Consider the following 144,179-nt stretch of genomic DNA (forward strand, 5'->3'; position numbering starts at 1 on the left):
CAAACTCTGCCTGACAGGAACCTGTGAACTCACAGAATTTTGATGGCAGTTGAGCATAATGAGAAGGTAGGGGGGAAAGGGTCTAGAAGATACAGCAGACATCAAGGAGATGGCTGCCCATTTCCGGCATTGCTTGTGTGAAGGTGCACCATGTGGATTTTTTCCCTTCTATAATTTTTATTAAATTTTCTCTTTTACATTTTAGAACATACATTTAAGCAACCTCAAAATATCAATGACTTCCCTTCTTCTCTTTCCACGGTTTATTTTGCCTAACATAAATCCCTGCATATTTTATATACTAAACTAAACCATTCAGTATTCCATTATGACACCTGTCAAAACTTATTTACACTGTTGAATTTATCTTAATGCTGCCTACGTTTTCAAATAAACACAATTCTCCTCCATATATTCAAGAAACATTTTTCCAATCTTCTTTAAATGCATGTTCTTTTGGTTCTCGTATTCAATATGTTAGGTCCTCAAGCTGCGCATATTCCATCAGTTTAAGTTGCCGTTCTTCCTTGGTTGGGACCTCGCTCATTTTCCATTTTTGGGCTAACAAAACATGAGCCACAGTAGTGGCATACATAAATAACCTTTCCTGACACCTGGGAATTTCCGTATGAGTTATCCCCAGCAAAAGGGACTCTGTGGGTTTTTTTTCTTTTGTTTTTTTGGAAAAGTGCTTTTAAACATTTTTTTCAATTCATTATGAATTATTTCCCAATGCTCTTTTACCCTTTTACAGGTCCACCACATATGATATAACGTACCCTCAGTCTCATTACATCTCCAACACTTATCTGATTCTGTCTTACGCATCTTAGCAAGTCTACTGGCAGTTAGATACTATCTGTAAATCATTTTCAGGTAGTTCTCCCTCAAGGAATAACATGCTGTAAATTAAGGCTACCAGATATTTTTCAATGAATCCAGGGACATTTTTCAACTTCCTACTAAATAGATGGATTTTGTCAGGGGACTCATTTGTAAATCCAGGGACTGTCCCCGGGAAACAGGGACGTCTGGTAAGCTTACTGTAAATTTCAGATCACTCTTCCAAAGTTTTTCCAAGAGATGGAAATCTATGTTGTGTCCTATATCTATTGCCCAGTGTGTCATAGAGGCTTTGACAAACTCGTCTTTTGTTTCCCACTCTAATAAAGCCCTAAACGGCCTCGGTCCAGTATACCTGAAGGAGCATCTCCACCTCCATCGTTCTGCCCAGACACTGAGGTCTAGTGACGAGGGCCTTCTGGCGGTTCCCTCGCTGCGAGAAGCCAAGTTACAGGGAACCAGGCAGAGGGCCTTCTCGATAGTGGCACCCACCCTGTGGAACGCCCTCCCCCCAGATGTCAAAGAGAATAACAACTACCAGACTTTTAGAGGACATCTGAAGGCAGCCCTGTTTAGGGAAGCTTTTCTTGTTTAATAAATTATTGTATTTTAATATTTCTGTTGGAAGCCGTCCAGAGTGGCTGGAGAGGCCCGGCCAGATGGGTGGGATATATCGTGTTTCTCCAAAAATAAGACACCGCCTTATATTTATTTTTCCTCAAAAAAACACAGCCTGTAGAATTCAGTTTAGAAAAATGGAATTGAAATTATTCCTTTCCAATGCTTTACGCTGTCTAAGTAACAAGCCAAGAATAACTTAAGACTGGAGTCCTAGAAAACTGTTAAATCCCCCACCTCACACACAAAACCCCCTCTCTCTTCCATCTATTCTTACTGCAGAAGCATCTTGTAGAAAATTCTCTTTGGAGACACTGTCAATTGGATTTAATGAGGCACTCTCCGCATTGTATATCCCAATTATTGGCCCTGTCTCTCACCATATGTTCATCATTTAGGGGATCCGTCTGTTTACAATACTTCATTAACCTAGGAAATGTGTGAGGCTATTTGCAACCAGACCCAATTCACGTCTGAAATGCCTGTTTCACTGCCCTGCCCCTCCGCTGCCCCCATGCCAATCACAGCTGATAAGAGGAGAAATTTGTGGAATTGGGGAACTGATTGGTTGGTACTAAAAGACCAATTAAGAGCAAAGTGAAGCAATCTGCTTCAATAGTGAGGGAGAAGTGTTCAGTGAGAAAAATGCTAGAGTTCCTTAAGTGGCTATTATCCAAAGCATGGCTGGGGATTTCATAGGCTGTACCAGAGGAAGCAAGGCGGATAAGTTGCCTCCACCAACCCAGACATGTAGCCAATCCTTCAGCCACCCATTCACTGCTGGAACCTTGTGGTTATTTCAAGGAAACGCAATATTCACGTATAGATTATAACTGAATAATTAGATGGACCGTGAAGCTGAGCTGCAACCCCGAGGTTTTCGACTTGAAAGCTAATTCCATCAAAGTTTATAAGACATCCTTCAGATTACCTCCATTTAGAACGAGAGTATTACTGTGAAATATCCCCTTATTTTTCTTTCAGAAATCTATGGGGCAGAGCTGACCCCTTCCCTCCTATGCCCCCACCACCCAATTTTCTTCTTCTGATGTTCCGGGACTTCAGCAATGGCAACAATTGTGTACTAACCTTTCAGTGCTCATTTCAAAATTGTAGGCCCAAGTTATTATTCCACTTCATCTAAGAGTATAAATACTGCTACTTTGAAAGTGCCCATAAAAATTAAAAAATGAACAAGTAAGTAAGATCTTAATGTGTTGTTTCATTTAAGTTAGTTTTCTTTTAGCAACCCCCACCCTTCCCCAGAGATGGATTTTGTTTCATGTACACATAGCATGTAGAAAAATTTGTGTTGTGAACTGCCCATAGCTGTCAAGTTCTCCCTTTTTTAAAGGGAAATTCCCTTATGCTGAATAGGCTTCCTCGCGAGAAAAGGGAAAACTTGACAGCTATGGAACTGCCCTGTGATCTTCAGATGAAGGGCAGTATACAAATTTAATAAATCAATCACTAAATTTGTACAGTATGTATTCAAGCATTATAAAAAACAACAGTGTGGTTTTGCCACTTGTTGTTAGAGGGCTGCAGACAGTGTAAGTCATTTGAAACACAGGGAGCTGTCTTAACAGGTCAGGGTTTGGGGCTGTCTACTCTGACCTATACGGTCTACTCTCTTCTTCTTCTTTGGCACTCACTCGTAGCCGAGTAAGATTGTCTTCCACAGTTTTAACAATGAGACCGTGAGTGACTGTGGAGGCCAATTCTGGATCCACACGTCCTTCCACAGTGGGGACATAGGTTTCCAGGGCGGGAGTTGACCACGGTGAGGGTTTGCCAAGTGTCCCTTCCTCTTAGCACATTTCTCCCTTGCGTCCTGAGTTTGAGCGTCTTCAAAGCCCATGACACCTTTGGTAAAAGCTGTTCTCCAATTGGAGCGCTCGCAGGCCAGTGTTTCCCAGTTGTCGGTGTTCATATTTATATTACTATTTTATTGCCTTCAGACAGTCTTTAAATCTCTTTTGTTGACCACCAGCATTACGCTTTCCATTTTAAAGTTCGGAATAGAGTAGTTGCTTTGGAAGATGATAATCAGGCATCCGCACAACATGACCAGTTCAACGAAGTTGATGTTGAAGAAGCATTGCTTCAACACTCGTGATCTTTGCTTCTTCTAGTACACTGGAAGAAGTGAACTGTACCCTATGCGGCTTGGGATCCTTGTACCTACGGGACCGCCTCTCCTGGTATGCCCTGCGGAGGACCTTAGATTGGCCTCTACTAGAGCCAGGGCCTTTTCAGTATTGGCCCCAACTTGGTGGAACGCTCTTTCACAGGAGACCAGGGCCCTGCGGGATTTGTCATCTTTCTGCAGGGCCTGCAAGACAGAGCTGTTCTGCCTGGCCTTTGGGCTGGACTTAGTCTGACCCCTGTGTTTTTCCTCCCTCGTGGTTTGGATTTATGGACTACTTAAAATGAGGCTGCCTTTTAAATTTTAATATTGTATTTTAATCTGTATTTTAATTAATTGCTTTTTATGTTTTATTGTAATTTTATTGGTGTTAGCCGCCCTGAGCCCGGTTTTGACTGGGGAGGGCGGGGTATAAATAAAATTTTATTATTATTATTATTATTATTATTATTATTATTATTATTACTGTCTACTCTATCACCAGCTAGCTAATCCTTTCAAGCATGTGTGCTACCACTGAACCATTGTTCCTTTCTCAAGCCGCTTTAAAAAATGATGGTTGATCAATTGGCATCAGCCTCCTCTTGCTTTCTGTTGCAAGTGCTCCTGGGAGATCAGGGCACTGACTAATGAGGTCTATGAACTCCCAAGTTTACTCTCAAACCCTCTCTAAATGCGTCCTGATCAAGTATTTCATGTAGAAATAATGATCAAATGTTTGAAGGGAAATAATTTTTGCATCATTTCGTCTCCTTTTCCTTCTGATTGCAGAACTTGGTGATTTCACGAAGAATTTCCAAATATTTCTAATGACTTGACTCAGCAAGTTCAACCCCACATATATTCCGGTGCTAGAGCCGTACCGGCTTTCTGCACGGGAACTGCCACGTGAAATATGACTCAGCAAATGCAGAGCCTGCAGCTTTCCCAGTCGAAAAAGAACAATCCTCCGTCTTCTCCCAACGCTGCTAAGCGACTCTATCGGAACCTCTCAGAGAAGCTGAAGGGAAGCCACTCGTCTTTTGATGAGGCCTATTTCAGAGCCAGATCAGACCGCCTCAGTCTGCGAAAGTCTTCAATGGTAATTTCTTCATTTACCCTCTCAAGCAATTATTGTTGTCATACATCAAATTAATCATGCATTTCTCTAAGTTTAGATCCAGTAGTTCGTTCACACCCATCTCTAGTAGGTATCATTTCTCCACTATATTTTTACCCTCTCTGGGTCTCTGTTTTGTTTACAGAATGTTGGATATTATTATGAGGAGCAGGGAATGTAGCTGTAAATGTACAGTGGTACCTCGGTTTACAACCACAATTGGTTCCGGAAGTTTGTACTTAACCTGAAGCGTACTTAACCTGAAGCGAACTTTCCCATGGAAAGTAATGGAAAGTAGATTAATCCGTTCCAGACGATGAAAAACACCCCCTAAAACAGCAATTTAACATGAATTTTACTGTCTAATGAGGCCATTGATCCATAAAATGAAATCAACAAAACAGTACAAAATGAAAATGTGATTTTTTCCTTACCTGGGCTGATGATAGTCATTGTTTGGATGGGGGCTCAGGGTCCTCTTCCACATCGGAGCGCTTCCATGGCTGCGGCCCAGCCGCGGACGCTCCAATGCCTTCCGGGAAGCCGGGCCTTCGCTCCGATGCCTCCATGGAGGCCGGGCCTTCGCTCTGGGCCTTTGTGGAGCCATGGGAGCGCCTCCGCAGGTGCGGCCCTGTCTTTAGGCCTTTGCGGAGGCCTCCGTAGGCATTGGACACCTTGAGTTACCGTGTTTCTCATATTATAAGACATGTCTTATATTTATTTTTTCCTCAAAAATACACACTATGACTTATTTTCAAGGGATGTCTTATTTTTTTCCTCCTCCTCCTGCCACGGCCGGCATTGCTGCTGCGCCTATCAGTGTGTCTTATTTTCGGGGTATGGCTTATATTCCTTGAATGCTTAAAAATCCTGCTATGGCTTATTTTATGGGTATGTCTTAAAATATGAGAAACAGGGTAGTTACTACCGGGTTACAGTCGTTCGTAAACCGGAAATTCATAAACCGAGATTCCACTGTATGGATAAACACTTTGGGAGGTAGAACATTTTGGATTCCAGGGAAGGTCCTTTGTCCACTGGGTTAGAAATATATATCTATATGAATGGGTCGAAGAAGTGGGGAACCAGCTCCAACCAACTAAGCCAATGGTTAAGGATGAGTGAAGTTAGATGTTCTACAACTCCCATTGGGACTACAATGGGACCTATGGGACTACAACTCCCATAATCACCAGCCGTGGACCCTGCTGACTGAGGCTGGGAGAGCTGGAGTCCAGTAACATTTGAAGAACTGCAAGTTCCCAATGCCAGAGTTGTAGGCCATTCTCTGTTTCTGGGTGTGGGGTGAGCTGGGGTGGATTTAGGGGAGTGTGACCGGTTTGGTTGCACTGGGCACAGAGCTACAGGGGCACTGGAACATCAGAGGCAGGAGGCACCAAATTTTGGCATCACATGGGGCATCTTGGAATAGGCATAGATTCAAGTATGGTAGTGGCCATGTAAAAAAAGATGTACATTTTCTGGTTTGGGGTGTGTGTGTTTGTGTGTGTGTGTGTTTTTAAACTTCTCCGTATCAGATATGATGAGCATGTACATGGGTCCGTGATCTTAACTGTGAATATTAAAGTGTATGTTCATAATATCCTATTTTGATTATTATTAATTGATACGTACCTAGTGCTGTCTAATTTTCTTTTTTTGTTAAAAAATATATTTGGTTTTACAAATTAAAATTTACACTCATACCACGCATCATAATCAAAAAAAGAAAAAAGATTCCCACAAATCTTTTGATTTCCCTCCACCCCTCTGTGGATTCCATTATTAGTCCTTTTCTACTGCATCTTTTGAGGGACGCGGGTGGCACTGTGGGTTAAACCACAGAGCCTAGGGCTTGCCGACCAGAAGGTTGGCGGTTCGAATCCCCATGACGGGGTGAGCTCTCATTGCTCGGTCCCTGCTCCTGCCAACCTAGCAGTTCAAAAGCATGTCAAAGTGCAAGTAGATAAATAGGGGGAAGGTAAACGGCGTTTCCGTGTGTTGCTCTGGTTTGGCCGCATGACCTGGAAGCCCTACGCTGGCTCCCTCGGCCAATAACGTGAGATGAGCGCCGCAACCCCAGTCAATCATGACTGGACCTAATGGTCAGGGGTCCCTTTACCTTTACTGCATCTTTTATCGTAATCTGGTTTTTAAATCTCCATTATATCTATAGTTCTTGTTACATTACATGTATTATTGCAATCCTGCTAATGATTTTAACTGTTTACAGTGGTCTCCAAGATAAACTATAAATTTCCCCCATTCCTTATTGAAGTTTTGGTCTTCCTGGTATCTGGTCTTTCCAATCATTTTTGCCATAGTGCTGTCTAATTTTCATGTTGACTCGGAGATCACAATTTCTCTTGGTATTACGGCAGTCTGAAGGAGATGGTTCGTTTCCTTCCTTCCTTCCTTCCTTCCTTCCTTCCTTCCTTCCTTCCTTCCTTCCTTCCTTTATCTTCCTTGACTATCATCATGGTGTATCTGGGCTACTAATTCACCTAAAGGACCTGTGGAAGCCACAGGGTCAAATTGTCTAATGGCCAGAGTGCATTCAGCTCTGGGTATTTCAAACAAATCACCTCTCCTCGGCAATAACTTACATTAGAACTATCACCTGAAGGAGATGGTGCCATCGTAAAGGAGACAGTGGAGAAGTGTGAAGGACAGGACTTCAGCACCAAGACTATGGATGGTTCAGGACAGTGGCAGAAACCAGCATTCAGGGGCAGCTACCCCCCTCTGATGAACCATGATTTCTTTAAAAAGATCGATCGAGCAAGCAAGTTTTTAACATTTGCAGAACCTGAGATACGAGACAAATTGGGCAGTATGTGTTGCTCAGTTCCCCCATTTACTTTGGAGGATATGTTGATGATACTATTATTATCATCATCATCATTGCAAGAGTATACTGGGGTTACGACTGCCTATTTTGCTGGATGCTTTTGTTATCCCATCCTTATCCTCCTCTCACAATATCATCCTCATTCAACTCAGGATTTGTTATCATCATTACCATGATGATCAGAGCACAATATAGGTAGCCTGTTTAAATTAATGGCCCTAGCGAGTCATTCATTTCAGTGAATCTGCCAAGAGCAAAATTTACTTGAAGTGTGTGTGTGTGTGTGTGTGTGTGTGTGTGTGTGGATTGTTTTGTATCTCATAACTATCACCATAGCACAAAGCTTAGTTAGGTAGTAAGTATTGGCGCTGTGTTTAAAGCACTGAGCCTAGGGCTTGCTGATCAGAAGGTCGGCGGTTCGAATCCCTGTGACGGGGTGAGCTCCCGTTGCTCGGTCCCAGCTCCTGCCAACCTAGCAGTTCGAAAGCACGTCAAAGTGCAAGTAGATAAATAGGGACCGCTACAGCGGGAAGGTAAACGGCGTTTCCGTGTGCTGCTCTGGTTCGCCAGAAGTGGCTTTGTCATGCTGGCCACATGACCTGGAAACTATACGCCGGCTCCCTCGGCCAATAATGTGAGATGAGCGCGCAACCCCAGAGTCGGTCACGACTGGACCTAATGGTCAGGGGTCCCTTTACCTTTACGGTACCTATTTGTAAAAAAATGCAAATCTTCAAAGTTCACAGTAGCTTTGCCCCACCTGTCACTGCATGCAAGAATTAATTTCTTTTACATAATTAATTTCTTTTACATAATTCACTCAAATGACTGAGAAGGATACAAATTTTCCTGAGCTGTGCCATTTGAATCTGCAGGCATGGGATTCTGTCACATAAACCCTGTCACACACTCAAAGAAATAGGCTAGATCAGGATAGGGAGAGAGGGGAGATTTGACTATAAGATCCCAAACCCGCCATCTGTAATGACAGTTTGTGTAAACGAAACGTTTGTCGTTCTTTGTTTTATTTTCACATAATGTTGATTTTGTGTCAGTTTCGTTCTTAGAAAAGATACTAAATTGAAATCTCGGTGGAGCTGCACATTCTTTGCAATTTTCACACTCTCACACACCAAAAATGTGCCTTGTTCCATTTTGTTCCTCCTTTTAGGAGGATTGTGGGAGGGTGTAAATACCAATGGAATATTTTATCTTTCTGCCAAGACGCTGTAAGAGTTTATTTTGTGCTATAGTTCTAATCACAGACTAAGACCCAACTATTTTATTTCCTTCAACCCAGGAAAACACATTAGACGTCGATAATGGTTTTTGGTCACTGCGACCTGCCCACCTCCTTTTCTTTACCAGACCCAATCCCAAAAGGGAAGACTAGCTCTGATTATAGATGAAATGATTTATGCTCGCAGTTTCTTTTCAGATTGACTCTTTCCCTCAAATAATTTGAGAAATCGCCAGTATCCACATCCAACGACATCACAGTAAACTAGTAGCTTTCTAATAAAAACAAAAACGGCCATTCAATATCACATTACCTTTCAGTTGATTCTGTCAGCCAACGGGCATCTCAAGATAGTGCTAGCTAGGTCTGTCTCATATGATTTTTCTAGAATGGAGCTGAGATCTGTTCTGGAAAGCCTCCTGCCCTTGTGAGAACCTCCCAGGTTTGGGTCCATATTCTGTCTCTCGTCCTGCCTTCTCATCCCTGTTTGCAACACAAAAATGTAGTCACACCCATGTATTCTGCGTGCGATAAGACATTTATTGTTGTTGGAGGAGGAAGAGGACTGCTACTGCTGCTGCTGCTGCTGCTGTTGTTGTTGTTGTTGTTGTTGTTGTTGTTGTTAATAGCAGTATTATTATTCATCTCTGTGTATTCTATCCCGAATGGATGCTGCTGGGATGAAAACAAATGTTTTGAGTTCCCAAAGTTATAGTTCAACTTCTCAGGGGAAGCCTGAAACCAACCCACAGAGAAGCCAAAAAAAGAAGCAGCAGGGGGGAAAAGAGTGTGAGTTTGAATTGAGAATCTTTTGACAGACTGTTGACAACAGCCATGCAAATATATCTATTTATAGTGGATACAGTGGGGGGAAAGAAAGGCAAGAGAAAAATACAGTAGAAGTAGGTGCTAGGAGGGTCCTCCTCTTCTGTCTTCTGATCTTTTTATATACCTATGAATAATTTTAGACATGTTGAAGTTTACTGGGTGCCCATTGTGGGTTGTGATACATAAGTAGCAGTGAAGTACAACATTCCATGCTTTCCTAGAGCGGACATGCAAGGGGATGTTTGGTCCAGCCAGTCAGAACTTCCTGTTTCCTCCTGGGCTGGGACATACTTCCTTTGCATGTGACTAGAGGTGGGTGTGACCTTACCTGCCCAGGTAACAAAAGGGCAAGGCACGCAGAACACTCTCTCCCTTTCTCCGTCGCTGGACCAGCAGCTTTTTAGCTAGAGGTGCTCTGTTGGCCGGGAAACTGAGAAAACGAATGCTCAACTGAGTGATCTGTGACCACTAATGTTAAAAATCTGGCAATGGAAAATTTCTGTGGAGCTCCCCTTGCCTTGATGCCCCAAGCACATGCTTATTGTGCTAAATGGTAAAATTCAGCCCCAACAGAGGACAAAGGGACTATTCTCATATGGGATGGATCCACTTTGTAACTAAGTCTGCCTTCAGGGATCCATCTGTGAACTGAATGTGTGAGTGAACTTCTTTTATACAGTGGTACCTCGACTTACAAAGATGATCCGTTCCACAGCCGTCTTCGTAAGTCGAGGTTGAAGTGAGGTCGTAAGTCATAATGTCGAAGTGTGCAGACGGCACATGTGCGAAGTGCGATTCTGCACTTCTGCGCATGCGCCGACCACGCGTGCTGCACTGCGCAGGTGCAGATTGCACGCGTCGGCGCGCATGGCGAAAAGACTTCAGGGGTTGTTGACTTCGGAAGTCGAAACATTTGGAAGTCAAAGCATTCGGATGTTGAGGTATGACTGTATACTTTTTATACACTTTACAGAAGATTGTGGTGTGTTTATTCTTTTAAGAGGGGTATAAGGGGACTTACCTGGAATCTAATATTAAGAGGCTTAAACAAGCCTGCAACCAGCTACCTGCTGTGCATTTAAAAGGGAATGTAAAACTCTGCTAAGTTATAGAACTTGCTGGCGCAAGTTAGAAAGGATATTATTAAACAATATATCCTTTCCTGCCTCCCTGAAGATTCCCACACCCATGTTGCACCAAATCCACTCATGCTTTCACTTGCTGCCCTGTAACTGCTCATTTGCCCCCACCAACTCAGAGGACTGAGGCTGAGCAGGACAGAGCATTGGCTTGGGGCTCAGCTTTGGAGTAGAGGATGGCTCCAGTCCTTGATTTCCCCCCCACACATACACACACACTGAAACTCCCTTTTCTAGCCTAGAAATGACTAGCTGCTGACTAGTCACTTCTCCTCAGGATAGGAAATTCATTGGCACAATAGTCTTCAGGGTGGGAAGTAGTGATCGGACCAGAGTACCCTAAAGCCAATTAAGCCAGCATAAAGATGCCATTCTTCTGGTTGTAAAGCAAGAGCATATGAGGGGAAATTATTTGGCCTGGTTTGTCCACGGTAGAACCAACTTTGTTTGCCCAGACAATATTGTCACAATCTTCCCACAGAGCTCCCAACATGCTCAACCTCAGCTGGGCCTTGCTGTGGAAATAACTCTCTCTCTCTTTTTCTTCCAAAACTAGAACAATGCCACTAGCTAATTATCACAAAGGGATACTGAAAAGGAATTCTGCAGAACTTGGCAAGGTACCACTGCAGAGCATTAGAAAGATGTTCTTGTAAACAAAAACCTGCAGGCCATTTTATGTTTCTGCACCTGCTTCTCTCCTGTTCAATTAAAAGATGACGTGTTTCTTCACTGCCTAAGCCTTGTCCTTTCCTGCCTCACTTGTGTACTTAGCTGCTGTGAACAGGAAGATTTGATTGTTCTTTTATGGGCTTGAACAGTCTGTTGTGCAGTGCTAGTACCTCTGTCCCCATCCGTTGCTGTCCAACCTGCATTTATTTTCTGGATGCTTTTGAACTACAAAAAGGTAAAGGTAAAGGACCCCTGGGCAGTTAAATCCGGTCAAAGGCGACTATGGCATGCGGTGCTCATCTCGCTTTCAGGCCAAGGGAGCCGGCGTTCATCCGCAGACAGCTTTCTGGGTCATGGAACCAGCATGACTAAACCACTTCTGGTGCAACGGGACACCATGACAGAAGCCCAAGCACATGGAAACGCTGTTTACCTTCCCGCCGCAGTGGCACATATTTATCTACTCACACTGCTATGCTTTTGAACTGCTAGGTTGGCAGGAGCTGAGACAGAGCAACGGGAGCTCACCCTATCACACACCTGTCACAGTTGCTCTGTGCATCAATAGCCATTTAGTCCTGCTGGCCACATGACCCTGAAAGCTGCCTGTGGACAAACACCGGCTCCCTTGGCCTGAAAAGCGAGATGAGCGCCACAACCCCATAGTCGCCTTTGACTGGACTTCACCATCCAGGGGTCTTTTACCTTTACCTTGGGAGCGATGAGACCATGCTGGCCACATCTGCACAGAATAATAACGGCTGGGCTAAATAAACCATCCTCTACATGAATTTAACACCAGTGTGGGCAGCCCATTTGTTCTTCCCTTCACATAAATGGGTAAACTGAGAGTGGGGTGCTGAATCTGACCAGTGGGCCATATCTTCAGGGCCCCGTTTCTCAGCACACCAGGTGGGCGGGCGCAGCGCGCAGCGCAGCTACCACAGGCGCAACAGCGCGGCGCACCCTGGCAGCCCGGCACCCTGGCGCATTGTGCCACCCAGCTTTGCCTTAGGGCCGGCCCTGCGTATCTTTATCTTCCCCACACCTTCATGAGCCAAGTTTGACAGGCGAGTGGGATTATAGCAACCTAGTCATTGCTTATCTGGATAGGGCAGGCATCCCCAAACTTCGGCCCTCCAGATGTTTTGGACTACAATTCCCATCTTCCCCGACCACTGGTCCTGTTAGCTAGGGATCATGGGAGTTGTAGGCCAAAACATCTGGAGGGCCACAGTTTGGGGATGCCTGGGATAGGGGGTGGAGGTGTGCGAGGGCATGTATAAACTAGCCTACTGTACACAGGTAAAGCTAGTGTTAACTTTTGAGTCAATTAGGGAAGCTTTTAATGTTTAATAAATTATTGTACTGTATTTTAATATTTCTGTTGGAAACCATCCAGAGTGGCTGGGAAAACCCAGCCAGATGAGTGGGCTATAAATAATAAATTATTATTATTGTTATTGTTATTATTATTATTATTATTATTATTATTATTACTACTACTACTACTACTACTGCTGGTTCAGTAGAAGTATTTTCCTCAGGACCACAAAAAGAAAGAGTTAAAATAACCCCCCCCCCATCCCTGCTCTGATCCTGATCCCGTTAACTATCAGCTCCCCCAGGTGACGCAATTTGCATTTTTAAAAGCCTACACATTAGCTGCAAAGGCATATTTAACATCAGCAGTAGTTTGACCTTGAATATCAGGTCCTTGCTTCCCTTTTTTCCCTTCTCAGAGTGAAAAAGCAATGGCTATGTCTCCTCTGCTTCTATACAAACTCAAGGGATCTCAGCTGCTCAATCCACAGAAGATCAGATTTGCTTAAATTGATAAAAACCCTTTGAACTGCCCAGTAAATGTATTTCAAAGTGAATAATAAAACATGATATAAGGCTTTTTTCCAGTCATTTGGGGGCATCTCTTGCCCAGAGACCTAGAAGTGGTGGTGTGTGGGTTGGTGTTGTTTTTTAATAAAAAAAATGAATTATGCAAGATAATGCAGAATTCACTCCAACAGGCTGCTGTTAAGACCAATAATTTAGGAATATTGTTAAGACTGAAAAGGCATCACAGAGGTGACATATCTCATCATAAAAGCCCCAGACTTGATTCAGTCTCTGATTCAGAAGCTGGAGGTGAACCAGAGATTAAAGTGACCTGAAAATGAGGAAATAAAAGCCCTAATCAGGCTTTGCCTGAAGACATGAAGACTTAAAATGTGGAGGGCTGAGAGATGCACACGCAAGACTCTCACATGTTTAGTGCAGAGCTCTGAAAAGGAGAAAGCCTTGTCTTGTCAGGGTTCCTGATTGTAGAAAGGACTCTAAATGTTTGCCCTCCACATTTAAAGGTCTTGCATGTTCAGGCAAATTCCCAGCTCCCTCCCAAACGATACTTTATTCCCGCCCACCCCCCAATTGTGACAAAAACCTTTCTGTTTGGGCTGTAGCGGATAATTTTGCTGATTTTACAGTTGCTGTTTTATTATGCTTTTATATCGGGGTTTGATGTGATGTTTTATGATATTTTATCATCGATCATAATTGAAACTGCATCCAAAAGGACCCCTAGGCAAATTCAGTGAGGGAGGGGTCAGGAAGCAAAGGAGTGGAAGAAAAAAAATTAATAGCTGAGCAATGGTCCAAGTGTTTAATTATCTCCCTGTTCTTCTGCCCTTCATCCCAGTGGTAGCCTGGGACAGCTAACAATACAAATTTCAAACACAGTCATGGGTACAGAAGGAAAGAGAAAGAAGTAGAAAAAGAGATTGAACTTCTGTATCTGATTTATTTATTTTTTGTATAATTTTTTTTATTTTGATTTAAAAGCCATATTAATACAATGTGTTGTTTAGTCGTTTAGTCGTGTCCGACTCTTCGTGACCCCATGGACCATAGCACGCCAGGCACTCCTGTCTTGCACTGCCTCCCGCAGTTTGGTCAAACTCATGTTCGTAGCTTCGAGAACACTGTCCAACCATCTTGTCCTCTGTCGTCCCCTTCTCCTAGTGCCCTCAATCTTTCCCAACATCAGGGTCTTTTCCAAGGATTCTTCTCTTCTCATGAGGTGGCCAAAGTATTGGAGCCTCAGCTTCACGATCTGTCCTTCCAGGGAGCACTCAGGGCTGATTTCCTTAAGAATGGATAGGTTTGATCTTCTAGCAGTCCATGGGACTCTCAAGAGTCTCCTCCAGCACCATAATTCAAAAGCATCAATTCTTCGACGATTAATACAATACCAAACTACAATACAACTAAAGGAGCCAATTATTCAATACCAAATTAAACAATTTTGTTTGACTTTCCGTGCTCTGTTTTTTTGGGGGGGGGTGGGGGGGTTGTTATTCTTCTTTTGTCCTGCTCCAAAACTCTGATTTAGTCCAAATGCATCAGTTCCGATATTGATCCTTTATTTTATTTTAACAGTTCAGGCTGTTGAACTTCTGTATTTGAAACTACTTTGTGAAGAACCCAAGAAGTCCAAAACACAGTGGATATTAATTTTTTTATCCTACCCCTTTGATTATGACTATTATGTCATAATATGATATTTTGTCTTGTTGGCTGTGGAGATAAACAAACCATCAGTTGCACCATTTTGAATTTAAAACACACACACTCCTCCCATGGTTGCCTTTTCTGATGTTCGCAAGCCCTGCAAGACACATATCCCCTAAAACTGGCTGTGTGCTTTCTTTCTCTCTCTCTCTCTCTCTCTCTCTCTCTCTCTCTCTCTCTCTCTCTCTCTCTCTCATTCACAAACACACACACAGACAGAGAGAGAGAGAGAGAGAAACTGTATTACCACTTCTCAAACATGCTTCTTTGTTTTAATATAATACAACCAGCACGGATTTCGGGCTAGTGATACTTTAGTTCAAGGGTGCGGAACCTCAAGTTCATTGGTCAAATCCTGCCCTCCAGTCAAGTCTTTCAATTCTCCGCTCAGGATTTTCCACCGGCCATACTCCCCCCCCCAACCATACTCCTCACTGATCCTGGTCCTCACCACCCTGCTCACATGCTTTCAGTGGCGGAGGCGGGGCTGGTGCCCGTTCCAGGGTCGTGGTGTGCCTCCTGGGGGTATGACGCGCCTCCCGGGGGGCCGTAGCACGTGTTCCGGGGGTGTGGCGTGTCTCCCGGAGGGCTGGAGGGCGGGCCCCTGCAATGGCGCCCCTTGGAGCCCGCCGCTCGGGGCGGCCCGCCCCCACCGCCCCTATCTTCCTATGCCCCTGCATGCTTTGTTTGGCTGGAATATGTCATTTACCTGTAGCAATTCATCTTGCTCGGGGTTGGTGGCAGGGGTGCCAACTTGAATAAAATACTGGGAGGGGCTAGTCGCGCACAACATTCGAATGGCAATGCCCATCAACTATTTTATTGTGTGGGCCCAAGCCCCGACAGCCCGTAAGAGTCGGCTCCTATTGTTGGTGGAAAGGTATTTGTGCACATAGAGACCTTTGGAGAGGGTGGATTGTAAGCTACTGTAAGGTAAAAAGGTAAAGGTTAGGTCCATTGAAAGGCAACTATGGGGTTGCGGCACTCATTCTCCACTTTCAGGCCGAGGGAGCTGGCGTTTTCGATGGACAGCTTTCCGGGTCATGTGGCCAGCATGACTAAACCGCTTCTGGCGCAACAGAACACCATGACTGAAGCCAGAGTCCATGGAAACGCTGCTTCCTTCCCGCCGCAGGGGTACCTATTTATCTACTTGCACTGGCATGCTTTCGAACTGCTAGGTTGGCAGGAGCTAGGACAAAGCAATGAGAGCTCACCCCGTTGCGGGGATTTGAACCGGCGACCTTCTGAGCAGCAATCCCAAGAGGCTCAGTGGTTTAGAAGACCGCAGCGCCACTACTGTACAAAATTAACAGTCACATCAATTGCTCTGCCTGCCCAAAAAAGTTGTATCGTGGAGGAACATCACTCTCAGGTTGAAAAAGGTTTTGCTTCCTTGTTTTAAGTGTGTGTGTTGTGTGTGTGTGTGTGTGTGTGTGTGTGTGTGTGTTTGTGTGTTTATGATTGAAAGAATAAAAATGTGAGAAGAGATGCTAAGATGCACAGTTATGTTAACAGCTTTTGTGTTGTTGTTGTTTTTTTAAAAAAAAATCTCGTGGATGAACAGAACTTTCAGTGCTGTGAAGCCATGCTGGAAGCTGTGGAGCAGCAAGACCTGGACGCTGTCCAGATTCTCCTCTATCAATACACACCCGAGGAGCTGGATCTCAACACTCCTAACAGTGAGGGGCTAACTGCACTGGACATCGCCATCCTGACAAATAATGTGCCTATTGCCAAGATTCTTTTGAAGGCTGGGGCAAAGGAGAGTCCGCACTGTAAGTATGGCAGAATGCGTACTGTAGCTAAATTGTACAGAAAAGGGCCAGGCAAGCACAGTGGGGAGTTGTGTCAAGACATCAGGAAGCCAGGTGCATGAGGACTTGCTTATGGTAATCGGCACCACAGAGAGAAAGATATCATGTGGCAAGGCCCAGGCATGATATGCAGAGGGTACAGTCCCTGGAGATTCAGAGCCCTGTAGCCCATGTTTAAAACCCATTAACATGAGCGGAAAAACAGAGGCTAACTTGTAAATCATGCATTAGGTTATTTATGCAAACATGCTTGCTTCGAAGTATCTATTATCCAGTAATAGACTTTTTTTAAATAAAAAAATAGCTTGAAAATTGGGCACAAATTCCATTCAACTCTAGCTGTAACTGGATAGATATGTGTGTCATCAGACAAGCTTGCTTTTCAGAACCTTCAATTGGAGACCCATACACCTATTGCTTTTTGAGAAGCTAAATTTGCTCTAAAATTGCTCTCCACCAGAAAAGGGCCATATCAGGAGTCAGCAAACATTTCCAGCAGGGGGCTGGTCCACCATCCCTCAGACCTTGTGAGGGGGGTCGGACTGTATTTTTTTTGTGGGGGGAGGAAACAGCCGTCGAGACCACATAACACCGGTCTTGAAAGACCTACATTGCCTCCCAGTACGTTTCCGAGCACAATTCAAAGTGTTGGTGCTGACCTTTAAAGCCCTAAATGGCCTCGGTCCAGTATACCTGAAGGAGCGTCTCTACCCCCATCGTTCTGCCCGGACACTGAGGTCCAGGATCGAGGGCCTTCTGGTGGTTCCCTCGCTGCGAGAAGCCAAGTTACAGGCAACCAGGCAGAGGGCCTTCTCGGTAGTGGCACCCACCCTGCGGAACGCCCTCCCACCAGATGTCAAAGAGAAAAACAGCTACCAGATTTTTAGAAGACACCTGAAGACAGCCCTGTTTAGGGAGGCTTTTAATCTTTAATTGATTATTTTATTCTTCTGTTGGAAGCCACCCAGAGTGGCTGGGGAAACCCAGCCGGATGGGCGGGGTATAAATATATTTATTATTATTATTATTATTATTATTATTATTATTATTATTATTATTATTATTATTCCCCACAAATAACCCAGAGATGCATTTTAAATAAAAACACACATTCTACTCATGTAAAAACACACTGATTCCCAGACCGTCTGCGGGCCGGATTTAGAAGGCGATTGGGCCAGATCTGGCCCCCGGGCCTTAGTTTGCCTACCCATGGGCTATAATATAGTCCCCAAAATGCACTGAGATTTCGATATTTTGTAAGAATTGCACAAAAAGTCTTCTGTGCACGAATGAAAGCCTCCTTTGGATGGGGGCAGCACCTAGCACTCCATCAGCACTGCATGAATGCTAACCAGTGAAACAGCTGAAAATTCAGTGGGATGTGGGGCTGTGCGATAGATTGCGACCTTTGAGGTTGCCTGTCCTTTAATAGCACCAAGCCATACAAGATCCTCGAGCAACTGCACAATAAATAAGACAAATAAATAAATCCAGAATCTAGAGCCCTGGGATTGTGCTTTTGGTCTTGCAGGAGCCCAATGAAAGCCAAACGAAGTTTGCTGAGCCCTGGCTGGGAGAGGGGAAACTGACAGCGAGAAACAAATGAAATCCTTGTATTTTTGGTTGTGCTATGTCTGCTTTGCTGGCTGCTACCGAAGGCCCACTCCTGTCCAATATCAGCACTCCGCTAATACACTAAGAGTGGCTTATGAAACTGCCCTTTGTCTTCTTTCATGGGATGGTCTCAGTCCGTTTTTGTTTTTGTTTGCTTGTTTGTTTGCGAGGGGAGAGCGAGCGGCTTGCCAAGCCCATTAATCCATGACACACATTTTGACGCCTTACCTGTGGCTAAAAATACACCCATGCCTACAGATTTTGCTCGAGACTGTCAATGCCTATATTTAGGTCTTTCCCAGCATGTCCATAATGAAACTGTGTTTTCAGGGGTCCGGACCGAGCAGACTCTGCCATTAATTTGGAGTTAGTTAAATTAACAGCATTTAGCACTGACCTGTCAATCTTTGAGCTCCAGGAAATTGCACCTTGAGGCTACTAATATTGCCGATTTTTTTCTCTCCACTGGACTGTGCGTGTATGTGAGGGTGCATTCCTCCCCCCACTTTTTTAAAAAGCCAGAATTGGTGCACATTTATTGCTTTGCTATGTCCACAGCACTTACATTATCATTTATCCTGGGCTCTTTTAACCTTCCCAGGAGATTTTTTTCATCCCCTGCCCCCTGCCCCCCCACCCCCACTCCTCGTGTAGTATACCTGCTCAATGAAAAGAGTTGTGTAGCTTTATATTTATTTGTTTGTTTTTCTGTCATGGTTCGTGACTTGGGGGGGGGGAGTGTGACAGGGTTTTGGAGTACGTGATTGACGGCTGAAGCAACATTCATTAGGCATGGCAGATCTGCAGGAAAACACAGCCCTGAGTGTTCTAAACAGCAGTCAGGGGGGAAAAAGAGAAAAAAAAGACTAAACTAATTTTTCATTGACTTCATTGGTAAACAAATGTAGTCTGATGGCATGCGGGGGCAATCATAAATTATATTCATTTCCTGTCATTAATGCAAACATGCCTATGAACACAGAGAATGCGAATCTATAACCACTTCATTTCCATTAAAATAATAATAATAATACTGCACTGCACTTATCGCCATTTTTTAAATTTGGCGTCTCGATCCATCTAGGGGCCACCTGAAGGCTAAACGCTGCTTCTTCGTACCCATAACTTCAGCACATCAGGGAATTGTGCAAAATGACTGGGTGCTGCTTGTGTGATTGGGAACTTTCAGTTACCATCCAGCAGTTTGGCACCAGGGAGCTGCATTTAGTTCCCTTTCTCTCTTCTCCCTGCCCAGCATCTGATCAGTGATACAGAGGGCCAGAATTACATAAAGGGTACATCATAGGGATGCAGGTGGCGCTGTGGTCTAAACCACTGAGCCTCTTGGGATTGCTGATCAGAAGGTTGGCAATTCAAATCCCTGCGACGGGGTGAGCTCCCATTGCTCTGTCCCAGCTCCTGCCAACCTAGCAGTTCGAAAGCAAGCCAGCGCAAGTAGATAAATAGGTACCACTGTGGCAGGAAGGTAAACGGCATTTCCGTGCGCTCTGGGTTCCATCACGGTGTTCTGTTGCGCCAGAAGCGGTTTAGTCATGCTAGCCACATGACCCAGAAAGCTGTTTGTGGACAAATGCTCGGCCTGAAAGCGAAATGAGCATCACACCCCATAGTTGCCTTTGACAGGACGTAACCGCCCACGAGTCCTTTACCTTTTACCTTACATGATACACTCAATGTGTAGTTAACAAGTACATCTAAGGTTGGGATGGGTTTTCTATTATCCTATTTAAAACAAATCTTTAATGTTGATGTAATTTTTCGCTGGATTTGTTTGTGGGTTCGTTATAGTACCAATGGTTGTTATAAGGCAACTTGGAAGTTGTCGTGGAAGACAAGATATAATTGTTCTAGATTAATAAATAGCCTTTATAATCATAGAATTGGAAGGGACCCAAGGGTCATCTAGTCCAACCCCCTGCGATGCAGGAATCTCAGCTAAAGTGTCCATGACAGATGGCCATCCAACCTCTGCTTAAAAACCTCCAAGGAAGGAGAGTCCACCACCTCTTGTGGGAGTCAGCTCTACTGCCAAACAGCTCTTACTGTCAAGACGTTTCCCCCCCAAACGTTTAGTCGGAATCTCCTTTCTTGTAACTTGAAGCCATTGATTCGAGTCCTACCCTCCAGTGTAGGAAAAAACAAGCTTGTTCCCTCTTCCATGTGACAGTCCTTAAGATATTTGAAGATGGCTCTCATATCTCCTCTCAGTCTCCTCTTTTCCAGGCTAAACATACCCAACTCCTTCAAGAGCTCTTTGTAAGGGTTAGTACTTCCTATGTTCTTCCTGTGTTCTGTTCTTCAGACTCTCGCAGTGTGATAGAGCATGCTGGTGGGGCTCCCCTTTGGGGTCACAGCAAAAGGATTCTGGCCAGACTTGTCCCGCACACTCATCTTTCTCCCCTGCACCTCACCCTAACCCCTGGTCAGCGGATGAAATTTGCGATTTTGCCATGCAAAAGTCCTTGTGCTAACTTCCACCTTTCCCTTCTCCTGCTAGTTGTCAGTATGGAAAGCAGGTCGATCCATCTGAGCAACTTAGTTCAAGAGGCTCAGCAACGAGTCAGCGATCTGTCTGCAGAAGTAATGAATGAAGGGCTCAGCACAGACAGCTCCGAGAAGGAGAAGCAGCTGAAATCCTGGGAGTGGAGATATCGACTCTACAAGCGCATGAAATCGGGCTATGAACATTCCAGTAAGAAAAACCAATGATTCATCTTCACTGGCATTACTGCAGAGCAGTAGAGCTCCGTCTTAAAACCAGGGGAGCTGGTGCAGATAGAACAAGTTACCTTCTAAAACTTAAAGTAATGTGGGTGGTGAGATTCAAGAAGACCTTATCTAGTTCATGAAGATGACAGGGAGCCATACAAGCCGTGGTTCATTTTTTGTTTGCTTCTTCTGAACCCTCCAAACTACCTTGCATCATCTAGTGTAGGGATCCCCAAAAATTCTGGAGTTCTGGAGTTCAGCAGCCTTCTTGGAAATCAAAGAAGCTACTGTGAGCAACACAAAATACCCATTTCACAGAAGAAATGTTGGTTATGCTCAGAATATGCTGTACACTAAAACGAAAATAAATAAAGGATACAAAAATGCACAGGCCACCCCATCACCACCGCCAAGCCAAAAATCCTCATTTTAAAAACTGGGAGGATGAGGGTGCCTTGGTGGGGGCCTAAGGGGGCCATATTGGAGACCACAGGATCATCAAGTATTTCTATGAAAAGTTTCATTCTGGTGGTGGTCTTGTAGTAAGGTCAAAGCTTACTGGGGAATGATATACTGAATATACACTGATAGAATGAAATGAAAAGGATGTTTAAAATAGCCTTTGTAAAGAAAACCAGAAGCTTTTCTTTTGGGAATTATAGGGACATAACTACCTAAACTGTATAGAAACTTTTTCATGTATGCAACTACAGCGGCAAGAATGTTACTTGCCCCCCAATGGAAAGAAGCAAAAGTCCCAGCAAAGGAAGAATGGCTACAAAAACTTATGGAGTATGCAGAAATGGCGAAACTTACCAGAAGAATAAGGAATCAAGATAACAAATATTTTATAAAAGAATGGAAATGGCTTACTGAATATTTACAGATAAATTATAAACAGATAAAAACATTGGCAAGATTGTTGTAACAACCTGCAGTTTTATAAGAGTATATAATTAAAGAAGATGACTCAATAAGCAATTTTTATATACATCATTTTTATTAAATTTTCCACGTTAACAATCCAATCCAACCACATTAAATATTCCAAATTATACATATACATATCAAATAATCCAAATATTCTGCCAAATTATAGATTTTTGGAGGACTTTCCATGCTTCAAAGTTCGGAGGGCTCTGATCATCATCATGGCTCTACTACATTTCACAATAATTTCCGGTGGTTCCTTGGTTTCTTTCTGTTGTTATTAATCAATAAGCAAATTAAGTTAATTTGGAAATGCAGAATATATTAAAAATAAATTTAAGGAACCACAGAAAGAGGGGGGTGGAAGTCAAGTTTTGAAATGTCAAAATGAATGTAAAATTAGTGAAATGTATAAAACTAGTGAAATGTATAATTTTGAAAAGCATATATATATATACACACACACACACACACACACACACACACATTCTGAAACAAACTTGTTTCAATTTGAGAAAGCTTACACTGCAAACCTATACATAGCTAGACGCCAAAATAAGTTCAATTGTGCTTTTGGGAACTTACTCTCTGGCAAAAGTGTAACAGATGGCCATGCTACTGCTGCAAATAATCATTTTCACAGGGTAGAAAACAAAGCAATGGTTTGAGCTGCCATATAAATGTGCTTGCTTATTCAGCAAAAAATTGAAATGCAGTTAAAAACAAAGCAAAAATTTAACGCGTTGTTTGGTTCCTTATCTGTCCTAGTACTGATCTCGGCAATTATCTGTGTGTTTCTTATTTACATATATCGAGGAAATGTTTGATTTCTGGGGTGCTAGCATTATCCAAAAGAGATGAAGGCAACCAATCAAACAAACAAATAGTGCCCACCAGATCTCATTAGCATAGACTTCCTAGTAGCGTTCAAAGCAACACCATATGAAAGCTCACCATTTTTTGGTATGGTTTGGGGACGTTTCTTTGATGAACACTGTTTGAAAACTATTTGTTCCGCCTGTAACATGATGTTTTCTCTTTGCTCCCAGGAGCCCCCGAGGCACCGACCAACGTCTGCCTCATGGTGACAAGCAGCACATCACTCACTGTCACTTTCCAAGAACCTCATAGCATGAACTCAGCAGTGGTGACCAGATATAAAGGTACTGACTTTGGCTTGGTTTCATGACCTTGCGTTGATGAGACCTGCCTGATTAAGATGGACTGTTTACAGCAACCATCTCACAAATCAGGCCAGGTTAACAATATGGTACGGGGGGGTCAAACGTTGAGTAAGATCATCGAGAGAGTTGCCTGAGGACAAAGTAAGGTTTATTAGGAGGGCTCGGCAGGTTGGAAATGGGATACCCAGGTCCTTTCCTGTCTTTCCATTCCATCTGACTGAGCGCTCCTACCTGAAGGACTTCCATTTTTATTTTTGAAATTTATTTATTTGGTTTTTCAGATTAAAATTTTACAGTCATATATCGAACATAGATCATAAAAAACAAGATTCCAAGGAATCTCCTGGACTTCCATCCTCCCCTTTGTGGGTACTACCCACGGTATTATTAATCATTTCCTCCTGCATCTTTTATGATGATCCAAATCTTCTACATCTCCATTATATCCAAAATCCACTATTAAACTACAAGTGATATTCCAATCCTACTAATGATTTTAACTGTTTACAATGCTCTTTAAGGTAAGTTTTAAAAATTCCACATTCTTTACAGTGGTACCTCGGTTTATGAACACAATTGGTTCCAGAAGTCTGTTCATAAACTGAAACGTTCATAAACTGATGCGAACTTTCCCATTGAAAGTAATGGAAAGTGAATTAATCCGTTCCAGATGGGTCTGCGGTGTTCGTAAAACAGAGGTTCCACTGTATTAAGATTTTCTGATTTATGATTCTTCCAGTCATTTTAGCCATTTCGGCATAGTCCATCAACTTAATCTGCCATTCTTCTCTGGTTGGGACATGACTTCCAAATTTAAGAGGCCAGGAAGTTAATAGGTTTCCTCTTGTTAGTAGCATTGCAAATATGCAAATAATAATAATAATAATAATAATAATAATAATAATAATAATTTTATTATTTTACCCCACCCATTTGACTGGGTTTCCCAGCCACTCTGGTGTGAGACATCACTGAGGGATGTCTGACATCAGAGGCCAGCTTTTGTGCATAGTGTGATTGCATGAAAACCAGCCCTTTCTTGAAGTATGGACTGTTTTTATTATGATTGTTTTACTACAGTGGTACCTCTACTTACGAATAACTCTACTTACAAACGTTTCTACTTACGAATGGAGCTCCATCCGCCATCTTGGATGCAGTTTAGATAGGATTTTTTCTACTTACGAATTTTTAGATAGGGTTGCTTCGACTTATGAATGTTTTCTCCCAATGCATTCCTATGGGATTCGACTTACAACTTTTTTCGACTTACAAATGTGCGTTCGGAACGCATTAAATTCGTAAGTAGAGGTACCACTGTATTGGGCTGCCTTTCCCATTGAAAGTAATGGAAAGTGGATTAATCTGTTCCAGACGAGTCAGTGGAGTACTTAAACTGAAAGTACTCAAACCGAAGCGTACTTAAACTGAGGTATGACTGTACACTCAGAGAAACACACACACACACACACACACACACACACACACACACGAAATGTGCCTACAAATTCCTATATTCATGAAAACGACAGACAGAAATACATTGTATTAGAGGAATTTGCTTTGCAAAAATTAGGCACTATTATATACAACAATGCAAATATTTGGAGGAATTTGCAATACAGTGCAATTTTCATGAAGCTTTTCTTCTTCTTCTTCATAACGCAGTCTGATGTGTAAATGTGGAGGACTAAACTGATGGCTTCCAAAAATATGAGAAACGTAGAGAAACTTAGATTGATAGGTTTGTGCAAGTGGCATTGGACCAGCAAAGTACACCCCTTTCCACAAACCTTGTCTTTTTGCATGGTTTGTGTTATTATTAAAGTATATATCATCCGTATGTTTAATAGGTACTGTGCCTTAGGGGTAAGTAATGAGGACTTTCTGACCCATTTTCCCTTGGGACAGCACACTCCAGTGTTTTGTGACAGAGGAGGTGTGGGATGGATGGCAATACTTAAAATCCTTCCCTTGCCAGTCGTTTTCCCCAAAAACTTTCTTTCCCCAGCTGTTTTTTACCCCACTGTTGCTCTAGACCTGCATAGCTCTAGAATACTGCAGGAGTTAAAGCAGATGGCAGTGGCAAAATGTGTGATTTTGGTAAGGTTTTTGCTACATTGATGTGTTTGGTCAAAGGCATCATCATATTTGTGGTTTGGGGAGTAAAACAGGATGGCAGGAGAAGGGTTAAGCGCCCACCCCCACAGCCCTGTTTAGGGAAGTTTTTAATATTTGATGTTTTATTCTGTTTTTAATCTGTTGGGAGCCACCCAGAGTGGCTGGGGAAACCCAGCCGGATGGGCGGGGTATAAATTATTATTATTATTATTATTATTATTATTATTATTATTCCTACTACTTTTGCTACTTTTCTAGTTCAAAGTGCTCTGCCAGAGGCACTAGTTTGCAAAGGGCACTTTGTTACAAAGTGTCAAATAATGTTCATCCCTTATTTTCAAACTGTTTCTTAAGCTGTATCTCTTGTTTGGATTTCTCTATTTATGCATAATTTATAGGCATCAGATTTTTGCACTGAAAAGTCTTGTGTTTAGGCACAGCCCTGGTGATTAAACTCAGCCTCCCCATACCTCATGTGAACGTGGTACCCAAGACTGAAAACAATGTCATAATAATTCAAAGTGTTGGTGCTGACCTTTAAAGCCCTAAACGGCCTCGGTCCAGTATACCTGAAGGAGCGTCTCCACCTGCACCATTCAGCCCGGATACTGAGGTCCAGCGCCGAGGGCCTTCTGGTGGTTCCCTCGCTACAAGAAGCCAAGTTACAGGGAACTAGGCAGAGGGCCTTCTTGGTAGTGGCACCCACCCTGTGGAATGCCCTCCCACCAGAGGTCAAAGAAAACAACAATTACCAGACCTTTAGAAGGCGTCTCAAGGCAGCCCTGCTTAGGGAAGCTTTTAATGTTTGATGGATTTCTGTATTTTAATATTTTGTTGGAAGCCGCCCAGAGTGGCTGGGGGAACCCAGCCAGATGGGCGGGGTATAAATAATAAATTATTATTATTATTATTATTATTATTATTATTATTATTATTATTATTATTATTATATGGCCTTGGTTCTGAGATGCACGGGTAATATTCATTAAGCTTTTTTATATACCCCCATGGAACCCCAACCTATGGAATTGGTCACTATACTGTAGAATTTTGGAAAGCATCGAATGAACCGCAAATTGTTTTTGAATGCCACTCTGCTCTACTTAGTCATGGAAGTGGTTTTTCAGAATCCCCAGCTTTCAGTATGAAGGCGTCGGCAAGAGGGAGAGGAGAAAAGTTGGTTTAAAAAAGAGCTGAGTGGGGCCTTGGGTCAGTGACAAAAGAAGCAGGCCTCCTCCGCGTGTTCACACTACACTGGAGGAGGGAATGAAATTTCACCTGATCCTGCCCTGAGCTTTGAACATTGGAAAAGAGGGCCCAAGTTGCATGCCCATCACACAAGCATACTGCTGAGTTTGGAGGGATCAGTCTATAAATGTTCCCTTGCTCTTCATTATCAGTTGTCAGTAAAAAGCGTACTTCAACAAGTATGTGGTGAAATGGACTTTATTCTTTTCAACAGCAAAATGAGAAGCTGCTCTTTCCTTGACCGTCTGGTTGCTTTGTGATTTGTGGCTGTTCTGTGGAGCCAGCATTTGGATCCATCATGTCCTATTGTGATGTCAAACCTCAAAATTGTGTGCCATTTACAAAGGGGAGAGCAGTGCATTTCATTTTGCTGTCTCAGGCAGGAGTGGTTGAACCTGTGGACCTCCAAGTGCTGTTCAGCTCCAATTTCATCAGCCATGTCCAGCTACAGAAGAGATGGATAACAATCTCTGGAGGGCCACGGTTTCCCCACCTGTGCTCTAAACTTAGCTGCCAAGTATCCCGTTTTTGGCGGGAAACCCCCGGATGTTAATCCGTTTCCTGCTGTTCTCCCGAATGGAGAAAAATCCTGGAAATCCTCCGGATTTCCTACCTGCCAGGGAGCCTCCATTTTGGGTGCTGCTCAGCCCATGTGTGGGCACCGGAAATAGGGCAGAGCGGCACCAGAAGTCACTTCTACGCATGCGTAGAAGCGACTTCCGCTCTGCCCTATTTCCGCCCTATTTCTTCTACGCAACTTCCGGTGCCACGCCACTGCTGATCCCGCATTTTTCAGCGGGAGATCCATAGATGGATCTGCCTGACATAACTTCAAAAAGGAGATAGTACTCTTGAGGTTGCTTCCCTAAACTTACAACACTATATTTTAACCCCTAGCCTGATCTTCTAGGTTGCTCAGAAGCAGGGATTTTTCTTCAGCTGGAACTCACCGGAACTCAGTTCTGGCACCTCTCAGGTGGGCGCCATTGCCATTATAAGAGAACAAGGGAGCTGTTTGTGGTGATTTCTCTTTTTTTCTAGAAAATAGCACAGCTCAGAAGCATGTGTGAGGAGCCCTAGTTCAAACAGAGAGGGGACCATTTAATGCTTCCATTTCCCATAGTCCATATTCTGAGCTGCCGCCAAAACTTAACCCTAAAGCAAAACAAGCCAACCTATTTCAACAGATTTCCCAAAGCAAATTTCAGAGTGAATATAAAGGTTCCTCCTCAGGCAAAGCACCTGAAGCATTCAGAAAGAAACAGAGTTTTGAGCGATTCTTTCATCATCTGTCATTTTTGGTGGTATTATCCAACTGCATATGCATTGCATTTCATACAATAGATAGGACCACATGGTTCTGCATACCTCAGCTCTGAGGTGCTACGGAGCAGCTGCCGCTCAGGTAGAAAATATTGGATGAGGCTGGCTCTGTTTCAGGGTAAAACTGCTTCTTGATGTCATTATAAAACAGTAAGTCACATTAAAAGGGACACAGGTGGCGGTGTGAGTTAAACCACAGAGCCTAGGGCCTGCCGATCAGAAGGTCGGCGGTTTGAATCCCCGCGACGGGGTGAGCTCCCGTTGCTCGGTCCCAGCTCCTGCCAACCTAGCAGTTCAAAAGCACGTCAGAGTGCAAGTAGATAAATAGGTATCGCTCCAGCGGGAAGGTAAAAGGCCTTTCCGTGCGCTGCTCTGGTTTGCCAGAAGCGGCTTAGTCATGCTGACCACATGACCTGGAAGCTGTATGCCGGCTCCCTCGGCCAATAACGCGAGATGAGCGCCGCAACCCCAGAGTCAGTCACGACTGGACCTAATGGTCAGGGGTCCCTTTACCTTTACCTTTAAGTCACATTAAAAGGGCCCAAGTCAGTGTTTATGTTTGTTTTAGCCTCCCTGAGCTCTTATCCCTCAGTCTCTGAGGCTTCTGATTTCCATCTTTCACCTCAAAGCCAGTGCTTTTGTCAGGGAAAGTAAGATTTCACAGCTTAAGAGGCCCCATGCTGAGGAGAGAATTTCTTTGATCCCTAAGCACCATCTAGAAGTGTTTTAACAAGAATTTAAAGATTTAGTTAGGGAAGAAAAGAAAATAGTTCTAAGCATAAGTCCTAAATGTAGTTTGTCCAGAATGTGTGTGTGTGTGTGTGTGTGTGTGTATAATCACTCCATCCATCTCTTTGTGCAATATTATAACTCTGGAGAAAGTATAATGAAATGTGATATTGTTTCAAAAGTCGCTTATATCTGGGCTACTACTTTTGACGCTTAGAGCTAGACTTCCACTTGCTGTGACAATTTGCTTGAGGGTGGGAGGTGGCAGAAGGTCCTTTTTATGGACCACATTTACTGGAAGATAATACGCAAAAGGGTTGCCAAGCTGGCCTCTGTGGGCCCATTTACTGAGACAGTATGTGCATGGCCAGATGGCAATACGCGTCAGAAGAACGGCTCACCTGAATTCATGTCAATAATGAAATTTCTCAGGAGAAATTCAACAGCCTCCTAGAATTAACATTAGGCTATAAAAGCAGGCTCGTCTTGATTGAATCCCAGATTTAGAGATGGGTTCAGAAAGTTGCGCTTGCCGTACTTTTTTGGCCACAGAAATTTCACTCAAAGTGGATGCGGGTGTTTCTCCTCAGGAAACACACCTGAGAAATCACAAAGGAGGATGAAAAGTTTGGTCAGACGGACAGAATGTTTCAAGGCTGAGACTGCACCTTAAAGTGAAATGGATAGTGAGTTCCTTTCAGGCTAAACATCTGAGGAATTTCAAGGATGGGCAAAATCAGTTTGAAAAGACTAATGCGATTTCTACTGGGGGGTTTGCACACACCTGAAAGAGACGTAATTGGCCCACTGTTGTTTACAGTTTAAAAGTCTGTGAGGTGATGATGGTATTACAGCGAGACCAATAAATAAATAAATAAATGCCCCTATCATCCCATTTCCAAAGTCAATAGGGAACCTGTCCCAATATGCTTCATAATGAAGAACATTTGCATAGGTGAAAATTTACTTTTCACTCCCCAAAGTCTTGGGAGCCATTTGTCCATTCTTGCATGCAAGGAAGGGTTCTGTTCCTCCTTCTGTCCCCTTATTTGGGCAATGTTACCTCTAAAAGAGAAGTCCCAGCAAAGGAAGAATGGATACAAAAATTTATGGAATATGCAGAAATGGCAAAACTTACCGGGAGAATAAGAAATCAAGATAACATTTTTTTAAAAAAATAAAAGAATGGATATGGTTTATTGAATATTTGCAGATAAATTGTAAACAGGCAAGAACATTGGCAGGATTATTGTAATAACCTGCAGCATGAAGTCGCAGTATATATTCAAAGAAGATGAATAAATGAGCAAATTAAGTTAATTTGGATATGCAGAAGATATTAAAAATAAATTTAAGGAACCGCAGAAAGAGGGGGAAGGAAGTCAAGCTTTGAAATGTCAAAATGATTGTGAAATATATAAACTTGAGATGTGTGTGTGTGTGTGTGTGTGTGTGTGTGTTATCTCTAAAAGAAAGAGATGTTCTAAAGGCAGGATAAATAAAGTAGTGGAATTTATCCGCAGTATCTGCAGTAGCGACACATAAATGATAATAATACACCCAGCCTGTTGGAAGTACTTCACACTGTTTTGAAATTCTTGAACCTTATTGGTAAGCACATCCTGGTTCTTGCGCATTACTGAAAATGTGTTGCATCTCCATGGGGAATCAGGATCCACCTTTTTCTCCCTTCCAGCTGATGGTTAAGGAAAGCTATTACCAGGAGAAAAGCAAATATTATCTAAGAGTATTGTACAATATTTCACCCCTGCTGCTGCCTTTAAAAAAAGATAACACTACATGACCTGTTTTGCCCAAACATCTACACCTGCATTTTAAATGTTTTTAGGGCAATCAGTTCAGGCAGTTTCTGAAGTTTGATAACACTGCCCAGTGCATTAAAAAGCTACTTACTGTGTTTAAGCCCTAAATCTCTGCAAATTTGACAAGGTCCAGGGAACTGAAAATCTAATACCAAGTAGGTGAAAGATGGCCATTGAGCCCTTTCATTATACACCAGTTTAAAAGAGTGAACGTTCAAAATCCTTTATAGGTGGTAAGTGATCACCCTTTACACTCGTTTTCCCCATCTTTTAAACCAGGATTAGAAGCCAAATTATGCTGGGGTCAATGTAAGCATAAGAGCACTTTGTTTCATGTGAAATTCCACAGAAACCTTGTGATTGGAGATGGGCGAATATGTCATTTTCAGTTCCTCTCAGTTTTCCAGTTTTCCAATCAAGTCCAGTTCTTCACTATTCCTCATCAGTTGGCGGATATATTTCGTTCAACGTTCTCATGAAAATTCACCAGCATTTCACTGACCGCAGCAAGATTAGCGATAGCTCACCAATGGACGAAGCAGAGTGAAATATCCCTGAATATATGGAAGAAGAATACTGTATATGGGATACAGCGATGTCTGAACATTTCATCAGACACATTAAAGGCATAATAGAGACACCTTTCAAACAGACTTCCTTTTCCTTTAAAACAATTGCTGGATGCTGGAGAATTTCACTCTTTGGTTATTCTCTGGCTGTGACTGACATGCTATTTAAGCCACTGCAGTATCACTTTTGATAGTTTAGGTTCCTTGATATAGGCTCTTTGTCTTTCTTGATGACCTCTATCTCATGATGGGCTTGGAGAGGGCTTCCATATGTCCAAAATTTCCATCAAAAATGGGTGGAATTTTCGAAAAGCGTCCAATATGCCCAGGAACATATTGTGGCAGCCCATATAGGAAGTGTTGTTTTTTTGACGATTTCCCTAAGAAATAGGTAAAAAACTCCTTTGACCGGGGGGGGGGGGAGATGTTGTAAAAAAGATCTCAACAACTTTTGTGTCCCCATTTTCACTTTTTGAAATAAGGCAACTTGAGCCTCTTGGGCTTGCCGATCAGAAGGTCGGCGGTTCGAATCCCTGTGATGGGGTAAACTCCCGTTGCTCTGTCCCAGCTCCTGCCAACCTAGCAGTTCGAAAGCACGTCAAAGTGCAAGTAGATAAATAGGTATCACTCCAGCGGGAAGGTAAAAGGCGTTTCCGTGCACTGCTCTGGTTTGCCAGAAGCGGCTAAGTCATGCTGACCACATGACCTGGAAGCTGTATGCCGGCTCCCTCGGCCAATAACGCGAGATGAGCGCCGGAACGCGAGATGAGCGCCGCAGTAAGTCACATTAAAAGGGACACAGGTGGCGGTGTGAGTTAAACCACAGAGCCTAGGGCCTGCCGATCAGAAGGTCGGCGGTTTGAATCCCCACGACGGGGTGAGCTCCCGTTGCTCGGTCCCAGCTCCTGCCAACCTAGCAGTTTGAAAGCACATCAAAAAGTGCAAGTAGATAGATAGGTACCGCTCCGGCGGGAAGGTAAACGTCGTTTCCGTGGGCTGCTCTGCTTTCAGTGTTCCGTTGTGCCAGAAGCGGCTTAGTCATGCTGGCCAAATGACCCGGAAAAACTATCTGCAGACAAACGCCGGCTCCCTCGGCCTGTAAAGTGAGATGAGCACCGCAACCCCAGAGTCGTCTGCGACTGGACTTACCTGTCAGGGGTCCTTTACTTTTACCTTTTATGTTTGGAAGACTTTATGAGATTCCAGAGTCATCCTTTTTTCTTCTTCCCCAAAATTCGATATGAAATACCTCAATTCTAGGGAACCCTTCCCCCTTCCCGCCTTTCTTTCCAACATCTTGATTTAGAAAGTTGACTAGAACTCACTACAGCTAGCACTAATTCTTGATGATCCTACTATTGTCAGCTCCCTTTGATTCCCAACAGTAAATCCCTCCGCAATGTGCCGTATGGTTTCACTGTACATGATGACAAAGAATGGCCCCAAATTGAAGCCCATTTTTTCTCTTCCCTTCAGAATGGGTCTTCTGACAAGACTGCGCATTACTTTTGGTTTGACATTAAACAATCTAGGACGGTCTTCTCTCATTTTATGCCGGCCCAGTAATGGAACTTGTCTGTTTTGGCACCTTGTATACCCAGCTTTAGTTCGAAGTGATTTAATGCAGCAAAAGTTATAAAGCCCAGAAATTTGTGGTTTACAATGGAAAATGTGACAGGCCATCAAATATAATGACACTTACAGGCACTCTGTAATGAAAGGCTACTATGCGCCAGCGAGAGAACCCTCACACAAGATGTTCTGTTAACAGCCTCTAAATTTTCATAGCTGTGGCTGGAGATAGTTCTGCGACTCTCAATAAAGTCTGAGGCGTTCGTGTTGTTAGGGCTTCGGGGAGCTCAAGGTTGTTGTTTAGTCGTTTAGTCGTGTCCGACTCTTCGTGACCCCATGGACCATAGCACGCCAGGCACTCCTGTCTTGCACTGCCTCCCGCAGTTTGGTCAAACTCATGTTCGTAGCTTCGAGAACACTGTCCAACCATCTTGTACTCTGTCGTCCCCTTCTCCTTGTGCCCTCCATCTTTCCCAGCATCAAGGTCTTTTCCAAGGATTCTTCTCTTCTCATGAGGTGGCCAAAGTATTGGAGCCTCAGCTTCACGATCTGTCCTTCCAGGGAGCACTCAGGGCTGATTTCCTTAAGAATGGATAGGTTTGATCTTCTAGCAGTCCATGGGACTCTCAAGAGTCTCCTCCAGCACCATAATTCAAAAGCATCAATTCTTCGGCGATCAGCCTTCTTTATGGTCCAGCTCTCACTTCCATATATCACTACTGGGAAAACCATAGCTTTAACTATACGGACCTTTGTCGGCAAGGTGATGTCTCTGCTTTTTAAGATGCTGTCTAGGTTTGTCATTGCTTTTCTCCCAAGAAGCAGGCGTCTTTTAATTTCGTGACTGCTGTCACCATCTGCAGTGATCAAGGAGCCCAAGAAAGTAAAATCTCTCACTGCCTCCATTTCTTCCCCTTCTATTTGCCAGGAGGTGATGGGACCAGTGGCCATGATCTTGGTTTTTTTGATGTTGAGCTTCAGACCATATTTTGCGCTCTCCTCTTTCACCCTGATTAAAAGGTTCTTTAATTCCTCCTCACTTTCTGCCATCAAGGTTGTGTCATCTGCATATCTGAGGTTGTTGATATTTCTTCCGGCAATCTTAATTCCGGCTTGGGATTCATCTAGTCCAGCCTTTCGCATGATGAATTCTGCATATAAGTTAAATAAGCAGGGAGACAATATACAACCTTGTCGTACTCCTTTCCCAATTTTGAACCAATCAGTTGTTCCATATCCAGTTCTAACTGTAGCTTCTTGTCCCACATAGAGATTTCTCAGGAGACAGATGAGGTGATCAGGCACTCCCATTTCTTTAAGAACTTGCCATAGTTTGCTGTGGTCGACACAGTCAAAGGCTTTTGCATAGTCAATGAAGCAGAAGTAGACGTTTTTCTGGAACTCTCTAGCTTTCTCCATAATCCAGCGCATGTTTGCTATTTGGTCTCTGGTTCCTCTGCCCTTTCGAAATCCAGCTTGCACTTCTGGGAGTTCTCGATCCACATACTGCCTAAGTCTGCCTTGTAGAATTTTAAGCATAACCTTGCTAGCGTGTGAAATGAGCGCAATTGTGCGGTAGTTGGAGCATTCTTTGGCACTGCCCTTCTTTGGAATTGGGATGTAGACTGATCTTCTCCAATCCTCTGGCCATTGCTGAGTTTTCCAAACTTGCTGGCATATTGGGTGTAGCACCTTAACAGCATCATCTTTTAAGATTTTAAATAGTTCAGCTGGAATATCATCACTTCCACTGGCCTTGTTATTAGCAGTGCTTTCTAAGGCCCATTTGACTTCACTCTCCAAGATGTCTGGCTCAAGGTCAGCAACCACACTACCTGGGGTGTACGAGACCTCCATATCTTTCTGGTATAATTCCTCTGTGTATTCTTGCCACCTCTTCTTGATGTCTTCTGCTTCTGTTAGGTCCTTACCACTTTTGTCCTTGATTATGGTAATCTTTGTACGAAATGCTCCTTTCATATCTCCAATTTTCTTGAACAGATCTCTGGTTTTCCCCATTCTATTGTTTCCCTCTATTTCTTTGCATTGCTCATTTAAGAAGACCCTCTTGTCTCTCCTTGCTGTTTTTTGGAAATCTGCATTCAGTTTCCTGTATCTTTCCCTATCTCCCTTGCATTTTGCTTGCCTCCTCTCCTCCGCTATTTGTAAGGCCTCGTTGGATAGCCATTTTGCTTTCTTGCATTTCCTTTTCCTTGGGATGGTTTTCGTTGCTGCCTCCTGTATAATGTTACGAGCCTCCATCCATAGTTCTTCAGGCACTCTGTCCACCAAATCTAAATCCTTAAACCTGTTCCTCACTTCCACTGTGTATTCATAAGGGATTTGATCCAGATTGTATCTTACTGGCCCAGTGGTTTTTCCTACTTTCTTCAGTTTAAGCTGGAATTTTGCTATAAGAAGCTGATGATCTGAGTTACAGTCAGCTCCAGGTCTTGTTTTTGCTGACTGTATAGAGCTTCTCCATCTTTGGCTGCAGAGAATATAATCAATCTGATTTCGATGCTGCCCATTTGGTGATATCCATGTGTAGAGTCTTCTCTTGTGTTGTTGGAAGAGAGTGTTTGTGATGACCAGCTTGTTCTCTTGACAGAACTCTATTAGCCTTTGCCCTGCTTCATTTTGAACTCCCAGGCCAAACTTGCCAGTTGTTCCTTTTATCTCTTGATTCCCTACTTTAGCATTCCAATCCCCTGTAATGAGAAGAACATCCTTCTTTGGTGTCATTTCTAGAAGGTGTTGTAGGTCTTCATAGAATTGGTCAATTTCACTTTCTTCAGCACCGGTAGTTGGTGCATAAACTTGGATTACTGTGATGTTAAAAGGTCTGCCTTGGATTCGTATCGAGATCATTCTGTCATTTTTGAGATTGCATCCCATTACAGCTTTTGCCACTCTTTTGTTGACTATGAGGGCCACTCCATTTCTACTACGGGATTCTTGCCCACAGTAGTAGATATGATAGTCACCCGAACTGAATTCGCCCATTCCCTTCCATTTTAGTTCACTGATGCCCAGGATGTCGATATTTATTCTTGTCATCTCATTTTTGACCACATCCAGCTTACCTCCACTCATGGTTCTTACATTCCAGGTTCCTATGCAATATTTTTCTTTACAGCATCGGACTTTCCTTTCGCTTCCAGGCATATCCGCAACTGAGCGTCCTTTCGGCTTTGGCCCAGCCGCTTCATCAGCTCTGAATCTACTTGTACTTGTCCTCCGCTCTTCCTCAGTAGCATGTTGGACGCCTTCCGACCTGAGGGGCTCATCTTCCAGCGTCATAACTTTTATATGCCTGTTGTCTTTGCCCATGGAGTTTTCTTGGCAGGGATACTGGAGTGGCTTGCCAGTTCCTTCTCCAGGTGGATCACGTTTAGTCAAAACTCTCCACTATGACCTCTCCATCTTGGGTGGCCCTGCATGGCATAGCTCATAGCTTCTCTGAGTTATTCAAGCCCCTTCGCCACGACAAGGCATTGATCCATGAAGGGGAGCTCAAGGTTAATGGACAAAATTTAAGTTTCGTTGAGCGCTGCTTCTCACATTATGTTTGAAAGGCCATGTAGAGTCTCAGAAGTTGAACCCATGTCTGGAGCCCTGTGAAAAACCATAATGCAAAATGCATGCATCACTTTTGGCTTGTATGTGATTGGGTATCTCCTGCCCCTGGTCACATGGCTAAAAGAAGCCCACCAAGCCACGTTCTGTGAAAGGTTTTTATGGAAGGTTGGCTAGACTGGAGACTGGGAGTGGCCGCCGAGAGAACATAACTCCGGTCCTGAAAGACTTACATTGGCTCCCAGTACGTTTCCGAGCAAAATTCAAAGTGTTGGTGCTGACCTTAAAAGCCCTAAATGGCCTCGGCCCTGTATACCTGAAGGAGTGTCTCCACCCCCATCATTCAGCCCGGACACTGAGGTCCAGCTCCGAGGGCCTTCTGATGGTTTCCTCACTGTGAGATGTGATGTTACAGGGAACCAGGCAGAGGGCCTTCTCGGTAGTGGTGCCCACCCTGTGGAACACTCTCCCATCAGATGTCAATGAAATAAAGAACTATTTGACTTTTAGAAGACATGTGAAGGCAGCCCTGTTTAGGGAAGTTTTTAATGTCCGGTGTTTTGTGGTGTTTTTAATATTCTTTTGAGAACCGCCCAGAGTGGCTGGGGAAACCGATGATGATGATGATGGTGCCAGCATGGTGTAGTGGTTAAGAGTGGTGGACTTGTAATCTGGTGAACCGGGTTTGCTTCCCCGCTCCTCCACATGCATCTGCTGGGTGACACTTCTCTGAAGTCTCTCAGCCTCACTCACCTCACAGAGTGTTTGTTGTGGGGGAGGAAGGAAAAAGAGATTGTTAGTTGCTTTAAGAATCCTTAAGGGGAGTGAAAGGCGGGATATCAAGTCCAAACTACTCCTACTCCTACTCCTCTTCTTCTTCTTCTTCTTCTTCTTCTTCTTCTTCTTCTTCTTCTTCTTCTTCTTCTTCTTCGACTCTCCCAGATGTTGTTGGACTCTATCTTCCAACATCCCTAGTTCTCACAACCAATAATCAGGGATGATGATGATGATGAAATTTTGTTAAAACCGTGTTTATGGAAGACAATCTTACTCGGCTACGAGTGATCTCCAAAGAAGAAGAAGATACCTGCAAGTCTCAGGGCAGTTCACAAAATAAAATCACAAAATACATAATAAAAATAAGAACAAGAACAGCCCAATAATCCCCCCTCCCCAACACATTTTAAAAGGGCATTGGATGTTAATTAAGGTAAAGGTAAAGGGACCCCTGACCATTAGGTCCAGTCGTGACCGACTCTGGGGCTGCGCGCTCATCTCGCATTATTGGCCGAGGGAGCCGGCATACAGCTCCCAGGTCATGTGGCCAGCATGACAAAGCTGCTTCTGGAGAACCAGAGCAGCACACGGAAACGCCGTTTACCTTCCCGCTGTTAATTAGGCTTGGTTAAAGAGGAATGCTTTCGCCAGATGCCTACAAGTGTACAATGAAGGTGCCGGGAGAACCTCCCTGGGGAGAGCATTCCACAAACAGGGAGCCACTGAAGAAACGACCCTTTTTTCTTTCATATATGTAGCAATTGGGCCTTATTTTGATACAGGGAAGCTGCCCGTAAGTTAGTTTCTTTGCAATGGCGTCCATCCTTGCAAAATACCGTATTTTTCCATGCATAACACTACCTCCCCCCCCCATTTTTTAAAGTTTAAAATTGGGGGTCATCTTATACACGGAATGTTTAAAATATTTATTTCTTAATTTTGGGCTCAAAAAATAGGGGGCGTCTTATACTTGGGAGTGTCTTATAGACAGGAAAATATTAGTTAGGGCCTATTGTCACCAATCATCAAAGTGTGACATTTTTTAATTGATGTAACAACCCTGCAAACTTTGAGGGTCTGTATTATTTCCTTTGTATATAATGGAGGCGGGTAGACTTGCTTTTGTCCTCTCTGTCTTCTCCTTTAAAAGCAACAGCACAGTGGCTAGATCATACCTGCCAAGTCTCCCGCAGAAAAATACGGGATCAGCAGCAGCGGCACCGGAAGTTGCACCAGAAGTTGTCTGGTGGCCATCTTGGGGGTAGCCGCATGGCGGTGGCCATCTTAGAGGTGGCCATGCGGCCACCTCCAAGATGGCCATCACCATGTGGCCACCCCTAAGATGGCCGTCGGGCATGCGTAGAAGCTATATCCGGTGCCAGCGGTGGCCATTTTCTGCTGCCCATACATGGGCAAACCAGCACCAGAAGAATGGCTGCCGGCAGGAGCAGATTTAAGGGAGATTTACAGGAGAGGAGCTCAAACGGAGACCGCCGGGAAATGGTAAGGAAAAACGGGGGTTTCCCAGGGAATACGGGGTACTTGGCAACTATGGGCTAGAGGTGTGCTCTGGCTAGCATATCAAGGGTTTAGGACTCCTCTACCTTCTTACTATAGATAAAGTGTTCTTAGATCCGCAGCCTCCTTTATTCATTAAGATTACGTCTTCCGAATTTGCTGCCTCTGCTCTTCTTCAGCTCGGTAAGCTATAACCAGCAACTGATTTAATTTAATGGTATTCTTCAGAAATGCACGCAGCTCAGTTTTGAAACTGACTCAGGTTTTTTGTGTTTGCTGAAATTCTGATTCAAAATGGTTCTTCTGGTGAATGGGTATGTGATTTCAGTGATCTCAGGAGGCGTTGCAAACAGGGGCAAAGGACTCTCTTGCACACTTTGCATTTAAGGGCTTTCTAGTTATTGCACCCAGCAAAAGCTGTGAAATTGATCTCTGCTTTCGCCAGAACAGACAGCAACATCTGTAGGAGAAAGTGAAAAGAGTGGGTATGGTTTTATCAAACTTTGATGAACCCCAATGCCTAAGTTTCAAGCTTAAAGGTTTTCCAAAATAATTATCAGCTCTGTTCTGATTCATTGTGTGTCTGTATGTGTTTGAGGAATTCAGTGGGTCAATAATTTTATTCTATTTTTAGACAAATGAAACTGTCCTCTTGTGTTGCTTCAAACTGTGAACCCCACCGAACGTCACCTCCTAAGCACTGAATTTTGCAACCAGTAGACCCACGTACTTGCTTAGCTGCTTGCATGCCAAAATCCCCCTTCTCTTTGTGAGAGTAAAGTGCTTAAATCAGAGCAAATGTTTGCTTGGCTTAACTTGCATGCGAAAAACCTTCTTCAACACTTTCATTGATACAGAGGCCTGAGACAAACAAGGGCGAGATGACGTAAATTAGCCGAATGCGTATGTTCCTCAATTTAGACAATTGGTGTCTAGTTAACCTTTCCACTGTTTGATTTTGTTTCCTAGCGGAATGGAGCTATTCAGAAGACTTTTCTCCTTTGGCTGGGGAAATCATCACGGATCACCTTCAGTCTCTGAGGTGCACCATCACCGGTCTCACCATGGTAAATGGCAAGGCCTTAATTTAGATTGCACAGCTCCCCAGACACTAGCAAAACTGCCCACTTTGAATTTAAGCTGCTCGAGGAGAACAGCTGAGCGCCATTCCTCCGGCAAGGGCTGCCAGTCATTAAACGCATTGTGTCTGGTACCCAGCATCTGAAAACCACAAAGGGATGGCTGGCTGGCTGTAGCTTATTTTGTGAGTCGCTGTATTAGTGGGAGAGATCTGAAGAGAGTGGAATTAAAGCTGCTGTGCCTTGGATCATGGGCTAATCTTGGGGCAGATCAAAGGCTTTGGGGAGATCCAATCCTGACTCCATGTCTGATGCCTAAAATAACAGTTCCATCCCCACCGCTTCGTTGGGGAAACAAAAGTCGCTGGCTGCAGCAACTTAAAAGGAGAGAGGGGTGTTTTTATAGAGATTAAAGGTGGGTGGCTGATGGACAATGATCTCCCTATGGAGAGTCTCGGGAGGGGGGCATATAAGGATGTCCACTTCACACACATTTGCCTTCACCTCTCGGTCCTTCATAAGCAGCTGGATGTGACTTTTGACATCAGTAACAGGGTTTTTTTATTTTAAAAATGCTTCAATATTTACAGCTCAGTCTCAGATACATTCTCCTGTCTCAAATCCATTTGTATTTTTTTAATTTAAAGAAAAGAAAGAAAAGCCCGTGTTAGTTGGGCGGGTGCATTAAATTCTTTTAATCCAGGCATCCCCAAACTGCGGCCCTCCAGATGTTTTGGCCTACAACTCCCATTATCCCAGTGGTCAGGGGAGATGGGAATTGTAGTCCAAAACATCTGGAGGGCCAAAGTTTGGGGGTGCCTGTTCTAATCTGACTTTTAAACTCATTTAACATCTTAGTGTTCGAAGCTCAGATATTAAAAGTGTCTTTTTACAGTTGGGTTTTTGTTGTTGATGATGATTTGTGCAAAGGTTAGCTTTGAACAAGTGCTTTGGTAGAGACATTCATAAGATGCCTCATACAATTCCCCAGATAATATTTTTTCCCAGCTTCATGTGCATGGGAGGCAGCAGATGAAAGAGGGTGTTTGGGGGCAGGAGTGGAGATTGAAAGCCCTGTAGATCCCAGGAAAGGACCAATCCCCAGGTCCCTCACCTGCAGCAGCCTGGATCAGGCTCAGCTATTAAAGGAGGGAAACACACACACACACACACCTTCTGCCCAGGCAAGTGTGAGTGGCGGCACTTGCAAGGTATCAGCATAGCTGCCAAGTTTTCCCTCTTCTCGCGAGGAAGCCTATTCAGCATAAGGGAATTTCCCTTAAAAAAAGGGAGAACTTGGCAGCTATGGGTATCAGCTACCTTGCACCCCCTCAACGTGCTCTGTGTAGGATTTAGGATTGCTTTTTTATGCCATGTGTAGTCTGGGCCTTAGCCTGGTTCAGCAGAAGGCAACTCCCCATATCTTTGTGGAACATCTAAAAACAGGGTACCTCTGTTGACCTAGACGACTGTGGTTGTAGCCCTAACATGCACATCCCATGGACCTCCCTTTGACCTGTTTCAGGAGCTGTTCCTTGAGAGGCAATTTAGATGCAAATCGTCAGCAATTTATACAACAGTACAAGAATAATAAAAGCCTTGCACCGCCCGGTGCTAGCTAATCTAAACTACTTCCCAGGGTCCCTCACAGATACAGTATGCAATATTAAAAAATTTCCTTCCAGCAGCACCTTAAAGACCAACTAGGTTAGTCTTTAAGGTGCTGCTGGAAGGATTTTTTTAAATTTTGTTTCGACTACGTCAGACCAACACAGCTACCTACCTGTAATGCAATATTGTAAGAGATAAGGTGAAGCCAATTGTAAATGATGGAGAATGCAAACTTGCAGTGCCAATACTTGAATAAAACATGTGGTCAACACGTTTTTCTATTATAAAAATGATGGTGATGATCTCAAGCAGTTCATGCCTCATATTTCTTTGGGGTAACCTTTGTGTTTGTTTGGGGCAAGCTCTGTTTCTGAAACGTTCCACTGTGGACAATGAAGGCACAGCAATAAAAGTCAATTTTTGACACTTGCTATGATATTATTAGCATTGTTTCAGTGCCATTTGGCAACATTTGGCTTCTCTAGCTGCTGTTTCTTCTCAATAATATCTTCCTCCCTCCCTCCTTATTAATATTCTTATTATTTATCAAATTTCTATACCACCCTTCAATCCAAAGATCCCAAGACAGTTTACAATATATACAGCGTTACCTAGGTTCTCGAACGTAATCCATTCCGGAATACCGTTCGGCTTCCAAAACGTTCGGAAACCGAGGGGTGGCTTCCCATTGGTTACAAGAGCTTCTTGCACTCAGCGGAAGCCGTGTTGCACATTCGAGTTCCGAAAAACGTTCGAAAATGGAAGCATTTGTTTCCGGGTTTGGGGTGTTCGAGAACCAAAACGTTTGACAACAGAGGCGTTTGGGAACCGAGGTACCACTGTATTCCTCCCTTTCTTCCTTTAATTCTTCCTCTTATTGGCTTCAGTGTCCACAGGCTCATTTGCTCTCACTCCTACTTAAGCTGCTTGGTTGTGGCAACCTGCATGCTTTTCTTGCTGATGCCACAGCTCTACGGCTGATGTGCTATCATCACAGGCAGCCATAAGCAAAGCCGCACATTCTGCAGTTGCTTCAGCTGTCTTGAATGTGCCAATTTCAAACGTTAGTGAGCATTCAGCACAGCCCTGCTATAAAAAAAAACAAGTTACAAGAAATGTATTTGGGCCATTGGGCTTGCTCCTTTGTCAGTGGGTAGCTGCATGACGATGGAATGTTCGTTTTGCTGTGCTCATAAACTTGGGGTCGTCTGTTTTATTTTCTCATTACAGGGCCGGATCTATTATGTCCGAGTTCATGCTTATAACATGAAAGGCTGGGGGCAGCCTCAGACTTCCACGCCCCCCTGTGCTTCTCCTTCGAGTAGGTTAAGAGTTTTTGTCTATCTCAACATTGACTGCTTGTATTATCTGAACAACATCCGTTCATCTTCTCTTTTCCCCTCTCTTTTAAAGTGGGATTTAATAATGAGATCTGGATTTGAGAATTGAAGATAATGTTTGTTTATAGAAAGTGGCTTTGTGGGGTGTTATATTGGATTGGGCAAAGTGAATATTGTTTTTATATAGCAGACAGATGAATTGGAAGTTCTCTATTTTCTGAATCTTTATTTTCTATTTTTCTCTTTTAACCTCTTTTCTTTTCTTTCTTTCTTTTTCTTTCTCTATTTCTTCACCCCTTTTTGGATTTTTATTTTATCTAGATAAAAGTCTTGGTTTGGTTTTAAAGGGAAAAGTTATTAAGTTTTGTCTTTCTCTCTATAAAAATAAAATTTATTTTTTAAAAATAAATAAAGTGGCATATAAAAGGTTAGTTCAGCCAAGGTAAAATGATAATGGCAGCAAAGAAAAAAAGGATTGCATTTATAGAGTGCTTTCAGCCTCTCAATTAGCCCTGTGTTTGGCTGCCTGTGAAATATCTGGTCCTTCAAGAACTTACATGTGGAAGCAGGAAGTTGCCTTACTCTGAGTTAAACAACTGGTCTATCTAGTTCAGGAATGCCTATATTGGTTGGCAGCAGCCCTCTGAGATTTCAGACCAAGATGGGCCGTTCCATGCCTTGCCTAGACTTCCCTTGGGTTGAGCCTGCAATACTCTGAATGCAAAGTGAATGCTATACCACTGAGCCATGGTCTTTCTCACACCTAGTTGAGTATAAAATTATATGTTTGTTCATTTGTTTACATGTGTATCGCCATTAATGGTCATAGCCCTTTCTAATCATCATCATCATCATCATCATGTTATAATTTGTACCCCACCCATATGACTGGGTTTCTCCAGCCACTCTGGGCAGCTTCCAGAATATATAAAAACCTAATAAAACATTAAACATTTTAAACACCCCCGTACAGGCTTGCCTTAAGATGTCTTCTAAAGGTTGCATAGTTAATTATCTCCTTGACATTTGATGGGAGGGCATTCCGCAGGGTGGGCGCCACCACCAAGAAGGCCCTCTGCCTGGTTCCCTGAAGCTTCATGTCTTGCAGTGAGGGAACCAACCAGAAGGCCCTCGGAGCTGGACCTCAGTGTCTACAATGGGGGTAAAAACGTTCCTTCAGGTATTCAGGGCCAAGGCCGTTTAGGTCTTAAAAAACCAACACTTTGAATTGTGCTCGGAAATGTACTGTACTTTGTACTGTGCCATCATTGGGGACGGGAACTTGCTACCTATCCCAAAGAGCTTCCAGTCTAAATTTCAACAATCAAGAGAGAGGGGGAGGTTAAAGAGGAAAGAGGTGAGCATACTGTAACTGGATAAAAAGGAATAGAAATAATTCCATGCACTTGGGATAAATTTCAGTTTAATATGGGAACAAGAAGGGGTTAAACCAAAACAGCTGGGTTTGTGGTGAATGCCATATGTAATGGCTTTCATATATGGGCTTAACGAGCTGAGACAGCCATGTGACAGCCCTTGAGATATTTGAAGATGGCTATCATATCTCCTCTCTTCCAGGCTAAACATACCCAGCTCCTTCAAATGTTCCTCATAAGGCTTGGTTTCCAGACCCTTGATCATCTTGGTTGCCCTCCTCTGCACACGCTTGTCAACGTCCTTCTTAAATTATGGCACCCAGAACTGGACATGACATTCTAGGTATGGTCTGACCAAGGCAGAATAGAGTGATAGTATTATTTCCCTTGATCTGAACACTATACTTTTCTGTTGACACAGCCTAGAATAGCATCGGCTTTTTTTGCTGCTGCATCACACTGTTGACTTGTGTAAAGCAATGTGTATTAAAAATGGCTGATTTCTTTTTATAAAAAGAACACACATAGGAACATATTTAAACAATTAGGAAGAACGTCTCCGAGTATTATTTATTACACTTCCATTATGGCCTTGTGCAATGCAATGGTGTGCATGTTTACTCAGAATTAGACCCAGTTTCATCCTATAGGGCTGACTTTCCTAGACAGCTCGCTTAGGTCAGATTCTTTTTGCTTGTTCAGGGCCACAACAAAATGACAAAACACAGGAAATGGGAAAATTTGAATGAAAAAGAACCCCTACACCCATATTCTTTTAAAGCCATACAGGGGTTTTGTGTGTGTGTGTGTGTGTGTGTGTGTGTGTGTGTGTGTGTGTGTGTAAGATTTCATATTCTTTGAAAAGAAAATTAAAATGCAAAGGCATGATCATGATCCTCTCCTTAACTTTCTCCGAATTCCGAAGGCTAGCAATTGATCTACACGTTACTTTTATCACTCTAGCAAGCTGGAAACGGCTTCTCTCTGTGGCTTTTCCAAGCCACCAACATGAAATGTCGTGCAGCAGCCGATCTCATTATATTTATGGCTGCCAGGGAAAGTTGGCATGCCAGCTGCCAACCACAGCCAAGTACACAAGGCACAACCATTAACTGGTACATGAGGCTGGCCTTGGTGGAAAAGCGACCACCCAAAAGCCATTTGCAGCTTCCTCTGTATGTTAAAGATAATGCTTAGAGCAGTTCTAAAACAATCAAATACTGGGGAATAGCCTCCCTTTTGTCAAAAGCGGAATTACTCACCACCACCCCACTCCCCGCCACCTTTTAAATGAGACAAATGTGTGTTTTAGTTACCTAGAATAATTACTAGAATAATTACCTAGAATAATTCCTCTCTCGTTTTACAGGGGTACCTTGGTTCTCAAATTTAATCCGTTCCAGAAGTCCATTCCAAGACCAAAGCCTTCCAAAACCAAGGCACGCTTTCGCATAGAAAGCAATGCAAAATGGATCAATCTGTTCCAGATTTTTAAAAACAGCCCCTAAAACAGCAATTCAACATGAATTTTACTATCTAACGAGACTGTTGATCCATAAAGTGAAAGCAATGAACAATGTACTGCAGTCGATCAATCAATCAATCAATCAGTAGCTGAACTGCGTTCCACACAGTCACAAAAAAATAAAAATGAAAAATGAAGGACTTTTGCTGGCCTGTTGTTAAAATTCAAATACCATGCGGTACCCAATAAGGAGCTGCCAGCTGATTCTCCCAGAATGTGGAAGACATTTGGCAGAAGAACCTGCCTTGTCAATAATATGGCACCAAGCTTAGTGTGGCATAAAAGTGCTTTACTTCAGATGTTGCAAGAGAGTTGAGGCATGTCTGGTTGAGCACACAGGCAGGCCCGTCCTAGCCATAGAGGCTAGTGGCGCGGAGAACCACGGCGCCGGGCGCTGGAGGGCGCTGGAAGGGCGCCAAGTGAGCGCAGGGTTTTGGCGATCTGACCAGGACTGCGCTCCACGAGGTGAGAGGCTGCGCCGCATCTCTCTCCTTCTCTGAGGACTCCGCGCTGCGCCTCCTTCTTGTTTCCCCAGCGCTGGGTTCCGCTCAGTCAAACTTCACCACCAGCGCGCGCACAGCACCCAAGCAGCTCTTGCTGGTCCCGTGGTGCGCGTGCTGGTGGCGAAGCTTGACTGAGCGGAACCCAGCGCTGGGGAAACGAGAAGGAGGCGCAGCGCGGAGTCCTCGGAGGTAGCCTCCCGCTGCTGCCGCGGTCCGCTTGGCACTCCCTTGGAGAGGCTCTGGAGGGGGGCGCTGGAGGGACCTTAGCGCCAGGACGCTGGATGGGCTTAAGATGGCCCTGCACACAGGCACTCTCTACCCCACTCAAAGCAGGGCTGTTGTGTACAGCCCCATACCCTCTGTATCGGTTGGGAGATATATAGCCTGTTTGGGCCTCATCCCTGAAGAGGGCTTGTGCTTTCCCACACCTGTGCCACATCAGCAGCTTACCTAATGACTGGAAGTGGCCACTGGAACCATATAGCACTGACCCTAAAAGAACTACATTGGCTCCTAATCATAGTTGCCAACCCTCCCTTTTTTGCGGGAAACTCCCTTATTCCAGCGCCGTTCCCCGCTGCTATCCTGGATTGTTAGATATACCGCCGACTGCCCATGGGACAGGTGAGGCTGCTGATCCCTTATTTTCAAATCCGAAAGTTGACAGCTATGCTCCTAATATGTTTCCGAGCACAATTCAAAGTGTTGGTCCTGACCTTTAAAGCCCTAAACGGCCTCGGCCCTATATACCCCCAAATCAAATCTCTAAAAAGGTAGTAAAGTAGAAGCAGTAGCTATTTGGGAGGGAGGTTCACAGCATTCTGATAAAGGACAAACTTAAAAAAAACCAGGCTTATTGGCCAACTCTGTCCAGAGCCAGGAGACGCTGAGAGCAAAGAAACTCTCTGTGTGGCTCCCATTCCTCTGCCGCATTTCACATTGCTTATTTCTTTCGCTCAACAGACTGGAAAGACTACGATGGCCGAGAGCCTAGGCACAGGGGACAGATCGAGGCTCTGGAACGTTTGCTGCAGCAGGTTAGGGCATCTCGTCCGAGTTACAGTTGCCGAGGTAAGGATAAAGTATGCTCCGTGGGGTAGGGCACCGGGCGAAGTCTCTGTGGCGCCTGTAATTTTAGCAGCTTCCTATCTGGGCCGTACTGTCTCATTCATCAAGAAAGAGAAAGATATTAATATTGGCCCATCTGGAATCACTTTAGCAGACTATCTCGCTCTTCTTGCCTCTCCCAATTGGCAACGCGGCAAACATTTGAAGAGAAGCTTTCGCCAAAGCCCTCTGCTGCCTCTCTCTCTCTCTCTCTCCCCTACTCAGTAAATTGTTTCAGATCACAAACGCCAATTAATATGTTTAAAGACTTCCTGGCAAAGACAGATAAGAGGCCCTAACGGGGCTGGTAGTGCCATGTTTTTGTGGGGCCCTTGGCAAGAGGTGGCCATGGTTCCTTCGCACCCCTACAGCATGTGAAAAAAGAGGTGTTGCCCCAGAGCATGTACAAAGTGCTTTCCCTTACCATTGCATGTCCGCAGCCAGCCTCTCACATCAACTGAGGTTTGTGGGAGGAGACATTCCAACCCCACTCCCCAACCTATATATATAATATGCCCAGGTGGCGCTGTGGTTAAACCACTGAGCCTAGGGCTTGCTGATCAGAAGGTCGGCGGTTCGAATCCCTGCGACGGGGTGAGCTCCCGTTGCTTGGTCCCAGCTCCTGCCCACCTAGCAGTTCGAAAGCACGTCAAAATGCAAGTAGATAAATAGGAACCGCTACAGCGGGAAGGTAAACGGCGTTTCCATGTGCTGCTCTGGTTTGCCAGAAGCGGCTTTGTCATGCTGGCCACATGACCTGGAAGCTATACGCCGGCTCCCTCGGCCAATAATGCGAGATGAGTGCGCAACCCCAGAGTCGGTCACGACTGGACCTAATGGTCAGGGGTCCCTTTACCTTTACCCACCAGCAGGGGAGATGGTAGCAGGGTTCAATGATGGGTAATTTATGGTAATTTTCTGACTCCACCCATTACTGCTGCTTGCCGTGGTTTTAACTTTTAATATTGTGTGTTACAACCTTTGGACTGAACGAAAGCAGTGTGGCTGCTGCCAGCAAAGCAGGTGCTATAAATTTTCTAGGAAGCAATTCCAACTTGCATTTTAAATGAAACTGTCTCCCCCATTCCCTTAGACGTAGAGACAGTTTAAAGCCCAGCAAGTTCTCTGTTCTTCATTCACGGGAGACAATGTGCCTTTAAAAAACCAGGGCAGCAGATTGAGATACGTTTCAAAAGCCCATGTTCTCTATGAGCTGTTGAAATGCGATTAACATTTTTTAATTACCTCCCCCCCCCAAAAAAATGTAATGTTTTTCTTGAAATTATGGCTTTGTGACAAAGGAACTTCAAACCACCACCACCCGCCCCGATTTTTTAATAGGAGAAATCAGATTATTACCCTCCCCTCTCTGCTGTCTCTCTCGCCCAAGGCTGGATCAGCGGATCCCTTGGCAGATTCTGCACAAGGAGCCCTCGATTCTTATGTGTGCAAATATGCAACAATGCAGACCAGCAAAGGTCTGCGTGTTCCTTTGCTGTAACTATGGCAACATGCACTCAATGTGAAAATGCCCTTTTGAAAAAAAGAAAAGAAAGGAATGTTGCATGAAAACAAGTGCTTCTTTCCCCCTTCCCTCCTCGCCACCTTCTAATTAGGGTCCCCGTAAAGCAACCTGTTTTATAATGCGGCCTATTGGGAACCATTCTTTTTCCTCGGTGCTCTTTGTTATACTTTTGTGGCGCCTGCCACGGTGATGTAGTGAGCATATTTGACATTCTGAAATGTGTTACAACGGTGGTTGGGTGAGCAATTCGCACCACCTCTTTGGTGTAACCTTGGCAGGAGTGGGAAGCTTTTTCAGCCTGAAGGCAACATTCGATTTTGAAACACCAACCCAAGACCACATATCATGGTGGGTGGGGCCAGAGAGGAGCAGCGTACATACATTTTATCACCAAGCTAGTTCATTTTCCTTTTTTTTGAAAACAATTTTTATTTTATTTTACAAGCATAGTTATAAGATCCCCTCCATGGGTCTTATTGTCAGTTTTTTCAACTGCATATTATTTCATAATCCATATTTTGTATCTATCGATATTCTCCATAGTGCTTGTTACATTACAAGTGTTATTAGAATCCTGCTAATGTTTTCATCTTCTTACAGTGGTCTCATAAATTTTTTTTTTTGAAAATCCCATTCCTTCTTAAAGTTTTTGTCTACTTGGTTCCTGAGCTTTCCAGTCAGTTTTTCCATTTCAGCATAGTCCAACAGCTTAGTTTGCCATTCCTCTCTGCTAGGGACTTTGTCTTCTTTCCATGTCTGGGCTAGTAGCATCCGTGTGGCTGTTGTCACATACATGAAGAGTTTTTTCTGCTCCTTTAGGATACCGGTACCCACAATTCCTAATAAGAAAGCTTCTGTGTGTTTTTTAATAAAAGTTATATTTTTTAAAAAAATTCAATTAATTATATATCATCTCCCAGAATGCTTTTATTATTTTACATGACCACCACATATGATAAATGGTACCTTCTTTTTCTTTACATTTCCAGCAGATTTTTGTACTTGTCTTATACATTTTTGCTAACTTACTAGGAGTCAAATACCACCTGTACATTCTTTTCATATAGTTTTCTTTCAGTGTGCAACATGCCGAGAATTTCAAATCAGTTTTCCATAACCTTTCCCAATCTAAAAGTTGAATATTGTGCCCCCAAGTCCCTCACCCAGTGTATCATTATGGATTTAACCTGTTCATCTTTTGTATACCATTCCAAGAGCAATCTATACATCTTCAACAGTAATTTTATAATGTTTTCTAGCAGATCTTTTTGGAAATCTTGAGATCTCATAACTAAAACCTTTCTTTTTGTCTGTCTTGAAAATATAATTTGATAGGTGAAACTGTGAACAATCCGTTAATAAATCCCTTAACTCATCAAAATCTTTCACTTTCACCTGCAGTAAGCTAGTTTCTATACACACACACACACACACACACACACACACACACACACACACACGACTCTGTCCTCCATCCTGACACAAAAGAGACAAGTCTTTTTTTTCAGCTGGAGCTCAGCTCCACCTGAGTTCATAGTGAGCTCTGACACCTAGAAAAATAGCACGGAAAAGAGACATTATCAGAGTTCAGAAACCAGGCATCATTGACTGGTTGGATGCAGCTGGGGAACCCACCCACCCCAAGGGAAGTAGGCCCAGAGCCCAGAGAGTGGTGGTGGGACAACAATGAGTGATCAGAAGGAGAAGAGGGAGAAGACAGGGAGAGGGAGGTGTTGGAAGCTGAAGAGGTAACAGGGTTCAGTGAGCAGGGAGAGTCTGCGGCAGACAGAAGTCCAGAATCAGAGGCAGAAGTTGAAGCAGGAGAGGAGGGAGGCCAAGAGGCAGAGATGAGGCAGGCTGATGAATATGCACAGGAAAAGAAAAAGGCTGAGGAGTAAGCCCGACACCAGGCATGGCCAAACATGGCCCTCAATATGTTTTGGGACTACAACTCCCATCATCCCTAGCTAACAGGACCAGGGATGATGGGAATTGTAGTCCCAAAACATCTGGAGGGCCAAGTTTGGCCATGCCTGCCCTCCACAAATCTAGAGGGGAGACCTTAAGACAGTTGGATGGCACCTTGCAGCCAACCCCTGCAGCCAAGCTGGTGCCAAATGTATCATTCTGCTTTCCTTTGGACCACACCAGCAAGGCTGAGAAGGTGGTCTTGCCATCTAGGCAGCCCAGGAGCTACACACACAATGTTCAGGATTGCACCCAAGTGCTGCTGGAACAGAGGCTTGGCTTCACACCCAGATGTGCACTCTATTGTCTCTCGAGCCAGACGGATGCCAGCAACAACGTATCATCTCTGTTTGTGCATCTCCTTTGAACAATTGCACCTGCGCAAGAGGGGAGAGCAGGGATGTGCTTCCTGCTAGCCCTGACAAGTCCTCATCACGCAGTCCACACAATTCTCCTGTGTTCTGTGGGTCACCTCTGAAGGAGAGAGGCTGCTTTAAGCATGCAGGGCCCCTGAACAATTCAGAACTCATATCAAGTTGACCTTAGGAGACAACGATGTAAACAACCTCATAGAAACATCGCCAGGAAAACCTTTGACAACTTTGGCATGCTGGCTGCATTTTAGAGGCTTTGCAAACAGATCTGCTGTGGCTTTAGAATTCGCTTTGCAATTTGCCGTTATCCTTGGGGGAGAGAGAGAGCTTTGGTTTCCAAAGTTTAATCTCCGGTGGGCGGAAACAAGCAACAAGGTCACCCATTTGTCTTCATAACTAGCGTAACCAGGTTACTACAATTGCAGATTACTTGCCATTGTATGCGCCTAAGGTTGAAGGAGTTGTTTCCTCCACCCAGCCCAGCTTTCGTCCTTCTCCAATCATACATTTCAAATCAACTCTTTGTAGTTAAACTTATCATTGTGATGATCTAAGGTAAGAGGGGGGGGGAATCAAAACTTTTCATTGTAATTCTTACCCTTTGTTTTGCTTTTGTTTTTTTCGGTGGCACTTGTCCAGCAAAATACTGAAGCTAATCCTTAAAAATGTTTGAATAGTAATTTGATCTGGGAGCTGCGGAACCAGCTCTTACTTCATTTGGCAAAGGGCAGAGGTGCTGGCTTTGGACGGCAGGCTGTTTCAAGGCAAGGCTGGAACCGAGGCAGAGTTAGCCCAGATCTAGGGGCCTATTCTCATTACCCTCCCTGGGCATGACGGCCGGCAAGCCTTAATCAGCATGTGGGCTAGCTTTTAGCTGTGCTGCTGCATGCTAAGTTATATGAATGCTGATGTCCTGAACAGGAGCCGGCGCAGAGCAGAGACTCTCATGTTGCAGTTGCAATAGGAAGGGGGGGTCGGGTCGGTGGGGAATATTGCACAGCTGCTCCTGTGCAGATTATCCACATGTTGTTACAGAGAATGTTGGAATACAGTGTTACCTCGGTTTACGAACTTAATCCGTTCCGGAAGTCCGTTCTTAAACCCAAGTCGTTCTTAAACCGAGGCGCGTTTTCCCTAATGAGGCCTCCCGCCGCTGGTGCCCTTCCACCATTCGGATTCTGTTCTTAGGCCAAGGTAAAGTTCACGAACCGAGACACTATTTCATTCTGAAACAGGACTGTTCTTAAACCGGGGTACCACTGTATTGGAATGCTGGAAACATGTCTGTTTCTCAGATTTGTCTGGCTTAAAGGCTCATGTAGGCCATCTCATCTTTGCTGGCTTGCTTCTCTTTCCATCCCTACCGCCTCTTCCTTCCCTGCAACTGGCTACCATCTGCTGCGATCAAGTTTGCTCTTTAAAATGTGGAAGTGCCCTCTGTGAATGACAACAAATCTGCCAAAGCTCAGATTTATCTGCCAGAAATCTTCCCAGGATTCCCTTCCCTCTCACTTCCCCAGACCAGTTGTATATTGTTGGTTTTAACGCAGTGAGACAACAAAGTCAAATTATATGGACCACCTGCAAACCATCTTCTTGAGCTGCTTAGCACAGAACAGGTTTTTGAAGGTTTCTTTGGAGGGGGGGGGCGAAAATGAGCTCAGCCTTCACCGACCGGGTGCCCTCCAAATGCCCTGGTTTGCAAAGGCTACCTGAAGCCCCAGTCTTTGCCTAATATTTGCGCTACTCATTTCAGCCTTTGCACAAAGGTTTCCCACCCTACCCCACCCCGATCTGTGGCCTTATCATTTATTGATGCTGCTTTGCATATGAATATCGTTTTGCTGCCATGCAATTAGTACCACGCCACGTTATTTATTACCTAATTAAATGGCAGGCCATTCAAACACCTTCTTCCCGTGACTCCCAAATTATTATTATTACATTTATGTGTGCATATAATCCCACTTCGGTATTTCTTGTCCCTGTTTATACAAGATTGTAAAAACAAAAGCAATCAACAGGGTGGAAATAATTTGCCACAGTTTTTGTATGCAGTCATTTTGCAGTGGCCGTTAAAACGCTGGTGGAGTGGAGCCAAACCATTTGACTAGCGAAACGGGTTGCTTTCACCACTTTAAATCCACCCTGTTTATTTTAGTAGTATGATTATTTGATATTTCTTGATGTATTAAGGTGCATTCTCTTCAGAAAGCCAGGACTCCCTCCCTCATATATGTATAACCACTGTTATACAGTGGTTCCACTCCTTCCTCCTGGGCTGTGTTCAGAAAGTGGTGGTGGGGGAATGAGTGTTCAGACCCCTGGGCTCTCACTTGTGGGGTGCCTCAGGGCTCTGTCCTCCTCCCCATGCTTTTTAACATCTACATGCAGCTGCTGGGAGAGATCATCAGGGGGTTTGGGCTGGGTGTTCATCAGTATGCGGATGATACCCAGCTCTACCTCTCTTTCAAATCAGAACCAGTGAAGGCGGTGAAGGTCCTGTGTGAGTGCCTGGAGGCGGTTGGGGGATGGATGGCGGCTAACAGATTGAGGTTGAATCCTGACAAGACAGAAGTACTGTTTGTGGGGGACAGGAGGCGGGCAGGTGTGGAGGACTCCCTGGTGCTGAATGGGGTAACTGTGCCCCTGAAGGACCAGGTGCGCAGCCTGGGAGATGTTTTATTTTGTTTTTAATCTGTTGGGAGCTGTCCAGAGTGGCTGGGAAAACCCAGCCAGATGGTCAGGGTATAAATAATAAATTTATTATTATTATTATTATTATTATTATTATTATTATTATTATTATTGATGATGCATGCTCCTAACCTATCTGAGGTTGCAGGCAAATAACATACTTAAAACTCATTTGCTTCCAAGCGAAGAGTAAGTATGAATGATCTTACCAAGGCACCTGCTACGTAGAGTTGCCATATTTCAAAAAGTGAAAATCCAGAATCTCAACACACACAAAATAAAGTTTTTGAGATATTTTTAAGTAAATTCACCAAAAAACCAACACTTCAGACATGGATGTGGGAATGTTCAGGGTGGGAGGAGAGGATATATTGTTAATTAATATCTTTCCTAACTTGCGCTAGCAAGTTCCTTTACTTAGCAGAGTTTACATTCCCCTTTTTACATGTGCAGCAGATAGCTGGTTGCAGGCTCGTGTAAGCCTCTCACTATTATACAATTCAGTCCGTCTCAGATTGAATTGTATGCTCCTAGTAAGTTCCCTTGAATCCCTCTTAAAAGAATAAAGATGCCACAATCTTATTCAAAGTCAATAAAAGAAGTTTACTTACATCAGTTCACATTTGGATCCCTGAAGGCAGACTTAGTTACAAATATGTACATGTGGATCTACCCCATATGGGGGGACAATCCCAGGAGGAACAGGAAGTTTCAACTGGCTGGACCAAACATCCCCTTGCATGGCCACTCTAGGAAAACAAGGAATGTTGTATTTGATTGCCTCTCATGGATCATATTCCACAATGGGTTGCCATACATCCCAAACATTTTCGTGGTTTTCAATAATTCCGTCCAAACACTTATTTATCACCATCTAAATGTTTTTTTAAATTAGCATTGGATAACGATGCTTAATTTATGCCTCATTTCTATCACCTTCTTCAATGTGCAAATTAGGGTGCAAATGTATTCATATTTTTTTTTAAAAAAAAATGCTGAATGCACATATGGTCATTGATATATGTGTTCAGAATTGTTAAGAAGAGGCAGTCGGATGCCTCCTACCATGCGACAAGTTTAGGAGAAATCTCTTTTGAGAATTCGTTTAAAACATTCTAAGGAAAAGTGGGACATTCTGGGAACAAATCAGAAGGCTTCTGTAAATCCAGGACTGTCCCTGGAAAATAGGGACACTTGGAGGGTCTGTGGTCTCAAAAATAAAAATGTGCTGCCTAATATGTCTGTAAAACTCAAAATCACACACCTCTCTCTCTCTCTCTTTTCTGTTGTTTGTTTGTTTCTTTTTCATTCATGTCTCCAGATAGTTCTAAATTGCAGAACGCGGGTCGCAAGCAATCTGTCTCAAGAAGCCTGAAACATCTCTTCCACTCTTCAAACAAGTTTGTGAAGACTTTGAAAAGGTTTGTCTGGTGTGACAGAATCTGAACTATGTAGCCAGAGCTCCCCGGAGCGTCTCTCTTACATAAGCCTAGGCCTGATTTCAGAAAGTGCTCAGCACTGAGGGAAATAAAAAATACGGGGTGCAGGGCAATAGTCACGTAGAAAAAAGGCTTCACCAGATGACATTGGTGAAGCCAGGAAGCTCATTGAAGAGCAGGCATCCTCTGAGAAGGGTCAAGGGATGGCCTTCAGATCTTCTGGGATTCAGATCTTCTGGGAACCCGCATTCATGGGTTCCCCCAAAGAATCCTGGGGGCTGTAGTTTTATAAGGATGCTGAGTGTTGCTAGGAAACCCCTATTTCCCTCTCAGAGCTGTTTAGAAACCAGACTCTCTTCCCAGGAAACTGGAAGTTTTAAGACGGGGGCGGGAGGGGCAGGGGATAGCGGTCTGAACAACTGTAATCACCTTTAATAATCTGCAGTTTCCATGAGTTGCTGGTGGGAATCATGCCATTTTGGTATGATGCGGCTTTCAATGTCTAGCTGCAAAACTGGGCATACTTCTCTGGGAGTAAGTCCTATTGAAGTCAACGGGATTGTATACCCTCCAACATTTCTCTGATGAAAATAGGGACATCCTATTCCATCATCATCATAATTTTATTATTTATACACTGCCCATCTGACTGGGTTGCCCCAGCCACACTGGGCAGCTTCCAACATATATGAAAACGTAAAGGTAAAGGGGTCCCTGACCATGAGGTCCAGTCGTGTCCAACTCTGGGATTGCGGCGCTCATCTTGCTCTATAGGCCGAGGGACATGTGGGCGTAGGCAGGGGGGCAGGGGGCATCTGCCCCCCCTAGAAGGCGCAGCAAGGCGGCCCCAGGCTCGCGCTCCCCGCGCGGGAGCCTAAAACCGCAGCGCTGCGCCTCTCAGCTGTTTTTTGCATCTGGGGGGGCAGCTGCCCCCTAGAAGCAAAAAACAGCTGAGAGGCACAGCACCAGGCAGCCAGAGGAGGAGAAGGTGGACAGGGTTGGGGCCTCTGCAGCGGCAGCGGCGGCTCCGCATCTGTCCGGGCTCCTAGCCGGGCTCCTCGCCTTGCTCCTGGCCAAGACGCGCCCCTCCCTCCCTCACCGCCTCCTCGTCCCTCCTTCCTCCCCTCCCTCCTTCCTCCGCAGGCTCCTCCTCGCGCCCCGCCACATGCACGGGCAACTCGGCGGCAGCTGTAGACGCTAGAGGAGGGGAAAAAAAGGAGAGTGCTTCTGGGCATGCGGGGCACCTTAAAAGACCACCACATTAGTACCGCTAGGCGGAGTGGGCGCTAAGAAGCTTACCCTCTTGTGTGCTGTTCCCTGGGAGCAAGTCCCATTGAACTCAGCAGCTCCTGCTGCTGCTGCTGCCGGCAGCCATCGCGCCCTGGCTCCTCCCCCCGCCATGCGCGCTTCCTCCCTTCCCTCTCATGCCTTGGCCCCGCCCCTTGGCCCCCCTAGTTTTAATCCTGGGTACGCCCCTGCCGAGGGAGCCGGCGTTTGTCCGCAGACAGCTTCCGGGTCATGTGGCCAGCATGACAAAGCTGCTTCTGGCGAACCAGAGCAGCGCACGGAAACGGCGTTTACCTTCCCGCCGGAGCGGTCCCTATTTATCTACTTGCACTTTGATGTGCTTTCGAACTGCTAGGTGGGCAGGAGCTGGGACTGAGCAACGGGAGCTCACCCCATTGCAGGGATTCGAACCGCCGACCTTCTGATCAGCAAGCCCTAGACTCTGTGGTTTAACCCACAGTGCCACCTGGGTCCCTTGTTTATTATGTTTATTATGAAAACATAATAAATCATTAAACATTTTTTTAAAAACTTCCCTGTACAGGACTGCCTTCAGATGTCTTGTAAAGGTTGTATAGTTACCTCCTTGGCTTGGGGATCACATAACTCCATACGCTCCAACATTTCTCTGATGAAAATAGGGACATCCTAAGGAAAAGTGGGACATTCCAGGACAAATCAGAAACCAGGACGGCTTCTGTAAATCCGGGACTGTCTCTGGAAAATGGGGACACTTGAAGGGTCTGGGATTCACTTCTGGGTGGTAAAAACAAAGGATGAGACAAACTGTCCCACTGCTGAACACCTCAGATTGTCAGGAAATCCTTCCCGATGTTAACGCAAAACCTTTGGACCTTACTCTCTGGAGCGACAGAAAACAAATTTGCTCCATAGTCTTTTATGTGATAGCAGCCCTTTCGATATCTGGGGGTAGCACTGATGTTTCCCTTTGATGAAAACGAATCACTTCCAGCGCTTGCTTTATGACAGTAGAAAGCCATATCTGAGATTCCTTGATATTTTTGGCTGGCCTCCCCTGTCCCAGTATAACCTGCCTGCTTCTGGAAGCTTTGGTCTCTGTGAATGAAAGTTATGCACACGGCTGGATTCTGTCTTCTTTCATCACCGAGAGTGCTTGGTTTGTGTCTCCCCCCCCCCTTTTGTATTTTGATAAGAGGCTGGTTCTTTCCAAAAAGCTCCCCGGAGGTTCTTCAATTCACTAAATCCACTGATTAATGTAGGTAGCTAATTACAAACGTAAATATTTAAAAGGAACGAATTTTATGTAAACAGTGCTACAGATACGCTGAACAAAATGATGCTCTGTTGCACTAACGCACATCCAAAATAACCCCATTGATTCGGGTGGTCGTAGCACTGAATCATATTGCTATAAATCACTAGGTCCTGTGATTAACGCTTTTCACACTGCATTCTGGGGAACCTTTGGAAGCTTATTAGGGGTTCCTCAATGAAAAAATAGGGAATGGCAGACAAGTTCCCCTTAAAGACAGCTACCCAGGTCTTTTTCCCCCCGCCAGAACTTAACAGAACTCAGTTCCAGCACCACTCAGGTGGGCACAGGTTCAATGTGAGTTCCAGCAACTCTTTTTATTATGTTTTAAAATATGTTGGATGCTGCCCAGAGTGGCTGGGGCAACCCAGTCAAGTGGGTGGATTATTATTATTATTATTATTATTATTATTATTATTATTATTATTGAATAGGATGTCCCTATTTTCATCAGAGAAATGGTGGAGGGTATGCCATTTCCCCCCAGGACAACACAATAGCGGTAAAATTATGGACAAGAGAAAGTTAGAAAGAGGGGAAATATTAAAACAATGTAAGTAACAAAATCTAATTTGATTTGAATGAGTAACACAATAAATGTACTTTTAATGAATGACCAAACAAATGAAAACTCCCTCAGTGAAAGCCACTGACTTATAACACACACACACACACACACACACACACACACACAATGTTTGATTTCCAAAGGCAGAAAAGTAAAAAAAAAAAAATCCTGCCGTACCACTTGTCTAAACAGGATTGCTATAAAAACTGACATTGTGAGTTGTTTTGCTTATACAGGGAAGGCAGTACCAACTCCAACATTTTTGAAGCTATTTTGCAGCATTTGCTGGAATTTAGTTTTTTGGATGTTTCTGGGAAATTCTCATTTCTGGGAACGACGAAGTGAAATCTGTTGCTTCAGTCATTTGCGAGGCCAGGATTAGGCAAACGAAATAGCCCTTTCTTGCTCTGAAATTCTCTGGCCTTCCCAGAACAGCCTTCGAATAACCTTCCTTTCTCATTTTTCCTCATTTCCCCCTCCCTCAGAGGGCTCTATTTAGCTGTGATATTTTATTACAAAGACAATATGCTGGTCACCAACGAAGATCAGATCCCGATTGTGGAAATCGATGATTCTCACGCCAGTTCCATCATGCAAGATTTCCTCTGGTTCACAAAGGTACATTAAACGCAACCCGCCATCTCCTCTTGATCAAACTCAATTGACTGGGACAGTGCAAGGAGGGGGGGCAGTGTCTTGTTTGGAGCGATGCACATATTCTGCTTCCTTTTTCACCGGCAGCCAGGCCCCCCTTCTCACCGACATGCATTCCTGTGTTGTTGTGACCCATGCGTTGTTGTGAGCCAAGTCATACGTATATACTGTAGGGAACTGTAGGTGGAATTGAGACTGCAGGGAAGAGCCAGGCATGGTGGGAAAGTTTTCTATAGCCTAAAGAAAAAGTTAGCCACTGCACCTTCCCTGGGAGTTAGAATGCTTGAATAAGCTCAGCTGGAAGGAAGCGATTAATGGAGGAGAGAAGTTACAAGACTTGTAATCACTGGCGGAGGAAGAGGGGTGCGAGGGGAGCACACCGCCCCCGGCAGCGCGATCCCAGTGGGGTGCCATCGCAGCTGCCCCCTGGCTGCGCTGGGCGCCATGCCCCCGCAGGCAGCGCACCATGCCCCCAGGACTCACGCCATGCCCCCACAACTTGTGCCACACCCCCAGGATGCGCACCATGCCCCTGGGGTGCGCGCCAGCCACGTCCCCACCTGCTCTCCGCCCCCTGGTCCGCCACTGCTTGTAATTCTGGTGTAGTGCTTGGGACCAAAGTAGATGTTCAAAACTAGAAGGGCTCCCATACCTAAACCAACAGATAAATCTCTGGCTTTGGTGAGCAAGTATTAACGCTCTGCCTCAAATAAATCCAGTATTAAATAAAACAACAAGAACCCAATGACTTCAAGCTGCAAGAAAGGAGATTCTGACTAAACATATGGAAAAACTTTCTGACAGTAAGAGCTGTTCGGCAGTGGAACAGACTCTTGCGAGAGGTGGTGGACTCTCTTTCCTTGGAGCTTTGGAGGTTGGCTGGCCATCTGTCATGGATGCTTTAGTTAAGATTCCTGCATTGCAGTGGGTTGGATTAGATGACCCCTGGGGTCCCTTTCAACTCTAGACAGTGGTGCCTCGACTTACGAATTTAATCCGTTCCGAAGGCACCTTCGTAGGTCGAAAAATTCATGAGTTGAAAAGCGCCATTGGAAACGCGATTTCCCAAAGGAATGCATTGGAAATGGGAAAATCTGCAAGTCAAAGCAATCCCATCTAAAAATTCGTAAGTCGAAAAAACCCTATCTAAAACCGCCGCAGTTTCCGTTTGGATGTCAAGAAATTTGTAAGCGTGTGGCCAATTGCCCCACTCGTAAGTCAAAAAAATTGTTGAGTCGTTCGTAAGTCGAGGTACCACTGTAATTCTTTATCCCCAATTACAGTTTTGGGGGGTTAAAGTAGTTCTTTGAGACGTAACATAGGACGTTTCAAAGCTGTCATTTCTAGGGATTGTAACATTTGTTACTATACAAAAGACAACATATCCTCAGTGCCATTAAATAAAAGGTAAAAAGGTAAAGGACCCCCTGGACGGTTAAGTCCAGTCAAAGGCGACTATGGGGTTGTGGCACTCATCTCACTTTCAGGCCCAGGACAGACAGCTTTCCAGGTCTTGTGGCCAACATACTAAACTGCTTCTGGTGCAACGGAAACACCATGATGGAAACTAGAGCTCACAGAAATGCCGTTTACCTTCCTGCCACAGCGGTACCTATTTATCTACTTGCACTGGTGTGGTTTCAACCTGCTAGGTTGGCAGGAGCTGGGACAGAGCAATGGGAGCTCACCCCATCGCGGGAATTCGAACCGCCGACCTTCCGATCGGCAAGCCCAAGAGGCTCAGTGGTTTAGACCACAGAGCCACCCGCGTCCCTTTACCTTTACCTAAATAAAGCTCCTATACTACAAAACAAGGAAAGAGGCACTGAAGGGGGCTACATCATAGGCAAGATAGAATTGTCCACATTATAGTTAGGGCCACTGAGTGGTGCAGTGGTCAGGGAGCTACACATCAAGGATCCAATCACCAATGCTCAACCTACTTCACAGAGTTGTTGTGAGGATATATTGGTGAGGGAGGGGAGCTGCGTGCATCACCTAAAGCTCCTTGGAGGACAGGTGGGATATAAATCAATCCATAGTGTTCTGGTTATGGACCCCCATACTTTCAAACTATTCCTAGAAGACCCTTCATTCATTCATTCATTCATTCATTCATTCATTCATTCATTCATTCATTCATTGCCCCTGTAAAGCAGTTTTGATTAGTCTGAGGGTGCCTCGCCCCATCCTGCTAAGTCTTTGGGCTTTTACGGCACAGATGTCCTTTGACAGTTATTTTATTGCTTAAAATCCCAAAGGGAAATAGACATGGGACTGGTATTAGCTACAGCTTCACGGTAAAAGGGGGAGGAAAGAGCCTTAAACAGCTGGCTAGACATTTGTGAAGAGTTAAGAAGCACCAGATGCAAATGCGACCCTCTCCTCTTGTCGCTTCTGGGCCCCACTGACAACACTCAGTGACCTATATTTTAATAGGATGGGTGCACAGATGGACTGGGAGAGGTGTGTGCTGTTTACGTTGGCGAGAGGCAACGTCGTTCTGATCATTTATTAACAGTGCCACCCACAGAACTGCAAAATGAACAGCAGCTTACTTTTGGGAGGGGGGAATTAATCCTCTCTTTCTCTCTTCCCCCACAACCACCCACCCCGATTTTTGCAGCTTTCTTGTATGTGGGATGATATCAGGTGGCTGAGACAAAACATGTCTGTCTCCGTGTCATCATCCACCGCCCTCCAAGCCAGGCAGAAAATGCTCTCTGCAACGGCCCAGTTACAGGTCAGTGGCACCGGTGTATTTTTCGGTCGCAGGTTTCCACAAGTTTATGGCCTCGGAGGGCAGGAGGCTGCCACCTGTCACTTGCTTCAGCACTTCCTGTCCTCTGGGGGAGAATTATCTTCTGCTGTGAAGCAAGCAGCAGAGTCTGACACGCCAGCCGGAGCTTGCAGGCTGTCAATAACAGGAAGGAAGGAAGGAAGGAAGGAAGGAAGGAAGGAAGGAAGGAAGGAAGGAAGGAAGGAAGGAAGGAAGGAAGGAAGGAAGGAAGGAAGCCCAGGAGTGTAGATTGAGAAAATACATCACACATTCATCCCTGTTGGTGGAGATACATGCTTAATGTAAGTGAATGGTGACAGTGGCATAGTGTGGGAGGGTCCACAGAGGCAGTTGTCCCAGGTGCAAAATTTCAACACCTGGTGCTGCCTCAATACAGCTGTGGGCTTCCGTTGCTGGGCTCCGTTGAACCAGGAAGTGACCTTTCCAGACAACGGAAAGGTCTCTTTTTTCTTATTTCTGCGGCTGCGATCTCCTGGTTGCTGCAGGCGCCGTTAGGCAGTTGGACGCGCATGCATACTCCGTCCGTTTCCCTCCCTCCCTCCCACCCACCCACCACCTCTGTGCAGCCCCGGGCACTGGCAACCCATGCTACGCCACTGAATGGTGGTCAGTTGGTGGTCTGTGAGCTGAATGGATCTGGCAGGATCTGACCTGGCAGGACCTCCACACATTCATACACAGAGATAGACACACGCACCCCTAGGGAATTGTGTGACTGCATAGAGGCCTCCTGGCCGTCCTCTCATCTTGTCCTTGGAAGGTCATCCTCCAGATGAACTGTCAGATTGTGTGACTTGCCCCTCCTGTTCCTAGTAACGCCGTGACCATGGAGAAACAAGTGGAAAGGCTGAGCCAATTAGGGCGAATGGGGCGCTGCCCCATCAGCCTCAGTCAGCCCTCAACCCCCCCCCCCCCGATCCCCAACTGCTTTCCAACTTACACCCAGGGGGTGTAGGAAGGGAGGGGCGATGGGGGTGCTCTGCCCCAGGCAGCAGGATCCCGAGGGTGCCATGGCAGCTGCTCCCCGCCCGCGCTGGGTGCCCCACCCCAGATCGCGTGCCCCGCCCCTACGGTTGGCGCACCATGCCCCCAGAATGCACGTCACGCCCCCAGAACATGCACCAGCCATGCCCCCACCTGCTCTCCACCCCCGGTGCCGGAGAATGAAGCTCCGCTAGTGCTTACACCCAGTACTTAGTCTCAATGTTTTGCTTTTGTAGAACTCATCTGGGCGAGGCACACCAACTCCTAGAGGCGGAGATGTCTTCAGCCACCTCAATATCTGCTGCCAGGGGGCCAGGAGGCTGAGCACAGAGCCAAGCATGGCACAGTTCAGTGGCCGGCTACTCTTGAGTGAGAGAGAGGAAGCTGTGTCACATTGGAAAGCCGTGTCACATTGGGCTCCATGCTCAGCCTCCTCCTGACAATGTGACGTCACACACACACACACAACATGTGCTGTGCGCATAACATCGCAGTTGTGCAATGGGGCCCTCAATCTTGGGCACAAGACGGCACCTCTGATCAGGGAAGGGGAGAAGGGACAAAACTGGAATTTGTTAGCTCTCCCAATGGCGCTGACATCATTGACTGTCAACCTCCTTTGCCTTCCAAATCTCCAATCCCCAGTGGGCTCCAACCACCACAGGGAATGATTCTGACAACCAAGTACCTTAGCAGGCACATGACAATCCAGTCCCAAGACTGTCTGAAGAAGACTGCCATCAATGCCAGGACTACCATATGATAGATTTAAGCATAGCTGCCAAGTCTCCCATTTTCCCCGGGAAATCCCCGTTTTTCCAGCTGTTGCTAGCTGAAAAAAACAGATTTTTTTTGTTTTTCTCCGGTTTATTCTGGCGCGGCTCCCATTTTGGAACTGGGCGGAGCATGCTCAGAAGCGACTTTTGATGCTGCTCTGCCCAGTTCCAAAATGGCTGCAGTGCGACTTCTGGCGCGGCGGCCATTTTGGAACTGGGCAAAGCAGCATCAAAAGTCACTTCTGAGCATGCTCCGCCCAGTTCCAAAATGGCGGCAGCGCTACTTCCGGTCTGCTCTTTCCGGCCCGGTCCCTTATTTCTCTGACAGCAACTTGGCAGGTATGGATTTAAGATAGGCACCTGCAGGAGCTAGAAGGAACCCCAGGTGATGGTTCTGCTACCGTTTGATTTTGATGACATTTTAGGTCACGGGGGTGGGGACTGTGACCCACAGGCCTGTTGCAGCCCACCAGACTTCCCTCTTTGGCCCATTATGGCTAAGCTACACTCACCTGCCCCACACTTGAAATCACATATGATATCGAGTGTGAGCATAGCTGCCAAGTTTTCCCTTTTCTTGCGAGGAAGCCTATTCAGCATAAAAGAAAATCCCTTTAAAAAAGGGATAACTTGGCAGCTATGACAGTGTGAGGCAGGTAAAAACACAGCTGGGCCAAAAGGTGGTTGGCGGGCACCTTCAAAGCCCTGTGCAGTTCTTTGCATGCCCCAGCAATCAGCTGGTCCCCAAGGTCTGTACCTCATTGTCCACAGTGCTTTGAAGCCCTGGTGATCAGCTGATAGTTGAGACTTCTCTGCATGACTCCCCGCAAGCCACGTGCATCAAAACTGGCCAACTAACATCACTGCAACATCGAGTGATCAACAGATGAGATGCCCTGCCTACCATGTAGCATAGCAGTGGTTGTTGGTGCCTTGGGCAGGTGAAGAAGAAGAAGAATTTGGATTTGATATCCCGCTTTATCACTACCCAAAGGAGTCTCAAAGCGGCTAACAATCTCCTTTCCCTTCCTCCCCCACAACAAACACTCTGTGAGGTGAGTGGGGCTGAGAGACTTCAGAGAAGTGTGACTAGCCCAAGGTCATCCAGCAGCTGCATGTGGAGGAGCGGAGACGCGAACCCGGCTCCCCAGATTATGAGTCTACCGCTCTTAACCACTACACCACACTGGCTCTCTCCGATAGGTGCACACTAGGGTGATGACTTTTTTACAACCTCATTTCCCTGCATCATAATTTGATGAGCTTTTATTAAAGATTAGATAAAATCTTACCGTACTTTCAGAGAGATTTGATTTAAAAAAAAAACCTCACGTACAAAATGATTTTAAAAAAATTATTTATCAGTTTTTTGACCATTTTTGAAGTCACTGTAAGCAGATATAAAATTGAACCCAAGCTTTAGAGTCACATATATACAACATTATATAGGGTCATCAAACACACAAGGAAGCTTTTTTTAGCTGCAGTAACAGTATAGACGCCGCTAGAGGACGATGTTTTGCTACCTCTCCTGTAGGTTCTTTTCCCAGCATGCCCGGCAGGGTCTGCTGGCTGAGTTTTGAGGTCCCCAAAAGGGGCTTTTACCTTGCGCAGGTGTGACATTTGTATACCCTATGTTGCTAAGAACACTCCCCATTGTGGGATGTGGTGTTGTGTCCAAATTTGATACGAAATATATACAGTGGAACCTCGGTTTATGAACACCTCGGTTTACGAATTTTTGGTTTACGAACGCCGCGGACCCATCTGGAACGGATTAATTCACTCTCCATTACTTTCAATGGGAAAGTTTGCTTCAGTTTATGAACGCTTCAGTTTATGAACAGACTTCCAGAACCAATTGTGTTCATAAACCGAGGTACCACTGTATAGAATTGTTAATACAATTTAATGAAATGGTAAAACGGCATACAAAAAATTTTTAAACGGTTTGTGCGTAACCTTTTTAAATATTTCAATGGAATATACCTCATTTTAGTCATTGATACGCAAAAATTCATCTATTTGTGCTACAGGAAATAATTTTTGAGGGAAAAAATGAAAAAGTCATCTCACACACACCGGGAGGGAGGGCTCCAGCCCAGCCCAGCCCTCACTGCTGACTCGGCCGGAGTGACTCCCCACCACCACTGAAGCAAAGCGGGGCCACACTGAGCTGCCTGTCTGCCTGCACAGAGGGGAGCTCAGCCAGTCAGTGTGGCCCTTGGTGGGTGGAGAGGATCACCGGGCCAAGCCATGCTGTGGTGAGGGCCCTTGTTTCGCACCCACTCAGAAATTCTGCACCCAGGGTCACTCCCCAAACTAATCCCCTGGCACTATCCACCTGTTGGATTTGGCCAGCAGGCCAGATCCAATCCCCATCCCTTGTTTTGCAAAGAAGGAAAATTCACCATGTCTCATGGGGGGGGGGGCTAGTTTCCCGTCGATGCTCAGATGCTTACAGGTTTATGCTTACACAAGCACCCCAGCCCACAAGTTGGCTTGCAGAGCTAAATCTTTTCTACCTAATGCGCCGTTCGCTGTGTGAGAAGTGGATGCCGTGGAGAATTTGGCTTTAAAAATCCCGTGCTCCCTCACCCGCATGCGCAAATTGTGCCCAGCTGCACAGCCAGCCTGAATGAGAGGCCCTGAGTTGTAGTCTGTTGCCCCTGTGGCAAAAGAAATAGAGCACCAATCGTGTTCGTACGACCTCTTTATGATAAATGAAATAAGTCTATCCGACCCTCTGAGCAACGTTTTATGGGCAGCCGAAGAGAAGAAGGCCCGTAAGGATACAGAACGCCTACTGTGTGCATTAGATGGCAATGCCTACAGCTAAAATAGCTACTTAAAGCCATTTCTAAATGGCAGTCACTGTGTCGGGTAGCTCTGGAGTGCTCTGGTTATAAACAATTTTAATAATGCTGTTCAGAAGTAAATAGTGTCTGCTAAGTGCAGATAAAGTCAGCTCAGGGTGGCTTTATCTCTCAGATGAGAATGTCATTAAGGTTAATGTCCAGGCCTTCTGCTTTCATACATGTACAATGTGCCACATTGTCAATTCAGCTTTTTCCTTTTAAACAGCTCCCACCCCTGACTCGCTGACTGTAGATCTTTTGAGAACTTCCAAAGCAAGGAGCATATTTTAAATGCTAGGGATTTTTCTTTTTTTCTTTTTGAGACATCTGGGCATCTCTTCAGGAGCTGATTGCTATGGAGTCAACATGCCTTATAAGGAGGTGCTTTATTGATGGATACGAACCCCAGCAATTGCCCAGCTAGTTTAGCATTCTGTTTCCAGTGATGATTAGCCTGTACACATCTAGAAAGGCCCGCCAGATTCCTCCGAGATGTTGACCTGGCAAGAATCGTGATCTTGCGAGAAGTTCTTCTGCAGAAGTCCTGTTAGAATGGAGTGGTCCATTGTCTTATAAAGACAGAGAACTGATCTCACACATGGTAACTGCTGCAAGAATGCTTGCTGCCAAGTTTCAGAAAGGGTGGGGGGGACCCTACCGGTTAAAAGAACAGTTGAATATAATATGGGAAACTGGACAACTTTTAGGCTAACTGTGGCTCCATCAAAATTATTCATCTTAGCAGTTGACTGTGTACAACTTTTGAATGTTTTAGTTTCAGCATATTAATGTAAAACAACGACAACAGTATTAAACGAATGGCAGCTGCGCAGCCATAGAACCCATGCACATCTCCCATTCATTTTGCCCTTAGGCCGATATTATTTCATTTCCTTTTCAAAGTCTCTCCCCCTACCCCTTCAGCTTTCATTCATTCTGCCAGAATGCTTTCATATTCATGGCCGAAGCTGTTTTCTCGAACACACTGTGCTTTTTATATAAATATATTCCAGAGAAATCGACACGTTCTGTAGCCCTAAACAACTCCAGCAAACGGCAACCTTTCAAACTTGGCTGTATTTTTGATGCCCTTTCCGTTTAAGAAGATCGAAATCCAGATACATTACTGATGACGAATAGAGAGAATCCCAATAGTGTCTCTCTGTATGTTGGCCTACGGTCAAGAGAGGATTCCAAACATGCCCTGCCTTATTATAGAGTGAACCAACCCTATAAACCACAGATCTAAACTTTTATGACCCTCCAGATGTTGCTGAATTACAGCTCCCATCGTCCTTGACCATTGGCCATGCTGGCCAAGCCGGTGGGAGTTGGAGTCAGCAACATCTGGAGGGCCACAGGGTCCCCACCCCTGCTGTCAAATATTTATACATATTCTACCCAGCCGTCCTGGCATAACTTTTCCTTAGCTGCACTGAGGGATACACAGAGAGAGTTTCAAACGGATCTCCATATTGGATTAATTCTCCTTCCTTTGAAGTAAGTGTGAAAACTCCCATTACCATCTGTGAGAAGAGATCTAAGGCAATGGATTTGGTCCATTTCCATTAAAACTCAATGGGAGCTTTGCCATTGGTTTCGGTGCGATGTGATTTACGGCCTATGCCAGACCGCTTTTCTCTCTCCCTCGCTCTTTTCCATTCTTGTTTGTCAATTAACTGGCAACAATGCAGCAGAATGGAACGTTTGCTTCACTTTCGGCTCAGTGGCATAGGAGGGGTTCGCAGCTCAGTGGCAGAGCACATGATCGGTGTGCAGACAGATCCATGCTCAAACCCCAGCAGAAGGGAGTATTGTAAATCCTGGAAAGCTCCTGCTACCAGTCAGAGCAGGAAATGCTGGTCTAGATGGACCAACGGCCATACAGTACTTGCTATAGGGCAGGCATAGGCAACCTTGGCTCTCCAGATGTTTTGGAACTACAACTCCCATGATCCCTGACCACTGGCCCTGTTAGCTAGGGATCATGGGAGTTGTAGTTCCAAAAAATCTGGAGAGCCAAGGTTGCCTATGCCTGCTATAGGGTAATGGCACATATGTCACCCTTCGTCTTTCCAACGTCTTCTGCCCTATATATGTGTGTGTGTATGTATGCATAGATTGATACAGTGGTACCTTGCAAGACGAAAATAATTCGTTCCGTGGGTCGTGCCATCTTACGAAATTTTTCGTCTTGATGGAAGCAAACGGCAGACGGCAAAAAAAAAAAAGTCTTGCGAGACGCGGCCATAGAAAGCTTCATCTTGCGAGGCAACAAAGAATCGCTAGACGCTTTCGTCTAGTGAGTTTTTTGTTGCCCGAGGCATTCGTCTTGCGACGTACCACTGTATAGGTATACAGCCATACCTTGGTTGTTGAACGGAATCTGTTCCGGACGTCCGTTTGACTTCTGAAAACATTTGGCAACCAAGGCGCGGCTTCTGATTGGCTGCAGGAGCTTCCTGCACTCAATCGGAAGCTGCGGAAGCCACGTTGGACGTTCAGCTTCCAAAGAACATTTGCAAACCGGAACACTCCTGGGTTTGCGGCGAACGGGAGCTGATTTGTTCAGGAGCCAAGCCATTTGAGTACCAAGGTAGGACTGTATTTGAGCAGTTACATAATTACTGGACAAGATATACAGTGGTACCTCAGTTTTCAAACATCATCTGTTCCAAAAGACCGTTCCGAAATGTTTGAAAACCGATTCATTTACTTCCGAAAGCATTTACTTACGGAAAACTCAATACAGAAGCTGTGTGGCACGTTTGACTTCTGAATTGCGTTCTAAAATGGAAGCAGTTACTTCAGGGTTTTCGGTGTTCAAAAACCAAAACGTTTGACTTTCGAGACGTTCGAAAACCAAGGTACCAGGCACAGTGAGTCTGTCATTGCAGCATACTTGCAGACTCACCAGGAGGGATATAGCCAGCTGCTCATGTTTGGAATTTACCATCTTGCAAAAGTGGGGAAGGTGTAAAGCTGATGTGGTGAATATTTTAAAGGTCCGGCTGTTATGCTGTCTTTTCCTCTTGCATTGGCCAGCTGTTCTGGTAGCACTTCCACTCAGGTCCCCAGATCAATGAAGGTGTATATATACCAGAATTTGTGGAAATAAGTCAATAATTATGCTTTCTGTTGTCTTTTATTTTCCATCTCTCCCACCTGCTGCATAAAGAATCTGCTTGGTACACACAACTTGGGCCGAGTCTACTATGAACCAATCAAGGACCGGCATGGCAATATCATCATAGTTACAATAAGAGAAGTGGAGACTCTCTATTCCTTTTTTAATGGCAAGTGGATGCAGATATCCAAACTACAAAGCCAGAGAAAATCCCTTTCAACACCGGAAGAGCCCGTTGCATTGGACATCTTGCTCATCACAATCCAGGTATCATTTTGCTATGTTAAACTTTTCAACTAACCAAGCTTTCCTTCTGGGAAAAAAAAAACGGACCCTGAAACTTGGGGACCCAACCCAGCAACTGAAATGCAGCTCACTACAGAATCACAGAATGGTAGAATTGAAAGGGAACCTGAGGATCATCTAGTCCAACCCCCTGCAATGCAGGAATATGTAGCTGTCCCATATGGGGACCGAGCCTGCGACCTTGCTGGTTGTCAGCACCATGCTCTAACTCAGGCTTTCTCAAACTCAGCCCTCTAGATGTTTTGAGACTACAATTCCCATCATCCTTGACCACTGGTCCTGCTAGCTAGGGATCACGGGAGTTGTGGGCCAAAAACATCTGGAGGGCCAAGTCTGAGGAAGCCTGCTCTAACCGACTGAGCTGTTCAGTGAAAATCTGTCTTTGGGGCATGGGCAGCCAATTTTATCTTTTTCAAAAAGAGCAACCACTATGGGGCACAGCCCATATCACAGGTGAGACTATGGCCAACATTATACAGTCATGCCTTGGTTTAAGTACGCCTCGGTTTGAGTATTTTCAGTTTAAGTATTCCGCAGACCTGTCTGGAACGGATTAATCCACTTTCCATTACTTTCAATGGGAAAGTTCGCTTCAGGTTAAGTACGCTTCAGGTTAAGTACAGACTTCCGGAACCAATTGTGTTTGTAAACTGAGGTACCACTGTATCAGCATTGAGCTGGCTGGGCTCAGCCCCAGACACGCACACACACACACACCAGATCGAGACTTAATTTGGTTGAACTTAGTGTCCAACTGATTGCAATGGGGCCAAAGTTCAACTACTGGGAGGTCTTTGCAGAATTGACACCCACCCAGGAATACCAGGCAAACAAGCCGAGTTAAGAATTCTGGGCAAAAGCGGAAAGATGGGAACAAATGCAGCAATAGAGGAGGAGAAAAATCAGGCAGATGCTCAGCAAGATGATGATTGCAAGAGAGCCAGGCAAAAACAACAGAAACCCGGATGCCAGAAAATGTTCAACAAGAAGCAGGGGAGCTGTGGCACTTCAACAACCAGGACCAAAAGACATCCAGCCAAGAAACTGTGTCCTGGCATGTGATTCCCATGGCCCTTTCTTCTCATATAGCTTGGTAGAGCGTGAAATGCCAAAGTGGGAGTGCAGGGAAACCTCACAGGCAGCCCTGGCACGAGAAACCAGAGCCAGCTCCCTGGTTTCAAGGGAGCCCTGCTTTTGCCTCCCTCCTATATTAGCTATTGCGAGCATTTATCTCACCGACCCATTTAACTCCATAACGGCTCCAGAGAAGCCAGCTGGAGCAATCGGAATTAAGCACTGAAAATCAACAGCTCATAATAAACCACATCGCCGCTCTCCCCATTGGGGGTTTGGCCTAATTTAAAAGAGATGTGAGAGCGAGGATATGCACACTGGATCTACGCTAGGCTTGTGGTATTAAAAATGCATTACACGTATGAAAAAGCAGGGTGAGAAGAACAGAGTATATTTTAATATAAGGACCAACCAACCCCACCCCACCCCTCAAAAAAAAAAACCCAGGTCTGATCACATTTCCACCTAGTTTCCATTGCGGGCAGGGGGGCAGTTCCATTAATGGCTATTTTGTTCATGAAAAGCTTGTGATAATGAAGATCTGATTGCCTTGCTTGGAGCCAAGCATAGCAATGGCAGATAATGCAACAGTTTCAGGAGTGAAGGCATGGGGCCGGGTGCCTTAATTCTCACCCTCTCCAGCATACCTGCCAAGTCCCCCGCTGAAAAATGCGGGATCAGCAGCGGCGCGGCACCCGACGTTGCGTAGAAGCAACTTCCGGGGCCGCTCTGCCCTATTTCCAGTGCCCACAAATGTAACACCCAAAATGGAGGCTCCCTGGCAGGTAGGAAATCCGGGGGATTTCCAGGATTTTTCTCCATTCGGGAGAACAGCAGGAAACGGATTAAAATCCGGGGGGGGGGGGTTCCTGCGAAAAACGGGATACTTGGCAGCTAAGCTCTCCAGTGGCACACATAACTCAGGATGGCAGTCGGCTTCATTTATTAGGGTTATCGTTAAGAAATGCTCTCTATCTAATGCACCGCTAATCTTTTCTTTCTTTTGCTTTATGGGCGCTAGTTAAGTACATACCAGTGGATGGTGCCAGCCCTCTTGGAGAGCTCTTTCTGATCATAAAGATACTTGTGTTGCGAGAATGGAAAGTGGCTCATGTTTGATGGCTGGTTTTATTCCGGCAGCAAACTTTAGCCGCCGGTTGGGCTGATGCACCCAGGACTTTCCCTGACATCATTCTGACGTGAACCAATTGCCTTCAGCAGTTTTAACGGCATTGTATTTCCAAGCACAAAAAGCAGCAGTACCCAGTGGTCCGTTTATTGGATACTTTGGGCTGGGGACTCTTAACCACAGCTTTGAGGGGATTGGCAAACTGGACCCTTGAGAATAGCAGTGGCAGACCAGGTTGCTGCAGGTTTTTTTTTTTGCAAAGTGGCATTTGCAAAAGGTTTCGACGATGTGTTTATTTCATTTATGGATGGCTTCCCCTAAGCCCTCTCAAAGGGATTAGCAACATATATAAAAACAGCAGCAAACAATGGCATATAAAAATACTTTTCTAAAAACAACAACTCTGAATATAAAAACAGTTTAAAACAACAAGGGCCTTCTCGGTGGTGGCGCCCACCCTGTGGAACGCCCTCCCATCAGATGTCAAAGAGAAAAACAGCTACCAGATTTTTAGAAGACATCTGAAGGCAGCCCTGTTTAGGGAGGCTTTTAATGTTTAATAGGTTATTTTATTTCATTTTTCTGTTGGAGGCCGCCCAGAGTGGCTGGGGAAACCCAGCCAGATGGGTGAGGTATAAATATATTATTATTATTATTATTATTATTATTATTATTATTATTAACAATGCATGCATGAAATCAATTCAGATACAGGACAGATACCACCCTGGGATAGAGCTTTTAGGAAGCTAGTTGAAAGTTGAACCTCTTTGGCAGGGGCCCAAAAGCCCATAGAGAAGGTGCTTGCCTGATGTGCATTGGAGAGAGTAGGTGCCACCACACTATAGGCCCAATTTTTATACTATGGGGAAAAGACCTCCTGCTAGGATGGCATATGCAGGAAGCCCTGTCCTTCAGAACACAGTGACCAGTTGGATATGTAGGGAATGGTGCTATCTTTTAGGTCTACTGGACCCAACCTTGAATCCAGGTTGGTAGCCAGTGCAGTTGCTTCAGCAGCAGTGTAACTCCATAGGGATACCTCTCCCTAGTGAGCAACTGAGCTGCCACATTTTGCACTAGCTGCAGTTTCTAGGTCATCCTCAAGGATGGCCCCACCTAGAGCACATTGCAGTAATGCAATACAGAGGTCACCAGCACATGGATGACAGGGTTTAGGTCAGGCTTCCTCAACTTCGGCCCTCCAGATGTTTTGAGACAACAATTCCCATCATCCCTGACCACTGGTCCTGTTAGCTAGGGATCATGAGAGTTGTAGGCCAAAAACATCTGGAGGGCCGAGGTTGAGGAAGCCTGGTTCAGGCTATTCTGATCCAGAAATGGATGTACCTGTCTTACCTTCTTCTTCTTCTTTGGCGATCACTCATAGCTGAGTAAGATTGTCTTCCATAAGCACAGTTTTAACAATGGGTCCGTAAGTGACTGTGGAGGCCAATTCTGGATCCACACGTCCTTCCACAGTGGGGGCATTGGTTTCCAGGCGGGAGTTGATGATCACGGTGTGGATTTGCCAAGCGTTCCTTCCTCTTGGCACATTTCTCCCTTGTGTCCTGAGATCGAGTACCCCCAGACAACAAACCTGCTCCTTCATGAGTATAACCCCATCAAAAAGTGGCAAATGGCCAATTATCTAGATCTCCATTGCTCGGATCAGCATGGATCTTATTCCAGAATCTTTTAGCTCTCAATGGACTGCTCACCATTGTTGACACTTGTAAGCCACCACCACTGGGTGGCATCAAAAGCCCATGCACTAACTTGGCTGCCACCTGGCACCCAAGCATGGGGGAAGGGGGCAATTTGTTCATCACATTCCAATGTTGCACCTGCTCATCTCCTTTTTCTGAGGTTTGAAGTATATGTTGCTCTTTTTCTGTTGGTAAATCTAGGCAACTATTTCACCTACTCTTATCATGATGAAGGTCTTTGTGGAAGAATTTAGGTTATTTGAGTGGAGTATGGGGTGCAAATAATATGTAGAAACAGTTTTAATTCTCAATGAAGAAGAAAGGATAGAAACGGATACACAGCACAAGACATCCAGGAAGGCATCTCAGGTGGTCAGAGCTTGATTTTGAAAGTCTTAAAAATAGGGTATCACTCATTGCCAGCTTTTGGAGCCACCGACTAGAGCAGGATTTCCCAAGCTTGGGTCTCCAGCTGACTTTGGACTACAATTCCCATCATCCCTCACTAGCAGGACCAGTGGTCAAGGATGATAGCAGTTGTAGTCCAAAGTCACCTGGGGACCCAAGATTGGGAAATCCTGAATTAGAGGGATGATGCTTTTGCTTTTCAGGTGCTAAAATGTCAGCAACATTTTCTTGACCCCACCTTTGGCTGCGTGGGCTCACAAAGTATTTTATTTCAAGGCTAGCTTGAGCCAAACCTTGCCAAGATTGAGATGCCATTCGATTTGTATCCATACACTCCATAAATATGTACGAGATGCCCCTGAGAAATTGTGCAAGCTTTCAGTGAGAGTTTCAAAAAGATCCCTTCTTTATATTGTTTGAGGCAAACATCTGCTGGCAACTTGGGCGTGTGGAGAATTGCCCTGTCCCCCTGGGAAATGTTGCTAGTGTCATCTTGACATCAGAGCGAAGTCAACAGCAGACATTCGGTTCCCAAGGGGGATGACTTTTTTACAACCTCATTTCCCTGTATCATAATTTGATGAGCTTTAATTAAAGATTAGATAAAATCTTACTTTCAAAGAGATTTGATTAAAAAACCTCATGTACAAAATGATTTTAAAAATTTTATTTATCAGTTTTTTGACCATTTTTGAAGTCACTGTAAGCAGAGATAAAATTGAACCCAAGCTTTAGAGTCACATATATACAACATTATATAGGGCCATCAAACACACAAGGAAGCTTTTTTTAGCTGCAGTAACAGTACAGACGCCGCTAGAGGACGCTGTTTTGCTACCTCTCCTGTAGGTTCTTTTCCCAGCATGCCCGGCAGGGTCTGCTGGCTGAGTTTTGAGGTCCCCAAAAGGGGCTTTTACCTTGCGCAGGTGTGACATTTATATACCCTATGTTGCTAAGAACACTCCCCATTGTGGGATGTGGCGTTGTGTCCAAATTTGATACGAAATATATATAGAATTGTTCATACAATTTTATGAAATGGTAAAACTGCATACAAAAAAATTAAAAACGGTTTGTGTGTAACCTTTTTTTAATATTTCAATGGAATATACCTCATTTTAGTCATTAATAGGCAAAAGTTCATCCATTTGTGCTACAGGACATAATTTTTGAGGGGGGAAATGTAAAAAGTCATCACCCTAATGGTCCCGTTTGGTTGTAGTATTGTATATGGTGAGGGAAGAAAAACCTCTCTATGCCCACTTTCTCGGCACAATGCAATTTTTTAAACACCTCTATCATTAATACAACTTTTATCACTTTATACACCTCTATATTAGGGACGTGGGTGGCGCTATGGTCTAAACCACAGAGCCTAGGGCTTCTGATCAGAAGGTCGGTGGTTCGAAACCCCTCGACGGGGTTGCACGGTCCCTGATCCTGCCAACCTAGCAGTTGAAAAGCAGGTCAAAATGCAAGCAGCGGGAAAGTAAACGGTGTTTCCATGCGCTGCTCTGGTTCTCCAGAAGTGGCCTAGTCATGCTGGCCACATGACCCGGAAGCTGTTTGCGGACAAATGCCTGCCGCAGTTTGGTCAAACTCATGTTGGTAGCTTCGAGAACACTGTCCAACCATCTCGTCCTCTGTCGTCCCCTTCTCCTTGTGCCCTCCATCTTTCTCAACATCACGGTCTTTTCCAAGGAGTCTTCTCTTCTCATGAGGTGACCAAAGTATTGGAGCTTCAGCTTCAGGATCTGTCCTTCCAGTGAGCACTCAGGGCTGATTTCCTTCAGAATGGATAGGTTTGATCTTCTTGCAGTACATGGGGCTCTCAAGAGTCTCCTCCAGCACCATAATTCAAAAGCTTCAATTCTTCAGCGATCAGCCTTCTTTATGGCCCAGCTCTCACTTCCATATATCACTACTGGGAAAACATAGCTTTAACTATACGGATAGCTTTAACTATACGGACCTTTGTCAGCAAGGTGATGTCTCTGCTTTTTAAGATGCTATCTAGGTTTGTCATCACTTTTCTCCCAAGAAGCAGGTGTCTTTTAATTTCATGACTGCTGTCACCATCTGCAGTGATCATGGAGCCCAAGAAAGTAAAAGTCCGCTTCCCTAAGTTCCTTCAGATAGTTAACCTCAGCAGGGCCCACCAAATTCACCTCCGAAATTGTGCTTAAAGCAAATTTTGGTGGCAGTTCCAGTGTTCTCCTGTTGGCCCCCACCTGTCAACCTTAGCCAGTATTGAGGGGCTATTTTATACGCTTGAGGAAAACAGAGAACATTAGCAAGGACAAAAAAGAAACTCTTAGCCGTGAGTTTCTGTACCTGGCAGCTGAGCTAATTGGACACTACTGTGGCGTGGTCTGTAACTGGCTTCCATCCTAACACTGAAGCAGTCGGGGTGGGAGACTAATTAGTGCTGGATCTTCCATGTATTAATTACAATGCTTTCACCATTCATTTACAGCTAGGCAATTAACTCAACAGGTCTAGGATCATTTCCAGTTCTAAATACACGGCTCAAAGCTGACAAGAAGCCATTGTGTATGCGCCGGCAGATTCCTTCTGCTGCGTCAGCTGAGGCTCCCCCTCTCCCATTCGGTGCAAGATGGACACCTGTGTGCAGAGGACACACAAACATTAGTCTACAAATCAATAGATTTAAAGGGCTCAGGATTGCAATTCGTTGGTGCCGCCTCTGATCTCCACGCACCCTTGAACACATGGAGGCCCGCCCCCTCTCCTCCACATGTTATTTTTTTTCTAATACAACCGTTTGTGTAAGTCCTGTCAATAGCAGTTCCACCAAAAATTACTTTTAAATACACAAGCCTTTCCACACTTAATTTTGAGAGCTTACTTCAATGGATCTTTCAGAAACAAAAGCAAAAAGTGCATGTCTGTAGCTGTAGTACCGTGTTTCTCCAAAAATAAGACACCGTCTTATATTTATTTTTCCTCAAAACAACAACAACACGGTGGCTTATTTTCAGGGGATGTCTTATTTTTTTAAGTATGCCTATCACTATGGCTTATTTTCGGGGTATGGCTTATTTTCGGGGTATGGCTTATTTTCAGAGAAACACAGTACCAAAGTCAGTGATTGGAGGGAAAGTGGAACCCAAGAGGCAGGGATATATAGCCACATACAGTGGTACCTCGGTTTTCGAACGTCTCCGTTGACGAACATTTCGGTTTTCGAATGCCGTAAACCCGGAAGTAAATGCTTCAGTTTTTGAACACGCTTCAGAAGTTGAACATGCCATGTGGGCTTCTGCTAAATGCAAGATCCTGAGGCCTAGCTGTCAGCTGTTGAGTTTTCTGTTTTTGAACATTTCAGAACCCAAATGGTATTCCAGAATGGATTACATTTGAAAACCGAGGTACCACTACACACACACACACACACACACACACACACACACACACACACACACTTCCTGCCATATCATCGCCTGCTTTTTTGATCCCTAATTTTCCTTTTCGGCGGAATATGGCAAAATTGACGGCGCTGATAAAAGACACCAATTTAGAATTTCTTATTTGAATCTCTATATGAAAATCTATCTCCCATATGCAAAGATCACAGCAGGGTTCAAAATGTAAGAAAACAGCAGAATATATTATGAAACGTGTTAGAGGGGATGAAATGAGATAAGACAGGACCTTAAAACGCAATTGTATGTGATTTGGGTTATAAACATCGATGCTGGGTGAGCGGGAAGCCGCTAGTTTTGTTGAATTGGAATATAATTGTTGAGTAACAAATGTAACTCTCTATATGGGAAAAACGAATAAAATATTATTATTTAAAAATCATTTTCTAGGGGAGCAATTCCAAAAAGTGTATCTAGGCCAATGCTGAAGGAGGGTCCCTTCCTCTCTCTCTCTTTCTTCTTCTCCTCCAACAGGACATTCTTTCCTATCACAGAAGGAGCCAACAGCGCCTGGCTCCTGGCCTCTATTTAGGCTACCTGAAACTCTGCAGTTCGGTGGACCAGATAAAAGTCCTGGTGCTGCAAAGGCTGCCCAACATTCTTTGTCATGTTAAAATCCGAGACAACAGCAATGTGTCCAGGTAAGTGAAAGAATATTTCCACCTTACCTAGTGTTTAGTTAGCACTTGGGGGACTGCTGGCTCAGGGACCTGGGACTGAGCCCCCACTGAATAGAGAATATGGGTATAGGGTTAATTGGCATTTCACACGCAGGGAAATAAAGTTGAAAGAAGCAGAGACAGTGCCAAAGAATCCGTACCAAAGGCAGGAGTCGAACTCGGGGCTCCCAGCTCCAGTTCCTACCATACTAAACCGCACTAGTTCACTGAACTTTTTAAATGCATGCTAGTGAACTTGAAATTGCCATTCGGATTTACTTTTATAAAGCTGCAAATAGATTTTTTTATTATTACACCCAAGATACTCGCAGTGTAATTCAATGCATGTCGACTCAGAAGCAAGTCTCCTTGTTTTCAACGGGGTTTGTTGCCAGCCGAATATGTATAGCATTACAACTTCAGGATAGCATAGCAGAAGGGAAGCGGGTGGCGCTGTGGTCTAAACCACTGAGCCTCTTGGGCTTGCTGATCAGAAGGTCAGTGGTTCGAATCCCAATGAGGGGGTGAGCTCCCGTTGCTCTGTCCCAGCTCCTGCCAACCTAGCAGTCTGAAAGCATGCCAGTGCAAGTAGATAAACAGGTACTGCTGTGGCAGGAAGGGAAACAGTGTTTCCATGTGGGAAGCCTTTCAACCATTTGCCTCCTCAGGGTGCTTGCCAAAATCCTTTACCTGCACCATCCCTTTACCTGTCCGGTTTTACAACACCTGCTCACTGTCTGCGATGTAAAGTAGGCAGACCAATTGACCTGCATTCCACAGCCAGGGACGTCTTACCCATAGAGGCTAGTGGTGCGGGCCGCCAAGTTCTGGAGGGCACCAGGGAAGAGGTGGAGGCTGGACGCAGCACCTCCTGGCATCAGCTCGCCGCCCTTGCCTGCCTCCACCATGCCGCGCTGAAGCAATGTCGCACCCGGAGCCTCCGTCTGCCGTGGCCACAGCGGCATAAAGCAGGCAGCTGAGCCAGGAGGCACCACGTCCAGCCTCTGCCTCTTCCCCGCCAGAGGAGCCGCCCTCCAGCCGCTCCCTGCCTCCTCCAGCCCAGCCAGCAGGGACGTCCTCCCTAAAAAAAATCTGGGAAACGAGGGGGCGCCAGAGGGAGCTTTGCACCACAGCGCCAGATATGCTTAAGACGGCCCTGCCCACAATAACTGGATAGTCCCTCACTGTGATCAGAGGGGGTGGTAGCCACAAATGGGTCTGGAAGGAAGATGCTGAGCTATTGGGCACCCAGTGAGCCCACCCACTACTTTGGCATGCCTCCTCCCCACTCACCCATCAATAAGTGCAGGCTCAGAAACATCCACAGTGACCAACTGCGTACCTCAACCTGTCTTCTCCCCATACAATCACAGGCAAGGCTGCCTCCCCGCCCATGCATAAGGAGGGGGGGGCAGGGCATGAAATGTGCCTACCAAAATCCAAGCAGTTTTCGCTGGCTATGTTCAGTGCTCGAAATCAAATGCCTGATGAGAAAACGGAGAGCCCTGGAAAAATGCCACCGTAGCCCAAGGCGTGTGTGCGAAAAGATTATAGAAACATGGAACAGCCCTCTTGTCAAAGAAAGCTGAAATGTTTCAAAGGCTTTTTTATTATTATTATTAAGACCTTGGTAAAGAAGTCTTCGGCTTGATATGCGCACTCAACGAGAATGAAATCAGAAAGTTGGCCCTTTTCTTAACCACAAGCAATAGGGCCTGTTATAAGTTTAGAAATCTTTTTACTATCTGAGAACGAAAACTTCAACAGAGCCCAGACATACGTACAGTAAATTCTTCCTTGTGCAGTGAACTTTTGTTATATTTCTAATTTTAAACTCCACTCCGTATACAGAGAGGAGTGGGAATGGATCCAAAGCCTTTCTGGCTCGGAATCTATGGAAAATATGGATCATTCCGCAGAGTGTCCAACTCAACTGCTCGTCGAGCTCCAGATGGCAGTGAAAGCGCTCCTGAAACAGATCAGTCTTCCTCTACGACAGGTACGATGCATTGTTTGTGACACTTTCGATTTGTGGAGGAATTTGAACAACACGCTCTTCCTCACGCTTTGAATTGTAAATATATTCTTGCTTATCATTGCCATTTTGTTTCAGAACCATACAATCCAGGTTTGATTGAAGGTCATTGTTTGTTTGCCTGCAGTGTGTGGCCTATATGGGAAGGGTGGGTTTCATTTAGTCCACAAGAGGCTGAATGGATGAGGGTTCCCCCTTCTTCTTCTTCTTCTTCTTCTTCTTCATCTTCATCTTCATCTTCATCTTCTTCTGCGATCACTCGTAGCCGAGTAAGATTGTCTTCCATAAACACAGTTTTAACAGTGACTGTGGAGGCCAATTCTGGATCCATTACAGAAATCATAGCTGCATTGCCATCACCATGTTTGTTTGTTTTTAAATGATGCTTGGAGTTGCAGAGGGGTCTGGATCCACAGCAGAACCCTGGCACAGTACATCACTACCAGGCAGGACAATAACCAGTGCCACGTAAATGAAATGGCCTGCCATAAGGGGGCAAAGTCCTCCTACAACTTGAAAGTGTGTGAAATGTACCGTATTTTCCCGTGTATTAGACGAGGTTTTTTCACTCAAAAATCATGTAAACAAACTGGGGTCGTCCTATACACTGATAGTGGCATGGGGGGGGGAGTTGCGCGCTGCCAGCCAGCTGGCTGGCGGGCACACAACTCCCCCCCCCATGCCGCTGCGGGAGCTGCGCACTCTTCCCACCGCAGTGGTGTGTGGGGAGCGGCTACCCACTTTGCCAACCCCCACCAATGGCCATGCTGGGGTGATGGCGGGTTTACAATTCCCCCTTTAAAAAGCTCAACAACTTTGGGCCACCTTCCCTCATTTTCTTGAAATTTAGTCCCCCAAAATCGGGGGCGCCTTATACATGGAAAAATACGGTAGTTTGAAACTAAGGTCAGGTGATGCAATGGTGCAACTGCTTCTTTAGTGTGGAGGAACATTTCACTGAGCCAGTGCTAACAGGTAGCTCTGTGGACCTTTGCAGTGCTATGCTCGGTGCTCGCATGTAGCAAGAGATATTGGCTGTAAGATCTAGCTATTATATGATTCTCTCGCAACGCACCCATATTCAGCCCACAAGAGCTGACTGCAGGCATCCTGATGCAGTCATCTTTGATGGTACAAGTCACAGTCTCCTGAATCGGGAACATTTCCAGTCTAGTGACACCTGCCCATTTTTATCATTGTTGTAGTTTAGTCGTTTAGTCGTGTCCGACTCTTCGTGACCCCATGGACCAGAGCACGCCAGGCACTCCTGTCTTGCACTGCCTCCCGCAGTTTGGTCAAACTCATGTTCGTAGCTTCGAGAACACTGTCCAACCATCTTGTCCTCTGTCGTCCCCTTCTCCTAGTGCCCTCAATCTTTCGCAACATCAGGGTCTTTTCCAAGGATTCTTCTCTTCTCATGAGGTGGCCAAAGTATTGGAGCCTCAGCTTCAGGATCTGTCCTTCCAGTGAGCACTCAGGGCTGATTTCCTTAAGAATGGATAGGTTTGATCTTCTAGCAGTCCATGGGACTCTCAAGAGTCTCCTCCAGCACCATAATTCAAAAGCATCAATTCTTCGGTGATCAGCCTTCTTTATGGTCCAGCTCTTTATGGTCCAGCTATCATAGAAAAGAATTGTGAGAAAGTCGTTTAAGTATCAGTGGAGGCCTGATAAACCCTTTGCAGACAGCACAAGATGTGTGGTTAATCAGTGGAGGAATTTTATCTAATTTTAGTTAAATTATCTCCTGCTATTTTCCATTTTAAAAAAATTCCCAAAGCAGTTCTCAATAAATCAATAAAATCCATTGATTGCCTCTACTGGCACCACTCCTGACCTCCATGCACTGATCAGATCTACCTTCATACAGGGCAGGACGCAAGTGGCACTGTGGTCTGAACCACCAAGCCTCTTGGGCTTGCCGATCATAAGGTTGGCAGTTCAAATCCGTGCAACGGGGTGAGCTCCCATTGCTTTGTCCCAGCTTCTGCCAACCTAGCAGTTCGAAAGCACACCAACACAAGTAGATAAATAGGTACCACTGCGGCGGGAAGGTAAATGGTGTTCTATGCACCAGAAGCGGTTTTGTCATGCTGGTCACATGACCCGGAAAAGCTGTCTGCGGACAAATGCCGGGTCCCTCGGCCTGAAAGCGGAGATGAGCACCTCAACCCAATAGTCGCCTTTGACTGGACTTAACCATCCAGGGCTCCTTTTCCTTTACATGCGTACATGTGAATGTCAAAATGTGTACTGTCAGTATGTTGCTTACCAGGCTCTCTGGCTTATACCCAGCATAGTTTAAATGTGCCATCTCTTTTATGCCCATCATAGTCTTTCAAGTAAATCAAAAGCCCTTGTTTGCCTGTACTTACCCACACAGCATGCAGCTAGATCCTGCAAAGATGGTTTCTTCAGAGCTGCTGGACTTTCCTAGGCAGTTCTCCCCCCCCCCCAAAAAAAAAGCTTGAATGCAGACATTTCCCCAAACCAAAAAAGTTTCTATGTGGGCAGAGGGTGGCTGATTGTTTTATAATTGGCAGCTGTTATTTCTTGATTTTTATTGTTGTCGCAGATGTTTCTCTTTGTGTTTTATCCTTTTGTGTTGTAGTTTGTATGCCACCATGAAAGCCTGTTGGTGGGCTGGAACTAGGTATGGTTGAATTTTAAAAATAAATAAAAACACAGTAATAGAATGCTACCATATTCTGCCACGTTTGGGAGGCTATATGGATCAATCCTTGATCCAAAAGGAGTAGGCCAGGATTCAGTTCAAGCCTGCTAGGATTTTTCCGGATAAAATGTATTCCAACGATTCAACAATCCAATTTCTTTCTTTCTTTGAATATTTTGTTAGTCTTGTTTAATATAAATTAAAAGAAATAAAGAAGTGAGACAGCCTCGGATCATAGCTGCCAAGTTTTCCCTTTTCTCGCGAGGAAGCCTATTCAGCATAAGGGAATTTCCCTTAAAAAAAATGGAGAACTTGGCAGCTATGCCTCGGGTGCATATATATGCTCCCAACAATCATATTTGCTGGTGCTCAAAGCCACAATTAAACCAGGAAACTTCCAATTAAACCATAGTTTCCTGTTGTGTTCAAACTTGGGAAGCTGTGGTTACCAGGTTCAGAACAAGCCAGGATTTTAAACGAGCCAACTTAAAACATTGGTTCCACAGCTTGACTTGTTCTGAAGCCACAACCATAGCTTAGTGGTTCGGATGTAATGAGAAACTATGGTTAATTAGAGGCTTCCCCGTTTTATTGCAGCTCGTAGCAACAGGAGGAACAAAGGAGCCACATTTGCAAGCAAAAAAAGCTCAGGCATATCTCTGCTTAATAAACTGAAATGTTGGTTTATTGGTAGCTATATCACCTAAAATCCATTCCCCTGAGCTGAAGCTGATTTAGGAAACGTAGACCATGTAAGTTACTACAAAACTTCTTTCTTGTAGTGCTGATTCACTTAACTTAATTTATAAGAATAGAATAGAATAGAATAGAATAGAATAGAATAGAATAGAATAGAATAGAATAGAATAGAATAGAATAGAATAGAAATCTTGAGCTTCTACCATAGCTCCCAAATCAGAGTGTTTGTTGGCCAAAGATGGCCATAGTCTCAAAAAATGCAAAATTCATACGCCGGTGCACACTGGTCCACACAATATCTCCCAATGCTCTGTGGCCCCCGGAACAACTTCAATCCAGGTGTCACAACATCAGGAGATGCCACGCAGCCTAAGGCGACTTCCCACCAGGCCTCTTCCACTCCCTCAAGATTGTGGGGCTGAGCCTTGTCCCAGTGGACATTTGGGAGGCTGTAGCGACCTCAGCACCATAGAGTTGGTGAGCCTGGCACACATACACACCCCTACACAAAGGATTGATATCCTGAAACAAGGGGGAGAGGTGACAAGCTTAGATAATGGTCCTAGCTGATTCCATGCCTCCATTTAGCATCAAAGTCGATTTTAATCAAACATACGCCTCTTGCTGTTTGATATTTATTTCAGTTTCATTTTTCTCAGTGCGGCTTGTTAAATCTTTTTCATTGCCCCATTTGGTGACAGGCTGCAGGGAGAAAATGGGGAGGGGAAGGGAGGAAGCAAGCCAAAAAAGGGGGGAAGGAGGGGGGGATCTGCATAGTTTTGCTAACCAGCTCCTAAATTGAATGTTAAAGGTTTTTAATTGAATTCATTTTCATGTTTTCACATAATTATACAATCATAATCTTGAAAAGCTCATGGAGTGTGATCGTTTTCTGGCTAATAAGAAACATAAATGTTATTTTCTGGGGGAGGTAAGGGGTTGTGTTGTGTGTACGTGTGTGTCTTTTAATGTGGAACGTTGGAGCATTAAATCTTTATTTTATGAAGCAAAATTAACACACACATGGCCTCTCTCTCTCTCTCCCCCCAGATATATATATATATATATATATATATATATATATATATATATATATATAGACACACAAACACGTGTGTGTATATATACATATGCTGGTATATATTCCCCCACCCCCCATTTATCTTTTACAAAAAAAACCCTATATCTTGATGCTGTGCAACTTTGCGCTAATGTTTTATACAATTTTGGGGGTTGTTTATATAAGTACGATGCTGTAACTCTCGCCTCCCCTTTCTCTCCCCCCCCCGCACCCACCCCCATTTCTTCTCTGTGCGTGTTCCTCTGCAGGCTAAGCTCTTCCGTCTGTATACACAGGAGGTGTTGGAACTGGGTCACAATGTGTCCTTTCTTCTCCTGCTCCCTGCCTCAGACGACGTCTGCACTGCCCCAGGACAGAATAACCCTTACACCCTGCACTCAGGATTCCTTAACCTCCCTCTTCAGATGTTTGAACTCGGTATACTACCTTGCTTCACCTAGAAATATTAACCCAGTCGCCTTATAATAAAATCACAAAGTTCTATCTGTTCCCCTCCAGCCCCTCGCCTCCCCCCCCCCCGTCCCAGCGGAGAGTCAATAGATCACGTGATGATTTCTTGGCAACAACACTTTTTCTCTCCTCCGACTACAGACAAGTAATAGAAGGAGCATAGCTACCAGGTTACATGCTCTAGTCATAACTACAGGAATGCAAAAGCCAGTCAGTCCACAAGCTATCGAGCAACAACACGACCCTTTGGTTATAGGCATGAGGAATAGTGAATATTGAAGTGGGCAGTTCAGGCGGCATTCGGTGGAAGCTCCCTTAGCAGGGCTTTTGATTTCAAAATATGGTAGAGGAAGGTGGATCGCCCATATTTGACTGCCTCTCCATTACCAATTTGATTACGGAACTGAGCTTGGTGTAGAATTTATTTATTGTTATCAGGCCAGGTCCAGACTTAGTCCCGTTGAAATCAGACAATTGTTGTGCAAGCAGGATTGACGGTCAGTAGGATCAATGTGAGTGCACAAAATTCCGAGTTTTACATGCCATTCACGGGATGCAAGAAGACCTCGCAGCTGTTAGAACAGAGGTGTGACTCTCCAGAGGTTGGTGGGCTACAACTTCCATCACCCCTAATGATGATGGTTTGGTCTGGTGGGAGCTGAAGTCCAGTAACATCTGGAGTGCCACAGATAGCTGGTGGTTTCTCTCATACCATAAGGGTCGGGGAATGTGCACCAGCAAGCACATTCTTCTGGTTGGTAGCCCTCGCTGCTGAAATGCCAGGAAGCATTCCGTATCAGCCACTGTCAGAGAAAAAACATACAGCGCCAGGTGGTTGATTTTGTTCAGCAAAAGTTTCCTTAATCTTCTCTCCCACAGATCCAGTACTAGAAAAAGCATGGGTAGATTTCAAGCAGCAAAGTACTGTACCAAGATATTCCTGAAACAGACCATGCAAATATCATGATAGCTTTGCGCATGATGCGCAATGGGGCTATACAGTGTTACTTGTTTGCACGCAGTTCCACCCCTCTGCCACTGAGACTGAGTTGTCACCACCCACCCTATCACCCATGCCCCCTCCCCACAAGTAACAGTCATCTTTCATGCATGTTTCCATATGTATAAGAGATGCGGGTGGCACTGTGGTCTAAACCACTGAGCCTCTTGGGCTTGCCAATCGCGAGGTCGGCGGTTCGAATCCCCACAACAGGGTGAGATCCCATTGCTCTGTCCCAGCTCCTGCCAACCTAGAAATTTGAAAGCATGCCAGTGCAAGCAGATAAATAGGTACCGCTGTGGCGGGAAGGTAAACGACATTTCCATGCACTCTGGTACTCGTCATGGTCCTCTATGCACTAGTAGTCACCCATAAAGTTGTCTGTGGACAAATGCCAGCTCCCTCAGCCTGAAAAGCAAGATGTGCACCACACCCCATAGTCGCCTTTGACCAAGGGTCTTTTAGCCTTAAGCTATCCCATATCTATAAACACACACATACACAATAGGTTCATAACTTTTTGACTTTTTTAAAAAGGATTTCCTGTAACGTAAAGGGATGAACTTTTGCTCAGAAACCACACAGAAGGGACGAACTGTCCTCAGTTGTGAAAAAGGCTCACCCTGAAATGAAAATGTTGAATCACCTTATTTGTAATGTTACTACATAAGTACCGGTATATTAGCACTTTTGAAAAACTTTGTGGAACTGTTTAGAACTTTTACAGCTGTCTGTAACTTCCTAGACAGCTGTAATGTGTTGTACTGGAGAATCACTGGAAGCAAGAGGCCTCCATAGACCAGATAACAAGAAGTAATCAGTGCACAGAACGCGCAATCAAAGTGATGTGGGAACTTTATGGTGCTTGCAGCAGAAACAAAGGCAAGCTGCAACCTCAATTTATTCTAAGCAATAAGAAGTGATGTACAATGTGCAAAACATTGTACAAGTACTTTAAAAAATTGCATCCTCTATATTTTCCTGTCCATGCTGTGCCTATTACATAATCCATTATACAGTTACATATACAAAAATTGATTTATTGGTTTCGGGGTGGCCTTTTCCCCAAAAAATTGGAAATGACAGTTCATTCCTTTGTTTTTAGGCAAAAGTTCATCTAACTAAGCTACAGGAACGTGAAGTTGTAAGACTGTTAAAACCCTAATGCACACACTAAGTGATATAAACTTATAGGAAGATTGAGCCATTCCCAGAATAATGTGTTCTTTCTTTGCCAGCTCTCTTTTATGAGTCATTCATGAAGCCCTTTTCTGGGCAAGGTGGTTACATCTCTTAGGTACCACAGCTCTTGGGATATGAGTAATGCACAGGCCAAATTTGCCAGGCTAATCTCCCACGATCACCATATGCCTTCTGTGACCAGCAACTATGAATCAACACTGTTGGTAGCCTCGGATATTCAAAAATTATGAGTTCAGCCTGACATTTCAACATATTTTTCCAGGATTTAACACCGTACCCTCCAACATTTCTCCAATGAAAATAGGGACATCTTACTCCATCATCTTAATCATTTTATTATTTATACCCCACCCATCTGCCTAGGTTGCCCCTGCCATATAATAAAACATTAAACATTGGGGAGGCGGGGAGTTCCCTATACAGGGCTGCCCTCAGATGTCCTCCAAAGGTTGCATAGTTACTTATCGCCTTGGCTCGGGGGTCACAAAACTCCATACCCTTCAACATTTTTTCCAATGCAAATAGGGACATCCTACCACACCCTCCAATATTACTATGATGAAAACAGGGACATCTTAAGGGAAAGCGAGGCATTCCGGGATCAAATCAGAAACTGGGACGGCTTCTGTAAATCTGGAACTGTCCCTGGACTGTAAGCACACTTTGAGGGTCTATAACACAGAGAACTAGCATCTTTTTCTCTCCTTAAAGGGGACCCAAGCCACTGTTACACCTGCATGTTAGAAACATGTCGAGCAACGCAAGGTCACAAACTTATTTAATGTCGATTGTAGATTAGAGCAGCAATGGAGATGGCAAAGTAGTCAGCCGTACACAATGAAGATTCAGCAGAGACTGCTCGTTTGTCTCTCAACGCGGTGAATTTATAGTGTGGGGACTTTGTACTGCAGGCAGAATTCCAATAAAAGCCCAATTTTACTTTTCCAACAAAAAGCAACCGATCTCGTGCCCTAGAGCGGAGGCCATTTTCTGTCTGATTTATTGCATATTTCTCCCCAGTGCCTATAAAATGGCTGTGATTCACCTCCAGAATATTAGAAGCTTCCACTCCCTATTAGTTGGCGGCTACCGGATCTGTAATTGCGAAACCGCAAAAAAAGGCAATGTTGAAGCAACATTTGTTACAGTAACATTAACAGCCTGGCTTCCAACCACAGTGGCTAGAAGCTGCAGCGGCGGCTGCAATTTCACTAATGGTGCCACACGTCTGGTGTGAAGTGTCAGACCACATGCTGCTTGCCCCCTGGACCACTACAGAAGCTAAACGTTTGGGAGGGGAGCAGAAAGAGTCAGGACTATTCTCCTTCGAGTTGTAGGCTGAGATCATCGTGCTAGTTATCTCATTGCAAAACAGATTGGTTTGATTTCCTACCATATGCAATGTTCAGAAAGAGATATTGAAAGTTTGTGTCTCCAAACATTTTAATGCTCGTGATGGACCATAGATTTTTCACAGAACCGAAAGGGGCTTGGGAGAGTCTTTGGTTCCCAAGGGGCAAAATTTATTATTTACACCCCACCCATCTGGGTGGGTTTCCCCAGCACTCTGGGCGGCTCCCAACAGAATGTTAAAAACACGATAAAACATCAAACAAATGCCTTCAGATGTCTTCTAAAAGTCAGATACAGTGGTTTACGAACTTAATCCATTCCAGAAGTCGGTTCTTAAACCGAACCGTTCTTAAACCGAGGCGCGCTTTCCCTAATGAGGCCTCCCGCCGCTGGTGCCCTTCAACCGTTTGGCTTCTGTTCTTAGACTAAGGTAAAGTTTGCAAACCGGGACACTACTTCCGGTTTTGCGGAGTTCTTAAACCGAATCATCCTTAAACAGGACTGTTTTTAAACCGAGGTACCACTGTAGTTGCTTATTTCTTTGACATCTGATGGGAGGGCATTCCACAGGGTGGGTGCCACTACCAAGAAGCCCCTCTGCCTGGTTTCCTGTAACCTCACTTCTCGCAGTGGGAGAACCGCCAGAAGGCCCTCGGAGCTGGACCTCAGCTGGACCTCAGGGCTGAATGATGGGGGTGGAGACACTCCTTCAGGTATACTGGGCTGAGGCCGTTTAGGGCTTTAAAGGTCAGCACCAACACTTTGAATTGTGCTCGGAAACGTACTGGGAGCCAATGTAGGTCTTTCAGGACCAGTGTTATATGGTCTCGGTGGCCACTCCCAGGCACCTGTCTAGCTGCCACATTCTGGCTTAGTTGTAGTTTCTGGGTCACCTTCAAAGGTAGCCCCACATAGATCGCATTGCAGTAGTCCAAGCGGGAGATAACTCGAGCATGCACCACTTTGTTGGTCCCACCCAGCATCCCTGGTTAAATAGGTTTGGCAGGCTTTTGAAACAATGCCCCCCCCCCAAAAAAAACCTGCAGGAAATGTGAAGGAAGTTAATAGAATTTCTGTGGGCCACAGGCAATTTCATACTCAGAATGGACCCATTAAAATTAATAGATTTAAAAAATTTAAGTCCATTGATTTCAGTGGGTTCACTCTGAATATGGCAATAAGATTAGTAACAATTATTGAGGGTGTCCATTAGGCAGGGCCGTCTTAAGCGCCCCTGGCGCCGTGGTGCACCAGATCCCTCCGGCGCCCCCCTCCCCCGTTTCCCAATGCGGTGGGCGGGCAGGCACAGCTCGGTTGCCATGGGCGCAGCTGCGCGGCGGACCAGCGGGCCAGCCGGCCAGCGGGCGGGCGCAGCTCACGGCGCCCCCCTGGCGGGCTGGCGCCATGGTGCCCTGCGCCACCCAGCCTGGCCGTAGGGCCGGCCCTGGTATTAGGGATCAGTGTTAAAGTACTGCGAACACTGTGCTAGAGCGTGTTAGTGACCCTGGTTGCCAGTACAACAAACATTCCATCATTGTAGGGATTTCTGCTTGTGCAATGGAATGTTCCCTGCCACTCCCTGTCCACATGGACCCCCTTAAATTTCTTCCAGGGGTTCCCCCAACCATCTGGGACAGACGTGGGGACATGTACACGGGGAGGAGAGGGAAGATGTCCTGTCAGACAAGCAGAAATCCGTACACTGATGGAATGTGGAAGTTCGCTGCTGCCCCTTGCAGAACTGCAGTTCCTGGCTTGAGGTTGTGATGCAACCGAGCCCTTTCTCTTATCACACCAATTTGCACATTTGCCTAATAAGGCTCATTATCCCCACAATGTTCACCTTTTAAAAAGTCATTTAAATATGTTGCGGCCATTGCAGCATGTTGTGAAAACTGGATAACACGGGGCATGAGCATGCAGTGCAAAACCAGTGCCAATGGCTCCTGTAATAATAATAATAATAATAATAATAATAATAATAATAATAATGCCAACAACTTTTATTTGTATCCCGCCCTCCCCGGCCGAGACTGGGCTCAGGGCAGCTAACATCAAATATAAACACTGATATAAAATCAAACAACAATTAAATCACCTCTTTAAAACAAGTCAGGATAAAATTAAAATCTGAATTAGATGGCTTTCCGCAGGATTTGGGTTGGGAACAGTAAATGCTCATCAGGCCCAACTGTGTACGCTGATCTTATATGGGCCTGTGAGAATGCTGGGAGGCCTCTTTCGTACTAGTTCTTATACAAAAAGGGAAGGGGAGTTAGGCTGAGCCCTGACCAAAGGCCTGGCAGAACAACTCTGTCTTACAGTTCCTGCGGAAAGATGTCAAATCCCACAGGGCCCTGATCTCTTGTGGCAGAGCATTCCACCAGGCCGGGGCCAAGACCGAAAAGGCCCTGGCCCTGCTCGAGGCCAGCCTAATCTCCCTGAGGCCTGGGATCTCCAGGATGTTATTATTTGCAAAAGCATTGATAACCCATCCAACTGCAGTATTGATTGCCTGGAAGGAAAAATGATGCAACAAGTCACTTTCGAGGCATGAAAATACAGCTTTTCCTCTGTGCAACCAATTTAGCATTACACCCACCCACCCTTGCATTATTCTGTGAAGACAGGAATACTGTTCAACTAGTGATGTGCTAAGAGAAAAATGGATTGCCTACATGGGAAAGAATATACACCTGGTAAAAGCAGCATGGACAAGAAGGAGAGGCTGGAAGGCCTTCTGAATCAATTCTTCTTGTGTTTTCTTTTTCAGTTCCATGAGGGGTGGGGGGAATTCAGAATTGAAAATTCTTTTTTTCAGAAAGTTATACCAAAGTAGGTAAAGGTGAAGGACCCCTGGACAGTTAAGTCCAGTCAAAGGTGACTACGGGGTTGCGGCGCTCATCTCGCTTTCAGGCCAAGGGAGCTGGCATTTGTCCACAAACAGCTTTCCGGGCCATGTGGCCAGCAGGACTAAACCGCTTCTGGCGCAACAGAGCACTGTCACGGAAACCAGAGTGCACGGAAATGCTGTTTACCTTCCCACCTCAGCGGTACCTATTTATCTACTTGCACTGGTGTGCTTTCAAACTGCTAGGTTGGCAGGAGCTGGGACAGAGCAACGGGAGCTCACTCCGTTGCGGGGATTTGAACTGCCGGCAAGTATTATAGGTAAGGTGATATTTTTAATTGGGCCAGTTTCTGTAGATGTAATGAAAGTCTGCATGTTTTTGAACTCTTCATCGGGCAGAATGCAAACGTAGCATCATTGGAGGGGGGCAGTTTAAAAACAACAACAACCAAGTTCTGAAGAACAGGCTCTTCTTTTAAACTTTGCCACTAACTGTGAGGATGTTAAGGGTGCCAGTGTGGCTATGTTCTACTTGCACGGCTGGGAGCAGCAATGGTTCTCAAGACCGATTGCTGGAAGCCACAGTGCTCTTGTGCTCAAATCCTGCTCGTGAGTTTTCCACAGGCCAGCCATTGTGAGGACAGGATATTGGACTAGAAGGTCCATTGGCCTGATCCAGCAGTCTCTCCTCTCTTTCTTAAGAAGGGAAAATACAGGTCGTCATCATTGAGACCTGGTGACCACTCTACCTGAAAATGGTATGTGCTGTCCACTTCAAGGATGCCATCAACTCGTGGGGGCCAAGCTATGTTGGGACTTCCCCAATGTTTCAAACAAGCAGAGGGCAGAGGAGCTGAGCATGGAGCCAAGCCCTGCATGGTTTTCATGGCCAGTTCTAAATCCTCCTGCTATGGAAGGAGACCCCAACTGCTCCTGATGTTGCAATGTGTGTCGCACCTGTGATGACACCAGCACAGGTTGGCACCTTTGGTCCCCTTAAAGTAACATGTGGCCAACCTGCTGCTTGTTGGTCATGTGCAACACTCAGAGGCCTTCACTGCACCCTGCTGAGGGTGCAAAAGCCACTACAAAATTGTGGTGAATTTGCCTTCTCCTGCAATGGTGATATGGAGGCTGGCTTGCAGAGGAAAAGTCATTTCTGCATACTTCTCCCCCCCCCCATTTGAGCCATGCTCCTTCCAATGCACCAAGCAGTTTCTGACCACCCACCCACCACCATCCCGGGCTTTCCACAGGATTAACAAAAAACAAAAAACGTTTTGCATCCCTGCCTTAAAAGAGCACTTGCAGGAGTGAGGCTGCACAGTGCCACACTTCCACACATCTGTTTCAAATGCTACCATGATTTTCCTGGGAAAGAGGTGTATCTTTGGAGGAGAAGTTACAGCCCACAAGAGAAGCACAAATTTAACACAGCCATAGATAGATAGATAGATAGATAGATAGATAGATAGATAGATAGATAGATAGATAGATGATAGATAGATAGATAGATAGGTGATAGATAGGTGATAGATAGATAGATGGTAGATAGATAAGAGAGAGAGATCAGATAGATGATAGATAGATAGATAGATAGATAGATAGATAGATAGATAGATAGATGATAGATAGATAGATAGAATGAGAGAGCGAGAGAGAGCGAGAGAGAGAGAGAGAGAGATATGATAGAGAGATAGATAGAGAGATAGATAGAGAGATAGAGAGATAGAGAGATAGATAGATAGGTGATAGATAGGTGATAGATAGGTGAGAGAGAGAGATTAGATAGAGAGATAGATAGATAGATAGAACGAGAGAGAGAGAGATGATAGATGATAGATAGTTAGATAGATAGATAGATGATAGATAGGTGATAGGTGATAGATAGGTGATAGATAGATGAGAGATAGATAGATAGATATCACATCAACAATAGAGAGAGCAAAGCTTTGGCCAATATGCATTCAGAATGTTTGGGCATCATTAGATCATTATCTACATGAAATGTCTAAAAATACTTGGGGTCATAAAGAGAAGGGGTCATGTGCTTTGCAAGCAGAAGGTACCTGGTCAATCCTAGTCACTTCCATTTTTGAAAAAAAGGCACAAATGTAGGACCAGCTGCCCACAACCCTACCATAGGACTGAGCACCAGTTCCATTGTTACGCAGTCCTTCATGTTAGTCTTTGCTCATGTGCAAGGATGTGTTTGCTTTGGATGTGATTGTAGCTATTCTTGGGTTGTGGGGAGGTCTAGATTTCCACCACCACCACCCCATTAACTTCTCAGTGTGTTACAGGGACAGGCAATATAGACTTGGTCAGCATCCCCGTGTACATGGGCAAGGAATTTTTGGAATGGTTGTGGACCAAGTCTTCACTGTCATATGCCAAAATCCACTGGACTGACCATAAATTCCTTAACGGGGAACAATATGTCATGGGATAGCACTCTGCTGAAGCAGGCAGATGGCTGCTCTATGACTGGCAATCAGTCATGTGTGTCCTACGACAGCATAGAATTGGTTGTGTAGGTCAGTTGCACATCGGATGCACAACTGAGCCATATATTGTGCAAGACTGTAGCTTATCAACCAGCATCTGTTGCATAGCTACAACCCATAGATTTATGCCAGGAGGGACCCAACCTTAGGCTTGGTCCACATTTGCATCCACACCACTTAATAATTCCCCACTTTTTAGCATTTGAAATAAAAAGCTTTGTCACTGGTCATTAAACTAAAATGAGCATCTTCACGCATCATGTGAATTTGTCCCCACTGGGTGATAAAAATGCTTGTGTAAACAGACCCTTTGCTTATGTTTCCATCCTGCCTGATCAAGATTTCTGTGTAGATCTGAAACTTTCATACTTTTTACATCAACAGGAAGCCGTCCAATGGAAAAGTTCACCTTTACCTGTCTAAGGGTGGCTTCTAATGTAGACGTATTGAGCCACATCCGCTAAGGGGTTTACTCTGAGTATGACTAGCATAACAGCCCTAACATTTTTGGTGTGCGCAGTGCAAGCTTTCATGGACTTAGAGTTCACATTTTCAGGTGCATGAAATGTCCTTAGTTGGCGCATGTGCGCATAAACACACACACACACACACACTCAAACTTGGATGCAGTGTTTAAAAATGTAAACAGTGGAGTGTGTGGATAGTAACACCTTTGTGACATTTCCATGCCAATCCCAAATGCATAGAAAAAAATATAGTGATGCATCCACAACAGGAAACCCTGTGAAAATATTCCTTGTCTTCCTACAACTACAACTCCCACCATCCCTAACCATTGCCCATTCTGACTGGGGTTGATGGGAGTTGGGTGCCCAAAACACGCCTATGCAGACAATTAAAAGTACAGTGGTGCCTCGCAAGACAAATTTAATTCGTTCCGAGAGTCAATTCTTTTTACGAAAAATTCGTCTTGCGAATCCCGGTTTCCAATAGGAATGCATTGAAATTTCTTTCTTTCTTTCTTTCTTTCTTTCTTTCTTTCTTTCTTTCTTTCTTTTCCCATAGGAACGCATTAATTAAATTTCAATGCATTCCTATGGGAAACCGCAATTCGCAAGACGAATTTTTCGCAAAACGAATTCGTCTTGCGAGTCACCATCAGATCGCAAGGCGCATTCGTCTTGCGAAAAATTCATCTTGCAGGGCATTCGTCTTGCGAGGTACCACTGTACGTCTTTCCGCTGTGGTTGGTGTCTGTTTTTAACTTTTTAATGTTTTTACTGTATGGTTTTAGATTTTTTGTTTGTTTGTTCTAAACCACTTGATAGCGGTCTCTAAATATTTTCATAAATAAATAAAATGTCTGGAGGGCACCACCTTGGCTACTCCTGAGCTATCCGTGTCTAATTTAATACCTGTACCAGGTCCATGAAAGCTTAGCCAACTATTAGATTTTTTAAACATCAAGACTCTCTGTAGCTTTCGCTGCTCCTCTGGAATTATAACCTTTTAAATATAGATATATATGTGTAACACTTGTTTTCTGGGATAAACACAAGCAATGACAGTTATTTCTTTCAAGATCCTCAGAAAGGTAAGGCTTTTGAGAGCTGCCTCTGTGTGTGTGTGTGTGTCTTTCTAACACACTTGCTTCTGTGCTTTGTTGTCTCCACAGTTCATTTTTGCAGTTACAAGGAGAAATTTATTAGTCTGTATTGCCGCCTTTCCGCTGTCATAGAGCTAGATTTTCTGAGCACCCAGCAATCCCTAAGGGAAGCAATTTCAGACAGTGAAGTCGCTGCAGCTAAACAAAGACACCAGCAAGTCCTAGATTACACACAGGTAACCGTCTGTTTTTCCGACTAGTCAAAGGTGATTTCTAGCAGGGGCTGTAATTTGGAACCTAAATGGAGAATTGTTGGGCAAAGGCGCAGCATAAAGACGTTTAGTGTCAAAATACAATTTGGGTTTTATGAAATAGCCACTCTGCAGCTCTTCCCTCCCACCCCACCCGGCTTCCCCCTTGCTTGCTTTCTGGGAGAAATTTCATGGATAAAATCATATGACAGTTATACTGGAGTGTTGTAGAGAAGCGTGTCACTTTGGGTTATAAATCCCATTTCCCACCCCTACCTCTCTAATATGAGCAAAAAAAAAAAGCACCTCAATTTAGGCTGGGTCGTAGCCTTTCTTCTCTTAACGTCACAAGACCCCGCCACCACTCCGACTGTCAGTCTGCAATGAAACATGCGCACCCCGCCAACAACTGTTTCTTTTGACACAGGCGGCCCTGCCGTGAGGTGATGTGAAGCAGCAGCTGGGTTAGGCAGGAGATTTGGGGGACCCATGAAGGTGGCGGGGTGGGAGGCAAACAGATCAGGTATGGTGCATCTTTCGCCAGGAAGCTGTCCTCCCCCAGCAGTGGTGTAGCGCGGGTTGTCAGAGCCCGGAGCCACACAGAGCAGGAGGGAGGGAGGGAAATGGACAGAGAACACATGCACATTCAGCTGCCTAATAGTGTCCACAGGGCCGTCTCTAGGCCTGGGCTGGGTGGCGCAATGCGCCAGGGCGCCTGGCCACCAGGGGGTGCTGCCGCCAGTGTTGGGATGGAGGAGGAGCAGAGGCTTTCTTATTGGGGCTACTGCCGTGTTGTGCCAGGGCGCCACCTCTCAGGGGTGCTCCAGTGAGTGGGGGAGCTGCACGGAGCAAGCGCACCTCACCGCCCACGTGCCCTCCGGAAAGAGCTCCGGCGGCTTCCGAGCCTGGCTCCTCCACAGCGACTCCCTGCTGGAAGAGCCACCAGCAAGCCCCACCAGCAGCACCGCCCTCGCCCGCCTCTTCTTGGGCTGCGGGCGCCGTTGCGGGGAAGCCGGCTGCGAGCCTCCCATCGGCACAGCAGCCAGGGTTCCCTGGACGGCAGCGCTGTGCAGCCGCTTTGGCCAAGGAGGCGGAGACGAACCACAGCTGGCAGCGCCCCCGCCTGTCAGGCCACCCCCTCCAATGGCCCGCTGCGCCTGCCCTGCCTGGCAGAGCGTGAGTCCGGTGTTGCCATTGCCAGTCCTGCTTCTTGCGGCGGGTGAGAAGCAGAAGGCACGGCATGGCAGCGCCAGGGGGGGAGCGGCGCCTCAGAGGTGAATGAGGCGCAGTTGCTAAAACGAAGTGCGCACACACACACGCATGTGGCTCTGGCTTTCCAGCTGGCATGGGGGCGCAGGGGTCACGGCGCTGGATAGGGTTAAGACGGCCCTGAGTGTCCACGTCATCCAGGAGATTGCAGCTGCAGAGATAAGTAAAGAAGAGTCATTCCATGCTCCAGCCTTTTGATTCCCTTCCCCCATAATTTATATTAGCAGATGCTTCTTTTTCATAATAATATTTATTACCGCATGCACACGAAAGCTCATACCAAAATAAAAACTTAGTTGGTCTTTAAGGTGCTACTGAAGGATTTTTTTAATTTATTACCCCAAGTTTTCCATTTTAACCATCCAATTAAGTCCACATTAAATACATTCCAAATTATAATGCAATCAAACTATCCAAATTTTATACCAAATTATAAGTCTTTTGGGTGACTGCCCATGCTCTGAAGTCCAATGCTTCTCGTCACTGAGACAGCTGTGCCTAACTTTATGCCATGTCCCAATTTTCAAGTCCTTCCTTATTCATTTATTCACTTACAGTGGTGCCTCGACTTACAAATTTAATCCGTTCCGAAGACAGCTTCGTAGGTTGAAAAATTCGTAAGTCGAAAAGCGCCACTGGAAACGCGATTTCCCATAGGAATGCATTGGAAACTGAAAAATTCGTAAGTCGAAGCAACCACATCTAAAAATTCGAAGTCGAAACAACCCTATCTAAAACCGCCGCGGTTTCTTTTCGGATGTCGAGAAATTTGTAAGCGTGCGGCCATTTGCCCCACTCGTAAGTTGATAAATTCGGTTGTTGGGTCGTTTGTAAGTCGAGGTACCACTGTATGTTTTTAGTGCTGAAGTTAATACTTCAAAAAGTATTAGCTCTTGGGCGCAGATGCTTAACATTGGCCCACCTCTCACACGTACCTTCAGCATAAGTCTGAATCACTTTTAATTTGTGTATATGAATCTGATTATACCAAATCCACATGTCCCCAAATCATCACCTGTAACATCCTCATTTCAACAGATACGTATTCCCCCTCTAACGGTGAACCTGAACTACCCCAGTAGGTTTACAGCCATAGTTGCCAGCCACCATTTTCACTCCTGATTTCAGAAAACATAGCAGCAAGTAAGAGAGGTGAACAGCTGGCTGTGTGTAAATTTGTAATTTGTTATTGCAAGAAGAAGAAGAAGAAGAAGAAGAAGAAGAAGAAGAAGAAGAAGAAGAAGAAGAAGAAGAAGAAGAACCACCAAACATGCCAACAATCATTACAAAATGTGAAAGCCGTATGTACCGTAGAAGGTTAGGAGTCACCAGGCCCGTCCTAGCCATAGAGGCTAGTGGCGCGGAGAACCACGCGCCGGGCACTGGAGGGCGCTGGAAGGGCACCAAGTGAGCGCAGGGTTCCGGCGATCTGGCCAGGACTGCGCTCCACTAGCTGACAGGCTGCACTGCGTCTCTCTCCTTCTCCGAGAACTCCGCGCTGCGCCTCCTTCTCGTTTCCCCAGCGCTGGGTTCCGCTCAGTTGAGCTTCGCCACCAGTGCGCGCACAGCGCCCAAGCAGCTCTTGCTGGTCCTGCGGTGCGCGCGCTGGTGGCGAAGCTTGACTGAGCGGAACCCAGCGCTGGGGAAATGAGAAGGAGGCGCAGCGCGGAGTCCTCGGAGGTGGCCTCCCGCTGCTGCCGCGGTCTGCTTGGCACTCCCGGGCCCTTGGAGAGGCTCTGGAAGGGGGCTCTGGAGGGACCTAGCGCCAGGGCGCTGGATGGGCTTCAGACGGCCCTGGGAGTCACAATTCTCACAAAGCATGATTTATAGGGACATTGAGAATTAAAAAAAAATGAAATAGAAAATATTAAGGATTCAAACAAAGGGGTCTGTTGTGGCCTCAGCTTAGTACTTCTTAGAGAAGACAGTGGCTCAGGCTTTAGGTTTCGTGATTGTTCATAATGGATGAAAATGTAGCAGAGCCTTTCAGACCACAGTGTTTTGTACCGAATTATTGTGACAGTGTGTTAGACTTGTCAGGTTCCTTCCCAAACTAAAACCAGCTGTATTCCACCTATTGGGGGGGGGCTTTCGGCCCAGCACATACCGCAATCTTCAGCGGCGACCGCAAAACCACAAGAGCATTTGTATGATCCTAGATCTGAGACAGTGCTGAAGTCACTACACAAACCAAACATTGTAAAGAGCAAAGGGAGTCCATAAAAGCTGTTCTGAAATGGGAGCTGGAGAGAAACCAGAAAGTAAAAAATTATACGCCGTAGATAAGGTATGTTGTGTCTGAAACAGGCTGTTGGGCAGCGAGAAAAGGGGTATTTCAGGATTGACCCAAGCTAAGCTAAATATCTGGAGCTGAAATGGCAATTAAGTTATAATTTATATGTACAGTAATGTGTCGGGCACTCTGTGAGAAGCATGGCTCGTATGACTGGGCTATTAGCATAATGTTCCTTTAGAGCTGTGTTGGTGACAGAAACAAGGGTCCATACTTAAGCTTCATTAAATATATTGGGTCAGACTGGGTAACAATCAGACAGGGATGGGAGGAGTTACTGTGAATAATACAGGTGAAACTCGGAAAATTAAGTCTTTTTAAAGGTCTTTAAGGTGCTGCTGGAAGGAATTTTTTTATTTTGTTTTGGAAAATTAGAATATCGTCGAAAAGTGCATTTATTTCAGTAATGCAACTTATTTTATTTTTATTTTTATTTTTACAAATGCTTTCTTTTGGAAATTCCACAGTCGTAAAACAAATAGTTACAATAATACAAAAATAAACATCGCTATTACATTTCATTAATTACATTCCATTTCTCATTGACCCGCCTAACGACAAATAATTACAATTACAACAAATAAAGGCTTGACATATCTTGCTTTGCATGTCATGCATCTATCTCATATATTGGTTTCACCTTTTAAGTTGCATTACTGAAATAAATGCACTTTTCGACAATATTCTGATTTTCCGAGTTTCACCTATATGCCCATCTAAACAATCCACCCAGAGGGATCTGAAAAAGGATGGCAACTCCCCATTATTTATCTCTTAAACACACACACACACACACACACACACACACACACACACACACTTAATCACCGAACCAAATGCTTGCTCAGCACTGGGCCAGTTCATTCACACAGCTGTTGTCTTGAAAAACAGCAGCCCACTACGGGGCTGTAGGGATGCCCGTTCCCTCTGGCCAATCCCTACTGGTCTTCTGGACTTCACATATCCCAATATGTGCTCTGATTTTGTTTCCGAGGGGTTAGGAAATCCAGAAATGTTGAGCAGCTCCCAAGAATCTCTCCTTAATTTCTTCCCTGTGGTGCTATGATTTGGTGATTTTTCCATGATGCTGGAACACAGATAGTACCGTTTGCAGGACAGTCTTACTCGTCCTGAAGGACTTGAGTTAGAAGTTTGTGGGGGAGGTGATCTGTCGTCTTCTTTGGCGGTCACTCATAGCCAAGTAAGATTGTCTTCCATAAACACGGTTTTAACAGTGAGTCTGTAAGTGACTGTGGAGGCCAATTCTGGATCCACACGTCCTTCCACAGTGGGGACATAGGTTTCCGGGCGGGAGTTGATCACGGTGAGGGTTTGCAAGCGTGCCTTCCTCTTAGCATGTTTCTCCCTTTCGCCCTGAGTTTGAGTGTCTTCAAAGCCCACGACACCTTTGGTCAAGGCTGTTCTCCAATTGGAGCGCTCGCAGGCCAGTGTTTCCCAGTTGTCAGTGTTTATACTACATTTTTGATTTACATTTACATTTACATTTTGATCTGTAAGGGATATAGGGCCAAGTATCTGAGACTTTAAAAGACATAACCTCACAAAGCGTGGTTTGTTTCTGGTGGTATGCACCAGTATGCAGTACCAGCACCTCCCCCCCCCAAAAAAAAACAATCAAAGCTTGGAGCTTCCTTCCTAAAACCCAGGAAGCTAATGTTCTGGCAGGGTATGAGAGCTCTCCCTTGGTGAGTACTGGAACCTTTTTTCGGGGGGGTGGGGGTGGGGCACTGACCTATATACTATGTTCAGGCAGGGAGCAAAACCCCAAAGAAAGATTTTGTTGGTTTGTTCCCACTTTGGGAGGGAAAAAGCCCCTTCTGCCGTAGAAGGAGGGGGGTTGTGGGCACCCCGAGGCATTCACGTGCTGGGGGAATGGTCACCATTCCTCCCCCCAGCCCAATTGGCTGGCTCCAGGACGTGGCGCTCCCTTGGCGCGTCCAATCCAGATGTTCCAAGGGGGCATGGCTCGCTGATTTAAGCGAGCGCGGCCAGGAGTCTGCCTCTCTTACCTTGACCCCCAGCTGCTTTGTTTTCCCGCCCACCCTCCCTTTAGGCAGGGCTCTCCTTTGACATTGCTGCGGACCTTGCTTGGTCGCCGTTGAGGGGCCTGGTAGGAATTTTTCCCACTTGGCAAATTGGCTCAGGCCTTGTGGTTTTCGCCTACCTCGTAGCAACTCGTCACAACTTTGGTTTTTGGCGGTAGGCATTGGATTATCTCTGAAAGGGTACAGGTGGTGGGGGGAGGTTGCTGCCATCACCTCCCCCAAAATGCTGAAGGGTACTCCCTTAAGGAGTCCGGGGGTGTGGCCATGTCCAAAGCCGTGGTAGGTGAGGGCCTAAGGCACGCCCCCTGGCGGTGGCCCCAGGGTGAGTTCCTAGTTGATCTGCATCACAGGGTTCACCCAATGGTGGTTAACCCTTCACAGACTGCCAGCAGAGCAGGCTGGAGTTGGATGTAGACGGTTAGATCCAATGCCTAAGCCAATACACCCGTAATCAATAAAGTTGTGGCCTGCGTCTTTATTTATTCCAGGAAGGATCGGGGTATCGCCACACAACAGAATAGCAAGGGAACAGGATGCTTAACCCTTTCCACCACCCCACTGCTTCCCCACTAGAGTTCAACCCTCAAATACACTGGTCCCCTTCCATGAGCTCCAAATGTACTTTCTCCCTTATGAAACCCCTTCTGGAACCTCATAAGGAGGGGAAACAGTTTAAGGAGAAAGATTTTCAGAGGGGAAAGCACATCTTTTCTCCACCCCTCCCTTCTCCACTTCTATCCCCCCCCCCAAAAAATGACTAGGCACCTAACAAAATTGATGGTCCATATTTTGCTTCCTTCTGACAATTAGTTCTATCCCAGCAGAGCATCCTTTTGGGTCTGTGTGTTCTACCATAGTAGCAGCCTAGGGGCACTCTTCAAAGACAGCACAAGGTAGAGCAGGGGTAAGGGACTTGTGGCCCTCCATATATTGTTGGAGCTACATGACAGAAGCCATGGGTTCCCTTTCCCTGATGCAGAGGAAATAATAAGTATATAAGTATAGTCCACAGAAGTCTAGTGTCCAGATCAAGGGAATTAATAGTACCACTCTATTCTGCCTTGGTCAGACCACATCTGGAATACTGTGTCCAATTCTGGGCACCACAGTTTAGGAAGGATGTTGAGCCTTATGAGGAACACTTGAAGGAGATGAAAAAGAGGAGACTGAGAGGAGATTTCATAGCCATCTTCAAATACAGTGGTACCTCGGTTTATGAACACAATTGGTTCTGGAAGTCTGTTCATAAACTGAAGCATTCATAAACTGAAGCGAACTTCCCCATTGAAAGTAATGGAAAGTGGATTCATCTGTTCCAGATGGTCCGCGGAGTACTTAAACTGAAGCGTTCATAAACTGAAGCGAACTTCCCCATTGGAAGTAATGGAAAGTGGATTCATCCGTTCCAGACGGATCTGTGGAGTACTCAACCTGAAGCGTACTTAACCCGAAGCGTGGGTGTAATTGGTTACACAATTGGTTCTGGAAGTCTGTTCATAAACTGAAGCGTTCATAAACTGAAGCGAACTTTCCCATTGAAAGTAATGGAAAGTGAATTAATCTGTTCCAGATGGGTCCGCGGTGTTCGTAAACCGAAAATTTGTAAACCGAGGTTTTCGTAAACTGAGGTTCCACTGTATATTAAGGGCTGCGCATGAAAAATTGATCAGGCTTATTTTCTCCTGCTCTGGAGGGTAGGACTCGAACCAATGGCCTCAAGTTAAAAGAAAGGAGATTCCAACTAAACGTACAGAAAAACTTTCTGAAAGGAAGAGCTGTTTGACCATGGGACAGTCTCCCTTGGGAGGTGGTGGACTCTCCTTCCTTGGAGGATTTTAAACAGAGGTTGGGTGGCCATCTGTCATGGATGCTTTAGCTGAGATTCCTGCATTGCAGGGGGTTTGATTAGAAGACCCTTGGGGTCCCTTCTAGCCCTATGATTCTCTGAGTAACAGCAACAACAATTTTATTATTTATACCCAGCCATCTGACTGGGTTCCCCTAGCCACACTGGGCATGGCTGTAGTAAAGAATCGGGAATGTTAGAGAATCGTGAATTGTTCTCGCCAAGTCCCAGCAAGAAAGAAAAGCTGCACCTTTCTTGCCAGAAGAAGTTGGCAAAAATCGCCCTCTGTCAGAGAATTGATGGCTGAGGCACAGCAATAATTCTGGGAGTACAAGAAGACTATTCATCTCAGAAATCAGGGGAGGCTGAACCACATCAATGACAGATTTCCTTACCCCCTTTAAAGCTATAGGAACTGTCAGTCATCATTACACTTCTCTTGTAATTAACAATGAGGTATCTATTTAAACTTGTCATACATAAACCCTACGTTTTTTACATCTTCTTCACATAGCAAATCGATGAGATCTGGCGTGAAATGAGATGGATCAATGAAGCACTGCAATACGCACGGTATAGACAGCCGCCTGCCGGCTTGCTGGTAGCAAAGATTGTGGATCTGTCAGAAGAACCCATCCAAAAGAAGATAAGTTCAACATCCTCTCACCTCGATTGTCTTCCATCCCCACCACCCTCGCCAGAGATGGAGACCCACCGGAGAAAAGTCTTGAGCGGTAAGGGGAAAGCATTTTACTCCCCTTCGGTCTAGGCAAGAACAAGGCACAATTCTCCACCACTTCTGATTCAGAAGCACGTGGGCATCGTAGGTTATGACTTGCCCAGCGACCATAAGGTTGCCTGTGTTTATATTTGCCACAGGCAAATGGCTAAAAGCAGAGTGAGGAAGCCTGCTTTTGGCCATTTGCAAACACAGTGATAGAATACTGAGATCCAATCCACATAGTACATCTGTCATGTAGCTCACACGCCAACACCAGCCGCAGCTGTACCATTTTGGGAGGGTCCATCACACAAATGCTTCCTATTACACAGTGAGGTTGTCCATTCCATGTCACTGGCGGGGAATGAGGAAACTGATGGGCACTTTTCACATGGTGAGTTCTGTTAAATGATACAGGTCGGGAGTGCAAAACTTGCCACAGAGATGTCAAGATGCCTGTGGAGATGGCTAAATAATCTCAGGGCCAACTATTTACATTGACTTCCAGCTCAATGTTGGCCTTCTTCATCCGGGAAGTAGAATTCTGCTTTGTCTTCTGGTATGTTGCAGCTCAGAGCTTAAGGTTCCATGGATAAATTTAAAATAAAAATAAAAATGGGAGGGAGAGTTGTGGGTACATTTTCCTTCCAGCCTTTGACGCCTCTCCTGTCTTCAAATCACCTCTCTGCTCCTCTGACTTCCTCTTGCAGTTTGGACAGGTGGCTTCCCTGCAGCATAGGTCTGGTGGTTTAGTTTAGCTGGCATTCTTCAATTGCAATTGGATGGTTTGTGCAAGGGAACAACATCTTTACAAAAAATCAATTTAAGCAAGGCTAGTAACACCAGGCGATTTTCACCATAGCTGCCAAGTTTTCCCTTTTCTCGCGAGGAAGCCTATTTAGCATAATGGAAAATCCCTTTAAAAAAGGGATAACTTGGCAGCTATGATTTTCACTGAACTAAAGATTATCTAATGTTACGATGAAAATAGGAATTTCTGGCTAATTGGAAGAACAGGCAGCAGAGCTCAGAGCAATGAAAAAATGGATCCCAGGACACAAATGGTTATAAAGAGATGAGCCTCAGGAACAAGAAGGCCAGAACTAAGAAGTAACCTTTGGATCTGTGCTCTGCTGCCTCTTGTGGTTATCCAGTCAGAACTAAAGACTTCCCATGTCAATGATGTTCTCTCAGGCTCCAGGATGACTCCATCAGCCCAGATGGTACATTGGCGTCTGCTGACCTGAATGGATGAATTTGTCCCTTTCAGTTTCTTTCAGGGACCAGCTGCCGAACTTATGCCCTGCTAGTTTCAATGGGTCTACTCTAAACAAGTCAAAATCTGTATACTAGCCGTCATGAATACACCATTTTAGCTAATACCGTATTGGCCCAAACGTAAGCTGCACCCGAATATAAGCCGCACCTTTTGAAATGGGGGGGGGGGCTGAAGATAAGCTGCTCTTTAACTTTTCATGGTTGGAATTTAGAGAAAAAGTGAGGCTTATATTCAGGCCAATATGGTAATTTGAATTTCAAGTGCTTTCCACTTGTTGGCAGCTAAGTCAACCTAGATAGCTCCTCTCTTGAAGACTGTCTCTGTAGGCTATACTTAAGAAAAGATAGAAAGCTAAGAGCCCACTTTAGTAATCATCTTCTTATCGATATACTCCTAATAACCCTTTTACCTTAAAAGTTAAGGATTACCCAAGATAATGCCTTGGCAACCAAATATGGAACATAAGGAGAGACTTGCCCAGACTTGCTCCAGCAGGAAGCAACATATCCGAGGTGAGTTTGGAGATAGCAGAAAGGAAAGCTAATTAATTGGCTTACCCCTTTGAAGTTGCGTGGTCAAGAATCTGCAGCAAGGATAGCCAACATGTTGCCCTCAAAATGCACTACAACACCCAGCAGCAGCAGCCAGTATGGGCAGTTGTCAGGAATTGTGGGAGATGTAGTCCAAAACATTTGGAACCACATTGGCTATCCCTGCTGTAGTTTGTACAGGCCCAACTTAGTACCGCGCCAAATATTTCTCCATGACAAAAAGAAACAGAAAAATATTCAGAAACTGAATATATAAGATAGCTGTGAATTTCCAACTTATGGGGAAAGAGAGGGTAATAATGTCCACATTGATGTAAAGAAATGTTCACCTCTGATCTAAACTCTAGGGTCTGACGGTTCCAGAAACAGTCCACAAGTTTCTTTGGGGAAGCCGTTCAAATACTTGAGGTGATTTATGCTGCAGCAAGCCTGGATTTGCCACAGAGTATGCAAGGAACAAGAAGCCACAGCCAATCACATCTCCCTGACCCCCCCCCCAAAAATACCTATATGATACATGTATCTACAAGCATGTACTTACCCCATTTGCAGTGTGCACTTTTAATAATAATAATAATAATAATAATAATAATAATAATAATAATAATAATTTATTATTTATACCCCACCCATCTGGCCGGGTTCCCCCAGCCACTCTGGGCAGCTTCCAACAAAACATTAAAATACAGAAATCCATCAAACATTAAAAGCTTCCCTAAACATTCATTTTAAGTGAATATTTCAAACACTAAAGCACAGTGGTGTGCCGCAGGTACACTTACAGGAGAGTTTGAAGGATTTGGCGGAAGCCCATTACATTAGATAGATCCCATTGCCAGTTTCCCTACACCATTGTGACTTGAGGTTTTTGCCAGTGGAGTGCTACACTGGCATAGATCCCTACTGTTGGCACAATTCCCGGATGCAGAGTCATGGACATAATGGGAGGGTGACAAAGGAAGGTCAGAATGACACCAAATCCAATATGAATCCAATATCCATTATGAAATTAAATACTGCTTTTTTATATTAAATACAGGGTAGGATAGGTAGCACACTTCTCATCAAATTCTTAAGCACCTCCCCTTTTAGAGTTCGTTAGGCGATATTGTGTGGCACCACAGGACGTCCCATCCATGCATTGTTTCAAAAGGAATTCAATTTAAATTGGTGTGTTTTTGTTTTTTTTGTAAAACCCAATTTACAAGAGACCGATAAATGCAAATTATGCAAAATCCAACCAACCCATAATTGCTTTTCACTAAGTGCTATCAACTTAGTTGCCTTGGCGTTCGTGGAAACTAGAGCATGGGATCTGTCTTAATATCAGTGCTTTTTTTTTCTTTAAAAAATGTTTAAGGGTACTCTCATTTTCCTACTCATATTGAAATACTGCCCCTCAATGTGGCCAAACTTAGATTCACAAACTGTTTAGGCATATGCTACCCCTGTGTACCCCCAGAAAAAGCACTGCTTAATATCATCTGTAATAAAGCATAGCACATTTCAAAGGAGAAATTATATGGTCTTCTCTTCAGACTAGGTAAAGGTAAAGGACCCCTGAACAGTTAAGTCTAACCGAAGGCGACTATGGGGTCGCGGCGCTCATCTTGCTTTCAGGCCGAGGGAGCCAGAGTTTGTTCACAGACAGCTTTCCTGGTCATGTGGCCAGCATGACTAAACCTCTTCTGCACAACGGAACACCATGACGGAAACCAGAGTGCATGGAAACACCATTTACCTTCCCGCCGCAGCGGTACCTATTTATCTACTTGCACCTGTATGCTTTCGGACTGCTAGGTTGGCAGGAGCTGGGACAGAGCAACGGGAGCTCAGCCTGTCGCAGGGATTCGAACCGCTGACCTTCTGATCGGTACACCCAAGAGGCTCTGTGGTTTAGACCACAGTGCCACCTGCGTCCCCCCTTGTTCAGACTACAAGCATTCTAGAACTAGCTAGTATCACTCCTGACCAATTACTGCATCTAATGTACGTACAGTCGTACCTTGGTTTTCAAACAGAATGTGTTCCAAAAGTCCGTTCGACTTCCAAAACGTTTGGAAACCAAGGCGCAGCTTCCAGTTGGCTGCAGGAGCGTCAATCAGAAGCCACGCCGGTCGTTTGGCTGCCAACGCAAAGTCCACAAACCGGAATGCCTACTTCCGGGTTTGCAGCGTTCAAGTTCCAATTTGTTTGTGAACTAAGGTATTCGGAAACCAAGGTACGACTGTATTGGGTGTACAGCCTGCCAGTGGCTAATCAGTCTCCTCCTCTTGTTTGTAGACTCCCAGCCGTACTCGGATGAAGAAGGCTGCTCAGAAGTTTTCCTTCCAACCGACAGCGACTATGACTCTAGCGATGCTTTGAGCCCAAGGGAGCTGGATTTGGTCTATTCGTCCTCGCAGGACATATCCCACCAGGCTGTGAGCTGCTTGAGCGGCAGTGCACCAGATGTTCTCCAGATCCACGACATCAAGCCTTGCTTGACTCCAAAACAGAACCTGAGAGGGGGTGGCACCTTGGAGGGCGACGTCGATCAGACCAAGGAGCACCTGCAAAGCCTGTCGCTGGGAGGAGGGCTTTCGCCGAAATGCACCGAAAAGTCTGCCACCTTGAGGCAACCCTTGAGCTTCTTGGGCAAGAAGAAGCACGGGAAGCACCAGCACTCCAGCTACTTCAGCCGGCACCATCGCTGGCTCCGTGTGCACAGTGAGAGCCAGTCCATCTCCCTCTCCGAGGGTCTGTATACTCAGCATCTCACACGAGCTATGGAGTTCTCGCAAGAGCCTACCTCTGGCAGTGAGCAGATAAGCATCTCCATCGACTGTCCGCGCAGCACGTTCTTACCTCACGCTACGAGCCTCCCGGAAGAAGGCAAAGGCAAATACCAGGAACTGAGGCCGAGTATCCGTAGGATATATGTGGAGCAGTACGGCACCAGCGAGGATGGTAAATCCTGGGCGCTAGGCAGCCGGCCGGTGGAACAGGAAGATTTGCACATTTCCACAGGCCAGCGAATGGTTCCAGAAGATCAGTCCAGTTCCAACACCGCTGAGGTATACAGCAGCGATCTTTAAGGGTGCAGTCCGCGCAGTGGCTCCGTTCCCCCTCAATACTGCCTTCAGAATGCGATCGCAATTGTTGCAAATGGAGGAAGAGAGAGATCTCGCTTCGAAGGAACCGTTGCATTCTTGTCTTTGCCAGATGCTGTTCAGAGTTACCATGCATTTCTGAGGTGCAGCATGAAAAAGGGGTTTGTCTCTTGGAAACATGCATGCCTGTGTAACCATCTTGAAAACAGGGAGGCTGACCCCGGACTGTTAAGAGTTTTTCTGTGCTTTTAATAGGGCAGAAAAGGCTGGTTTGGAGAATGAAACTGTGCCAACGGTGCAGCCGATTGGTGCTATGAAGTGGCACACCAAGGGAATGGGGATAAAGAGGGTACCCATTTTGAGCTGGGGGGGGATATATGTTCTGCCTTCAGTGTGCCCCCATAGGGTGGGTGGGAGGAATGACACACAAAGATCTCCCCAAACGTTCATTGGGAAAGGTAGTAGTTTGGGGAGAGGGCAATAAAACTGTCACACAAAGCATTCCTGTTTCAACTACGGTAAGCCCTAACTTTTGATATTTGCATGTCTGGGAGCAGCTTTAGAGGGAGAGGAATTCCTTCAGGTCATAGCTACTCTACGGTGTTCAGCTAGCTGCTCCTGCAGATGATTTTCTCTACCTTACAAGTCTCCCATTCCCAAAGGTCTTTGTGGGGAACCAGGACAGTTAAAAACGATACAGAATTGAAAGAGGTTTGCGATCTACATATTGCTTCTGCAATGGGGTAGAATTGGCAGTTCTGTTTGCGTGCCGAGGTACCAAGACATCCCCCCAATAACTCACACTTCACACAATATTTTATGTTTAAGGTTTTGGGCATTAATTTGGCCACAACTTTATTTAAATGCAACTGATGTGAGTGGTTGCTTAGGCATTGGTTCCAGCCATCTGTCCCTTGCCTGGGACAGATCTGACTCCCGCTAGCCTAGTAGGGGAGCCAGTAGGTGAGCACCCTCTGAGAGAGGTCGGGGCAGGGGCCCACGCCCTTGACCTCATCCCTCAGATGCTCCCCGAGGCTCATGCACGGCCCTGCCCCCTAGCGGGGATAAATGGACAAACATGTGGAGCCCCAGGATTCCTTTAACGGAATACCCCTAAAGGCAGCAGCAACCATGAGGGGCAGGCCCAGCCAAAATCCGTACCCCTCCACCATTCAATTTGAACCAATGCCTAACCGCCAACCTCACAAGTTGTGACTTACTGCAACGTGGTAGGCAAAGCCACCTGGCACCAGCCAATCAGCCAAGTGGGCAAATTCCTACCAGGCCCCTGATCCAAAACAGGCGCCCCCATGACAGGCGCAGCAAGGTCAAAGCAAAGAACGCCTAACATTAGAGGAGGGCGGGCGGGAGATTCGTTGCGAGCAGCAAAAGTGGAACTGAAAGCTGCTCGCTTAAGCATATAGGGCTAAAGCTGTCACTCATTCATTTGCTACATGCAAAATTCCCCAGCAACAGCACACCCACCAATCACACATGTGGCCATCCAAACTGACCCGCCTCACCAAGTCTTGTTAACCCTTCCGCAACCCATGTTCTCCTTTGAGGGGAGAACCTGCTTTGTAGGATGCCTGCGAGCGTCTCCTTTGCATTTCAAAAGGGGTTTGTTAGGCAATGGGGTTTGATGGCTTATTCCCATAATACATGCAGGATGGGAGACATGATTTTTCTTGCCGACCCTGGACCAATCCCAGAGACTGAAGTGTTGTACAGTGGTACCTTGAGTTACAAACGCCTCAGGTTACAAACGCTTCAGGTTACAAACTCCGTCAACCTAGAAAAGTTACCTCAAGTTTATGGGAATGTTAGGGATGTGGATTAGGATATATTATTAGATAGATCCTATCCAAGCTTGTGTTAGCAAGCTTCCAATATTAGCAGAGTGACATTCCCCTTTTGTGCGCAGCAAAGCATGTGCGTTAGATTCGCTAGAATCTCTATAACAATATTACACTTTATAGTTCAATATTACACTTCCTGGCAAAGGTCCCCTTTGTCCCTCTTAAAAGAAATACACAACACAGTGTTTATAAAATAAGATAGAGTTTACTTACAGTTTCATCCTGAGTTACAGCATAATCTCAGAAAGGCAGGCTTGCTTAGAAAAGTTACAAGTATATATATATATCTAGAGACTACTTAGTAAAGTAAGACTCCATTTGGTCTCACTCTTGGCTGCAGGCCTAGAGTGAGAACCATGCTGACTAGAGATTCTCTGAAGATGTGTTCCCATCGAAGGAGGAAGTAGCTAAGAGAGAGAGTGATTGCAGGCTAGGGCTTATCTAATCCAACTCATTTGCATGTCTGAGGGAACAGGAACTGACCTGTAGTCAGGTGTGCCTCCAGGTGAGTTCCTGTTAGTGGACACTCTAGGAACTGTTGTGACTTGTCTGCCCCAGTGTTCCATCCCACAAACCCCTTCTCAGGCAATTCACAACATTCATTACATACAAAACAAAACATAAGCAACTTTATTCAACCACCCAAGAGTCCCAGCTTGACACGCAGGTTCTGGAAACTCTGTCTTGGCAGGGGTTTTGTTAGGATGTCTGCTGTCATCTCCGATGTGCAGCAGTACGACAGTTCGACAAGTCCATCTTGTATCATCTGGCGAACGTAGTGGTACCTGACCCCAATGTGTTTTGAGCGTGCTAGGAACTTCTCATTCTGCGCCAGCTTTAGACAGCTTTGGTTGTCCTCCAGCAGGCTTATAGGTTCCTTTCTCTCCACGCCAAAGTCTGTTAGGAGTTGGTCCAGCCAGGAAATCTCTCTGCACGCTTCTGTAGCCGCAACATATTCCGATTCTGTAGACGATAAAGCTATACATTTCTGTTTATAACTGCCCCATGTGATAGCTCCGCCCCCATACATAAAGACATGCCCGCTTGTGGATTTATAATCAGAATTATCACCCGCCCAGTCAGCATCAGTGTACCCAATGAGCTTAGGGTCACTGACAGCTGGTAACTTTAATTTACAATCCATTGTACCTTTAAGATATCGAACCACCCTCTTCACACCAACCCAATCATGCTCAGTGGGACTACTCACTTTCCTGCTGAGAATCCCTACTGCATTGGCTAAATCAGGTCTGCATGTGGTAACTAAATACAAAAGTTTACCAATTGCTGAACGATACTCTGTGTTGTTTGGCAGCAGCTTCGAATCCTCTTGGTTCTTTAAGAAGTCTGTAGCCATCGGGGTGTCGACGGGTTTTGCATCCTGCAATTGCATACTCTCCAACAGTTCAATTATCTTTTGCTTCTGATTAAGTAGAAATGAACCATCCTGTTCTCTTTCCACTTGAATCCCGAGGTAATACTCAACTGGTCCTAATTCCTTCACTTGCACTTCCTTGTTGAGGTGCTGGACTACATTTTTATAATCCCTGTCATTTGACGTTGCGATTAAAAGGTCGTCAACGAAGGCAAGAATATAAGAAAATTGTCCATTACTCTGCTTAGTGTACAAACACTTGTCAGCTTCACCTTGTTTGTACCCAAGTTTCACCAGCATTCCATGCAATTTCAAGTTCCAGGCTCTGGCTGCTTGTTTTAAACCATACAGTCCCTTTTGAAGCTTGCAAACCAAATGTGCCTCATTTGGCTTTATAAAACCTTTAGGCTGCTTCATGTAAATTTCTTCAGAAATTTCCCCATGCAAAAACGCAGTAGCTATATCGATGTGTTTCACCTCCATCCCTTTTGATGCTGCGATGCTTAAAAGTAATCTTACGCTACTGTATCTCACTGTCGGTGCAAAGACTTGGTCATAGTCGTGGCCATATTGCTGTGAAAAACCTTGTGCCACTAGTCTTGCTTTGTAACGTTGCACCTCCCCTTCTGAACCCCTTTTAACCTTGAACACCCATTTGCTCCCAATTGCTTTCTTACCAGCAGGTAATTCTGTGAGTGTCCAGGTCTTGTTCTTGTGCAGTGCGTCAATCTCCTCCTGCGCGGCTTTCCTCCAGAGACTGGCTTCGGTGGCTGGCATCTGCTCTACCTCTTCCCAAGTGGAAGGTTCTGGTGGAGACGCCGACCCTGCAAAGTAGGACAGTCGTAGTGGCGGAACGCCCTTGTTGGTTCTGGATGAGCATCTGACCTCTGGTTGTGCAACCGCATCAGCATCCTCATCCTCCTCCAACGCTGGCATGTCCACGTACAGCTCCTCCTCTTCGTCTCTGGTGCCGCCAGGGGTCTGGACCTCTGCGTCTTCTGGGGTGTCGCCTGTAGGGGGTGTTGTGACACTAGAAGGTATATTAGTTCCTTGTGCTAAAGGAAAACTTATAAACTCTTCATCTGGTGACTCTCTAGAACAGTCAATAACAATGTTCTTTGTATCAAACTTTCCTAGTTCATCAAAATGAACCACATGGTATGGGTCTACTCTGCCACTCTTTGGATCTAGAACTCTATATCCCTTTCCTCCAGGAGCATATCCAACCAGGATACCTGCTTTTGCTCTGGAGTCAAGCTTGTGTCTGCGCTCTTTGGGCACGTGGTAATAACAGACACTTCCAAACACACGTATGTGCTGCAGACTTGGGACTCTCCCGTGCCAAAGTTCAAATGGTGTGCGTTCTGCACCCTTTGTAGGCAATCTGTTTTGCAAATAAATCGCCGTATTCGCCGCTTCACCCCATAGCTTCTGTGACAAGTTGGCCTCTTTTAACATGCACCTTGTCATCTCCATAATAGACCTAAACTTTCTCTCAGCAATGGAGTTCTGTTGAGGCGTGTAAGCAACTGTAGTTACATGTGCTATGCCTTCTTGTGCCATGATGGCCTTCATCTGCCGTGAGCAAAACTCTCCACCATTATCCGAAATTAAGGTGGAAGGAGCTCTCTGGAATTTGTTCTTCACCATGTTTAAGTACAGTTTGAACAATTCCGGTGTCTGACTCTTTTCTTCTAGAAAATATCCAACACAATATCTTGAGAAGTCATCTATAAATATCAGAATGTACTTATTGTTTCCTAGGGAAGGTACATTCAGCGGACCACATAGGTCAGTATGAACAGTGTCCATGACTTTTGTGCTTCTCTTCTCTGTACAACGTGGGAAGGAAGGCTTGACTGCCTTTTCAGTTATGCAAGTTGTACAGTTTGGCATTGGTGTACTGCAATTCTTTACCTGTAGACCTTTTACCAGATTTTCCTTCTGCATTTTCAGGATAAGGTTGGTATCCCTGTGTCCAAGCCTTTTGTGCCAGAGTTCCAGATCTGGTTGATCCTTTCTGCTGGGTTGTGCAACCCTTGCAGACTCATTCTCTGAAATATCAATCTCATACACATCATTGATTAGTTTGGCTTGAATAAACACTTCACCATCTTTTATCACATTGCATTGTCCATTTTTAAATATAATTTCAAAACCTTTCTTGTCCAAGCTAGACACACTTATTAGATTACAGTTCAGCTTTGGTGCATACTTAACATTACTCACTGTAGTATCAAAAGACTCATTGTTCACTTTGAAATTCAAGTTCAAAGATCCTGCACCTATTGACTTTATAACATTTCCATCAGCAATTTCAATCTCAGACTGTTTATTATTGTCTATTTCATTGAAATATTCCCTTTTATAACAGAAATGGCTGCTTGCTGCACTGTCCAGAAGCCACTTATTGCGCTTTCCTTCACAGCTCTGGAAAGCTACATTTCTTTCTTGCAATATCGTTGCACGCCCACGACCCCCCTTCTTTTCGCCTTTTGGTGGAAAGGGGCGGGATTTATTCCTAGGTGCCTGGCATTCCTTTGCCATGTGCCCTTTTAAATTGCAGTTAAAGCAAATTATTTCCTTTGGCGTTTGTCTGGACCTTTGAAAATGCTTGGAAGCATAATTAATGTCCTTTCTCCCTGTATTCCTTTCTGAAGAATCAAGGTAATCTCTGCATTCCTCTCTCAAATGATCAATCAGTTCTTCAAAAGTCAGGTCCTTTTTGTGATCCATGCAACTCTTGAATGAACTGAAGCTTGGTCCTAGAGATGCTATCAAAAATGAAACCTTTGTTTCTTCATCAAGGGCTTTAGGAGTAAGATCAATCCTCTGAACAATTTCACTAAATTTGCTGATATGGTCAGTGAATTCTTCTCTTGAATTCATCCTCAGCGCAGTTAATTTGCTCATCAAATTCCTGTAGGAGTTCTTAGTAGATGCTCCATACCTGCGCTCAATATCTTTTAAGATTTTAGCTGCATCATCTTTGCTATTAACTGATGTTAGATGCCTGTTGCGAAGTCCACTCAAAATTATGTATCTGGCTTCGCTGTTCATGCGTTTCCAATTTGCTATCTTGGCTAAATTCTCTGCTGTTGTGCCAGTAGGCATAGGTTTTTCAATGGCATCCAAAACATTCCTTGCATCTAAAAATGCTATCAGGCGTTGTTTCCAAAATACATAATTGTCATCATCTAGAGCCATGAATCCTGGCTTAACTCCACTATCAAAATCTGCAAAAGCCATCTTGGAATCTCAAAATTCTAAAAAATTTCTCAAAATTCAAAAATTTGCCAAAAATTCCAAAATCAAAATCTCTAAAAATATCTCAAAATGCAAAATAATCTTCACTGCCTCTGAGTTCTCAGTGCTGTAAACTCTGAGGGAGGGGAGGGGTAGCTAATCCCCTAGGCACACTGGAGAACAATAGACCATGTGCTCACCAGGAAGTTCTAACTGAAAAAATCCTACTCAGTTCAAAATCACAATCCAAAGCAATCCTTCAAAAATACACAAAAATACGCAGTCCTGGGCCGTAATAACCCTTTATGGGAATGTTAGGGATGTGGATTAGGATATATTATTAGATAGATCCTATCCAAGCTTGTGTTAGCAAGCTTCCAATATTAGCAGAGTGACATTCCCCTTTTGTGCGCAGCAAAGCATGTGCGTTAGATTCGCTAGAATCTCTATAACAATATTACACTTTATAGTTCAATATTACACTTCCTGGCAAAGGTCCCCTTTGTCCCTCTTAAAAGAAATACACAACACAGTGTTTATAAAATAAGATAGAGTTTACTTACAGTTTCATCCTGAGTTACAGCATAATCTCAGAAAGGCAGGCTTGCTTAGAAAAGTTACAAGTATATATATATCTAGAGACTACTTAGTAAAGTAAGACTCCATTTGGTCTCACTCTTGGCTGCAGGCCTAGAGTGAGAACCATGCTGACTAGAGATTCTCTGAAGATGTGTTCCCATCGAAGGAGGAAGTAGCTAAGAGAGAGAGTGATTGCAGGCTAGGGCTTGTCTAATCCAACTCATTTGCATGTCTGAGGGAACAGGAACTGACCTGTAGTCAGGTGTGCCTCCAGGTGAGTTCCTGTTAGTGGACACTCTAGGAACTGTTGTGACTTGTCTGCCCCAGTGTTCCATCCCACAAAGTTGAGAACTTTGCCCCACGATGAGAACGGAAATCGTTTGCCAGTGGTGCAGCGGCAGCAAGAGGCCCCATTAGCAAAAGCACGCCTCTAGTTAAGAACGGTTTCAGGTTAAGAATGGACCTCCGGAACGAATTAAGTTTGTAACTAGAGGTACCACTGTGTTCTCTATGGTGTTTGAGCAAAAGGCATTTTGAAAACCATGATTCTTAACCTCCATGGTTTGCCATCATTTATTGTAGTGGAAACTGTAGAGAGAGACCAACATGGGCGTAGGCAGGGGGGCAGGAGGGGGCAATTGCCCCCCCTAGAAGCAAAGGCTGAGGGGCGCAGCAGTGTGGCAGCCCCAGGCTCCCGCTCCCGGCGCGAAGCTCCAGAGTCGCGCCGGGAACGCGAGCCTGTGGCTGCGTCCTCCGCACCTCCCAGGTCTTCGGAGGAGGCGGCCCCAGGCTCCCGCTCCCAACGCGAGCCTGGGGCCGCCTCCTCGGAAGACCTGGGAGGCGCGGAGGACGCAGCCACAGGCCCGCGTTCCCTGCGCGACTCTGGAGCTTCACGCCGGGAGCGGGAGCCTGGGGCCGCCTCCTCGGAAGACCTGGGAGGCGCAGGCCATGTGGCCCCACCCACATTTCCGCTGTGGCCCCTCCCCTCCCGCCCCTTTCCCTCGCCCCTTGCCCCCCCTAATTTTGATCCTGGCTACGCCCCTGGAGACCAAACTTTAAAATATAAGTGTACCTCAAAACTCATGCCCAAGTTCATAGAAAATTCCAGCTCCCGTGTGGCCCCACACAGAAACCTAGTGGGCACAGTGACCTTGGTCCAAAATTCTTGTTCTACACCCCTGGAAATCTGAGCTTTAACTCATTTTTACATGGGACATTTGGGATCATGAAACAATCTATGAAGTGAAATGAAGGGTGAAATTAATCTCAGTTAAGTCTCTGTACTAAGCTGAAAATGGAGGGAAACTATCTAATAATGTTGGTTTTGGAATTACAAAATATGTAATCTTCCCTGGTAAAAACAAGCCAAAACCCAGGATCTTTTAGCCAAATTAACACCACCTCCATTCCTAAACAACATGTGTGGGTTTTTCCCCTGCCCTCCCCATTTTGCTGATGTTATAGTTGCAAACAAAAGATGATATTTTCATTTTATTCCGTTTCATTTTAATACAGTGGCCTCGTCTGCACAACACATTTAAAGCTGTATCATACCACTTTAAACAGTCATTGCTTCCTCCAAAGAATCCTGAGAACTGAGGGTGCTGTGAGTAGGAGACCCTAGAGCAGGGGTCAGCAAAAACTTTTTCAGCAGGGGGCCGGTCCCCTGTCCCTCAGACCTTGTGGGGGGCCGGACTATATTGGGGGGGGGGGAATGAACGAATTCCTATGCCTCACAAATAACCCAGAGATGCATTTTAAATGAAAGCACACATTCTACTCATGTAAAAACACCAGGCAGGCCCCACAAATAACCCAGCACAATTCCCGAGCACAATTCAAAGTGTTGGTGCTGACCTTTAAAGCCCTAAACGGCCTCAGCCCAGTATACCTAAAGGAGCGTCTCCACCCCCATCGTTCTGCCCGGAGACTGAGGTCCAGGGCCGTCTTAAGCGCCCCTCGCGCCATGGTGCGCCGGATCTCTCCGGCGCCCTCCCGCCCCGTTTCCCAGCTTGGTGGGCGGGCGGGCAGGCACAGCGCGATCTCTCCGGCGCCCTCCCGCCCCGTTTCCCAGCGCGGTGGGCGCAGCTGCGCGGCGGACCGGCGGACCACCCGGCCAGCGGGCGGGCACAGCTCGCGGCGCCCTCCTGGCAGGCCGGCGCCATGGTGCCCTGCGCCACCCAGCCTATACATAGGGCCGGCCCTGCTGAGGTCCAGCGCCGAGGGCCTTTTGGCGGTTCCCTCACTGCAAGAAGTGAAGCTACAGGGAACCAGGCAGAGGGCCTTCTCAGTAGTGGCACCCGCCCTGTGGAACACCCTCCCATCAGAGGTCAGAGAGATAAACAACTACCTGACATTTAGAAAATACCTAAAGGCAGCCCTGTTTAGGGAAGTTTTTAATCTGTGGTATTTGATGTATTTTAATGTTTGTTGGAAGCCACCCAGAGTGGCAGGGGAAGCCCAGCCAGATGGGCGGGGTATAAATAATAAATTATTATTATTATTATTATTATTATTATTATTATTATTATTATTATTAAAAGGACACATTCTACTCATGTAAAAAGATGCTGATTCCTGGATTGTCCGTGGGCCGGATTTAGAAGGCGATTGGGCCGGATCCAGCCCCCGGGCCTTAGTTTGCCTACCCTTGCCCTAGAGAGCCTGGGTATTGTAGACAGGGAACTCCAGGAATTTTGGTTCTGCACAGGGAATGGGGGTCCCAACTCTCAGCACCCTTTACAAACTACAGGTCCCGGGATACTTGCAGAGAATACATGATTGTTGAAAGTGATATGGTTCTGCTTTAAATGCAGGTGGCCCTGGTCTTGCATAAACTTCTTTAAAGACCAGGCTTCACGCATGTGCTAGGGGGCGCCAGAAGGCGATTTTGCCTAGGGCGCAAAAAGCCCTAGCACCGGCCCTGGCTGTCAGAACCTAAGATTAAAATTTCAAAGTAGAAATAGTCGGAATTCAGAATGCAAAATTACATTTCAACAAACTTCAAGTGTTTACTTGTTTCAGCGCTAGGGGTTGCTAATTGTCCTCTTGCACCTTGCAATTTAATGACATAGGCACGCTCCCTGAAGTTATGGATACATACAAGAAAGTTATGATCCTGACAAGCTGTTCTGCAATTCCGACTGAAAGCTGATAAATCAACATGCTTCAATTTAAGTGAAATGTATAACACTGCAATGAAAGCCACTAAACTGGGTTTAATCACGTAAAACATCGGCTTAATCCTACCAGAGCCCTCACCTGTCTCTAGATCACAAGAGATCCCAAATTAATTCTCGGCCTAAAATTCAGTTTTCTTGTATAACTAGCTGGATTTGCACCCATCATTCATTGCTGTCAGGCTAGCCCACTTACTGAAATCCCGGCTCAAACACTGTCCAGTTAAAAACACCCCTCTCTGTTTGCCTTCTGAATTAACTACTACACATTCATTAATGATTGGGTCATTTTGCATGCATGCATGCGTAGATACAGCAAAAAGGCACCCCACACAGAAAGCTATAAATTACTACTTCATTGCTGAAGTGTAAATATTTTTAAATGGAGCCAATGAAAGATTTGAAGTGGTGGGGAGGAGGAGGGGGAGGAGAGGGGCTTCGTGTATATAGGGAATGGAATGTTTTATCCCTAACATTTACGCTTGGGGTATTTAAAGAGAAATGTTTTGGAAAGAAATGGTGCATCTATCTGTTGCATGTTTTACACACACCAAAAAAAAAAATGTACAAAGTTGCTGGTCAACTCTTTTTAAAACACATGGCTTGTGACTGTTATGTAATATCACACACACACACACACACACACACACACACACACACACACACACAATGTATTTATTTATATCTCCAGTGCCGCCTTACCAACAACAAGGCTGTAGTGTGTTTGAAAAAGATGCTGTGCAGCTTAGAGGCTTCTAAGGTTCTGAATTCAGAGTTTCTGCAAAGTGTCAAACTTTGCCATCAGCAAAATATATTTTTAGAACAGGCCGCTGTGTGTCTTTTTGTGTGGTTGCAGAGGCAAGTCCCTCCATGGTAGGGCAGATTTCCCCCTGTGCCGGTAGAGTAGTGAGAAGCTCAGTTGTTGGTTTCTGCTCACGATGCCCTCTTCAAAACAATAAGAAGGCTGGATCCCCATACCATGAAAATAGGGCCTGGATTCCTTGCTCTTCTTCTGGGCAGGAGCCGAGCACAATGGCTGACAAACTAAGGTTCAGAAGAACAAGGAGGTAGTTCATCCACTGTGAAAGAGATCACAAATTCTGCTGAAAGGTAGAACCACGCTGTTTCAAAATGGGAGACAGGCAGTGCCACTTTTCTTTAACAAAAAAGAAGAGGTGCTGGAACTCGCCATGAACGCCTCCCTTGTTCTCTTATAGTGGCAATGGCACCCACCTGAGAGGTGCCAGAACTGAGTTCCGCCGAGTTCCAGCTGGAACAAAAGCTCCGGAGACAGGCACCCTAAGAATATGCAAGGCCTGCCTCCTTTGTTCTGCCTGCTCCTGGTTGCATGAAAAACAAATAGTGCAGTATTCTGTGAGCCCTACTACCACCATCAGAACCGGCTTGCCCACGAGGCAGGCTGAGGCAGCCACCTCAGGCTGAGGAATCCCATGGCGCTCCCACAACCACCCCACCCCTCCCTGCCACCGGAGAACAAGGAGGAGTTGTGATGGCCGCTTCTGGCGAGATCTCGCTGGAAGCCGCCGCTATCTAAAGTAGGGGGGCCATAGCTGCCTAGTCTCCCGTTTTCCCCAGGAGATCCCCGTTTTTCCAGCTGTTCCTAGCTGAAAAAACAGATTTTTTTTGTTTCCCCCCGGTTTATTCTGGCGCGACGGCCATTTTGGAACTGGGCGGAGCATGCTCAGAAGCGACTTTTGATGCTGCTGTGCCCAGATTCCAAAATGGCTACAGTGCGACTTCTGGCGCGGCGGCCATTTTGGAACTGGGCAGAGCAGCATCAAAAGTCACTTCTGAGCATGCTCCGCCCAGTTCCAAAATGGCGGCAGCGCTACTTCCGGTCTGCTATTTCCGGCCCGGTCCCTTATTTCTCTGACAGCAACATGGCAGGTATGAGGGGGGCACCTTCCTGTTTCACCTCAGGTGGCAAAATAGGACTGGCTGTCCCTGCACCCACCACTCCCAGCCCAGTTTTTCAAGGTCCCTCAACTGGTCAGTGCAGTGCAAGAAGCATGGACGTGAGGAATCAAGAGCGAAACAAGTCCTCTCCACCCAATGCTTATCTAGGAAGCAGGGGGAGAACTTTCTGATTTCTTCCTCTTTTTTTGTCCCACTTCAACTGGAGCAGCCCTGCCCAATTTCCTTTCCCCCCCCTTACAGATGTTGACTCTGACTAAAGGTTTTGCCCCTCTGTCCAGGATACAGGCATTATATTCGTATACCATGCTATTTATATGTCAAAATTGTGATCTAGATTGGTTGGCAGCATGTTTTATGAAACACAACACTCTCTTGGCAGAACGATGGGACTCCTGGCTTCCCCCTCAGAGAAAACACCGTCTAAATGCATGAGACGGATTCAGTGCTAGAGTCGTCTTGACTACAAAACCAGTCCCATTGGTTGCTGGAGATGACGATATTCAAAGGGTTGCCACTGAACCAGCAAGGGATGCCATAGATGTACCCAGAATCCTTTGCAGTTCCCCAGAGGATGCTGGGCCACAACTATCATTACATGGTTCAGTTGCTCAGGGTGCAAAGTATATTGGGCTGACCTGATTTAATGCCACCCGGCCTTGTTTGTATATAGCAAGTTGCCTGTATTCTTTTCTTGTCCTTTGTTCCTATTCTTATTGTAACTTGTTGCTATCCATGCAACTGAGTGTAAGTTTAAAAGTCTCAACTTTGGTACATTAAAATGCACAATTTTGTGTGCTTGAAAACTCTGTACATACACAGATGCACAATAGATACTGTGTTAAGTGTCCTCTGGGGATTTTGCATCCCGAACAATATTTTCCTGTATACATTGCTAAAAACAAAACAGAAAATGTTTTAAAAATACTGTCGTGCCTCTTGACTTGTGTTTTGGAAAGAGGCAGGCTCTTAACACTAAATATGAAATGGATCTAATTTTCGACAACATGTATTTTTGATACCTTCAAATGTATGAAATGCTATTTTAAAGAGAAAAAAATTGATCAGCCTAAGAAATGTTAAATCTATTTGAGTGAATTGTATTCATAGCCATAAAAGTTGTTAGTTTTTTTGTTTTTAAATTGAATTTTATTTTCTGTCTAATAAGATATCTTGAGGCAGGAGCCTTTTGAAGTTTTTAAGACATGAAATGCTGTTTTAATTCTTGTTTGAAATGCATTTTCAGTTTATTTTTCTTTCCACTGTTTAAGGAAATATACAAGGATGGATTCAGTTCTCAGATCATTTAACCTTTGCAAATCCTCTTTCATTTTCATAGGATTTTTTCTGATGTTTATAGAATTGAGCTGTAGGTTACCATATATACTAATGCACCATCCAGTGATTAATATGGGTGGGTTTCAGTCGTTGATCGGTCCCCTTTGCAAACAATCTAGTGCACAGAATGTTTGACTTGATCTGAACAGCAAGAAACTGTAGAGCCACTGCTTAATTCTCCTCTGCCACTACATAGGAGCCAACTCTTAGGGGCTGATGTCTGTACAGGCCCCCCCCAATAAAATATTTGAGGGGCTAGGCCCCCACTAAGTTCTTGGGCACTGTCATTCAAATTGTGTCCATGTGCAACGTCTTGTGATTGATTATACAGTGTGGGGCTTACCTGCCTCCACCCAAAAAATGTTATACAAGTTGGCACCCCTGACCTAATGCTGACCTTTAAATCCCTAAACGGGGCTCGGCCCAGTATACCTGAAGGAGCATCTCCATCCCCATCGTTCAGCCCGGACACTGAGGTCCAGCTCCAAGGGCCTTCTGGCGGTTCCCTCACTGTGAGGGAACCAGACAGAGGGCCTTCTTGGTAGTGGCACCCGCTCTGTGGAACATGAGACGGATTCAGTGCTAGAGTCATCTTGACTACAAAACCAGTCCCATTGGTTGCTTGAGATGACGATATTCATAGGGTTGCCACTGAACCAGCAAGGGATTCCACTCTGTGGAACACCCTCGCATCAGATGTCAAGGAAATAAACAACTCTCTGACTTTTAGAAGACATCTGAAGGCAGCCCTGTTTTTAATGTTTGATGTTTATTATTATTATTATTATTATTATTATTATTACTACTACTACTACTACTACTACAATGGCACCTCGCAAGACGAATGCCTCGCGCAACGAAAAACTCACAAGATGAAAGCATTTTGCGATCTTTTTGTTGACTCGCAAGATGAAATCTTCTATGGGCATGCTTCGCAAGACGAATTTTTTGGCTTTTTTTTTGCTTTGATTTGTTTAAGTTGGAAAACCACAACACGAAATTTTCACAATACAAAACGACTTGCGGAACAAATTTATTTCGTCTTGCGAGGCACCACTGTATTATCATTCTGTTGGGAGCTGCCCAGAGTGACTGGAGAATCCCAGCCAGTTGGTGGAATATAAATATAGTAGTAGTAGTAGTAGTAGTAGTAGTAGTAGTAGTAGTAGTACCCAGCAGTATAGATGGCATTTTTTTCTTTAGGCACTGGCCCTCTCTGAAGAAAAAACTTAAACTATTTGTGGGACACCTGTTAATTGCAAAAAATATTATTATTATTATTATTACCCCTGAGCTGTGGTTCCCACCCACATACCCTCCAGCATTTCTCTGATGCAAATAGGGACGTCAACCTATTTAATAATAATAACAATAACAATAATAATAATAATAATGCCCCTCCCATCTGAGCCACTCTGGGCAGCTTCCAACAGTCCACCTGAAAATGCCATGGAATGGAATGAAATTGGCCGTCACAGGAATATCTTCATCGGGTTCCAAACTGGGGGTTTGTGCCTCAGTATATATGGTGACCAACATCCCATGCTGAAGTCACCTTACGATATGAAGTCTCCCAGGCAGAACCCAAGTGCGCAGGCTCCACCAAACCACCGTTAAGAGCACTGAAGCACATTGGGTGGCTTTGATGTGCGAGAACAGATTTAACAACAACAACAACAAAAATGGCAGCCAAGGAGTCTTGGGCAAAAGCCAAAAGAATTCTAACAATATTGTGTGCCCTTCCTTGAGCTTTTAATTTCCAAAGATGACGGCTTTGTTGCATGTAGCAAAAACAGAGAAAAGCATTTATCATAGCACAAAGGTGATTTAACCCCTCCCCCCAAAAAGCCGGACCACTAAAACTAAAACAAAAAAAACCCCACCTTTTTGTGCATGTGTTTTTATTGGCTTTGGTGCATTTATGCATGGGCCATGATGGACTGGGGGGCCTGGTTGGGTTGTATATACTTACCGGTGCTTATGATTTCTTCTTTGCATAAGAAGTCATTGAGGTGAGCATTTACAACTGCCACAAAACTCTTTTCTGAATTGTCATGTCTTGCTGTGAAGGAAGGACTGTTCCGTTTTCCAACTGCCTCTGTGTTGTACACTGAAACGCTTTGAAAACCAACTGGAGAAAAAAACAACAACTGTGAAATGGACCTGTTTTAACAGCATGTTTGTGACTTGCTCTTCTGACAACAAGCGCCGTTTAACTTTTCCGTTCTCAGATTACAAATGTGTCGTCTTCTCCTGGTTAAAATGTTGCCTTTCCTTAATGATCCTTATTTTATTTTTTATTTTGTCTTCAAATAATAAAATGAAAACCTTTTAAAAAAATAACACGCACCAGGATATTTAAATTGCTTTATTAGCATGCTTTCTAAACTCTGTGTTGTTTCTTTATGGATTCTGATCACCTCCAGATTGTCAGTATTTTGAAAGAGGGATTCAGTCACAATTTAGATTTGTGCAGTTCATGAGGATTAAACCCAAATTGGTCAAAGGCCTGGAAACGATGCCTCATGAGGAACGGCTTAGGGAGCTGGGTATGCTTAGCCTGGAGAAGAGAAGGTTAAGGGGTGATATGATAGCCATGTTCAAATATATAAAAGGATGTCATATAGAGGAAGGTGAAAGGTTGTTTTCTGCTGCTCCAGAGAAGCGGACACGGAGCAATGGATTCAAACTACAAGAAAGAAGATTCCACCTAAACATTTGGAGGAACTTACTGACAGTAAGAGCTGTTCGGCAGTGGAATTTGCTACCAAGGAGTGGGGTGGAGTCTCCTTCTTTGGAGGTCTTTAAGCAGAGACTTGACAGCCATCTGTCAGGAATGCTTTGATGGTGTTTCCTGCTTGGCAGGGGGTTGGACTGGATGGCCCTTGTGGTCTCTTCCAACTCTATGATTCTATGATTCTGAAGCATTCTGTTCCTCTAGCACTGTGTTTCCCAAATGTGGGTCTCCAGCTGTTTTCGGACTGCGATTCCCATCATCCCTGACCACTGGTCTTGTTAGCTAGGGATGGTGGGACTTGTATAAGGATAGAGGTTTACAAAGAATTCATTTCTGAGTTCCCCCTCTCTCTTTTTAAATTAATTTTTATTTTCTTTCTCTCTCTCTCCCTCCCAGAAATTAGCCAAGCCCTCAGGGATGGGAAATCTGTGGTCTTCAATATCTTTTGGGATTCAAACCCAAATAAGCCCCAGTCAGCATGATGGGTTTTGTAGTCCAACAGCATCTTGAGGTCCACAGCTTCTCCAACTCTGATCTGGTGGAATGAGACCTCAAGTAGAGGCATTAACAACTTGTTTGTGCACTAAAAAGTATTTCAGCATCCTTAAGAAAAGGATAATGTCTTCAAACACATGTACTAGGATAGTATTATTGAACCAGAGGCCCAAGTAAGGTAAAATTAGGAAGCCCATTTATTAGAGAACCCATTCTCTGTAACCAGAAAGGGAAATGGCACAAAACAAATCAATTATCATGGCCGTAACTGTAATGAGACCAGGAAATGAGGCATGTCTAACCGAGTCTCATTCATGCATTAGGGGATAGTTATTGCTGGGTGCTCTGATGTAGCTAGAGCAAACTTGGCATGTCTAATTTCTGGAAATTTTGTAATTTTCCATATTCACTTACTTGATTGGTTCTATCCTTGCAGCTCATGGGGAAGATGCGAAATAGATGTGTTGTATTGTCATGCTGATTTTTTTAAAAAATAAAAAACCATATAGCAAAGCAGCTAAGCAGTTAATATATCCAAATGATTGCAAATATGCTCCAGGTTTTCCTTATCGACAGCCTTCCATAAGACCATTATCTAGGGTGGAAAGAGTTCATAATCTGAGGGCAAGGAAGCAGGGCAGTTCAGTGGCTGTTTACTGGGTTTTTAAAATGTCTTTTGCACACTCTCAGAAACACTCTCTTCTATACCATCACACATGGAACACAGGTCTGCAGCTGAACATTGGCTGAGACTAAGCTCTGCAGGCAATCCGGAGCTCCAATATTTAGCAAGGGTGGATATTATAGAAGGAAAGAGGCAATATTCTGCTCCACATGGCAGAATGGCCGGAGAACAAGCAACAGGAAAGTAGCCATGTTCATCTCCTGCAATAAAGGGACCGTCATTCTTATAACTCCTAACACTAAAATCCAAATCTAGGTTCTAATAATAATAATAATAATAATAATAATTTATTATTTATACCCCACCCATCTGGCCAGGTCTCCCCAGCCACTCTGGGCAGCTTGCAACAGAAGAATAAAACACAATAATCTATTAAACATTTAAAGCCTCCCTGAACAGGGCTGCCTTAAGATGTCTTCTAAAAGTCTGGTAGTTGTTTTCCTTTTTGACATCTGTTGGGAGGGCGTTCCACAGGGCAGGCGCCACCACCAAGAAGGCCCTCTGCCTAGTTCCCTGCAACTTGGCTTCTCGCAACGAGGGAACCACCAGAAGGCCCTCGGTGCTGGACCTCAGTGTCTGGGCAGAATGATGGAGGTGGAGACGCTCCTTCAGGTATACTGGATCTCTTCTTATTGAGAGAGGGCACCCCATTGCAGAGGTTTCCCTTCAAGGATCTCTGCCATTATTGGTTCCATGAATAGGACCTTATCCCCTCTCAACTGACATGGATGAGGGGAAAGAGGGACACTTATTCACATGTGGCAAGCCAATTCTGAGTTTGGTTGTTCTGAGTCTCCAGTATAAATAGCCAGCTTTTGCTCCCTGACCCTATGTTGGCGTTGCATTTGGATGAAAGCGAACAGAAACCCTTGGCCCATCGTAAAGAACTAGTAGCACTGTTGTTGTCAGCTGGTCGGATGGAGGTGGCTAGACGGCAGAAGACAGTAGAAGGGCCCACAAAGGAAAGATGGTGGGCCAAAGAGTGGGAAGTAGCTTTTGGGGAACACTTGACACATCACAGTAGAGGTGTAACCAAGCAGGATTGGTTTTGAAACTGTATGATTGCTATTTGTCAGTTTTAACAACAGAAGCAACATCTCCTAACAACCCCCAGTGACTCACACCATGCTATGGAGAGGGTATTTCTCAGTGAGTATTGATGTGAGAATTATACTCACATGTAATTTCCATTTGTGGCAAAGCTGGAAGTCTTGATAAGATTGCTCCATTTGTGAATTGCCATCAGCAGTGGCATGATTTTGTTGCTTGCATATATGGGTGTCTGCAGGAGCCCTGAACTCTTTTGAGTCTGAAGACCTTAGTCTCAGGGTGCTTGGTAAACTTCTCTCTCTCTCTCTCTCTCTCTCTCTCTCTCTCTCTCTCTCTCTCTCTCTCTCTCTCTCTCTCTCTCTCTCTCTCTCTCTTTCACGCACACTTTTAAAGAGGTGGACACATAATTCTGTGATGAGCTCCCATGTATTTTCCGTTGGTTGTGGCAGCAGTTACAGATAAAGAGATTTTAGCGTGGAACAAGATTCACAGCAACATTCCAAGGCTCGTTCTTAAATCTATTCCAGATTGAATTTCAAAACAAGCATTGTTAATGTTTAGAAGATATGTTGTGGTTACTTTTTTATTGGCGCTGTAACTTGATTAAATAATCTGAGCGGATTAATCATCAGTCAGTTGCATGTATATAGGGTCACATATGCGTAAAATCAAGAGTTCTTGTGGAAAATGAATTCATTTGAACAAGTCCTCTTGACACTGCTGCTGGCGTTTAACTTTCATCCTTGCATGGTGGAAGGGGTTAAGATTTTAGTACCATTCCCCACTACTGCTTTTCCCCAACAGCTAGGATTTAGGGGTGCACTGCCTCACTATAGAGAGGCGAGGAGAAAATGTTAAAAACTGTTTTGCTGGATCACACCAATGGCCTTAGGCATGCTGGCTTTGCTATAGATCACAGTTCTAAATATATATTCTCTTCTTAAAAGTGTAGGGTAGGAAGCTAGTGCCAGTGCTCCCTTAACATGAAGTCTTTTAACACCGTGCCAGAAAAGTGGGCTGAGGAATATAGAGCAATCCAGAAACTGAAGTCTCAACTGCAGAGCAGTGTATTGTATGTATGTATTTGTGTGCATGTGTGCGCATGCATATTTATGTGAGAGTGAAGTTGACAGTCTTGAGGATTTAAGATTTGAAGAAGACTCAGCCTCTCAGCTTGCACTGGGAGGAAATAAGAGGTGAGAAGGGATTACCATATATCTGCTTCCCAGCAGAGGGAATGGTCAGTGTACCAGTGGAGGGAATGATTCCGTCCCTCCCTGAAGGAAAGGATCATCCTCTCATCCAGAGATAGGTGTATTCAATTTCAGGTTCTCTCTCTTTCACATTTTGCCAATCTCATCTTCAGTTCTCCACATTTCAATATCAGTTTGGAATTCATCAGGATTTCCGTGCGGATTTCTCCTAAATATTCCTATTTTTATATGAAACATTGCCTAACGTACACATTTTTGCAAAGCAGTTTCTGCCAAAACAATTCATTACCTTCACCAATTGCATCCATTTATATGCACACATATAGGGGGATGCAGGTGGCGATGTGGGTTAAACTACAGAGCCTAGGGCTTGCCGATCAGAAGGTCGGCAGTTCGAATCCCCACGACGGGGTGAGCTCCCGTTGCTCGGTCCCAGCTCCTGCCCACCTAGCAGTTCAAAAGCACGTCAAAGACTAGTGCAAGTAGATAAATAGGTACCACTACAGTGGGAAGGTAAACAGCGTTTCCGTGTGCTGCTCTGGTTCGCCAGAAGCGGCTTTGTCATGCTGGCCACATGACCCAGAAGCTGTACGCCGGCTCCCTCGGCCAATAGCGCGAGATGAGCGCCACAACCCCAGAGTCGGTCGCAACTAGACCTAATGGTCAGGGGTCCCTTTACCTTTTATATGCACACATACATTTTTTCATACATTGCTTGGTTGGAGAAGTGCATTGCAAAATCCGGGCATGCAAATTTTGAGGCATAACTGTGTTTCAGTTCATGTACTCAGGGCCGTCTTAAGTGGGTCGGGCACCGTGGTGCGCGGATCGCTCTGGCGCCCCCGCCCCACCCTGTTTCTTCCCGCGGCTGGTGGGCGAGCACAGCGCGGTTTCTGTGCGGCTTTTCCGTGCAGCGCCCCCCCTGCTGACCCGGCGCCCTGCGCCACCCAGCCTACCCCTAGAGCCGGCCCTGCATGTACTGTTATGTAAAGTGTATATATATATATATATACTGTATATATATGGTGTCAGAATTTGATGAACTTTACTAGTAGGTCCTCCTGAGGAGATGGAGCCTGCCAATTTCAGACAAATAATTTCAGAGGTTGGAAAGGTATGATTTACTTTTTAAAAACAAAACAAAACACAGTATTGTTCTGTTCTGTTCTGCTTGAATTTGCACCAAAATCACATAGTGAAGTGCAAAGGTGATTGGGAAGAAGCTGGATGTGGGCAGAAAGCATAAATGACAACTGATGGGTGGGTAAAATCCTGTGTCTGCAGTGTTGGTTGACTATTGGGTGTCTAAATGCAGCTCTATAGGTGTCTTCTTAGAAGTCCCCAATGGGGCTTATTCCGGGGGAAGCGGCCATAGGATGCTACCCTCTGCTACACACACACATTATTTTTTTGGGAGAGCTGGATCCCCTATGTCAGCAGTTGGATTTGAACCATTTTGGCTACTTGCCTCAGACTCATGTCTCATACAAGGCAAGTGAAGAGCCATACAAATTTACCGTCTTGAGTGTATATTGATAGAGAAGGCTGGGGTATCATAGATAGAAATAAATCAAGTCAAATAAATTAGGCACAAAGAGGCATGAAAGTTCTTAAAATGCCAAACTCTTAAACCAGAAAGGTGACTATATATTTATAAAAGAGAGAGACACCAGGAAGTAATATTCTATAAAATATTATAGACAGATGAGCTCCGTTTATCAACGTTTGGAATGAAAAAATCCATTTCCATACTCGAAGTATGCAGTTTATGAATACTTCTTTATTTAATATTTTTGAGGAAAATAAAATAGTAAATACGTTTTTTTTAAAAGCAAGGTGCAAAAGAAATTAAATCAATCTGAGTTGCATGGTTTTTAATAATAATAATAATAATAATAATAATAATAATAATAATAATAATAATAATTTATACCCCGCCCATCTGGCTGGGTTTCCCCAGCCACTCTGGGCGGCTTCCAACAGAAAAATAAAACACAGTAATATATTAAACATTAAAAGCCTCCCTAAACAGGGCTGCCTTCAGATGTCTTCTAAAAGTCTGGTAGTTGTTAAGGCATCACACCACCAGAGATGTCCAACCGGTCAACCGCGTTCGACAGGTAGATCCCGGGGTGATCCTGGTCGATTGTGTGATCCTTTTCATCCATGGCAAAAAAAGGGCAATGAATGTCTCTGCCCCCCCGGCCCCCTCGCTCTTTCCCTCCATCGCGTCCAGTGGGCATTCTTTAGGGGCATTCTTTAGCATTGCGTGTGTATGTTAGCATCCGATGTCCTGCTGAGTGATTTAATCCCGCCCCCCTTATAAGTACCTGAGCAACGGACTGCAATTCCCCCCCCCCAAAAAAAGCTCAACCACTCTGGGCAATGCTCCCCCTCCACACACACACCCCATGCACGTTCGTCCTCCCTCCAATGACAATGGGTAGATCAACATCCTTTTTTCCCAATACTGGGAGTAGATAGCAGTGTCTTGGGAGTTGGACGTGCCTGCAATAGACTATGAGATGCTTTGTAGATAACTTATTGGCCCAAAATTCTGAGCACAGTTTTCCTATGTTCGTTCATCCAATAGCCTTCAAACAGGACAGTGAGGATTGGCCCCAAAGATACATCATGCAACAAAGCCTTTTCCTTCCACCTTGGCCATGGACTCACCTGCTGCCACCATGACCGTCATCAAGTGCACTGACCACATAGAAGGCATGGTCACTTCAGTGTACAGGCACTATATTTGCCAATGGACTAAATAACAGTTCACCTTAATTTGTTGTTGTTGTTGTTGTTGTTGTTGTTGTTGTTGTTGTTGTTGTTAGGGGAGTGGTACTGAAAAGTTTTAGGGACCCAGGTGGCGCTGTGGGTTAAACCACTGAGCCTAGGGCTTGCTAATCAGAAGGTCAGTGGTTCGAATCCCTGTGATGGGGTGAGCTCCCGTTGCTCGGTCCCAGCTCCTGCCAACCTAGCAGTTCAAAGTGCAAGTAGATAAATAGGAACCGCTACAGCGGGAAGGTAAACGGCGTTTCCCTGTGCTGCTCTGGTTCGCCAGAAGTGGCTTTGTCATGCTGGCCACATGACCTGGAAGCTATACGCTGGCTCCCTCGGCCAATAATGCGAGATGAGCGCGCAACCCCAGAGTCGGTCACAACTGGACCTAGTGGTCAGGGGTCCCTTTACCTTTACCTTTTTACTGAAAAGTTTTAGTGTGTGAAAAAGCAGAATGGGTGAGCAGAAAGAATGTTGGGGTGGCCGTTTCCTTTCGACTTGCTCATGTTTATTTCCAGTGCTGTAGGGGTCCAGCAAAACAAGTTTGGGAACAAGGTCTCTATACAAATCCCAGCCACTGCCTCCTATGCATAGGAGCTGGCTTGTTTGGAAACCCTTTCTTTTCTGTGCACCTGTGTGTTTGCTCCAGACTTCCTCCCCACCGCACACACCAGCAACAGCGGCACCATGTGCTTCTACTTACCTGGAAAAAATGCGTCTTGGAGTAAACCAGCCTTTATCCTCAGAATTTGTCGGCTGTTTTCAAGCCGAATGTAAACTTATGAGTGTTTAGCCAGTAAATGTGTTTATGGCCGCCAGCAGAAGCCCTTTTCAGGCATGGCCACTCACACACAGGGGACTAAGGGCATCGGGTTGTGTAGGGTTGCCACCTTCGTTCTTGCAAAATCGCTGGGCGGGGCAGGAAGATCGAGAGGGGTGCGGTTTTTATTTATTTATTTTCATCTGGCGCTGAAGTGACTTGAAGGCAAACCAATGCAATCTATTGCAGCTTAACAGGGTGGCCCCTCTGGAATTTGTCACGCACGCACACACGCACTTGTAATTCTGTCTGTGCTTGGCTACCCAGAGCTTAAATACATGACCTTTCACACCCATACATTTGGAGAATATCCCTAACTTGGGGAGAGAGAGAGAGAGAGAGAGAGAGAGAGAGAGAGAGAGAGAGAGAGAGAGAGAGAGAGAGAGAGAGAGAGAGAGAGAGAGAGAGAAGAGCTGAAATACAGGACAAAACTGTATCAATACAGGATGTATTTTGCACTGAAATGCAGGACAACCCCGTGTTACAAGGTGTGACCGGAAAGTTCAGAGAATGGTCACAGAAATTGGACAGTGAGAAATATTCAAACATACATACCTTACAGGCCTTCAAAGTAGGCCCCCTCTGATACAATGCACCATTGACAACGTTCGTAGAACTGTTGGTTGGAAACTTCTGGAGAAGTCCTCTTTTTGTACTGTGTTCAGTTCCCTCATCACAGCTGCCTGGACGTGTGAAATGTTGGAAAATCGGTGCCCTTTCAGTGCAGATTTCAGTTTTGGGAAAAGGAAGAAATCCAGTGGGGCCAGATTGGGAGAATATGGAGGGTGGGACAACTCAGTAACCTCAGTAACGATTTCATGCGGAACATGTCATTCTTCCGCCATCATTCAGATGGGCAAACGCCAATCCCACATCAATAACTCACAAACTCTGTTGACATTTGCTGCCATTCTGCTCATTGATGGTCTATCTTCGATGGTTTGCCTCCCTTCCCGGAAACGCTTGGACCACTCATACACTGTCTTTCGAGTTACAGCTTCATCTCCGTACACAATTGTGAGCATTTCGTGGGTTTCCGATGCTGCATACGGGGGTCATTCACCCTACTTTCTGGTCACACCTTGTATATCGGACAGGTGGCAAACCTAGCTCTGCTTCATTGCTCCTCCCAAGACAGCCTCCATCCCCCAGGACATCCATGCATTGGTGTAGATGTTTGCCTTTGCGTGTACACTGCACAGAGGCTGACCCTTTGAAGATGTGCACATCAGTGCATGAGCATTTGGGACCGGGGCATGTGCAACACAGATCAAGGGCTGTGTCAGGGAAAGTACCCCTGCTCCCCATCCATTTGTTTAGCCCTATGCATAGACGGCCCTATGCACCTGAAACGGCTCACTACTGCCATCTGCTTTGACAGACGCAACAGTCATAAATGGGATAGGATTGCACAATACCAAAAGAGGCTTTATTCCCCCAAACAGCCCAACAATGGCTAGAAAGAGTCAGTGCGCAGGGAATACTAGCCAACTGTTGAGGGGCAGGGAATGGTGTGGTTAGAATTATTGAACAATCAGCACTTCACTCTGCAACATTTTGTTGCCGCTCCCATTTGTAGTTGTCCTTTTTCACTAACAAGTCACTTTTCTTTCTTTCTTTTTAAAAATTTGTCTTTATTGACTTGTTTTTAAAATTGAACATGGAACAAACATACATTTAACATTATTACAAGATTTGAAAAGAAAAAAAGAGAAAAGAAAAGGGTTCCCCCTTCCTCTTGTGACTTTGCACACTTATTATTCAGCAATGGCCACTTTAGCATCTTTGCCAAGAGACGGACCTGTCACACCAAAACCCAGTTTGAAACTGTGCAAACTCCAGCCCAACTCAGCTCAAAAGACTTCACAGCTCCACCTACAGATTTAAGCAAGGGATTCTACGTATGTATCCCTTTTTCTGTCAATTTGGTGGTGATGTAAAAATCCCAGAGTCTTTCTTTTTTAAAAAAATAGAGATCAGTCACTTTGAAAACATTCCCCAAGTGGGTTGGACACCATATATATATATATATATATATATATATATATATATATATATATATACATACATACATACACACACACACACATATATATACACACATATATATATATACATACATACACACACACACACACACACACACACACAGGAGGAAGCTTGAAAGTTTGAAAGTTGCTTCATTTATTTTTAGTTTGCATCCTTGTGAGACTTACAATGAGCTTAGGGAATTATTATCCAGTATTTCTGCAAGATGAAGGCTGGGCAGAGCCAGCTAGCTAATGAATCAACCATAAAAATTGCCTCCTTCTTAGATCTTCAAAGGGTTGCGGAAAGAAAACAAACAGCACCGCTCCCCTCCAGGGGCAGCCGCAACTAAACATGAGAGCCATCCTTTTGTGAGGCCTCATGGGGAGAAGAGAACATCCATTCCGACCTCTTCCCCCTCCACTTTTAGGTTTGTTGGTAAGCCATAGGAGCAATTTGGCAAGCATGGGGGGCTGTAGGGGGGGGAGGACACAGCCACACAGCCACACCAGACTCCGCTTTGTTTGAAAGCAGCAGAAATCCTATGTACCTCCAACAAAGCCTCCGAGTGTCAACGCAGGATTTAAACTGGGGATGAGCGCTGTTACCACAAGCTTGTCTTTTGTGTACATCAATGCCGAGGATTCACAAAGAAGCCACACAGAGGCATCCTCAGGCGAGTGACAAGGAAAGGGATGACTTCTAATGCCAACAAAGGAAGAACAGCCACTGTTAAATACAAGCAACACAGTTAAATATCCCTATTTTCCAGGGACAGTCCCGGGTTTACAGAAGCCATTCCACTTTCTGATTCCATCCCGGAATGTCCCGCTTTCCCCCTATTTTCATTCACAGCACCAACCCAAGGGACAACACCATCTCTCCATTCCATATCTAGAAGCTGACGGGACTGACAGGTAAACACTAATTCAACTCTGACTACGGCCTCGTTTCCTCCATCATATCAAAGACTGCAAGCTAGTTGATTTGGGCCAGGATAATACCATTATCCTGGCACCAATAATTATGGTGCTGAAGGAGACTCTTGAGAGTCCCATGGACTGCAAGAAGATCAAACCTATCCATTCTGAAGGAAACCAGCCCTGAGTGCTCACTGGAAGGACATATCCTGAAGCTGAGGCTCCAATACTTTGGCCACCTCATGAGAAGAGAAGACTCCCTGGAAAAGACCCTGATGCTGGGAAAGATGGAGGGCAAAAGGAGAAGGGGACGACAGAGGACAAGATGGTTGGACAGTGTTTTTGAAGCTACCAACATGAGTCTGACCAAACTGCGGGAGGCAGTGGAAGACAGGAGTGCCTGGCCTGCTCTGGTCCATGGGGTCACGAAGAGTTGGACACGACTAAACGACTAAACAACAATACCATGCAGCATTGTATAGCTTCATCATCCAAAAGAGGCCAGTGATTGTGGTTAGGAGGAATAGTTGCCTTGCTTAGCCTAACAGTAGGGCTGGCCCTGGCCAGTAAACCACATTGGCTGTCTTCTAGTGCTCCATAGGGTTGCCATATTTCAAAAAGTGAAAATCCGGACACAAAAGTTAAGCTTTTTTTTTTTTGCAAAGATGCTGAGTTTCTGGACGTATGGTAACCCGATGCTACCATGAGTTTCACCTTCCCCTTCAAAATTGCACGCTCCTGCTTTTGAAAATCACAAAACTAGCCCCCACCAGCTCCCCCATTTCATAGCCCATGGATGAGGACATGAAATTGAGGAAGGGGTCATTTCAGCCCAGCCCTATTTTAAGAGCATTTGCTATGGTTGGGGTTTTGCTAACCATGTCATAACTCCAGAAATGCTATCAACATAGGGCAAAATCCCTACTTTTTTCAAAGGAGGGGCAAATTGTGCCTTCGGCATTCATACCTAAGATGTAGCCTCCTTAAACTGTTTTTGGAGTGGGGGGGACAACACTGAACTGACCAGAGATGCAGAAGTTCTTGAGTCATAACCACACGTAGTCAAAAACACTAGAAAGGTTGGCTGTCCTCTTCATGTGGCAAGTCAAGAAACCATAACTGGGTCTAGCTATACAATCAGGGAAACTGCTGCAGGCCATTTCCCTGATTGGTTGGCTCATTCGTGATATTTACCCAGGTGAATGAGATGTCTAAAGGGGGTGGGGAGAGAAGGCCATATATCCATGGGAGAACATCTGCTTTGCATGCAGAAGCGCCCAGGTTCAATGCCAGGCAACAGAGACCTTGGAGAGTCCCTGCCAGTCTGTGTGGGCAGTACTGAGCCAGAAGGACCAGTGGTCCAGAAACAACAATGGGATATCAGCTCTGCCCAAGGCATGATGGAGAACAACAACAACCGGGCAAAGATAGACATAACATGGACAGGAAGAACAGGACAGGAAGAACCACCATGGACAGAATAATTGCCACACACAGGAAGAACAAGGATATAGTTTGAGTGCCTCACTTGTAGATTTATAAATCATTTAATGTGTCAACACGAATACAAATTATTAGTATTGTTTTTGTATAAGGGATTATTATTTTGACCAGAATGTAATTGATTTTGGAAAAAAGAAAAAAAGAAAATCATCAAACCATCAATTCTAGCATGCAGAAGATCACCTAAATTATATAATTTGGAATTCGAACAATTGGTATTAGTAATTATATGATAATTTGTTATTGTTATAATGAGGCTATTATTGTATTGAAATTGGAAATGAATAAAAATTAACTTTTTAAAAAAAATGGATCAGTGGTCTGTTTTAGTATAGGTATAGGACCCCTGGACGGTTATGTCCAGTCAAAGGCGACTACAGTGGTACCTCAACTTACGAACAACTCAACAACCGAATTTTTTGACTTACGAAAGGGGCAAATGGCTGCACACTTACGAATTTCTCAACACCCGAACGGAAACTGCGGCGGTTTTAGATAGGTTTTTTTTTTACTTACGGATTTTTAGATGGGGTTGCTTTGACTTACGAATTTTTCCGTTTCCAGTGCATTCCTATGTGAAATTGCGTTTCCAATGGCGCTTTTCGACTTACGAATTTTTCGACCTACGAAGGTGCCTTTGGAACGGATTAAATCCATAAGTCGAGGCACCACTGTATGGGGTTGCGGTGCTCATCTCGCTTTCAGGCCAAGGGAGCCGGCGTTTGTCCGCAGACAGCTTTCTGGGTCATGTGGCCGGCATGGCTAAACCGCTTCTGGCGCAATGGAACACCATGATGGAAACCAGAGTGCACGGAAACTCCTTTTACCTTCCCGCCACAGCGGTACCTATTTATCTACTTGCACTGGCCTGCTTTCGAAACTGCTAGGTTGGCAGAAGCTGGGACAGGGTGACGGGAACTCACTCCATTGCAGGGATTCAAACCGCCGACCTTCTGATCGGCAAGTCCAAGAGCCCCAGTGGTTTAGAACACAGTGCCACCAGCCCACTATGTAGTATGGAAGTGGGTGCTTTCTCGCTACAGGCCTGGTCCCTGGTCCTCCTTGCCGAGCCTGCATCCCTGCATACGGATGCTGCTGTGAAAAGAAAGTACGGCTGTGTGGACCTGTGTGGTGCAGGACGTTTCGTCTCCTCACCCTCCCTGCTTCTGAATGTCAGCTTGTTCTCTTCCAAAAGTACTCCTTGCTGGTCACACAGGCATATTTGCGAGTGACCTACTTGGTTCGTTTTGCCGGTGTGGTTTCCGAAAAAATGTCTGGGGCGGGCTGATCTTTGCTCAATAGCGTTGCCTCTTTCGCAGGCCTCCCCCTGCCAAGACCTTGTCAGCCCTTGGCTTCCACAAAAGCTCAGGAGAGCCTCACGGCCAGCGGCCCGGCTTGGCGGCCCACCGAGCATTGGAAGCAGACTGTGTGCCGATTGTCAGGGCTACTTGCCTGGCCGAGCCCAGCTCATCAACAGCACTTTGTCGAGCCGCAGCTTAACATGTAAGCCGCTGAAGTATCTATTCAGCACGGGGCCTGCCAAGCCGAGCAGCCCAGGCATATTTTCGCCGGGAAATATGCAGCTCGACTTGTGGCAGTCGCTGGAGGATCTGAGCTGCAATCAACATCGACACCACAAGGACACAATATTTTCTCTCCTGATTACAACATGCTCATTTATTTTGGAATTCCTCGGGCTGCCTGAAGACTGCAGGGCAGTGACAGTGGCAAAGCTGTCTGGGTGCCAAAGAAAAGAAAGGGAGCTGTATGCTCACTCCTGTTCGGCTAGAAAGCAGGGAGAAGGCGAAGGGAGCTGTTTGGAAGGGTACCTTCCAACAGACACTTTCAAGCTGGCCCGTGGATCTGTCCTGGTGACAATGGCCCCAAATACAGCAGGATGCCAGTATTAGAAAGAGCAAAAGGAGATGCGTGGGTCTTGAAAGACAAAGGCGACATGGGTTGATAAAGGAACCTGGGTCATGTTTTGGAAAAGAGGGCGCAACCGTACATTCTAGACCAGGCATCCCCAAACTTCGGCCCTCCAGATGTTTTGGACTACAATCCCCATCTTCCCTGACCACTGGTCCTGCTAGCTATGGATCATGGGAGTTGTAGGCCAAAACATCTGGAGGGCCGCAGTTTGGGGATGCCTGTTCTAGAGTCAGCACAGAGGGCTGTATTTGTGTTCCTAAACCAGGGGTAGGCAACCTAAGGCCCGTGGGCCGGATGCAGCCCAATCGCCTTCTAAATCCGCCCGTGGACAGTCCAGGAATCAGTGTGTTTTTACATGAGTAGAATGTGTCCTTTTATTTTAAAATGCATCTCTGGGTTATTTGTGGGGCATAAGAATTCGTTCATTATTTTTTCCCAAAAAAATATAGTCCAGCCCACCACATGGTCTGAGGGACATTGGACTGGCCCACGGCTGGAAAAGGTTGCTGACCCCTGTCCTAAACTGAAATCCCTAGAAAAACCCAACGACGGGGGGGAAGGTGCAGCTTCTTCCGCATCTTCTGGAAGGCCTCACTGAGGGCAAGCTTGGGTGGTGGGAAAGACTGGTTCCTTGAGGAAAAAAGGGGGGCAGAGGCCCATAGAAATCTCTACCCCAGCCTTTGCCAACTTGGAGTCCTCACAGATGTTTTGGACCACAATTCCCCACCCACCCCCAAATACTCGGTCATGTGAAGGTGTGCTGGTCAGTCACAGAACAACCCCAATGAAGAAGATAACAGTGGTTACTCAGACATTATTGCTGGTTGCAGAGGGCCCCCCCCCCATAACAGTTCAAACTTCGAGGGCCCAAAAACGTAGGTCCGCCACTGGGGTAGAAGGAGCTGGGTGTAGGAAATAGGAAAGGTTGGCGAACAACATGAGCAGGGGCACAGCCCAGCCCCTTGGTTATTATGGCGTTTCCGTGTGCTGCTCTGGTTCGCCAGAAGCAGCTTTGTCATGCTGGCCACATGACCCGGAAGCTGTCTGCGGACAAACGCTGGCTCCCTTGGCCTATAGAGCGAGATGAGCACCGCAATCCCGGAGTCGGACACAACTGGACCTGATGGCCAGGGGCCCCTTTACCTTTACCTTTTTTTATTTCTGTAAGTTGCCTTTGGTTGCTTTGAGAATGCTAACTGAAACTGCATGCAAACCATACATTCAAAGCACATGACTTCCTCCAATGAATCCTGGGAACTGTAGTTTTCCCCCTCAACGGAGCTACTATTCCCAGCAACCTTAGCAACCTACAGTTCCCAGGATTCCTTGGTAGAAGATTTAAATGTATGGTTTGTACGCAGCCTGTTGAAATAAATTCGCAAAAGGTCTGATCGCTGAAGACATCCCTGTTAACTCCCTCCATTTGAATCTAGAGGTGAGATCCAGAGGAACACCAATGCTAATAATAATGATCTCAAGCAGCAATGAACTTTTTTTGGGGGGTGGAAGCATCTAGCTTCTCCAGCAACTTTTAAGGATAGAGGTGGGAACCCCAGGTTAGGATCTGGCAAGTTTGCATCACTGCAAGGGCAGTCAAACCAGCCTCTCAGAAGCAGCCTCTCAGAAGATAAACCCAAGGGAAGGAGACTTTTTTACAGGGTAGGCATCCCTGCTATCCACCCCTGAGGCTGAGATAAGGAACCATGGCAAATCCTATGACTTGGAGTGCCTATTAAGCAGGGTTAACAACATCCAATTTAAAAGGACTTACCTAATACAGCTTCTGACTTTAGACAGTAGCACAAAGCCCCTTTAAGAGTCTCCACAGATAAGACTAAAGAGATCACCTAAATTATCATTGACCTTAACATTTTATACACCCTGATTTCATACAGTGGGGCTGAATGAGGTCTCTTTTAAAAAAAAGGAGAAAGGATGGCAGTCTGATGGTCTAGGGGAAAGGGGCAAAGAAGAAACATTTGACATTTGGGCACGGTGGCTTGATGATCTGGAATAAAGGAAAAGAAGCAGAGAAGAAGGGAGAAGATAAATTGTAGATACTGTAGGCTCCTCCCTGGACATATTCAGTATCAGAAAGAAAGACGTTGCATGGTGAGATGATTAAGCTGTTTGCGCATGTAAGGACAGCAAGCTAGGATTATTTATGCACAAAAATGGAAGGAAGAAGCAGTTCCCACCAAAGAAGAACGGATAAGTCAGTTGGTGGACTGTGTCTGTGGAATCAGCAAAGCTAACAGCTAAAATAAGAGGACCTAATGATGATTGTTTTGTGGAAGAATGGAAGCCTTTTCAGGCTATTTAAAGAAATATTATAGTATGATGAATTCACGAGCAGGATTTGAACCATGAGCAACAGAAGGAATTAAAGATTATTGTATTATGGTCATGATATAAGAGAGAGAAGGCAGGGTGTGCAGCAAGGAGGAGAATTTTTTAATAAAAAAAACCATCGAAAATGGGATGGGAAGTTGACAAAAGAAAAGAAAAAAATATTATGTGTTGGAATGCATATGTGACATATTTAATAAAATATCATTGGGAAAAAGAAGAAGAAAGAACGTTGCATGGTTAGGACTCTGAAAAGCTGTGATCACTGCTTAAACATTTCTAAATAACTGCAGCAAAGCGATGGGGAGTGTGCCTTTGGTGTGCCTGCCATAAACATGGGCTTAATGAGAAGTCCATCAGTGTGCAGAACTACTGGAGGTTGCCAGAGATAGAAGTTTGGGTGCTTTCAGATGGTTCATTGAGATATCTCAAACAGGAGGTTGGCAACAGGGTTGGGCTTTTATTAACTTCCCAGATTGTCCACCGAAAGTGTAAATCTGGATGAAATGTGTGGAGGGGTGGAATACAGCCTGGAATTGTAGTGACAAGGATGTTGTGAGGACGCTGCATGTTCTGGAGGAATTCATCACCTCTGAAACATGAATGGGCAAGTTATGGTCCCCTGCTACAAATGACACCCTTGGCTAATGGATTAAGGGTGGGAGAATCTGTCCATTTTGGTTTCTCTCAGTTGCTCATCTTTCCAGCCTTAAATTGAGCTCTTCACATGTCCACACCAGTTTGCGATACATCTACTTTTTAAAGTTCCCCATGAAAATTCATCGCAGGTTTTTGCAAAACACTACTAGTCCGTCCTAAAATGCATGTTATTATTTTCACGAATGCGTGCATTTTTTAATATAGCCTTTATCCTCATATGTACCGTACATTTTTGTGCACAATACTTGACTGGAGACCTCATGCTGCCAAATTTGGAAAACTTTGAAGCGTGACCCTGTTTTGATTCACATTAAAATGCAAGTTGAATGGAATTCGCCCCGCCCCACCCACCCCTTTGCCCACAGAGAAACATTTAGGGGGTGGTGGGGCTTACAAGCAAGCCTTAAGCATACCCTCCTCATTTGCCTTAAAAACTAAAACTGGCCACTGCCTCCAAACGCAGAAAAACTGAAACAATTCCAATTTTAACATGCCATTCGTATCTTCGGAGACTTGAGGGCAGGAACTGGGACGGCTGCAGTGAACCTGGGACTGTCCACGGAAAATAGGAACACTTGGAGGGTCTGCCCCATCTCAAAAGGCGTTGCGTCTTTTACAGAGAGAGAGGGAGGGAGGGAGGGAGAGAGAGAGGTGGCCCTAGCAGAAACTCTTCCAGTGACAAAAGTGTGGCGGGGGAGGGGCGCTTTGCTGGACGAAGAGAGAAAAGGGGTGGGGGGGTGGGAGTCTCTCCCATTTGCAATTTAACTACCCCCGACGTGCCTGCTAATTGATTCCTTTCACTATGTGGCGCGGGGTGGGGGAGAGATTCGAAACACGGGATTTGACGCGGAGACGGAGGAGGAGAGGAGACTCCCCCGATTTGGCACGCTTGCTAAATCCCCCCCTCCCTCCCTCTCTCTATCCCTTTGCTTTCATTTAAGTGGGAATCGAGACACGGGGGTGCAGGCGGTTCCCTGGGGAGCGCGAAGCAGGGGGAGGGGCGCCCCGTCTAAGAGAGAGAGAGAGAGAGAGAGAGAGAGAGAGAGAGGAGCGAGAGGGGGGGATTTATAGAGTGGATTCCCGCGGCTCGGCTCCACACACTGAAATATTGTCCTCCGTCTCCATGACATAAACACAGGGGCAAGCCTGTGATCCTGGCGCCAACTTCAGCGAGGGGGAATGTGAATGAAAAAGAGATGGAGAGTTCGAAATGCGTGGGGGGGGGGGGCGCTGAGGAGGAGGCGGGGGAGGGAGGGAGGGAGAGGGCGCTACTGTAATTAGAAATAAATCCCTCCCTCTCATCCTCCGTCCTCTCCCCCCCCCCCCCGCGCAGTCCTTTCGTTCTCATGGCTTACTTAGCAGAGCAAATAGTCTGGGATGCTGTACAAATAAGTCCCAGATTAGTTACTGACAGATCTACCAAGAGGCGGCTAATGGAATAATGACGGAAGGGAAGCTTTTTAAGGTAATTGCCAAGACGTCCCCGCGTTTCACAACTGGGCTGATCCGACTCTCTTCCCCCTTTGCTCCGCCGCCCCCCATCCACTCCGTCATTCACCAGCTTAAAAAGAAGCGAAGACCCAGAAAACCCTCCAACCTCGTCCCCAAGGATGGGGGGTGATCGAGCACAAGCTGGGTGCTGTTGCTTTTTGCAGGGCGATCTTAAAACACACACACACACACAACACAACCCATAACAGCCGCCCTATGTTGATCTACTACGGTATGTTTACTCGGGAGTCAGTCCTACTGAGGTCAGGGAAGTTTTGTTTTCTGGTAGGGTTGGGCTATATTCAGGGTACTTCCGAGGCAGGCAAGGAGGGAGGCCGGAGTCTGACAGCCTGACAGCGCTCTTCCTTGAGAGTAAGAGGAGATAGTCGCTGCTGCCCAGCCAGCATGCATAGGAGTGGCTCACACTCTGATCAGCCCGTGCCAGGCCTGGGCATAGCTGCCAAGTTATCCCTTTTTTACAGGGATTTTCCCTTATGCTGAATAGGCTTCCTCGCGAGAAAAGGGAAAACTTGGCAGCTATGGGCCTGGGGAAAGTGAGATCATAGGACACACACACCCCAAGGATCATCTAGTCCAACCAGCAGCTGCCCCATACCGGGATCGAACCGGCAACTTTGGCATCATAAGCACCATGCTGTAACCAACTGAGCTATGCCTACGCAACTTTTACAGGATTGGGGCCGAAGCAATCAGGTGGAATTGGGCGAATCCACGTAAAATGAACAGGTGATGGTTCGTTATAAGCCATAATTTTCACCAGGCTGGCTTGATCGTTCAGCATATGGCAGACTATACAGGTGAAACTCGGAAAATTAGAATATCGTCGAAAAGTGCATTCATTTCAGTAACGCAACTTAAAAGGTGAAACCAATGTATGGGATAGGTGCGTGACATGCAAAGCAAGATATGTCAAGCCTTTATTTGTTGCAATTGTAATTATTTCTCGTTAGGCGGGTCAATTATAAATGGAATGTAATTAATGAAATGTAATAGCGATGTTTATTTTTGTAACTATTTGTTTTATTAATGTG

General features: G+C 45.2%; 1 protein-coding gene across 1 annotated transcript; it reads left to right on the forward strand.

Moving 5' to 3' along the window:
- Window positions 1–4,386: 4,386 nt before the first annotated feature.
- ANKFN1 (ankyrin repeat and fibronectin type III domain containing 1) lies at window positions 4,387–109,451 on the forward strand. The gene is made up of 17 exons (XM_060272003.2): window positions 4,387–4,691; window positions 16,571–16,781; window positions 20,956–21,150; window positions 23,147–23,260; window positions 39,510–39,607; window positions 42,461–42,551; window positions 46,938–47,045; window positions 54,967–55,066; window positions 58,719–58,851; window positions 61,514–61,630; window positions 69,484–69,699; window positions 77,979–78,145; window positions 80,015–80,162; window positions 84,901–85,069; window positions 95,653–95,819; window positions 103,823–104,042; window positions 108,143–109,451. Exons 1-17 carry the CDS (start codon window positions 4,506–4,508, stop codon window positions 108,934–108,936), a joined length of 3,234 nt encoding a protein of 1,077 aa, XP_060127986.2. The 5' UTR covers window positions 4,387–4,505; the 3' UTR covers window positions 108,937–109,451.
- The last annotated feature ends 34,728 nt before the right edge of the window (window positions 109,452–144,179 follow it).

Source organism: Zootoca vivipara, chromosome 2 (assembly GCF_965207765.1).
Source record: "Zootoca vivipara chromosome 2, rZooViv2.hap1.1, whole genome shotgun sequence".
NCBI classification, from domain to species: domain Eukaryota; kingdom Metazoa; phylum Chordata; class Lepidosauria; order Squamata; family Lacertidae; genus Zootoca; species Zootoca vivipara.

Excerpts from the sequence above, each read along its gene's own strand:
- ANKFN1 (XM_060272003.2), top strand. The coding sequence starts at position 4,506 with ATGACTCAGCAAATGCAGAGCCTGCAGCTTTCCCAGTCGAAAAAGAAC. Across the intron at positions 58,852-61,513 it reads ATTTCCTCTGGTTCACAAAG|CTTTCTTGTATGTGGGATGA; the intron begins GTACATTAAACG and ends CGATTTTTGCAG. Across the intron at positions 95,820-103,822 it reads AAGTCCTAGATTACACACAG|CAAATCGATGAGATCTGGCG; the intron begins GTAACCGTCTGT and ends TTCTTCACATAG.